This window comes from Tiliqua scincoides, chromosome 3, assembly GCF_035046505.1.
Source record: "Tiliqua scincoides isolate rTilSci1 chromosome 3, rTilSci1.hap2, whole genome shotgun sequence".
Taxonomy (NCBI): domain Eukaryota; kingdom Metazoa; phylum Chordata; class Lepidosauria; order Squamata; family Scincidae; genus Tiliqua; species Tiliqua scincoides.
Genome location: NC_089823.1, coordinates 162,701,200 through 162,816,899, shown reverse-complemented (window position 1 = coordinate 162,816,899; position 115,700 = coordinate 162,701,200). Strand labels below are relative to the sequence as shown.

The following is a 115,700-nucleotide window of genomic DNA, read 5'->3' as shown; positions in this document are numbered from 1 at the left end:
AATTTGTTTTTTGATTATTCCATCTTTCTCCCATTACGCTCAAGGTGGCTAACAGCCCAACCCTTAGTAGCCCAGAGCGCAGGGCTGCCGTGGCACCAAAAATGGCTGCTGCAGCCGCCAACAGCTCCTCCTTGTTCCCTTCCCTCGGGTTAGGAAAGTAGCTCTGCAACGGGGCTACTTGATTCTGCAGCAGCCCTGGAGCCGCTGCAGAACCAAAGAGTTCCATGTCAGAATCAAAGAGCCACCTGGTCCAACATGGAGCTTAGGATCCAGTACAGCTGAGCTCCACCAGTCCTGCCCTCCTCCCACCCCACTCCCTTCCCTCAGCCCTTTTCCTCCTCGCCCTCTCCTCACCCTCCCTTGCCCCTGAATGCATCCTCTCTGCCCCCCCATGCCCCCACCTACCTTTCAGCTGCCCAGCAGTTTGGGCGACCACCAAGCGGCAGAGTACCAGCATTCCACCGGCACTAGCCCAGCGCAAGCTCATGGTACTGGTACTGGGCTGGCGCTAAGCCCCGCAAACGTGCCTTACAGCACGCTTGCAACATTGCGCACTGGTGGTAAGCCAGTGCGCAGAGCTCAGGATTGCCCTCTATGACACTTTCCTATGCACACTTACCTAGGGGTAAGCTCAACTCAGTGGGATTTACTTCTGAGTAGACATGCCTAAGATTGTGCTGTGACAATGTGATAAAAACAAGCAAATACAAATCAATGTAATAAACAACAGCAGCAATTAAAACAAGGGCAAAAGGAACAAAACATGAAGTGCATAACAGACTATGAAAACTCAGGAAATGCCTGTGAGAAGAGCCAGGTCTTCAGCTTCTGATGGACTGGCAAGAAGTGAGACAGGTGCACACTTGAATTGCAGCTGGAACAGAGAGGGAATAGCTTGCCTGAGGTCACTTAGGATACAGTCCTATACACACTTACCTGAGAAGAAGTCCCACTGAACTCAGTAGAACTTACTTCTGAGTAATGTCCATACAAACATGTATAGCAGTGGTTCCCAAAGTCATGGGTCGCAACCCACTATTGGGACCCATTCCTTGGCCATTCCTCCATAAGGCCAGCAGCCCAGGAATGGGTTCCTGAGAGCGCTGCAGCGATCGCAGCACTGTGGGGACCCAGTGACATTCCCACTTACCTGGGGGTGTCCTGCAGCCTCCTGGGGTGGGGGGTCCTGGACACTTGCAGCCACCTCCATGACCCTCTGTGTGACTGCAATGAGCTCTGATCAGCTATCAGAACTCACTTTGTGCAAACTGCAGCCACATGAAGGTGACTGCAAGCCTCCAGGACCCCCCAGAAGACTGTAGGAAGCCCCCAGGTATGCGGGGATGTCCCTGGGTGCTCACAGCACCATGGGGCAACCCTCTCTGCTCCTGCTCCTGCAACAATTTAGAGTGGTCCCAATGTCCGAGTAGGACTTTGGAAACCACTGATGTATAGGGTTACACTGTTAGTGAGTTCATGGCAGAGATGAGATTCAAACTGGGGCAATCCTGATTCACAGCTCAGTACTGTATCTCTGCTACGTTGTCATATCAAGATTTAAAGGCACTTTGTCATATCAAGGTTTAAAGGCTATCACTTGAATCATGACTGCAAACACACTGGTAGCCAATGTAGATAAAACAACAAAGGAGATACATGATTGCATTGTCAAGACACAGACAACTGTGTTTTCTACCAATTGAAATTTCCAAAGGATTTTCAAAGGCAGCCCCATGTAAAGTGCATTACAGTAATCCAATCGTGTGGTGACTAAGGCATGAATCACCAGATCCATTGATTAAGACAGGAATGGGTTCAGTGGACTTAGGCTGCAATCCTATCCACACTTACCTGGGAGTAAGCCCCATTGACTATAATGGGACTGACTTCTGAGTAGACATGCAGAGGATTAGGCTCTCAGGCCCCAATCCTATCAAGGTATTATTGCACTGCTGGAACTAGCATTCTGGCAGCACAAGGCTTATTACGGCAATGCAAAAGTCAGGCATTGTTGCATGCTGCTGGGCCACTGCTGTAGAGGCAGAGGTGCAATGTGTGCAGCTGCAGCTCTAAGAGGCTCCACAGGTGCCAGTAAGTTGGTAGTGGGGGCAAGCCATGGGAAGGGAGGGAGAGTAACAGGGAGCATGTTGGGGGAGGAACAGGGAGCATGTTGGGGGAAGATGGGGGATCCAGAGTCAGCAACTTGCACCCAGATCCTATCTCTGAAACACCTCCCTGGAATGTCCCTGGATCTCCTTGGACTGGAGACAAAATGGCTCTCTAGCACTAGCAAAATGGCTGGCATGGGCCTGAGGAGATCCATAGATGATTGGCCAGCCTACCAGGGGCTAAGTTAAATGTTTTTACTTACCAGCTGCAGACTGTCCAATCACCTCCCCCCCCCCCTCAAAAGCATGCAGTGCAGCCTCCATTGGCACAGCTGCATGCTAGAATGTGACAGGGGAGAGGGTTTGGGCAGTAAGAGGGACAAAAGTATTCTGGATCACAGTTGCCACCTAGATGTTGAGGAGTGTGGTCAGATCCAGAAGTATTCCCAAATGGCAGCTATGGTTCTCTTATAAATGTTATTAGCAGGGCTGGCCCAAAACCTCCTGGGGCAGCATGGCAAATGCTACCCACCTTAGGAAAGAGGGGCAGGGGGAAATTTCCAAGGCCAGTCCATACAGAACAAACTATACAGTACAAAACAATTGATTACCAAAAATTGGGGGTACCTCAATCTCAGCCTATCCAAGGCTGCATTTCCATTTACAGCTTTAATCCACTTTCAATGCTCTTCTATTTCCCCAAATGCATTCTGGAGACTGTAGTTGGGTTGCATTAGGGTTGCTCTAAAAGCTCCCAGATTCCTTAACAATCTACAGTCCTCCAGGATGCATTGGGGGAATAGAAGTGCACTGAAAGTGGATTAAAGCTGTTGTGGAAATGCAGCTGAGGTCTTCTCCGTGAGCACAAACATGTGTTAGTACAATTCAAACTTACACCTTCAGATCGGAGTTACAAGGCCCCAGTTGTAAGTCACCCAGATCAGTTCACAGAACCCAATAGTAAGCTCCACCGCTTCTTCTAAGTTTAGCATGCGTCTAGAACACATGGCATTGAGTCAAGCATGCATGTGTTTTGGCGTTGTTTGAAGGTGCAATTAATAGTATGGAGTGCAAATACAACTCTGGAGCACAGAAAAGAAAAAAAAAAAGGAATTTTTATTTTTTTTAAGAAGGCCTGGCAAATTTGTTTCACTTAAGCTTTATTTCAAAATCATCACATAGTAATGATGGCAATAGTGAAGGTGGATGCCCATGCATTATTAGAAAGTGTAAAAGCAAATGAGGAGGACCTTGCTGAAGTAGCACTACTCAAGGTAAGGAAATTATCCCATTCTGACACATGTTTTCATTTCGTTTCAGGCTTGTTCATGCTAAGGTAAAAATGTCAATTAAAAACTTGTTTTAAAATGTAGTAACATCTGCTTTGTAAGAAAATTTAGGAAGGGGGGGGGGCAATCAGGAATCTTGTGCCAGGTATAGTACCAGCTGTCAGCAGCCCTGCCTCCCATTCTCCAATGTTCTAGCTCAGCAATCTCCTTCACATTTTCTCCTCCTCTCTAGTCCCCCTTCCAATCCAGGAAGTTGAAAGAGGAAGAGCAGTAGAGGTAACCTGGCAGAGAGAGATGCACCAATCTGCTACCTGAGGCAATCGCTTCAGGTGGCCTCATGGCAGGGCCAGCCCTGGTTATGAGGGTATTACCCTGACCCCTTTCTGATATTTCCGTGGCTTGATGCAGACATAATGCTCTGTTCACATTTTCAATACACATGCAATCTGTGTACTGTTGTATAGTCTTTACATAATTGTTGATCTGTTAACGTGTACAGTTCTTTGTACATTGTGTTCACTCCATGCACAGAGCAACTGTTAATTTGTACTCTACATTTTGAAGGGATCCAGTCCCTGTGATGAATCTTAAAATGAATGCATGTACAGTTATTCACATGAAATTAGGTGATTCCAAGTAAACATGTTTATTTGAACGCATGTTCCGCTGTGTTTTACTGGGCTAACTCTCAGGTAAGTGTACAGGTACAGACACCTACCTGCACAGCATAATATACAAATAGCCCCAATTACCATTTATTGCTGAAAAAGGGATAATTGAATGTAATGCCTAAAAACAGAAAAGCTTTTTTAAAATGTCTTTGTTGTACATCTGACGACAGTAATGTTAGTCAGGCCTCTTGTACTTCTTTCAGGTTCCTTCCTACTCCCAGCATTCAAATCAGCTGAGAACCATTGTTGTACAGAGATTAACAAGTGCAGCCAAGGTTTTATTTTAGGCTCTTGTTTCCACATGCAGAAAGTATATAAAAATGTATGTTCCAAACATACATAAAAGCGATTGACACAGAATACAGAATTGTGGTAATGCAGAATCGTAAGCCACAAATTTAGAATTCTTTTTCTTTGTTCCAACTTTGTCACCAGTTATTTTAATTTTACATAAAACACTAGTTTTTTCCCCTCCGGTTCAGACAAGTTGCCTTGCCTGTGAGTCAATATTTGTTCTGAAGTTTCAACATCTCTAGGACCATTTGAGAAATCCTGTTAAATATTCACTAGATATGAAATCTAGACCAGAACAGGATGAGACATCAGCCAGGCCCAAATTAAATGGGTAGCTGTATATCCTCCCCCTGCTACACATTGGAAAAGCAGCTGGGGAGTGACATGGAGACGAAAACTGCCCATAGGAGAAAAAGTTAAGTAGTTCCTCCCCCATTCCCCCATGTCAACTTTTGGTTCAAAGAAGGAAAGATAAGAGGAAAAAATACACATGATTGATGTCACACCTAGCTTGAACCTTACCTTTTACTTAACTCTGTGGCTATGCTGAATCAAGCTTCAGATATTGTGACAGTTTCCAAATAAAAATATGTAAGAGTAAGTACAGCCAATGTCCTATCAGTCACTCAGTCAGATGAAGGAGACCAACTCTAGGGCCAGCCCATCCATGAGACCAAAACAACAACAACAACAACAACAACCAGTATTTATATACCGCTTTTCAACAAAAAGTTCACAAAGCGGTTTACAGAGAAAATCAAATATCTAATGGCTCCCTGTCCCAAAAGGACTCACAATCTAAAAGAAAGTGTTACTTCAGGCAGCAAATTAGCAGGGGGCGCCCACCTCTGCCCCCCCCCCGCTCTTGCCTCCACTGGGAGTAGCAAATCCTGGCACATCACCTGATAAGAGCAGGGGCAGCGTGTAGCACACTGTCTCAGGTGCCAGAAGGCCTTGGGCCATCCCTGCCAAGGTCAAACTCCATTCTCTGCCAAACCTTCACTGTGTGCCAGATGACTGTGGTCCAGGAACTATTCAGTTTAAGCTACACAACAGCATGTTGTGAGACTGAAATAAAGGGTGAAAAAGACTACTTTTGCTATCCTCAGTTCTTTGAAGGAGGGTCAAAATAAAATACATTCTCTAATTAGATTCTAAGGGTTTTCTAGCTGTAATCGCTCCTCATTAAGAAGATCGAAGAGCAGTAATGGTAGGCAAGCTTCTCTAAAATATAGCTTTTCTACTACTTTTGACTATTCCTTGCAATGTTCAGGCACAAATGAATAATTTGTGCACCCTAGAACACTTCTCAGAACCCTTAGCAACACACAGAGGTCCTTCACTGATAGATAGCCCAACCTATCCAGGGTTTAAATGGATGGATCTTGTGATCCATTATCGGAGGATCTGAAAAAATGGTGCTAAAGTTTCCATTGTTCTGTGGTCCTCCGCTGTCATGGCAAACAGCTGGAGGCCACAAGCAGGAAACAGTGGACCGTTGCATCTCCTCTATCCTGTGCTGCCACTAAGTCAGCCGGAGTGGAATGGGGAGGACCGTGGGCAGAGTGAGGCATGGAGAGGACCAAGCTGGAGGTGGGAGGTGGCAGGAGAGGTTGGACAGAGGAGGATCTTGATGGCAGAGGTGAATGTCAAGATCCTAGCCCCATTTTACTGGTCCAACAAGTCCCCTAAGTTTCTTTGGATTTACACCAGCTGGTGTAGGTCCAAGAAGATCCACTGGAGGTCAGGAGGCCTATGGGGAAGTAAGTAAAAAGATTTTTAGTTAACTCTCCAGGCCATCTGGTCTCCCCACCATAAAATGCAGCTCATGGTCCATCAGTGGTGCTGTGTGCTATGGGCTGGTGGGGGATAGTATAAGGCAGAGATTTATTTAGCTTTTCATTGTATGAAAGCAAAGGTATACACAGTGAGCTAGTCAGATGCAAAGCAATGAGCTACTGTGGTGTACAAAGTTCAAAATTGTGATTTTCTTCAAGGAAATATATGCATTCCTGAAATGGCTGCCAGCCGTTCAATTCTGTCTGTTCTTTCAACCTCAGGTAACTGGATTTGCAGCAGCCACTTGAAAGGAGGGCTCATTCATGTATGACTGAGTTGTCTGCCTTGTTAAAAATGCGCATTCTGTTTTCTGTTCTCCCAGTTCAGCTGGTTCACATTTTTCTGTCTTGTCCTGATGACAACTGCTTACATTAATTCAAAGTTGCCTTTAACGAAAATGCTTTTCATTCCTGAGGAAAAGGCTCATATGATTAAAAAACACAAAGGAAGTGACAAGATCCTCCATATTAATGACCTTACCCCCTGGCTCTAGAGTACGGTTTCCCTTTTTTCCTTTTCTGTTTTTCACCAAACCCTGCTCTTTTAATTGCAGCTTGGTGTGCAGATATTAGTAGGTGCAGATATTCTTATTGTTGCAATGTAAGACTCTTCAGTCCCAATACTACCCTTCTTCCCTCTGCCCTGCTAGTGCAGCCACACCAGAAAGAAGCAAGCTGTATCCAGCAGGGGAGGGGGGTCATGAGGCTTCAGAGGGGAAAGGGGAATTATTTCCCCTCACCCCTCTGTAAGCTTCCCACACCACAGTAGGTCTGCTTGGACCTGCGCCAGCTCTGTAGCTGCTGCAAGTCCAAGAAGAAAAGGGTAGGGGGCTTGTGAAAATAAGGGATAGGATCTGGTGTATACCATTGCTGCAGGATAACCCTCTCTTGCAGCCTCCCCTCCCCTGTTCCTACCCGCCCAGTTTTGCCCCCTCTCTACCCACCCATGTTCCCACTACTGCCTTACCTTCTCCAGTGCGTGCAGTGAGGTTCGCCGTTGCGTGCACAGTGCTGCCGCCTCTTGCGGCATGCTCCCAAAACGGCCACTGCTGGAGCACTGCCTTCACCATCAGCGGCTATTTTACAACAACAAAACGCTCTTCTGCTGATATAAAACTCTGCTCCGAACATCCCAATCTGAAATAGGCTTGGGCTGTTCATCTAATATTTGGTGCATATCAAACAGACCATGCCAAGACTCTCCTGGTCAGTTGTCAACCTAGGTCTAGGGTCAATAGACTCTTGCTTCTTCGTAACTTCACAATGAGCATTGGCTATCCACATGTGCTCCAGGCAACAAATCTTTAGCAGCAAATAAATAATATTTAGCATTTATACAGTATATTCTGAGTGTGCAACTGCTTCACATGTTTGTTTTGATATCGTTCTTACAACAACCCTGTAAGGTAAGTAGTATTATCTCCATACAGCAACTGCCCTTAGGCCACTTAATGAGATCATGGCAACGGCAAGATTTGATGTGGAGAGTTCAGTCTCTTACATGGTACCAGCTCTCAATTCCATAATTTGTCAGCAATAAAGATATGAGATTTCAGGAAAACTTTTCCTTCCAAGGCAGTTTGTTAGCCAGATGGTCAATGTCTTGATATGTAACAGTTCTCAGATATGACAGGTAACAGAAAGGGAAGATACAACTGTTTAGATTAATAAATTAATTCCTAGGAGGGATGTAGCCAGCAAGTTAACCGGGGCCTGGGATCTGGATTTCTACAAGTCTTGCAGTGTTGCTTGCAGAAAAATCAGCTTAAGCAGGCAGAAAAGGTCATTTTGTGATGGTGACTGTCTAACTAACAGAAACCAATACAGTACTTCTTTTCACAAACAGTCTTTCTGTAAAAATGGGATTGAAATAGCTATCCAACATAAAGAAGGAAAAATAATCATGGAGGTCCACATGACTTTGAATTGTGTCACGTTCACCCCCTGAAGCAACTGTGCTCCTACCCTCTGATCTTAGAGCTAGGGCTGCTATGTTGTTAAAGCAAATATGTTCATTCAGTGCCTGGATAAAATAAAGCTATATAAACAGCTCTGATCTTCTCCAGATTGGTGGCACAGCATCATAATTAGTGATATATCTACCCCTTCCTTCCTCCCAGGAGCTTGGGACAGTGTAAAAGGTTCTCTACCCCCCCCCCCACTCCCTACTTTTATCCTCACCATAATCCTATGAGGTAGGTGAGTTTGAGGGATGATGACTGACCCAGGATCACCCAGGGAATTTCATGGCTGAGGGAGGATTTGACTGGGTCTCCCCAGACTTAATCCAACACTCTCGCCACAATACCACTGTGGTTTAATTGTTATATGTAATAGGTGAATCAGATAATCTCTTCAAATGTCATGTCAGTAAATCCTGAAGCGTGGGTATTTCCATTTTGGGAAGCTTGCAAAAGCTTGAAAGCCTGTTTGAAATCTGAGTAGCATTTCATTCAAGGAAATTTTCTTCAGGAGAATAGGATGGTAAGATTATGACTAGTCAGAATGAAGAGGTTCTAACATGAAAATGATTTTTGTCTCAACGGATCTGTAAAAGAAATGAAAGTTGAAAGAAACATGAGAAAGAACATTGTTGTTATTCAGACTTCTTTAGCATATGTATGACTTTCTTTGTGCTCACAGGCAGTGCCAAACATTTAAAAGAAACAAGGATGACATTCAAATTGTTTCTATCATAGGTCGGGAGGGAAGAGGGGGGTTGTGTGATGGGGGAGAGGGAGGGATAGCAATGGGTTTAAGGCAGGCTGCTACAGGGGAAAGAAGGATGAGACAGTTGTGTACTTTCCCCCTCTTCCTGCTTTTCTTCCTGTTTCAGTTATGGCAATAACCTTGGGTTTCAGTAGATCACCTGGTTTGGAACTATTGCTGCTGCTTAATGCCAGATTGGTTAACATGAAAGCAAACATGAAAAAGTGGAGGCTGTTGAAAATCACTGCAGCTACTGCTGTGAGTGCGCATGTGCTGCATTCACTCCCTGAGCATGTGAACTCTCACTTCTCAGCACCACTTTCCAGCCTGGCACCCATGGTGAACTGTCCCCTGCCGCCTGCTTGCTACACCATTGATCAGAACTATGCCATCCAGGATGAGGAAGACAACCTTATGGAGACCTGGCAATGTGAAAAGCAGGAAGTTAATCTACCCCAGCTCTATCTGCCAGGTTTTCAGGAGCGCTGCCAGGAGAATAGATGATTGATGTGATTCTGTCTCCATTGTCATGGTCTTCGGTCTGCCAATCACCTCATTTTGAGCGGGTATATCTGGAGGTGGGTGACCAAGATAGAATATGAATTCCATTGCTCTACAGCCCGCCTGCTGTCTGAAGATCCCCCTTCTTGAATTGTATGGGTGGTCTTGGAGGTGATATTGGCACACACACCCCCAGACAAAACATTTAGAGGAATGTCAACATCCAGGTTGAGGTTCCCCCTGTGTGGAGCATTTCAGGAATTCCTGGCCATTATTTCCACTGTAGGTTTGTCTCATATAATAACTGGCCCCACCACCTTGCAAGGCGCATAAACACAATTCAATGTTTGTGCTTACAGAGGCTGATGGTGATTTTAATGTGAGGGATTTCACTCTGATTTCTTCGTCATGGTCAGATGTAGGTCTTCTGGAGCTCCTACCTCTTCAGGAATGGGGTATCAGATTGAATAGTGTGCACAGAGACTGATGAATTTAAATGAAATTCTGACTGCTCCAGGGGAATTTCCTGTTGCTATGGCTGACGGTCCTTTTAAAAACCCTCTAGGTTGGAGAAATGGCCTAAGCAGTTGACATGATCACTCCTCAGCACCCTCTCTTTACAGAGTCTGTGGTGCAAGGATGGGAACTCGAGTCAGGTGACTCAAGTCTGAGTCATGAAAATCAGCAACTTAGAAAAACACTCAGTAGCTCAGTAGACTAAAAAAACACTCGAGTCAAGGGCCGCTGACTCAGCACTCAGTCCCCACACATGCAGACTCGAGTCTGTCTGTGTCTGGGTGTGCTTGTTTAGTGTTTTCACAGTGTTGAAAACATAGTGGGGCCATCATTCGGACCAGGCAAGCAGCAGGGTGGCTCCAACTAGGAAGCACAGAAGGTTAAAGTTTGTTTTTGTATCCAAGCAGGAGGGGGAGGAGGCGGGAGTGGGCTCTCTTGCCTATCTCTAAAGGAACTGATGATCATTGGACAAAAGATGGGTGGTTTGGTTTTTTTCTTTGGATGAGGGAGGGCAGGAGGAAGAGCCCAAGGGGGTTCTTGCCTTAGGCTTGGCTGGAGAAGCCCAGAAAAAAGGAGACAGGGAAGTGGGCGGGGGAGGTTCATAGAGATCATGGTTTCCAATTGCATGGCTGCTGTGAACTCCATTGTTACTTGGAAGGAGGAAGCCCTATTGAATGACTGGCTTCAATGGGACTACTTCTGAGTAGAGCCGCAAAGGTTTGGGTTGTACTGGTAAGCCTCACAGCTGCTGTGTGTGACCCTCCTTCCTCTTGCTGCTTCTGTCCCTGCTCCCACACAGTCAGTTCCACCCCCTCCCACCATGTTTACAGATAGGGATGGGGACAGCAGGGGAGTGTTTAAAGAGAACTCCGACACACACAGACACACCCCCTGGCAACAACACCATTTTCTTCCAAGTCTGGGATTTTTAAAGGGAATGACTCAAGATTCTTGAGGCTTCATGGGGGCTCATGACTCAACTCAAGGCTCAAGCCTAACCATACTTTCTTGAGAGTAAGCCCCATTGAACAAAATAGGACTTACTTCTGAGTAGACCTGGTTAGGATTGTGCCCCAAGTCAAGCCACGTTGGATTTGCCCATCCCTGCTGTGCTGCTTGGTTTTCTGAGGAATTTAAGGTAATGAAACAGTTGAGATGATGGCTGGAGAGAACTCTTCACAAATATAATGAACATGAATGATAACTTCTTCACCTTTTTAAACTGTGAGCCCTTTTGGGACAGGGAACTACCTATTTATTTGATTTGTTCTCCAAACCACTTTATGAACTGTTTAAAAAGTGGTATTAAAAATTAATAATAATAATAGTAATAATAATACCTGTCAAATACATTTTGTTTTGTTCCACAAAGCATTTCAGTTATATTGATTATCCCTTGCTGAGTTCATTTGTTTTTACCCTACTTGATCTATGTTTTTTAATATGCAGTCACCGGTTATTTTAAATTATTTTAATTGTTATATTGCTGTATTTTATTTATTTTTTTCTGTGACTCACTTTGGGGCTCCTTTTATTTCTAAATAAAACTAAAGAGAACGACTATTTAACTGTTTATGAAGCAAAAACGTACATATGACTGTGAACAAAATATCTATTATTAAGGTGGAAGAAAATTGGCAAAACTGGTAAGAAGATGTATCATTGGGTGCTCTTCAGGGAGAAAAGCAGGATACACATTGAGTAAATAAGTAAATAAAATACAATACATGATTTTATATTTAATACTGTTGAGAAGAGAAGGGCCACAATCTGTACATGGTTTGTCTGAACCAAATTCATTGACTTGTTTGGAATTTAAGCAACATAACTATGGGCAGAAGTACATGCTACACAAGAAGAATTTCAGAATTTTTAGGCATCCAATCCCTAATATTGGCCCTGCAGAACAAGAAATACGGAGAGCAAGGGAGTCGTACCCACTCACTCTCTCATAGATCCAACCATGGCCAGCCCACTCATGAGACCAACTGAGGCTCTTGCCTCAGGCAGAGATTGGCATAGGGCACTCACTTTTGTCAGCCTACTTGCCTCCACTGCTCCTCTTCCTTTCTACTCCCTGGATTGCAAAAGGAAGAGGAGGATGGAATGGAAGTGTGGAGGAGGAAGGTGAGCACTGGTGAAAAAGGCTTGGGTCTAGCCCTTCATTTTCTCCACATTTACTCTTTCATTTGCCTTTCCTTCCTTTTCCAGAGAGTGGGCCAAACACAGGCTGGCACCTCAGGTGGGAGGAGCAGCATTTAGCCTGTGTCCTCAGGTCAGGAGGTCTTAGGCTAAATAAAAAAGGGTTCAACAAACTTTCAAAAGAGGATATGCAACCTAGTACAGGTCACAAACGCACATCCTGCATTTTGAATATCAGTTGCTTTGTTCACCTGTTCTGCACTTCTTGATTAATCATAGCAAGCTTGACAATGGCTGCACCAAGGCCTTTTGCCAAAGGCCACTCGTTCTTGCTGTGTTTCTTTTGAAAATCTGGGTGAATGAGCCATGTGTGCTACTGTCTCTATGGTAATGCTCAGATGTAAACAACAGATTGAAGATGCGGAACCTTATAAATACCTTTGGCATTTACATGCTACTTCAAGCTATTTAAATGACCACATGTCTGTTGGTTATCCAGCTTAGGAGTTTCCACGTACTGTAGAAGCTCAAGGCTGGCGTATTACTAAGAACCATTCCATAAATAGTTGTATTTGCTCTAGTAACTGCAAGCGTCAAAGGAAAACAGCATCATACAAGTTAAAAATAATCCATGCATATGTCATAATTCCTTGCAAATAGCAATGCAATCAAGAAACCTCTGTAATATCCAGTGGTGCCTACATGGAAGAAAATCAGGATATGGTTTCGCTTCTTCATTAGTTGGTTCTGATCTGAAAACAAAAAAATTGGTTCCTTCAAAGTGAATTTATAGTGTACATTCAAAAATGTGTGTATTAATTTTAAACATTGTGCCCCACTGTTTATTTAAATAAAACTTTTCTTGAAGTTTAAAATGTAATGCTAAATTAAAACATTTCTGTATAAGGTGGGTGCAATCTTATATATACTTATGGAGCTGTAATGGCCCAATCCTATCAAGGACTTATGGCAGTAGATCTCAGGATCCACTGATGTGGGCTCCATTGTGAAAGCTGCACCACTATCACTCACAAAGGAGCTGCTGGCTGAACTCATCAGCAGTGCCACCCATGTGCCAGACTCACCCAGACACTCTGCCAGCCCAGGTAAGGCAGTGGTAGGGGCAGATTCCAGATAGACCATGGGCAGTTTGAGGGAAGTTTGGGGTTGGGAGGGGAGGGCAGGGGTGTGGAGCAGGCTGGAGGGGGTGGATCTTGGTGGCAAAAAGCACATGCCAGATCCTAGTCCTCATTTTGCAGTCCAGCGCACCCCCTTCCTCTCCTCAGACTTCTTTCAGCTACATGGCACGGAAATGAAGAGACCCACTGGTGGTCAGAAGGCCTACCAAGGGATAAGTTCACAAAGTTTTCTATGTATCTCCCATTCTGGTCACACAACCTGGTCTATGGATCTGGTCACCCAACATCACAGCATGCTCACTCCATTAGGGTGGCTGTATGCTACAGCATGGCAGGGGATAGAATTGGGCTGTTAGTCTGACACTAAAGCAGCAGTCTCCAAACCACGGGACTGCTGTGTTACAAAAACAGCTTCTCCGCATGGTGAGGTGCTTACCATTCTGTCGCACCAGCTTATCTTTCCTGCTCATCACTCCAGGAACACATGCTGGGCAGCCACATCAACTGCCAGCAGATAGCAGATTTCAGATTTCCATGCAGAAGCAGCTGCTCAGTGCGTGTTTCTGGGTTGATTGGCAGGAAAGATAAGCTCTTGCAGCTGTGAGGGGTGCCCCATGAAGGTGGTCTCCTGGCAGGGTGCCGAGGGTCAGCTGGTTGGTCTCTTGGGATCCCCTGGGTAGATGTGTCCACCTCCCTGGGGTTCCCTGCAGGGGAAGCCTCAGACCGAGCCAGGGGGAGAGGGGTCACAACACCCTTCTCCTCCTCCCTGGCGACAGAACCTGAGGCCCATGGTCTTCAGGCAGAGGTTCCAGCACCAGCCTCCTGTCTTCCCTCTCCAGAACTGCCTGTCATCACAGGCTTCCCTGCTTTTATCCTCCCCAACCTCAGCTCCTCCTCTTCCTCCCTCTCTAGGCTTAAAGGGGCCCCGACCCTAGCCTGCTTCCCTCCTCTCTGATGGTTACTGGTGATCCTGCCCTGCTCACTGCTCCAGTCAGGTGAGCTCTGGGGGGACCGTCTCTCCCACCCAGCTGCCCTGCATCTCACCTGGTCAGCTGTCAAGGTGGCGGTGGCTCTGTGGCCAGGTGGTTCTGTCCCTGGCCCGCAGCCAGGTAAGGTGGGGTCGGACAAGGGCTTGACCCCTGACAGCAGTGCTGAACAGTAATCATTGCACCACACAAGAAAGATGTTTTTCGGTACTATGGAAGTGCAGCACTTACTCCTCAGAAAACCTCCTCACAACTCCCATAAATGAATTATGGGAACTGCTGTGACTTGAATTGCATACTCCCAGTTATGTGTTATAAGTTGTACGTTACATGTTGCGCCTCTGGTTTAGCACACCAGGCACCTTAAAGAAGGATTTGATTAATGGTTCTACTGGTATGTTGTTCACAGGCACTTACTCTGATAGTGTTTACAAAAGGTTGTGAAGACAAGAATTTAAAAAGTTAATGAATAAAAATGTATCTTATGATCTTTTACTATATTTTTATTAAACTAGAGACTGTACAGTTCTTAGGTAACAATTTGGTAGGTTATTTTTCAGGATCTGGCTTTGGGTAAAATCAGATAAAACTATAGTCAGACATCCCCCCCCCCCCCCAAAGGTTTACTCAGAGGTTCATAGAAAATTCCATAATTTTTGGCTTAAAACTTGCCCTCGATTTATCTTGTGAGACTTATAGGTGAGTATCTATGGCAGTGGTTCTCACCCATTTAGCATCAGGACCCGCTTTTTAGAATGTCAGGACCCACTGGAAGTGACCATGACTGGAAGTGACATCATCAAGCAAGAAAATTTTTAACACTCCTAGGCTGCAGTCCTACCCACACTTATCCAGGAGTCAGTCCCATTTACTATTATTGTTAAAATAGTATACATAGTAGCTTGTTAAAAGTACAGGTCTGTAACATTTCCCCAAATGCAGTCATACACCATGGTAGCATCAAGTCTAATATATTTAAAATAAAATATTGAAATGAATGGCGACCCACCCGAAATTGACTTGCGACCTACCTAGTGGGTTTCATCCCACAATTTGAAAAACACTGATCTATGGTATTTGCTGGTAGGGGCTGCATTCATTTTTCAACTTGCAGTACTAGAAGCACTAGGGAGCTTTTTAAAATCTCCTTCTAGCATACTCAGGGCACATTTGTTTTTCAGATTTTAGTATGCTTGCCACAGTAGCAATCTTTTCCTTGAGGTTGATGCTAGAAATCATGACCGGCTGCATTGTAATGATTCTTTACGGATTGTGCTGCTCTAACTATTGCACCTCTATAGTACAAATTCCATATAGTTTTGAATTTGGCGCCATTTTCTGTCTCATTTGTTGTTTGTTTTTGAATCAAGCTTTGTTTTCATGTTGTTTTAATTTGAAAAGAGTTAACTACCTAAGGATTAATGACAGCCTCTCTAATGCCCCTAAGAAACGAATTGGTACCACCAGTAATGCTATAACCCAGAAGAGAGCAAAAAGGCTTGGTAACAGGAAGGAATAAACGAACTGTTTTTCTTTCAGTTCAGCTGAGGTTGTCTGCAAGTTGAAGTCTCATTGCTGGAATTAAATCTCAACTCTATGAATGAAATCGGACACACCAAGGCGCAGGCTTCTGTCTCTATTGTTCAGTGGGTTGTGAGCTCCGATTAGGGCAGGCAGCTACCTACTACTTCATGAGCCTTAAAGCTGCCTCTGACACAGCTTGCCTGCCAATAACAGTTGTGCCAGGACCAATGTGCCTGTGCCAAGCCTGCCTGGGGAGTGTGTGTGTGTGTGCATAGAGAATTGGGACCTGTGGTAATAGGAAGCCATTCACATGGTCAAATTCCTTCAAATAAATGTTGAGTCTGAGTGTGTTTGCTTCAAACTGGTTGTATCACTGGGAGATGCTGCCCGTGCCTTTCAAAGTCTGCTGATGGGGCTGTATAGGATTACTGAAAAAGTGGGGGTCTGTTCAGCTTTGTCGCTTCCCACACCATTAGTTCTGGAGCTCTTTGTCCATATTGCTCCTCTCTCTGCTGTATCATGCCAGAATACAGTTTTGTTCAGGACAAAGTCTGGATGAGAAGGATACAGGAAGAGATTGTGTAAACTGGCCCTCCATTACTAAGATGATCCATTTCCTGAGGGTTGTTGTTGTTGTTGTTGTGTGTGTGTGTGTGTGTGTGTGTGTATGTACATGGACAGAGATATTGTGCCTTTCACAGCTCTAAGAACAGGCAGAAATCAATAGGTGCTGCTTTTTCTAATATGAATATGCAGTGATAGGAAAGAAAAAAACTATCTGAAGAGTTCATTTTGGTCAGATAAGCATATTATATTAACAAAGCAAAAGAAGAGGACACTGTTAGATTTGCTCAAAAATTGTATTGGAATAATATTTATAATGTTTATCTGCACGGATCAGTTTTTTACTTTAAAAAGAAAGAATGAGCTGAGGATGATAAATGACATTTTAAAGATACTAAAACAAGTACAGGAGTGTTATTAGGCAAAGACTGAGGACAAAAAATTGTCATAATTTATAAGAGTATTTTTTTAACCACAAGGAATAATATCAATGAAAGTATTTTTTTTTAACCTGTAGGAGTTTATGCCTTAAAAATGGGACGTTTGTGGTTTCTTTTTAAAAAAAATTAAAAATGTTTATTATTTAAGAAACCACAAGTTTTAGGCTGCAATCCTAACTGCACTTTCCTGGAAGTAAGTCCCACTGAACTCAATAGGACTTACTTCTTAGTAGACCTGCATAGGATTGTGCCCTTATTTGTTCACTTATTTTACATTTATTGAAAGAAATCTACAGTATTTTATTGAGTTTTACCAGATATTAAAAGTCACTGATTGTACCAATCAGTGATTGTAACAATCTGAGCAGAAATTTTTCTGTTTAGTCCATTTAATATATTGGTACTGCTGCAGCTATGGGCTATTAATGGTTTCCATCAGAGCCAGTGAGCTTAGAGGAGAAAGGATTCCCAAAAACTGAGTGGCTTCCCCATGTATCCAGGATATAAGCATTGTTTAGAGTGATGAGTGTCTGGACATGTGCATGGGAGTGCACATGCAGTCATGCAAAGCACTTATCTTCACATATGAGGGGAAGAAGAAAGACTTAAGTTCCCCACATTGCAGATCATTGAAAATCTTTTGAATCATAAAGAGCAAATGATAGCAAGTATAAATATATGTAGGCGCGCTTGCTTGTGCAGTGGTAAACTATTGTACAGTCTAGGAATGGTTAGTTTAGTTTATCATGCTGAAATGACTCCTTTTGGATTTATGAGCTAAGCGTACTCAAGGGTTTAGTGTCCTGACATCTCTTTAATTAGCAGTCTCCTGGATCTTTCACTAAGAAGACACTAAGCCAGTGGACTGCTGTCATACCTCGAGAGGTTTAGAAGATTGGAAAGCCACAGAGCAAGCCTACTGGACTATGCCGATGGGAGATACAGAATGTGCCACATACCATATTCCCCTTAGAAGCAAAGAAAGACTTTTGGCTGTGACTGCTGGTGCTTCAACAGTGATGCAGGTCTAAACAAAAAAAGCTATCAAGGAAGAGCAAGCAAAATGGGTGGGATAAATAAGGACGATGTTGAGAAATATCTGGAAAACAACCCTCAATTTGCCAAGGAGTTCTACGACCGAAAGCTGCGACTGGAAGCAGTGGGGAGTGTCTTCAGTGTCAGTCCTGGAGATGTGAAGGATGGAATCTCCTTCAAGGAGATGACAAAGTTGGAGGAATGTCATCTGCTTTTTGAGTTGATGACAGAAATCCAGGAAGAAGCAAGCTCTATGGAAAAAATAGTACATAAAGTGTTGCAAAGGTTGGCACAGTTGCTGGAAGCGGACCGGTGTAGCATGTTTATCTGCCGATCGCGCAATGGTATTCCGGAGATGGCTAGCAGGCTCTTAGATGTCACCCCTAAATCCACGTTTGAGGACAATCTTGTGCCTCCTGAGAGAGAAGTTGTTTTTCCCCTGGACATTGGGATAGTGGGGTGGGTTGCTCATACCAAGAAGCTATTTAACATCCCAGACGTTAGAAAGGTAAGTGAGAAAACTTTTCTGGATTTGTGGGATGGGTAAAGGCCCTTCTTCAAAGTCATACAGCATACAGGACTGAATGGAGAGACAGCAGAATCATCCCTTCCAGAGACAATCCCATATAGATGGAAATGAGGAGGGAGGGAGGGAGGGAGGGTTGTAGGAGCCAGTAAATCTGGAAGCCATAAATCAAGTGCAGGAAATTAGCACATTCCCAGATTCTGTCTTTATCATGTAAAGAAGTCAATATAAGCCTGGGAGGATGGCAACTTTTATAAAGCTCATTAGGAGTGCTAGCAATGCGTAAATTTCTAATCCCATCTTCTCAGAGCCATAGTCAAGCTATAGGGTTGGCAAGGTGCAGTTGAATACATTTTTCATTAATTTCAACAGAGCAGGAACATTTCTGGACAGACTCTCTTTTTGATAATTTGCTATCTTGGTTCAGGGAGCCATCCATTTACAAGGAAGGAAATGAGCAGAGATGGAATTAGGCCCTAATAAATCAGATCCAACTTTGGATTCAAAGCATTCTCAAGTTCAGGGCTTCAGTTCATGGAGTGAACACAATGTACAAAGAACTGTACATGTTAACAGATCAACAATTAAGTAAAGACTATACCGTATACAGATTATATGTGTATTGAAAATGTGAACAGAGTGTTATGTCTGCATCAAACCAAGGAAATATCAAAAAAGGGTCAGGGTAATACCCTAATAACTAGGTCTGGCCCTTCCATGAGGCCAACTGAAGCATTTGCCTCAGGTAGCCAATTGGTGCATGTATGCACTGCTGAAACAGAGACGTCTGCGTTGGCTCGGTCATGTCGTGAGAATGGATGATGGCCGGATCCCAAAGGATCTCCTCTATGGAGAACTCGTGCAGGTCTACCTAGAGGTAGACCACAGCTGCATTACAAGGATATGTGTAAGAGGGATCTGAAGGCCTTAGGAGTGGACCGCAACAAGTGGGAAACCCTGGCCACTGAGCGGCCCGCTTGGAGGCAGGCTGTGCAGCATGGCCTTTCCCAGTTTGAAGAGACACTTGGCCAACAGTCTGAGGCAAAGAGGCAAAGAAGGAAGGCCCATAGCCAGGGAGACAGACCAGGGACAGACTGCACATGCTCCCGGTGTGGAAGGGATTGTCACTCCCGAATTGGCCTTTTCAGCCACACTAGATGCTGTTCCAGAACCACCATTCAGAGCACGAAACCATAGTCTCTCGAGACTGAAGGTTGCCAAAAAAAAAAAAATGTCTGTCAGCTTGCCTCCACTGCTGCTGCACCTCCCCCCACTCCCTGAATAGGAAAGGATGAGGGGGACAGAAAGGAAGAGGAAATGTGGAGGACAGGAGAGTGCTGAGCTAGAATGTTGGAGCATGGAAGGAGGAGAGGCTGATACATCATTTGGCAAGGAGGGGGGTAGCATTTGGCATGCTGCCTCTGGTGTCAGGAGGTCTTAGATAATTTCTGCACATAGTACAGAGAGTTCTCTGAAATGTACACAGAAAATATCTAGAATCAAATATTTATTGAATATATTGAATCATATTTATGATTTCGACACAGTGCAAACTTCTCTAAAAGGAATACCAAGAAAACACTTGTTAAAACTGTTACAAAATATACACATTCCAAATGAACATCTTATAAAAGCATATACACATTCTATGTTTTCACATATATACACTATATAATATACTGTTGAGAGTTGTCAACCCCTCAGAAATAACCACATGAAAATCCTTTTAAAGTGTGATAATTAGAAGTGTTTGAAAATAGTGTTATTCACTTTACTCAGAAGTAAGCCCATTGTGTTCCGTAAGACTTAGGCTATAATCCTATCTTACTCACAGGAAGCAAACACCTCTCGTGATAATACATGGCTTCAGAGCTGCATTATTTTTAAATTCCAATGTAACTCCTGCACTGAGATATTTCTGAACCCAGTGAGCTTAGGTGCAACTACTCTGTTTTAGGTCAGGCTGTTAATGGGTCACAAGGTATGCAGGCCTGTTGCAGCCCCACTTACAACCACTTTAATTTTGAGCAGTCCTATAGATTTTAATTAATTACTCTAAAAAATGAGTCAGAGTTTGCAACAGATCAGAGATGATCTTTGAGGGAGGCAAGTCGGGCAACTACATCAGGTTACAGGTTTCAGATGCCATTCAGGGTGGCGGAATGGGACACAGACAGAGATGATTCATGGGATCCAATCCACTGCTGTGTTCTTGAATAGCTCTCATTCATTTCAGCAAGGCTGGCACAGGGAAACTTTTCCAGTGGAATGTGCCCTGTATCGAATAAGAGTTGGAAGAGGGAATACCAAACTGACCTGTTTCCACCCCAAACGCAGGCTGCTTAGTAACAGGCTTATGTTGGCTTCATTTTGGGCTATCCTCCCAATGACAAATGTAGAATACGGAAAAATATTTGATCATGACATCCGAAATCAGGCAACAGAACCCACCAGGCGCAATATTTTGTGATTGCTTATTTTGTATCCGTGTTATGTGACAAGCAATCGTTGACTTTCTGCCTAGTCGCCACCAACAAGAGCACTTGGTGAATAATCCTTTTAAATTCACAAGGCAGATTACAGGAGAAAAGATCAAGAGGATCAAGAAAGATGTGCATCTCATCAGTCCCTGTTCCACTGCAATATGTTTGAGTCCTCAAATTTAAAAAAGCTACTATATACTTGGCTCCAACCATATTTGCATACTTTAAAGTGTAAAAAACACCAGAGGCACACTCCAGTTTAATTATCTCGTTTTTAATATTTTAAAAACGTTTTTAACTTTGATTGGTAGTTCTTTATACCCTAATTCATTATACATCAAGAGGGGTACTAGTTCAGGTATACTCTGTGTATTGTAGCACAGCCCCCATTTCTGTTGAGAGTCATCCTTCAGTTGCTCTGACGAATTGTTTTCTGTCAGTAAGTGCGCTATTCAAAGACAAAAAGATTTTGCTGGTCTCCACTGTTGTAAAAAATTATAAATTTGGTTTTAAAAATAAGATGATAGCTTTAATGCAGTGTTTATATTGAATTTTACATCATTCACAACAACTTTGGGAGTCAAATGCGGATCATACTGTTTTTGTTGAAGACTTCTCATTGACTGTCATATGGGGGATCAGTATTTGGCCCTATAACTGTACTCTGGCATTCCTCATTACCATAATTGTAAAAGGTAAAAACATCCCATCTCAGACACAGTCAAGTCCACAGAATTTGTCTCTGTCAAGCAAAACTCTTATTGATGTCACTGGGAAGTTGACCCAAGGGAGGGCTGCAAATCTGGGCCTTTACTCAATAACACATCCACTTCTATGAGTTAATTATATTAGGAGTCATTAGGGTCACTTCTTAAAAGGTCCATGCAAGTCATATAGAATGTGAGAGTATGTGTGGAGTGTTTTCATATATTTCTGTGCTGGAATATCATAAAAATGTTCATTCACAAGGTAATCCTAGGATTGTGTTTTGAAGTGTCTGTGGACAAAGGGGATAATGCAATGGGTGAATATTTATTCCTGGAGTATTCTATCATTTTAAGAACAGTCGTTTTCAAATTTTTCACTTTATCCATTTGAAATTGGCAGCCACTGATAAACCCCTGTTTTAACAAAGATTCCTGTGGTACTTTTATTAGACTAACAGTTATTGTGGCAAAGCATTCATAGACTAGGGTCCTCTTCCATCAGTTGTGTTCTGTAGCTGTTTGTACCCAGATACCCATCTTTGGGTAAATGACTATTGCTGGGTTCATTTTTATAAATCAACAATCCATGTACACTGCACACAAATTGCCCCTGCCATGAATGAATTGTGTGAATTATTGGCCAAAAGTACACACTAATAATGAATGTACCCAGGTACTATAAGATATGACCTGATACAGTTTAATATTGGTTATTATTATCTTTAGTAATTGACAGCCCAATCCTATGCCTATCTACTCAGAAGTAAGTCCCACTGAAGTCAATGGGGCTTACTCCCAGGAAAGTGTGCATAGGATTGCAGCCTGAATCACTAGCAATGAGTGAGGCAATGTCCTTTTTCCTTGCTACCTTGTGAACTTAAAAGCAAACAATAGCACGGCCATACCCCTACATCAATATTGTTCTGATTGCTGTGAAGTATTTAATATAAAGCAGCCAGGGTGCAGTCTTGTGGTGATCTAAGCTGATCTTGTGGTGGCAGGATTTTAAATACAAGCATTCATTACTTCAAGCTAGACATAGTATTAGGCCTTGTTCGGAATGTGGAAAGCAGAAATCAAATATCAACTCCCAATATGATGTATATTTTTAGAGCAGGGGTCTCCAAACCCCGGCCAAGGGGCCAGATGCGGCCCCCAGCGAGCCTCTATCTGGCCTGCGGCCAGCCTCTTGTCCCCTGAAAGCCTCTGGCCCACTTGACTGAACATGACAGAGCTGTGCTCTGATTGCATCTGGAGGGTGTTCTGAGGGCAGGAGAGGCTGAGTGAATGAGCCCACTCATTCATTTATTCATTCAACTAAGTTCCATCTCTAATTTATTTATTCAAATTTTATATTTAAATTTTTTTCCTGCCCTCAACACTGCATCAGATATTTCATGCGGCCCTCTGGCCAAAAAGTTTGGAGACCCCTGTTCTAGAGTATTATAATTACATATTAAAATAGTAATTAAAATGATATTCCACACCGTTTACAAGTGATTTACAATATTAAAGTCTAATAAAATCAGCAATAAATACTATAAATGTAATATTAATTTAATATAAAACATTAATATGAGCTGCAAATCATTCTGACTTTGATTAAATTTGTCAGGCTTGTTGAAAGAGAGTATGCTTTCCAGTTTGTTTTTTTGCCTTTAACGGATGCCTCGCAGGGAGAGATGCAGTGTGTTCAGGTTTCTTCCTGGCACTGAAGATGCAGGAATGAATGGAAAGTTGCCCCTGGTGAATTTCTGCCAGCCATGCAGCTTTCAAGATGCATAGCTTCAGCACCTCTAAGCAACAAAAGAGTGGTGGGGTTGAATATCACTTAAAAATGGAGACATTCCCCTCTGGAGCTGGTCATTCCAGGATTATCTTCTTAAGATCTGGAAAAGTGCCAATAAACGTGAGGAAGCAACTCACCCTGACTAATGGTTCAGAAGATTAAAGCAAAGGGGAAGATCCAGACCTTCATTAATTAGCTTAGAAGTAGCATCTGTCCCCTTCCCCCAACAGGGGGGATTAGCAGGAAAACAGACCTGTTGATCACAGGAGCTAAGAGTGTTTAATCCAGGATTTAATAGTGGCAAGAAACAAAAATGCAACAAGTATTCCCACTGACCCAACGAGAGGGTTGATCAAATGGGTCAAATTAGCTTTTGAATTAGTTGTAATTCATTTTTACAAAGTAAGTAAATGAACCCAATATGCTTGTATTGTACTTCTCTGGATTATTTTATACAAGAACCTTCAGATTAGTGCCACATAATAGCACAGCTTTATTGCTAGTGAAATGATTTCCCCTTTATCATTTTCCTTTGTATACCATTTTCTGAGTGTGCAGGTAAATACAGTACACTCGGTCCCCAAGATACTTACTGGTTCAATTCCAGAGGTCTATTTGAAACTTGGAACATATATTGGTCTCAACAGGCAGTTCTTTTCAGTCTATTCTATTGCACTTTCGCAAAAGCACCACAACAGACTGATTGTCCCTGTGTGAAAAATGCTGTTGTGGCCATTCATTACTCAGGAGTCAGCTGAAATTGGGGAGGAGTGACATGCCTAGAGCCACCAAGTGAGTTTGTGACTGAGGCAAGATTTAAACCAGGAAGTCCTGATTTGCAGCTCATTCTCTGAGCCACTATCTTGCAAGCAGCTGTTCAGGTGTAAATATTTCATCAGAACAGGCCTTTATGGTATGACATGTTTTGTGGTATAAAACAGGCATTCATTCATTTAATGAATTTTTATCCTGCCTTTCTTCCAATGACACTCAAGGTACCTTACAATTTAAAAATATATATAAAAACAGTAAAACATTAAAAACAATAAAACACAGTGGATCACAATAACAATTTAAAAGTTTAATTAAAACAGTAGTCAGTCAGTGAAAGCTATCCTAAACAAAAATGTCTTAAGCACCCACTGATAGGTCTCCAAAGAGGTACCAGATCTTAGTTCCAAAGGGAGAAAGTTTCACAAACAAGGTTCCACCACCAAGAAGGCCCTATTCCTCAGTGCCATTCCACTCACCTCCAAAATGGCAGAATAGTTAAAAGGCCCCCTTCCAGTGACCTCAAAGCATGTGTCAGATTATATGGAAGGAGGCAGTTTAAAGACCTTCTTGGTCTTTAATTAGAAGTCTTTAATCTAGGTCTTTAAATTAGGAAAAGAAAAAAAAGAGATATGATATTTGCATATTAAATATATATATCTTCAGTGCCAACTTTACTATAGAGCTTCTACTTGGCTAGTATTAAATCTGCCCAACATATTGTCCTCCCATTTCACCTTCCTGCCTCAGCACTAAATAATAAGCAATTTTTAGATGTGAACTAGTCTAGTTAATCTGTTATAGCCTGGGTGCTGTTTTAGCTTTTTAGAATTTCTGAGTGCTCTAGTTAGCACTCTATTTGGATGTTTGGAAGCTGAAAATCCTGGAAAGCTGGAAAGATTTTAAATACATATTTAAATATGACACTAATATGATATGGAAGTGCTGCATATTTTTCAGTCTGTGATCTCTTTTAATTGCTGCAAGCTACCACCACCTCCATTTCCTTGCCTATCTGGTTGCTTAGAAAAGCAGCCAGGTGAGCAAGGAGAGAAAAGGGGGTGAAGTGCAGCAATCCAAAGACTGCCCCCTTCCCTTGAGCTCTGACACCACCTCCTTTCTCCATAGCATCCTGACTGAAATAAAAAGAATGACTGGAGCACACTGGGATTTCCCAATAATGCTCTGCTTATCCTATTCATTTCAAACTGGATGGTGTAGAGAAAGGAGCTGGTGCCAGACTTCAAGAGAAGGAAGTGGAGAGGTTCTGGATTGCCATGCTCCACTTTAGCAGCTGGGTGTGCCAGAGTGAGGACAATGAAGAGGCAATGGTGGCAGTAGCTTTCTTCCTTTCTCTAACAGTGCTAGAAGACAAGGTGGACTGCCACTGCCCCATCCTCTTCCTGCTCACTCTCAGAGAGCAAGGAGCTGATTGGAGAGCTCTCTGAAGCTGTTCAATAGACTGCAGGCCAGAAGCATCAGTGGGCAGACAGTGGGGGGGGGGGGGTTCAGAGTAACACCCCCACTCTCTGCTCAAAATACTGCTTCAGTTGGCCTCATTGCTAGGCTGCCCCTGGCTTAGAGGTTGGCTTTTCCAACAGATGTTGGCTGTTCAAAAGAGAGAGGGTTGTCACTTCCCTAAGTGGCACAGTATTATAATGAGGTCTATCTGCCGAAGGGCAAATCTTCAACAGATCTTTGGAGGCTTGAAGGGGATTATGAGAGCAGTGATGGGAAGGGAGATTCCAAGGAACAAGGTCAGAGTTGTTAAGATAAGTAACAGAGGAGGGATTTGTGCCTGCTCCTATATTAGAACTGCATCTTCTTGACCATCACAAAGAATGTGATGGTCACAAAACTTGTGAACAGAAAGCAAGGCCAGGGAGAGAGTTTAACTGTGAAATGGGGCTAATGATAATACTTGCCATCTATATCAATGTGCAAAGTACTTCACATATACAGTATTACTATCATCTGCCATATTGCAGTTGGGGAGCAGAGGCTGTGTTTATGTGGCATGCCTAAGAGTACTGAATGAGTTGCAAAGGCAAGATCCATAACAGGGAAGCCCAGATTTGCAGCTCAGTCACTTAGGGGCAGTACTACACCAGCTCCAAAAATAATTATTAGTACAGTGCTCGTGATAGCTGAAGGAAATTTTCTTCCCCAAGAGTTAAAGTCGGGGTACAATCCCTTTTATAGCCAAGAGGTGCTTGTTACTCTGAGAGTATGTAAGAATTAGCCGTTCTCAGGTTAATCCAGCCCCCGGGTTTTTTGTACATGAGGTACTGATTTGGGTGTGTGCCTTCTGATGGAAAAACCTCCTATGTGAATGGGTGATTCTGTTGTGTCTCTGTTTTGGAATGCATTGCGTGGTGTTGTCCCAGCAGATGCAGAGGCAAATTACCCGCCTGTCAATGGAGACTAGGGTGGCTAGTCCTTAGGGATTGACTGGAGTTCTTCAAGAATCAGCATCTATCTCCCAGTGGCTACTGAAGCAATTCTGGAGTCTTTCTTGGGGCCCAGTCCTATTGAGGGCCTGTGCTGGTGGAATGCATGTTCCTCCAGAGCGGGTTGTTACAAAAGCACTGTAAAGCGCTTTGTGACAGTGCAAGGCCCAGGTGCACCCATGGGAAAACTAGAGCCTTACTATTGGCACTGGGGGTTATTGAGAGGTCTGCCAGAGCATGTATGTACAGTGCAGGTACATGGGAGGGGGGAGGATGGAGTTCATCAGGGTGGTGAGAGGGCAGAACAGGGCAGTTATGGGAGCAGGGTGGAAGGATTCGGCGTGGGAGAAGGCAAGATCGGTTATACCAGCACACATCCTATCCAAACCCCCTTCCTGGGCCTGATCCACCTGCACAGATCAACGTGGACTTGCACTAGCAATATTGCTGGCACAAGTCTGAGTTAACCCATTGCCTGGGGCAAGGAGACAAATGTCCCTTTACTTCAAGGAGACCTCCAACAGTCAAAAATCCCCTGTGGGATACAGCAGAAACCACCCCAGTGCCACTGCATCACCCCACGGGGATTTAAATAGGATTGGGATGTTAATCGGGGCTTCCTTAATGATGCACCATCATGCTGGGAGGTGGGGCTGGGAGATCTCCACAGTTTCATTCAGAGGTGGCAACCCAGAGGATTGGATGGAGGCAAGATCAGAGCAGTAGATCCTTTAGAGACACAGAGAAGTTCTCGGAGTCACAGAATTATCTATGAGTATATGGCAGGGGTGCCCAAACCCCGGCCCTGGGGCCACTTGCGGCCCTTGAGGACTCCCAATGCGGCCCTCAGGGAGCCGCCGGTCTCCAATGAGCCTCTGGCCCTCCAGAGATGTGTTGGAGTCTGCACTGGCCCGATACAATTGCTCTCAGCATGAGGGCGACTGTTTGACCTCTTGCGTGAGCTGTGGGATGAGGGCTCCCTCCACTGCTTGCTGTTTCATGTCTGTGATGCAACAGTGGCAGTGAAGGAAAGAGTGGCCTTGCTTTGTGCCAGGACTTTTAAAGGCCTGGAGCTATTGCAAGACCTTCATTCATTCATATAAGTCCATCTTTAATATATTCATTTATGTACATTTATGTAAATTTTATTCAAATTTTAAATGTAAATTAATTCTTTTTTTCTCTGGCCCCCAACACAGTGTCAGAGAGATGATGTGGCCCTCCTGCCAAAAACTTTGGACACCCCTGGTATATGGGATACTTTGGACTCTCCAAACCCTTTAATTATTTCTTTATTTCTCAAGGGGCACTACCAGTTCTCTCAGAGCACACTAGTGTACCCTAGCACAACATTTGGAAATTCATCGTTTAGTATTTATTTACACGATGCATAGTATTCAAATCACTTCACACAACTTGCTTCAGTAATCCTTCCAGCAGCCCCATAGTGCTAGACCATAATTATTATCCCCGCTATTGCAAATGGAAGGGCTGAAGCTGACAGAATTACAATTCGCCTAAAGTCACCTGAGGTAATACTTGAACTGGACATTTCTCAGCTCAGAGAAAATGTGCCACATTTCCCCCCCATTGTGCCACACAATCTGTACATTCATGTTATGCTAACATCACCTGGGATGCTCAAAGCTTTGCCGGGGTTCATTGTCCCAGGTTGTCCAGGGACATTGAAAGGCAGGTGAGATAGTCAGCAGAGCAGCTGGTGGGTGTGGGACACTGTTCTGCATCTATCCTCAACTTCAAGCAGCCACTACATTAGCAGGTTGCAGCTTCATGTTAGATGGCCATCCCACATAAAGGTATCATAATGTAGACATGTCTCCTGGCAGCTACCACATGTCTAGTGTAAAGGGATGTCTTTTGGGATGGTGAGATTGTGGGTTGACCACATCTGGGCTAAACTGTGTTTAGGGTCAAGTGGTTATAATTATCATTTTTTTAAAAATCATTTATATTTCAGTAATAAAAATAATCAGTAATCAGTAAAAAATCATATATATGTGCCTTCTGTGAGCTTCTCTCTCTGCTTACCACCTGCTGAACCTAAATAAACAGATACAGTACTCCAGAATAATGTATCTCCTATACTCTCTTCTCACCCTGTAAGAAGAGCAAAGAGCAAGATGAAGTGGAGAGCATGAAATAATATATTTAATGACCAACTGAACGGAGAGCAAGATGAAGTGGAGAGCATGAAATAATATATTTAATGACCAACTGAACGGAGAGAATGAGCAACTGTTGTGAGCAATTTTGTTGGTGCCAAGAATGCCTCTTCCAACCATTTTAATAAGGATAGCTGTAAAGGGGGATAAAAGTATTCATCTTTTCAAAAAAATATTGCCATGACTTTGAATAGGTTTTATTTGAGCTTTTACATTACAGTAGCTTTGCAGCAATACAGCTTCACTGTTTGTGTGAACTTCACACAAACACTTAAAAGCCTGAAAGGTGTTTCGATTACTGTTCTTCTGGGATATGCTTAAAATGTGAACAAAAATAATAATAATCTGTTCCTTCCAGCAGAATGAGAATTATTTGTATTTCGGGAGGTCTATAGTGGGTAGAATGGGAATCCAAACTACTATCTTTTGTTTTCCTGGGCAAAACAGCATGCATTCTGTTGACTGTTTTTATTTACACTTATGTTGCCCAACTCAGAAGTAAAAAGAAATAGAAACAGGCTAAGCTTTTCAACTGCAGTTCATAAGAGGGCTTAACATCTTGATGCTAGGAGCAGCTGGTACCCTGCTCTCCACTTCAGTCTCTTTTGCTGGGGAATTAGGAGGAGTTAGTTCACAGCCATCACCCAAAGCTAGAAAGTCAGACAAAAGCAAGCTACCTTTGGAAGACCTCGCTCCCAGGATAACAGAAAGCATCAAATTCATGGAGATTTTCCTTAAAAACAACCAATAGCAGAATGCAGGCAGCCTGATAGATGTGGCAACCTGCTCCCTCGCAAGTGAACTGAGACCAGGCAGATGAACAATAAAGTTTATTAAATGACTGAAAAAATCAAAACAATGGAGGGGAAATAATAATAATAATTATTGTTGTTGTTGTTGTTGTTGTTGTTGTTGTTGTTGTTGTTGTTGTTATTAACAACAACAACAACAACAACAGTCTGTGTTAATACAAAGTGGTTTACAGAGAAAAATACAAATATACAATACACAAAGCGATTTACAGAGAAAAAAACAACAACTAATGGCTCCCTGTCCCAAAAGGGCTCACAATCTAAAAGGATGCAAAAGAACACCAGCAGACAGCCACTAGAAAAGACAGTGCTGGGGTGAGGAGGGCCAGTTACTCTTGCCCCTCTAAATAAAAGAAGAGCACCCACTTAAAAAGTGCCTCTTACCCAGTTAGCAGAGGTTAGCAGATGTGGTCAAAATACAAGGATTCAACCAATATACAAAAGGGGAAAAAAAGCAGAAGGAAGAGGCAGCAAGTACTGGCAATGTTAAAATGACCTACTTAGTTAAATAACTTCTTAATTCAGACAGTAGTGGTCTGTGAATTCAAACAGGACTGGTGCATGGTTAATGTCAGGGTCATCTTATACGTCACATCACAAAATTAATGTTTAACTCCCTTTGTTTGTAAATGAAGCCAGTTAGTATACAAGTGAAAGCAGAATCTAAGCAGGATACTCATAAATTCTTACACATTTAAGAATGTATCATTTATCACTTCTGTAGCAAGGGACAAAATACCTTTACAGTTCTGAAATAATTTGTCCTTTTCATGCATAGTAACAGCCAACACACATCACTGTAAGAGAAGGGGCAACAACTGCTGTACTTAAAAGGCCTAGAAGCAATGAGTCAAGAAGTGGACATGGGCATAAAATGGTGAGCAATACCAACTGTCCATATGCAGTTATGGCAGGTGTGACTCCTTTTCCAATTGTGGTGAGTGTTGGTTGCTAAGCGTGGGAAAAGGACAAGATAAAGATAGGAATTGATGCTATGTCTGTTGAAGGATCCAAAATGCAAGGAAGAACCGTGCTATTGCTCAAATGCCCTTTCAAGGGTGTTTGGAATGCTCTTTCTTGAGTGACAGCTTGCAGGTTCCCCCCAAACAGCCCATAATCATCTCCAGCCTTTAAACAACTCCACAGTACCTGTCCCACAGCCCAATCCTATCCTTCCCTCCCCACCCACTGGTGCACCAGGACCAAAAAGGCACGTGTTGTATCCAGCACGGTGAGGAGGGGGCGGAGCAGAAGGGAAAGGGAATTTAAATTCCCCCTCCACAATGGGTCTACTCAGACCTGTGCCAGTGATTCTGCTGGTGCAAGTCCAAGGAGAAATACGGGAGGGGGAGGCCGCTGCTGGACAGGATAGGAACCAGCATGTGCAATTGCTACCAGATCCACCCCCTTAGATGCCTCCCCATCCCCTGTTCATTCCCATCCCACCCTCCCCCCACCCCTCTTGCTTCTCTCACTGGCTTATCTGCTCTGGCGGGTGCCCAGTGATGTGGCGACATACTATGTAGCACCTGCCAGAGTGCACTTTATGGCTGCTTTGCAGCAGCCAGCACTAGCAGAACACATGTTCCACTATCGGGGCAGCCCCATAGGATTGGGCTGCCAGACCGCCACCTAAAGCCTGCAAAGTGGTTCAGAAGAAGATGGATAGGCAGATGACTCACATTATTGTATTGGCAACCTTCAGTCTCGAAAGACTATGGTATCGCGCTCTGAAAGGTGGTTCTGGCACAGCGTCTAGTGTGGCTGAAAAGGCCAATCCGGGAGTGACAATCCCTTCCACACCGGGAGCAAGTGCAGTCTGTCCCTGGTCTGTCTCCCTGGCTATGGGCCTTCCTTCTTTGCCTCTTAGCCTCAGACTGTTGGCAAAGTGTCTCTTCAAACTGGGAAAGGCCATGCTGCACAGCCTGCCTCCAAGCGGGCCGCTCAGAGGCCAGGGTTTCCCACTTGTTGAGGTCCATCCCTAAGGCCTTCAGATCCCTCTTGCAGATGTCCTTGTATCGCAGCTGTGGTCTACCTGTAGGGCGCTTTCCTTGCACGAGTTCTCCATAGAGGAGATCCTTTGGGATCCGGCCATCATCCATTCTCACGACATGACCAAGCCAACGCAGGCGTCTCTGTTTCAGCAGTGAATACATGCTAGGGATTCCAGCACGTTCCAGGACTCACATTATTATATTCATTATATTGCACTATGTGGTGATATAGCTGCTCCAGGTTGAGCATTGTGGAATAGAAATGTAAACTCAGAATGAAATCTAAGTTTCTCAGACACCTTGTTAAAAGACAAATCATAGCTTTTCATTTTGATTGTAAGATTTTCAGGCGCATCATAACAAGGCCTTTGCAATAATTAAAAAATAATCTAATTGCCTACTGTTTTAGAAACTAGATTCCATTAAGAGCAATCAAAGTTTTGTCCAAAAAGTTGTTGGCAACTAATAAAAGACTTTCACGCAGACATTTGTGCACAGACTATTAGTACAGTATTAGCATGCTTTTCTGACATGTCCAGAGGACAAAATTCAAAACTCCGTGCACATCATTCATCTCCCATGGGGAGAGAAATGTACACGCAGTTCCCATTGGGCCAGGCTTCAAAGAGTGTCAGGAAGGAAAATTTATGTCCATCTTTTGGTTCATGTGACTGCCTCTTCCCCTCCTCATATGACCGTCCTTCTAATACTGTTCATAAGCTGAGTGTATGTTCGTTTGCACAAGTACAAAAATTTTGTTTTGACAGTAAATAGTAGCTGAATTGTGCATGCGCATCCACAGATGTGTGCAAACACTTTATTATTTATTTACAGTATTTTTAAACATATATACACAACTTTTCTCCCTCTAGGGCCACATGCGGCCCTCGAGGTCTCTCAATGTGGCCCTCAGGGAGCCCCCCAGTCTCCAATGAGCCTCTGGCCCTCCGGAAATTTGTTGGAGCCTGCACTGGCCCGTTATAACTGCTCTCTGCGTGAGGGCAACTGTTTGACCTGTCATGTGAGCTGTGGGATGAGGGCTCCCTCCACTGCTTGCTGTTTCACACCCGTGATGCAGTAGCGGCAGCAAAGGAAAGGCCAGCCTTGAGCTATTGCCCTCAGGAGCCTCCAGGGAGTCTCTGTTAAGAGTAAGATATCCTTGGTCTAATCCAAAAGGGTTTTTCTTATATTCTTATGAATCACTAGATACTTGCATTTATATAAAGGACTTTTATCTGTTCAGACTATTACCTGTTTTTGGAATGCATATGTTGGTGATGTTTTAAGTAACCTGTGCAAGATCTCTGTGGCTTGTGAAGAGAATATTGGCAGCTAACAGATAATGTGACTTAAAAAGCAAAAATACATCACAGTAACATAAGCCTGTGTGCCAATTGTATTCACTTGAAAAAGAGTCTTAGCAAAAGAGTCAGGAAGGCTAACTCTGTGCTTTATATATGCTGTATAATAAGGATAGGATTAATGTCATTCCTGCGACAGCGATGAAGCTAACTCATCTGTCTGCAACAAGATCATAACACTTCTGCAAGTCCAGTATTACATCGCTGGACTTAGCAGTTGCTGGACCTTTTAGCCTTCTTGAATGAGGAAAGTCCATATATGTGTCTGGCTTACTAAAATTAATTCTATCCACGAGAGATTTATTTCTGGGCTTGTGTCTGAGCCCTGAATTCAATGAGTTATGAGTTTAGTCAATGCCTAAACTCAATGCCTAAACTCAAAGGAATGTTGCCTTTCCTATTATGTTTGGGAGTTATTTCTGCCACATTCATTATTCCAGGTGAATTTACAATGTTCATGCTAATAGCGTATTGCCAATATGACTCAGATTGTATAACCCTTTGTCAATATGGGGATGTCTCACTGCGTTGTGCTTGAAGATAAAGAGAGAGTCACATGTTGGGCCTGTTATTTTGTACTGACTGGGTACAGGATGCTGTCATCTTGTGCTTTGGAATTTGCGCCTTGGAATGTTAAGTAATCTGAAATTTGATAATTTTATTTATAATTTGATATTTTAATATTGGTTCTGGTAGTTACACTGGTGAGCCTCTTCTTTCCCCCTGGAGCTGAGTAGACATGCATAGGACTGCACTATAAATCAGTGTTGGATTTGTGAGTACAGGTCCAACATTTATAGACACTGATTTTTTATCTGTGGGGTAGACTCAACACTGATGGCCACAGCAGATAAGAAGGACCCTGCCAATCCCTGGAGAAGGGGCGAAAATGTTTCTTTACAATCTCCATTCTAAAAAACCACTTTCTCAGCCAGTCAGACTATTAGAACTGCTATTTTGCAGCTTGCTCTGAGAAGAGTGACCCTCCCTCCCTTTGCCCTGGCTCATTGAACAATAGAGTGCAGAAGTGTCCAGCCATGAGCCAAGGTGAAGGGAGGGGATCACTTTCCTTAGAGTGAGCAGTTCTAATTGACTGCCTGACTGACTCTTGTTTTGGTTTTAACTCTTATTTAACATGGGTTTTGGTATCTGCGGGGAGTTCCAGAACCAAATCCTAGTGGATACCAAGTTCCCACCTGTATACATTCCTGTCATTTCAGTTTAGAAGCTGGGTTCAGTCCATGGCTAGGAACTACACTGGGAGCTTTTTTTTCTGTTCTGTCTGTTTTCACCCTAAGGGAGGGAGCATTCACATTCATCATGGCAAGTACCATCAGATTGCAGCAGTGGAAGAGGAAGTGGACCAGGAAATACAGATGCCACTGTGTGGTGTTTCTGTGCAAGAGTCTTTAGAGATCAGTACAAGTGCACACAGATGATATTGTCCATTTGTGCTGGTTATCTATTCCAAGGGGTTTCCTGTGTTGGCACACCACCTAGCATCGGTTGTTTCCACAATAGCCCTTCTCTCTGGAATTGTCTCCTTTGTTCACTCACTTTTTATACAGAATCTAGACAAAGTTTTGGCCAAATTTTCAGGCCAGTGCAAGTTCTCAAACCAGTGAAAAAGTTCTCAGTGGCAATTCTTAAAATAAAACACTGCCTCTCCAGTCTGAACAGACAAAGCACTACTGAGATTTTGCGATACTCTTATGCCTATAATTAAAAGTTTCCTTTTTATAAGTTCTGCCTTTTTTGCTTCACATTGATTGTAGCTGGGATTTGTGATGAATAACCTTTTAATTGCTCCTTGAGTCGCTGTTTTAAATTCCCTAATCTGAGTTTATGTTCCCAGAGGCCTTTAACAGGTTTGGGCTATGTCAGAATGCCAGATGCAAGGGAGGGCACCAGGATGCAGGTCACTTGTTATCTGGTGTGCTCCTTGGGGCATTTGGTGGGCCGCTGTGAGATACAGGAAGCTGGACTAGATGGGCCTATGGCCTGGTCCAGTGGGGCTGTTCTTATGTTCTTATGTTATGTTAGTTTTTTCCCTTTTATTGTTATAGCATAATAGCACTATTTTGCTATATCAAATGAAAAGATTAAAAAATAATGCAAGAACTTTTAATTAACAGTGGAAGGCACTTTTACTGAACAAGACCGAAATGGGAATAAATATTATAGAAAAATCTTGACTATGGAGAATATAGTGCTCTATAAAGTGTTGTGTAATTTAATTTTACTTCAAGCTAATTACGGAAAAGCAATGCCTCATCAGCACTAAAATGCTCATGTCTGAAGCACTAAAATGTCTGAAGCACTAAAATGTCTGAAGTTTATGCTTCCCAACTGGACCCATTTCACCTCAGCTACTGCTGGCATAAACACTCTTGTGCACTATCTGCAGCCTGAGGCTTGTATGAATTGCTGCAGATGTTCATACATCCCTTAGAATCTTCTACACCGAATATATGATTTGTCCAGAGAGTAACTTCCTTCATGGCAGATTTTGTGCCTTAGCAAAGATACTGAAAAAAGATACAGCAATTAGGATTAGTGTCAGAGGTTAAGCAGAAAAGTAGTCTTTTACACTGTGCCACCATTATGGACTTGACATTTTCCTTCTATTGTTTGGACTAGCAGGGATTATCCAGAGGCTGGCATAGGACGAAAGGGACATATCTTGGGCAAAAACAAAACTCAATGAGTTTGGCAGTAGAAGGCATACTGATTTAGCTTACCTTACTTGACGTAGGAAAAGTCAGCCATCAGGTAGTATCCTCTTGAGGTCACTGTGACTTAAACCTGATTCACCAACCATTGTTTTAACCTGATTTTACCCCACTGAAGTGAGTGTGCTTTTCAACTACCACAGTTCTAAGCCTAGTCAATAGAAGCAAACGAAAGCACAGTCAACTGCAGTGAGAGTAGGAGGGTCCTACTCCTGAGAGTCAGGGAAAATGGTGTGAGCTACCAGACAAGGGGCTGCTGTGAAAAATCCCAGAAAACTGCATGGAGCCAATTTATGTGAGTGTGGTTTTGGGGCATTTTCACCTCCCATAACAGCCCCCCCATCCTGCACCCCACACCATTTCTGAGGATCCCCTAACCCTCCAAAGTAAATGGGGGCAGAGGGATTGGGGAATTACTCTCAGGGAAGGGGAAGATAGTTTGCATCAGTACTATGGCATGGTTGCTACCTAAGAAACGACAGTGAGATTTACAGATTCACAACCTGCTTTGACTGCCAGAAGACTTCAGAGAACATCTACTCCTCTCCAGATATATACTATTTTTATAACAGTTTAATTATCCTAGCTTCTCTAAGGATCCTGGAAATTGTAATTTAGTAAGGTGGTTTACAGCCCTATCCTAACTAACTTTCCAGTGCCAATGCAGCCATGGCAATTGGGCACACACTGCATCCTGTGGTGGGGAGGTAGCCCACAAAGCACTCCTCAAGGTAAGGGAACGTTTGTTATCTCAGGGCTGCATTGTGGTTGCATCAGCACTAAAAAGTTGGTTAGGATTGGGCTGTTAGTTAATTTTGAAAGACATAATTCCAAAGTCCTTCTGAATTCATGGAACTATTTTTTTTCTTGGTTCTTTAGATCCTGGACTATATTTCCTTGGGTGAGGAAGGGTCTCTGTACTTTTGGGACTGTCGGCAACCCTCACCAAAGGCAATTAAACAATCACATTTGAATGAAAGGGTTCATCACTTTTGAACCTCTTTGGAACAGCTGTGCAAATTGGACATTTCTGAAACTAAGACTGCAATCCTATACATCCTTTCCTGGGAGTAAACCCCATTGAACTCAATGGGATTTACTTCTGAGTAGACATGCATAGGATTGTGCCCTAAGTTCCCTTTGTTATCATGATGATTTCTTAATAGTGAACTGAGGCCAGTCTGCTATAATTTACTGTCCTTACATTGCATCTCATTATTTCAGGCCATTAGTTGCAACCCCTGGCAAAAGCTATCCCATCATGAGAAAAGTGGATTTCTTTCATGAAATTGCCTTTTTTCATAACATGACTGCCTGGCTGAAACTTCCCAACATGTTATTGATAGATCAATATCCATCAAGCCATACACAGTGGTAACTCTAACAGATATCAAACTGTCTTCTTTATTCTGCTTAGTTTGTCATTTGAACATTAGCCCACACACAGAAGTTTGTGCACACTTTAGCATATAGAAAAAGACCAAGAATCTGCAAGTTAACATACACATGTTCAATTTGCCAAAGTTCAATTTTCCCTCCACTCCATCTGGAATGGTATGAAGTCCTATGCTGATGTGCATTTTCTTTATACATGACTATGTTGGGTGGGCCAATCAGAATCATGCCCAATGGGCCAAGGCCCCAATCTTCTCGTGTTGAAAGAGCCATTGGCACAGAAGTCTAGTGTGATCCATACTTTCCATTTTTTTTCAGGGTATGATTGTACAAAGGGAGCCTGTGTTTGGCTGTACGTATACAGATTTCTGTACAAATAGTGTATAGAGAGCTGGGGCAAGGCCAAAACAGTAATGGCTTGATCCCTCTCCTTTATTACTACACAAAATGAATGTATTGCAAAGGGCATTCACAGTAATTGGATGGTCTTATATGAACCTATATCTGCATAGGAAAGGTTTTCATATAATTTGCTGCATGTGGTGGAGAACCTGTACATCATAACATGTAGGAGACCAAGGCTGCAATCCTGTACACAGTTACCTGGCAGTAAATCCCATTAAGCTCAATGGAGCTTCCTTCTGAGCAGACATGCTTCCGTTTGCACTGTACATTAACTAATAACTGAACTGCCTCTCAGTGTGTTCACCTTGAGGCACAACCGTTTCACTGACTCAGTTGTCCATTCTGAGGGCATAATCACAATCCCTGCCTCTCAAGACAGTTGTGAGTCCAGACACAACAAAGACTGTACAGCACTTTGCAGATTATGAGTGCCCAGTAAGTTATCAGTATATATCCCAAAAGCCAATGAACTTTTCCCATTTGTTTCAGAACAATCATTTTTCTGACTTTGTGGATAAACAAACTGGCTATACAACCAACAACATGCTGGCAACTCCAGTTTTACAAGGCAAGGAAGTTCTTGCTGTGCTCATGGCACTTAACAAACAAAATGCTCCCGAATTCTCTAAAGAGGATGAAGATGTAAGTACTGAGGTTTTGTTTTTGTTGTTGTTTGTTTTTTAAGTTGTGCAGTGGTTCTCTTAACAAGAAGATGTAACTAATATTTAAATGAATAACCTGGGAGTACCTGATATAGTAACATTTTTGAAGCTGTATGGGTCTGGGTCTGGATAGAAGATTATTGGAAGGCACATGTAAACTGGTCTGACCTCTCCAAGGATGAGCATGATGTCAGTGTCACTAAGGTACAGGTCACAAGAGAAGTTAGGATCTCTTGAGGTTGATTGATAAAAGAGGACCATGGACTTAACTATCTCATTGACATAAATGGGAGTGGGACTCACTTTAAGTGCATTACTTTGGCCCCAACTATAACTAAGAGGTGCGCCAGTAGAAGGCGTATACCACTGACATACCAGGCCTTTGTACTATTGCAATAGTACCATAAAGGGCTTTGTGATGGTGCAAAGGCTGTGCACACTAACAGGAAAACCAAAGCCTTCCTGCTGGTGCCAGTGGCCACACAGATGCCTGCTGGAGCAGGTAAGTCAGGTGCAGGGAAGAGGGAGGGTGGAACAAGCCCAGGAGGGCTCAGAAGGGGAAAGAAGTTCTTGGGCAGGTTCATATCGGAAGAGTTGAGTTTCAGAGTTTCAGAGTTCTGATTCATAGATATATACAGGAAGGAATGAACAGCATATGAGCATCTTTCCCCTTACTTTGACAAATTTACAATAGGTGCCTTCCTCCAGCAGTGGAGGCACAGAATTTGGAGTGGATATTGTGGGATAGCCCTAACGATCTGCTCTCATTGTTCTCACATTGTTTCACTGTCCACCAGTCCTATGTCCATTTCTGGATTGGGCCCTAAGTCCCACTGATTGTACTCTATCCCCCTTCCAGAACCTGATCCACCTGCATGGATCAACTTGGTTGGCAACCTTCAGTCTCGAAAGACTATGGTATAAGCCTACAGCACCCGGTATTTCTAGGTGGTCTTCCATCCAAGTACTAACCAGGCCTGACCCTGCTTAGCTTCCAAGATCAGACAAGATCATGTGCAGGGTAACAGTTGCTGACAACTTGGACTTGTGCCAGCGATATCAGTGGCTCAGTCCTAATTGACCAACTGCAGCAGCTGGGACTTACCCTGGGGCAAGGGAACAAATGTCCCCTTATCCTGAGGAAACCAGTAGCCCAAAATTCAATGAAATGTAGTCGGCGCCAGTGCCACTGCATTGGTTTGGTGGAATTTAGTCAGGATAGAATTAGACTGCCTGTCTGGGTTATGTCCATGATAATTTCTCTCACATTTGCATTTTTTTTTTCATTGCAGGTCTTTAAGAAATACATTAATTTTGTTTCACTTGCTGTGAAACAATATCACACCTCATACTTGTTCAATATTGAATCCAGAAAAAGCCAGGTAAAGGATTGTCTATTAACTTCCCTAAATGCAAAGTCAGTGAAACGATTACTGCTACTTATAATTAATTGCTTTGTAGTTAGTATTACTTGTGTAGTGTCCCCAGAAAAGTGTAGTAGAACATAGTTGCGGATAACTTTGTTTGTTATTTTCATGTTGTGCCTATAACCAGTGGTCTACCGTGTTTCCCCGAAAATAAGACACTTATAATTTTCCTGGCTCAAAAAACACACTAGGTCTTGTTTTCGGGGTAGGTCTTATTTTTTTTTTAATGTACAACAATGTACTGCCTGCCAGTCTACTCAGAAGTCAGTCCCTTTATAGTTAGTGGGACTTACCCCCTGGAAGGTGTGGAGAGGGTGTCCCCTCAGTACCCAGGAGGATGCCTGCCTGCCTGTCTAGTCAGAAGTCAGTTCCTTTATAGTTAATGGAACTTACTCCCTGGAAAGTGTGGAGAACCTCAGAGCCAGGTAGACAGGGTTGCTTCGCTTGCTGCTTCCCGCCTCAGCTCCTCCTCAGTGTCTTCTGCCCAAGGCAGCACAGCAGGCGCTTTCTAGGTGGCGCGCACAGGAGTGCAGTGTTCCCGGTCACATTGTCCACCCGCCCCCGCCCGAGGACCCCTTCAGACTCCCCCCCCCCCAGCCCTGATCACAAGTAGGTCTTATTTTCAGGGTAGGTCTTATTTTCAGGGAAACAGGGTAGCTAATGATTGTGTAGCCCGGTGGCAAGTTCAAAATGTTGCCCCGGAAATGATGTCACAACCGGAAGTGACATCTCGCCCGGGCTTTTTAAAAAGTAAAAATTGGGAGGAACCCACCTGTTCCCCTTCAGCAGCTCACCACCCACTTGCTCTGCTGCCTCCCCCCCCCCCCAGTCAGTGGCATAACTAAGGCATATAATCTGCTATCTGCGGTCAAAGAAGATTTTGTAGCCCCACCCCCCACATGACAAAATCAATTTTAGTTAAGTAAATAAACAAAAAGTTATTTGTTCCATGTTGTATCATAATAGCATCTCATTGGCACTCAGAACAATCAGGGCACAATCCTAACCCCTTATGTCAGTGCTTTCCAGCACTGGCATAGCGGTGCCAATGGAACATGTGCTGCATCCTGCAGTTGGGGATCACTCACAGAGGCCTCCTCAAAGTAAGGGGATGTTTGTTCCCTTACCTCAGAGTTGCATTGCCCATATGTCAGTGCTGGAAAACGCTGACATAAGGGTTTAGGATTGTGCCCTCAGTCTCATAGGTCAGTTTGGAGTTAAGCAAATCCACTTTTTGTTCCACAAGGCAGTTGTGTTTTCATTTTCTGGTTAATTGGCCATAACTTTTGATAGAATACAGATATTCCAGTGCAGTTTGTTGCATTGCATTCTGCATTAAATTACTTTTCCAATGATATATAACATGATGGTATTATTCATATATAACAAGATTTTCACAATTTTGGTCACTAGTGTCAAGCTCAGCTTGTTGCCCCCCTAAAGCTTGATGCCTGGTGGAATTGCTACACCCTGCACCCCCTTAGTTACGCAACTGCCTATAACTTCAATTATGCTCCTTCTACTTACTAGATTTCCTCTTTACTCTTCTTGGTTTTACTCATCTTTCCTTTTCTCTCTCTCTTAAATAGATGCTTTTGTGGTCTGCCAACAAAGTATTTGAAGAACTTACTGATATTGAGAGGCAGTTTCACAAAGCACTGTATACTATTCGAATATACTTGAACTGTGAAAGATACTCGGTTGGTCTGCTGGACATGACCAAAGAAAAGGTGACCATCAGTTAGATTTACCATTAGAAATACTGTAATTCAAAACTATTACCCAAGGCTATAAATTCTGTGAAATTGAGCTATTTCAATCCAACTGCCATCAGTGGGCTAGAGCAGCATAATTGTGCATAGATCAGAATTCAAACATCTATTTTCTACCATCTTAGCTCATGTAAAAAAAAAACAGAGCTATTTATGTGCCTTAGCTGACTTTTAAAGCCAACCTCAGGATCTGCTCTCTGCTAATTCATGTACAATTGTTTCCAGGAATTCTATGATGAATGGCCAATTAAGCTGGGAGAAGCTGAGCCTTATAAAGGACCCAAAACACCTGATGGTCGAGTGAGTAACATTGTCTGCCCAAACACAATTTGGCAGTGCTGTTTAGTTACAGTTTATTATGTTGCTTTCTCCCCTTGCATTTAGGAAGTCAACTTTTATAAAATAATTGATTACATTTTACATGGAAAAGAAGAAATCAAAGTCATTCCGTAAGTTTTTATTGTCAGCTTATTAAGTTGTAGTTAGTTGTGCTTGTTTATGTTGAAGATGCTCACTTCATCTCATTGCCTTTCTCAAGGACCCCTCCTGCAGACCACTGGTGTCTTGCTAGTGGGTTGCCAACTTATGTTGCTGAAAATGGATTTGTAAGTATCACTTTCTCTCAAGATCTGTCTGTATCTGAGTTCATAGCCTTTTTTGTGTCAGACTCTTTTTTACTAAAAGGATTGTTACCCTATACAATCACAATACTCAAAATGATCAAAATATATGTATTAGTACATGTGCTGCCTAATCCTGTTGTGTACTTGTAGTGGTGGATCTCATGATCCACCACGGTAAGTCCCCATTCAGCATTGCAGAAGGCATGCCACTTATGCACTGTAAGTCTGTTGGTGCAAATGACTGGAGGCTCTACATGTGCAAACAGTGACATGCAAAAGACTTGCCAGAGCAGGTAGGGTAGCAGAAAAACAAGATTTTACTTCACGTAAACTGTTGGGGGAAGTGACTGGGGCACAAATCTAATTGTTGTATTATCTAATAAATGGAAGTCAGTGACTCTCAAATAGGTTTACTGTCTGTTTCTCTCTTTCAGCCATATAAAATAAGGTAATTTGGACACAATGGTGTAAATCAAACATAGGTTGAGCCTCATTATTCATGTGGGTTCCGTTCCAAGCACTCGCGTGGATGGCAAAAAATCCACTATAGCAAATCAATTTTAAAAAACAAACTTTCTTTGCTCCAGTGATTTAAAAACAGCCTTGCTGATCTTTGTGATGTAAGATAAGAGTCATTAAGAAGACAATCCATCAATCAGTTGTCCTCCAAGAGCTTACAAAGGCGTTTCACTCAGCCCCTCCCTTCGCCAATGCAAATTGATCACCTTTCTTTCATATGCTCAGGGGGAAGGGAGAAGTCTGCTGGAGAGAGAAGGATTGATGGATTGTCAGCCAGCTCCCCCCCCCCCCTCATTAAGGAGTCTATTGTTAACGGACTGTTCAGTTTTTTAAACTGATTTTAAAGGGATGCATTTTCTCCTTCTCCAGGGATCAGCACATTCCTTCCTGTTTGCAGGGACCATTCGTGTTGAATCAAATCTGTGTATAAATAGGCTGAACCTTTAATCCCACTTCTTAATAAAATGCTCATATTCTTTTGAAAGATTAAGGGCGCAATCCTAACCCCTTATGTCAGTGCTTTCCAGTGCTTTCCAGCACTGACATAAGGGCAACGCAGCTTTGAGGTAAGGGAACAAATATTCCCTTACTCTGAGGAGGCCTCTGTGAGTGACACCCAACTGCAGGATGCAGCATATTTCCCATTGGCACCGCTATGCCAGTGCTGGAAAGCACCGACGTGAGGGGTTAGGATTGCACCCTCAAACAGTTAAAACATAGACATCAATTAATTAAAATGTTAGTGTTAAGTACACTTGATACATTACATTATGGGTGAGGGAGTCTATGTTACTCTTCCAACAAGGCGCTCAGATTGTTGAGCTGGCTTAAAGATATGTCTTACAATGCCCAGAGCATTCACCTCAGCATTGCATCCTAGAGACCACCCTTTCTCTGTGGAATTGCACTTGGCCTGGCTTGCTGAAGATATGTACAGTTAAAAAAAAAAAAACCTATTAATTTTCAATAGAAGCTTTTAAAAAAGATACATAGTGTGGGGATGCACAACTGGGCTAGGAATTGCAGTGGGCTAAAAAAAACATTTATTTCCCCCCCCTCCCCATGATTTCAGGCTATTTTGTATGCACACATCCCTGCTATTTGTTACAAAAGAAAACAAAGGGACAAAAGTGCACACGTTCCTATCTGTACAAATTCAATGCTGCATTTTAGAATTTAAAAATAAACAAATAATGACGGTCCAGCAGAAGTGTTGCAGGGCAATGCTAATTTCCTTTTGTCAGTCATAGCAAAGTATGGTAAGAGATTAGTGTATTGTTTGTTTGTATGGTTTGTTTGCATTTTAACCTTAAAATTTGTGTGACGTTTATTTTATTTTATTTTATTTTTATTTTTATTATTTTTCTTTACATCTTATTTTACTTTAATGGCTTATTTGTTGGAACATGAGTTAACGCCAATAAAATTCTCTAAATCTAACAAATAAACAGCATATGTTTGCACGCATGTCTAGTTTGACTGTTATAGTCAGAGTCACTATATACAGTACTGCTTTACAATTTAAGAAGTTAACATGGCAAAATAAATGAAAAATGGTTCCCTGTCCCAAGGAGGATCACATAAGAGAAACCAGCAAACAGCAGGTGAAATAGACTAGGATGAAGAGTTCTGTTCTAGCTGTTCTCTTCCTGATACTGCTAATCTCACACAGGGTGACCAGATACAATGAAGGACAAAGTGCCTATACCTTTAACCAGTGCATAGAATTGGAGATTTTGGCAGGTGTAGCTTTTTAAAACCTTCCATGTTGAGCTGCACCTACTAAAATGCCCTCTTCTAAACAGTGGTTAAAGGTAGGCACTCTGTCCTCCACTGATTCTGATCACCCTGGTCTCACAATGATACTGAGTAGCAGGATTGGGAAGGTAGGATTGGATTGGATAGCAACAATGTAACAGTTGCCATAACATCAGACACACATCCCAGTGAAATTGTGTTTCCTTTCTGGTTTGGTGTTCCAATGGTCTGATGTTGGGAGAACATCATGTGGACATGATCCAGTAGGATAAAGCAGGGGTCTCCAAACCCTGGCCCGGGGGCCAGATGCGGCCCGCAGCGAACTAGTATTCGGCCTGCAGCCAGCCTCTTGTCCCCTGAAAGCCTCTGGTCCACTTGACTGAATATAACCAGAGCTGTGCTCTGATTGCTTCTGGAGGGTGTTCTGAGGGCAGGAGAGGCTGAGTGAATGAGCCCACTCATTCATTTATTCATTCAACTAAGTTCCATCTCTAATTTATTTATTTAAATTTTATATTTAAATTTTTTTCCGGCCCACAGCACTGCGCCAGATATTTCATGCGACCCTCATGTCAAAAAGTTTGGAGACCCCTGGGACAGAGGAACAAGTAATCTGTTTAGGTCAACGACTGTAAAGGATGGTGTTAAAATATATGGGCTTCTATTCATTGCATTTCCTCTTCTTTTCAGATTTGTAATATGATGAATGCACCAGCAGATGAATACTTTAATTTTCAGGTAACACTTTTCTTTATGTAAACAAACAAATAAACAATACAAACTTTCTAGTTTTCAGCACTGAAATATGTGTTGTAAGTTAATACAATATTCTCTGTTGGACTTTGTTGATATGAAAGCTGTATGCACAGGGCCAAAATGTTCTATGAAGCTTCCCTTGCTCAGTAGGTTTCCACTTGATTGCAGCTATGATTACCTGCAGTTTCAGTGCCAGAGTCCAATCCTATGCGTGTCTACTTAGAAATGCCCCATTATAGTCAGTGGGGCTTGCTCCCAGGAAAGTGTGGATAGGATTGTAGCCTTAAATCATCATCCTGCAAGCAACAGTGCTATCATCCCATAGATTTGGCTATGTGACAATGTCATTAAGGATCATAAAGCTACTTTAGAATGAAGTCAGTTGGCCTTACTCTGAATTGTATTGTTTGCTTTCAGTGACATCATTACAAAGCCAAAATTTTGTGTACAGATGATAATTCTTTTCTTAAGAAGAGCTCTGATTTGAACAATGAAATGGCACCCAAGCAGCAAATGATCAAGGTTGTAAGCCGACTCCCTCTGGAGTGCTACTACTGCCACTAGAACACCAGAGCAAAGCCAGCAGAGTGCACATGTGCTGGGGGATAGGCACAAGAAACTTTTTGCCTCCAAATCCTTAAGGATCAAAAACAGGGGTGTGGGTGCCTTTAAATGGGAAAAGATATTTGCAAACCACCAACAACCTTGGCTCAGTCTTAGCTGCAAACATTCATATAACACAATTCTGAATGCTGCTTTGCTACAACATCATAAGCCATAATTCATCCCAATAGAATAACTAAGCTTATTCTCCTATTGAAATAAAAGGAAAAATATTGAAATATTGAAAAATATTGAAACTCTCTCCTATTGAAATAAAAGGAAAAAAGTGCCTAACTTTAATTGGATTGTTATTGTTTTTCATAGTTTTGGTACTATGTTGACCAAAACCATGCACCCACATGCGCGCACACTCACACCACTGTATTATTTCATAATAATATGAAACGTTGGGAGAAAACAGTGATAACGGAAAAACAAAACACAACACTGCTTTGTGCACTTCTGACTTTGGAAAACACTGAAATCTGTGAAAAAAAACACTGTTTTCTCTCACCGCTAGAAATAAGTAATCAGCTTTGTTTACATTTTTATTTTGCTTTTTGCAGAAAGAAGCTTTCGATGAGACGGGCTGGGTTATTAAAAATGTCTTGTCCTTACCTATTGTCAACAAAAAGGAAGAAATTGTTGGTGTAGCTACATTTTACAACAGGAAAGACGGCAGGCCCTTTGATGAACATGATGAACAGATTACTGAAGTAAGCTGAACGTTGATTGACATTGTCAAGTTGTGGTGAGGCAAGGGCGGAAGATGACTTTTATATTCTGAATAGCCATGCAAGCCTTAGACCACAATCCTATTGGCACCTTTTGCTGCTGGAACTAGTGTTCCAGCAGTGCAAGGTCCTTTATGACAGCACAAAAGTTGGGTCGCTGTTACATACTGCCGGGCCACTGCCACAAACAGTGAGAGGTGTGGTGCACACAACAGCAGCTCCCAAGAGCTCTGCAGGCACCAGTGAGGTGGCAGTGGGGGTGGGCTGTGAGCAGGAAAGTAACAGGGCATGTTGATGGAGGAAATGGAGGGTATGTCAGGGAAGGGAGGGGGTGGATTCAGTGGCAGTTATGCATGCTGGATCTTATACCCCATTTTTCTGCCTGCCCTGCTCTCTGGCTCTCCTTGGACTTGCACCAGCAGAAAAGCCAACTTAGGCCCAAGAACAACCATAGGTGATGGGGCAGCCTACCAGGGGGATAAAATATTTTTACTTACCTCCTGCAGGCTGTTCAGTTGCTGTCGCCCCCCCTTGCACCATAGCATGCAGCACACACTTTGTTGGCACAGCTGCATGTAATAGTGTGGTAGGGAATAGGATTCGGCAGCTTATCGTTTTAATCAGTAAATTAATCAAATATAATCAGAATTAAATAGTGGGTCTGAGTTAAGGCAGAACTTGTATATTTGTATAAGGCACGTTTGCAAGCCCTTAACGCCAGTCCAGCACTGGAGCTAGCCCAGAGCCAGTCAGCGCTGGGCTAGCATTGGTGGGAAGCCAGTGTTCTGTTGCTCAGCGGTTGTCTGGTCTGCCGCGAGGCAGGGAGGTGAGTGGGGGCATGGGGAAGGCAGTGTTCCAGGGCAGGGGAAGTGGGGGGAGGGCGTGGAGGAGGCATGGCGGGAGCACTGGGTGGGAGGGGGGTGGGACTGGCAGCGCTCAGCTCTGCCGGATCCAGAGCCCAGAATTGGGCCTTGTGACCGGACATAGAGGCTCTTGATTCTGCACCAGCTCAAGGGCTGCTGCAGAATCAGGTAGCTCCATTACAGGGCTAATTTTCTTACCTGATTTTCTCCCAAGGAGCCGACGGTGGCTGCCTGGTGCACTTAGGATACTGCTGCAGCCATTTTGGCACCACAGCAGTGCTGGCACCCCAGGCAGCTTAGGATTGGGCTGTCCATTAGGTTTGGGCTGCAAGAGGTCTTCCTGATACACAAAGAGTGGAATGCAGTCTACCTTTGCTATATGCTGTCTAAATGGAACTGTGGAATGGAATAGGCTCTGTTCCCAGAAAAATTTTGTCACCAGTCAATGCACCTTTTGTAATATAACTGGGAACTTGTATTGTATTGTTCTATACTCTTCATACGAGAATAAAAGACCTATGTAATATTACTACCACTGTGTATTTCTTTTCAATACGGTACGTATAAAATATACATTAAACACATTGAAGAACTTTGTGATGTTCTTTGTGATGTATTTTTGTGATATATCTTTGTGATGTTTAGATGCTCACACAGTTCCTTGGATGGTCTGTTTTAAATACTGACACCTATGACAAAATGAATAAACTTGAAAACAGGAAGGACATTGCGCAGGAAATGCTGATGTACCAGACCAAGGCCACACCTGAAGAAATTCAGACTATATTGGTGAGTGTCAGTAGAATTCCACAGAATTGAAGTGTGAACATTCCTGCAGGATCAGTTCATTATGTCACTTATCTTTTGTTAGAAATACAAAGAGAAATTGAAGGTAGACAGTATTGAAGATTGTGATGAGAAAGATCTTATCAAAATTTTGGTAAGTCGCTAAAAGCAAATTTCATGTGTGTGATTTATAGCAGCATATCCGATTGTTTGTGTCCAAAAATCTAGCTCTTCACTAGTGTTAGATATGTACTTTTGGAATATTTCTAACATGTTGTAAGTTTGCTTCCTTGTCTTTTATGGTTACTGTTCCATTTACTAGTGTTGCTATGTAGCCCCCATTTTTAGTTGTTCAATGAAAAACAGTAGAAATGGTTCAACCTATGTCTTTGTTGCAATGACACTTAGGTACAACATTACAATTTTTAAAGATATTTCTATACTGCCTTTCCTCAATGTTGTGAGGCACTCAGGGTGATTAAGAACATCTTATCAAACCCAAAAATATGACAAAAACTCAAAAAACAGAGGACCCAATCCTATTCAACTTTCCAACACTGATAGAGCCACAATACAGCTCTGAAATAAGGGAACAAATGTTCCCTTATCATGAGGAGAATTCTGTGCCTGTCCCCCCACCGCAGGATATAGCACACATTCCATTGGCATGGCTGCATTTAGCACTGGAAAGTTGGATAAGATTGAGCCCCTGATAATCAATAATATAATAAACAGCTAAACTATACAGCAGAGACAAAAACAACAATGCAGGATAATAAGCATACAAGGAGAGTACTAAAACAAGAAGGTAAAACAAAACAACAAATCTTCTTGTGAGTTTTGCTGCTGAGCGAGGAAAGTACACATTAGAAACTTTTGTAGGTGAGCATAAAGACTTCTTGTGAGGAGCTTCTGCATTTGCTGCTCAGGGCATAGGGTCTTAATGCAGTAATCCCCAGAACAACCTATTAATAAAAGGACAGTTCCATTTCATAAATCCGCATTGGGAAGTGTTTTCATTTGTTTTTTGGCATGTGCATGGCAATTTTTCAGTGAAATTACTATAGACCAGAGGTGCCCAAACCCCGGCCCTCGGGCCACTTGTGGCCCTCGAGGACTCCCAATGCGGCCCTCAGGGTGCCCCCAATCTCCAGTGAGCCTTTGGCCCTCCGGAGATTTGTTAGAGCCCGTGCTGGCCCGACACAACTGCTCTCAGCATGTTTGACCTCTCGTGTTTGACCTCTCACGTGAGCTGTGGGATGAGGGCTCTCTCCACTGCTTGCTGTTTCACGTCTGTTTTGCAGCAGTGACAGTGAAAGAAAGGCAGGCCTTGCTTTGTGCAAGGTCTTTGATAGGCCTTGAGCTATTGCAAGACCTTCATTCATTCATATAAGTTCATCTTTAATATACTCATTTATGTAAACTTATTCAAATTTTAAATGTAAATTAATTCTCCCCCCCCCAGCCCCTGACACAGTGTCAGAGAGATAATGTGGCCCTCCTGCCAAAAACTTTGGGCACCCCTGCTATAGACTCTTGATTGAGCCATCTGGATTACTTCCTCTGCAGGAACCTTTCTGTGCCCTCTGGATAGCATACTATAGTCTGGATTATATAGTCTGGTATTAGGGAGGAACTGGGAAAGTGTGACTGATCCTGTCATTGGGCAAGTAATTAGAATGGATCTGTTTGGTTTTCTCCACCTCTAGTTCTGTGATATTAGTGACTCAGGAGCCAGATATCACTATGTAACTTCACATCTAATATTCGGCTGCTGATATTTTTTGACACAGATATGCAGGATAGCATAGTAGAATTAACTCTTGCTTATTCTGGTCAGGATGGCGTTCTAACTATGACTGCATAGAACTGTGTGCTTTCAATGACTTCACATATCTATAAGAAGTGTTTGGAATTGCCTACCTTACAATAATACTTTGGGAGGAACTGCATGTGACCGGGAGACATAGAGAATGTCATGTTGACCTCTCCTCTTCAGTGACATGAACATGTAACATCATAGAAAAGGAATTTTTTACATCACAGAAAAGGAATTTTATGAGACAGAGTGAACTTGGCAGAGGAATACCTTTCTTTTTATCAACAAAGAAAGTTCATAAAAGTTCAGTTTGCAGAGAAAATCAAATTTGAGAAAATCAAATGCATAATGTAGGTGATTTAGGAGTGTTTAACTAGGAGTGAGAACTCCTGTATTCAAACCCATGTAGCCATGAAGCTCATTGAGTGGATAGTTGGACCAATCAGTTTCCCTCAGTCTACCCTACCTCAGAGGATTGTTGCAAGGATCAAGGATGGAAAGAGCCACCCTGACCTCTTTGGAAGAAGGGCAGGATAAAATAGAAATCATCATTATTATCCTTCCATCCTCAGATACATCAAAGATGCAATTACATTAGTATCACTGGTTTACTGTAACTGCTCTTTGGGTCACCCAACCTTTCTCATGAACTTCCATGAGAAACACAGGACTGAAACCTTCTAGAAATGCATGCAGACAACCTCCTGAAACAGGAAGGTACCTGAATTTAAGGTCTGATCTTGTACTGCCATTTGCAACAACTTTATCCTATTAAAAAGCTTGGAATCCCAGCTCACTAATGGGATAAAGCAGGTGCTGCATCTTAAAACTGCTGTTGTTCCAGGAGTGCCCTTGACCTGGGACAAGAATGAATGTGCAAGAAACCTACTTCTCTGCAAAGAAGGCCTTTTGTCATTTTGGAAAAAAAACACAAAAACTTTTATTTATGGAAGAAATTGGAATCGGTTATTCTATAACTTGCTAACAGAAAAAGAATTGCTGAAACTACATATGTTTGAACAAATTAGAACAATGCATTGATATCTTATAAATGCAATCTTATAAAAACCTAAAACTTATAAAATCTTATAAAAACTTTACTGTCTTAAAAAGTATTTCCAGTGGAATATTCTGATGATGCTGATTATTCCAATATGTCACAAAGTAATTATAATGTTTCATATAATTCCTGATTCTTGTGAGGCCTTCCCTGTTTTCCAAGAATGACAGAAAATGTGTAAATTTTATCCAGTGGTGGCCCAAGACCTCTAGCACCTTTGGACACTCTTCCTGTCTCTTACCTGCAAACCTGTCCCCATCACAACGAATGTATATCTCCTTCCCTCTCTTCCTCTAGCATCTGATGCAATGCTAAATTCTTCTACCCATCTTTTTCTCTTAAGAAAAGTTGCCTTAAGAGAACACTTACTAGCAATACCCGGAATATACAGTCATAATGGCGGAATCCTATCCATTCCCTCTGTCCTGCCGATGCACTGGTGTCAAAATGGGGATCATTGCATCCTATGGTGGGAGCCTGTTGTGGAGCTCTCCTTTGGATAAGAGAACATTTGTTCCTTCACCGAGGGCAAACCTCTGCAGCATGGAGGGGTCTACACAGACTTATGCTAGTTAAATAGCTGGTTCAGATCCACATGGACCAGGATTGGGTCCGCGAAAGGGGACAAGATTTGGTGCATGCTGGTGCAGCTGATCCCACCTCCCTCCAGGGCCTGATTGGCCAGTGGGCCTGGAAACTGTGCTGTCCCAAATGCTTTATGGTGCATTGGGTCCATGAGGAGGGACAAGATTTGGTGCATGCTGGTGCCACTGATCCCACCTTCTTCTTGGGCCTGATACACCAGTGGGCCTGGAAACTGCACTATCACAACATGCTTTATGGCACATTTGCCACAGTATGAACCAGCGGGGGGAGCGCTGCACCAGCACAGAAGGGGAAAGAGATTGCGCCAACAGTTCCTCTCAGGTTTCTTGCCAATCTTTTCACCACACTTTGGGCTGTTTGTTTGGAAAGTTGGTTTTTCTACACAGGATTCCTACTTCTGCTGCTATATTATGTTCTTATGTTCTTATGTTTTTATCTGGCTTTATCCTTGTGTTTATGTACAGGAGCTTCCCAATAGCCTCACTTTACTACTTGTTGTCTTGTAGAAGCTCACTGTCTTCATCTTGTTTTACAGTAGATAGTTCATCTCCATGGTAGTTGCCATCTCTTTAGCTTCTTTTAGGCTACTTCTATGAATTTCAGAGTCTTTCATTTTTTCTTACTGAGGTAGCTTCCATCTTTCTCCCTTTCTATTTGGATTCTGAGATAAAAGGTATGCCACCCAGTTGCTTCATTTCCATTTCTGTGTTTCGGTGACTTAGAAATTAGATACGCAATTTCTTCCCTGTCACCCTTCTCATAACTCGGCATGAGATCATCAACATAGATCAAAATGAGGGTCCATCTGTTGTCTTTGTAGTTGTGTAAAGACAGAGATCAGCTCACCTCAAGTGAAGCCTTCTCTGATGAGCATCTGATTTGGTTTTTTGTTCCATACTTTTGGAACAAAAGACCAGGGGTCTCCAAAGTTTTTGGCCAGAGGGCTGCATCAAATATCTGGCATGGTGTTGAGGGCCGGAAAAAAAATTTATATATAAAATTATTTAAATAAATTAGAGATGGAAATTAGATGAGTGAATAAATGAATGAACGGGCTCATTCATTCAACCTTTCTGGCCCTTGAACACCCTCCAGACGCAACCAGAATATAGTTCCAGTCATGTTTGGCCAAGTGGACCAGAGGCTTTCAGGGGACAAGAGGCTGGCCGTGGGCCGGATAGAGGCTTGTTGCGGACTACATCTGGCCCCCAGGCCAGGGTTTGGAGACCCTTGCTTCAGACCATAGGTGCTCTTTTGACGTTTGCACACAAATAACTTGTCCAGGGGGGTGTTCCATATTGGTATCTTCCTTGATGTCACAATGTAGAAAAGCATTTTTGACACTTATGTGCTCAACATACATTTCCTTTGCCTCTGCAAATACGTTTATTGTGGGTTTTATTGTGATGTGCTTCACTATGGGGATAAAGGTTTCATCATAACCTTCACCATATTTCTGGAAGCGTCCCTTAGCAACCAGCCTGGCTTTGTATGACTGGATCTCCCCTTCTGCATTGTGCTTGAACTTGATGACCCACTTGTATCCCACAACCCTCTTCTGGATGGTAGCTCTGTGAGCATCCAGGTCTTGTTTCTGCCACAGCCATTCTTTTCCATTTCCTCATTTCTTCCCATGTTGAGGTTTCTGTCATTCTTGTGAAGGAGAACAATCATCAATTCTCTTAGTAGATCAGGTTCAGCACCTGGCCGGCATCTCTTCAGCCCCTTCATGTATAGGTGTGTCTGCCATGACCCTACTCACAGTGAGTTCCGTTTTGGACTCTTCCTGGTCTTGGCCTTCTTTATTGAACTCCTCAGTGTCTCCCATTTCCTCTACGTGTGGGGTTTCCCCTTCATCAAAGTAAACTGCTCTGCTTACGGTTAATTTGTTTGTACCTGGGTTGATTTTTCTGCAGTGCATCCCAGTGCATAACTAACCATTATTCCTTTTTCAGCCCTGTTGTCCAGCTTATCTCTTCTGCTTTGGGATGTAGGCATAGGCATTGGATATAAATATTCTGAAGTGTTGCATCCTCGGCTTTTGCCCGTGCCGTAATTCATATAGTGCTTGTTTGTTGACTTTGGTGGATAACCTATTCTGTAGATAGATGGTTGTCATGACTGTTTCTCTCCAGTGTTTATCAGGTAGCTTTGTATTTAGCAGCTTGCTTGCATTAAGGACAGCTTCCTCCTCTCTGCAACTCCATTCTTCTTGGGAGTATAAGGCATAGTAATCTAGTGCTCTATAACAGCACTCTCCAAACTGGTATCCCTCCCCGTTCCAAGCAACACTTACTGTTCTGCTGCTGTGCTGTTTCTTTCTTCACCCATGTGGGTATAGGGATGCTCTGGGCAGTCACGCCTATGGCCTAGACATCCTGGTGCAAGGCCTGCTGGGACGTGGGCCATAGACGTGACTCCCCAGAGCATCCCTATAAAGCAGCAGAGCAGTGCTGCTCACAGAGAAGAGGGTTGTTGGTGAATGCTGGATCTGGCCTGTGGGCCAGGGTCTGGCAAGCCCTGCTCTATACCTTGCTGTCTCAGACTACAATCCTATCCACACTTACCTGGGAGTAAGCCCCAATGACTATAATAGGACTTAGAGTAGACATGCATTGAATTGGGCTCTCTTTGGTTGGCTTGAGATGTGTACTTTCCACCACTGACTGTGAGAAGTACCTTTTGGTTTTCTTTCATATGTATTGCGAACAGCTGCAACATATTCCTGCAGTTTCTCCAGCAACTCACTTTTCTCTTTTAGCAGATAGATAAGGTATATCTGGAAAAATCATCAGTGAATAACAAAATTTAGCTATTTCCACGTGTAGACTGTATTTGCATTGGTCCACAAATATAGCTTTGAATAAGATCTAGGACATGTTTTGTCCTCCACTCACTCTGGTTTGGGAGAGTAGGTCTGGTTGCCTTTGCTTTGATGCAGCACACACATCTGCCTTTGCTATAGTAAGGTACACTACATCTTTTTTTGTACAATATATAAATCTAGTGATTTAGGGCCCGATCCTATCCAATTTTCCAGCATTGATGCAGCCGTGCCAGTGGGGTGTGCACTGCATCCTGTAGTGGGAAGGTAGTCACAGAGGCCTCCTCAAGATAAGTGAACATTTGTTCCCTTACTTTGGGGCTGCACTGCAGCTGCACCAGAACTGGAAAGTTGGATAGGATTGGGCCCTTAATTAAGGGATTTTTAGAGTAATTTTAACTGTACATTATTTTTGCCTTACACACTGACATTAGAACCTAACCCCTGTGTCAAATGCAACTCCGCTGTAATGGTGATTTGACTCAAAACGTGAGAGCTGCATGTAACATAATGGTGTTACTTCTCTATGGTTGGCAAGACAATACTCCCACTCAAGCTAAAAGCACAAAAATGATATTTGCTTCATCTCTGTCACATCTCAAACTGAGCAGATTTTGTTTTGTTCCTGAACAGAGAGAGGAGTTGCCTGAGCCAAAGAATGTAGAACTTTATGAATTCCGCTTCAGTGACTTTCCTGTTACAGAACATGAATTGATTAAGTGTGGGATTCGACTGTTCTTTGAGATAAATGTGGTGGAAAAGTTCAAAGTCCCAGCAGAGGTCAGATTTATTTTGTTTGAAATAAGTTCCACAGGCACAACAGCACCTTTGCATATCTACATGCTACAGCAACAGTGGTCAATCTTTCTGACAAATGTCCCACAACTCAAGTCCTAATTATGAGGTAGTGCTGATCCTGTGTGCAGTGCAGCCCATATAAAGCTGTGGCTTTGCCTCTACCCATAGTCTATTAAGCAAGCAGGAGAGGCAACTGAAGTCTAGACCTGTCTCTAACCCTTGGACAGGCCTATGGGCCCTCCTACTCTTGTATATCTGTCCCTCATACCCATGCATTGATTGGGCATCTTTTGTTCAACAGTTTTCTGTGGTTTTATTTCAGTAAACCATACACATCATAAGTAGATTTTTTTAAATTGGGTACATTAAAACTCAATATTGGTGAGAAACATCCATATACAGTCATGCTTCGGCCTCCACAGGGATTCAGTTCCCATAAGCCCACAGATGCTGAAACCCATGGATAATAAAATCCATGGGTCAGGCACCCTGTAATCCTCTGAATGTGACCAAAGCATGTCCAGAGGGCCTTCTGAGAGCTAGAGAAGCCTCCCCAACCCTCAGAAGGTCTTCTAAGGAATTCGGAAGGCTGAAAATTGCAGCTTCTGAATTTTCGGACTAAAACAAGAAGTTGCAATAGTCAGCCTTCCATAGGCCGTAGAAGGTCTTCTGAGAGTCAGGGATGCTTCCTTGGTTCTCAGAAGGCCCTCTGGATGTGACTAGAGCACAGCTCCAGTCACGTCAGAGGACCAGGTCAAGCTGAACCAATACGTTTGGAACCTGTGGTTAGATAAAACTGCGTGTTCCAAATTGTGGATAACCAGTCTGGATCTGTATAGCAAAACGTAGCTAGTGCTGCGTGGCAAATGGTGGAGGTGGCTGTGAGCTGGAGCAACTAGGAGTTTGCACAATTCAAAATATGACATTAGGAAAAAATGTAAATATGAAAGAAAAAGCTAGGTCAGACTATGTCTTTGCTTGCTCAGCTTTCTTAACCTTCAGCTTTATTAAAACAGCCAATTTTCATAAGGTTATAGCAACAAATTCTTATATGCCATTTATAGGACTGAAGAATACAGAGAATTCAATGCTTCTTATCTGTCACAGGTGCTTACAAGATGGATGTATACAGTCAGAAAGGGATATCGCAATATCACTTACCACAACTGGCGACATGGATTCAATGTTGGACAGACCATGTTTACCTTGTTGATGGTATATTTTGTTACTCTGATCTATGCCAAAATTTGCTTTTCATTGTAAGATATAAAATGCACACAGATGTACACATTTTTTAAAAACACTTCTCTCTTTATAGACAGGTAGAATAAAGAAGTATTATACTGACCTAGAAGCCTTTGCTATGGTAGCTGCAGCTTTTTGCCATGACATTGATCACAGGGGAACCAACAACTTGTATCAGATGAAGTAAGTGGCATTTTTCTGTCAAACCTTTAACATTGCCACCTAGTCCCAATAACTAACTGTAACCAGTGGTGGGATTCAAATAAATTAACAACAGGTTCTATGTCCTAATGACAATGTCCAGTCCCCCCAGTATCCCCCATCAGGTGTCCAGTAGCCCCCCCCCAGTATTCTCATCAATTATCCAGACCCCCATTGGTGCACATGGGACGGGGTCAGGCCTGCTTGGGTCAGGGCTGTTTAGGGGAGGGGGGGTCAGGGTTGCATGGCAGAGGGGGTCAAGGCTGCTTGTGGGAAGGAGGGTCAGGGCTGCATGGGGGTCAGGGCTGCTTGTGGGAAGGGGGGTCAGGGTTGCATGAGAGAAGGGGTCAGGGCTGCTTGGGGGTCAGGGCTTCACGGGGTCAGGGTTGCATGGGAGAGAGGGTCAGGGCTTCATGGGGTCAGGGCTGCTTGTGGGAAGGGGAGTCACAAATACCACCAGAAAGTACCACTCCAGGTACCTGTACAATTGGTTGAGAAACAGTGTCCTAGTCACTGGTCTCGCTGCCAGGCAGTCGATATCAGGAGGACCCACAAGTACCACCAGAAAGTACCACTCAAATACCACTGGTGGTATCCGTACCACTGGTTGACAAACAATGTACGAGTGTAAATATGATAGTTTCACCCTCATACATTTCACTGCAGATACAATATTAATTAACTCATTTTTGCCCAGCCTACAGGTGTACACATTTGTTCCCTGCTGCAAATATGCAACATTGGGCAGAAATGGTGTAACTACTCAAAACATTCTCCTCCAATTAGCATGAACCGAACTCCTGAGGACTCCGTGAGATGAAACCAACTTCATCTGTATAAGTTATTATGCTATAAAGAGGCATGACGCTACTCACATGGTTAATCTGAGTTTGCTTCACATGTTGTCTATATAGTTAAAATCAGAATACAAATGCCCCTTTAACCATAGATTAAGGGACACCCCAGATTTTAAAAAATGAGGAAAAATACTGTGCCTACCACCAGATGCATAAAAATATAATTAACACCCTGAGGCAACTCTGAGTATAATTCAAGGATGCTCAAAGGAGCCAATCCCCTTCTGCATTTCATTAACAAAACTCTCCCCCACAGCTATTGCTGGAGAAGGAAGATGCCTGCAATAGTAACAGGACTGGGTGGTGTGTGTGTGGGTGGGTCAGTCACCTAGAGTGAGGCACAAGAAGCAGTCTCCCTCCCACTGCTCAGCCCTTCTGCAAATCAATGGGGGGGGGCTTAAATGGGGCTAATGGAGCCCACCCCAAGAGCTGACAGGAGCAGGGGTGGGGGAGGAAGCCCAAGAGGAGCCTGCGGGGTGCTGCTACCTGCCTACTGCAGAAGAAGTAGCAACAAGTAGGGACTCTGCTCCTCTCCTCAGTGTTGCCCTAGTGAGGAGGAGGAAGGCAGCTGCCCCTGTGAGGCGCCCGCCCTTCCCAACTGCCGTGGCTTCCCCTCCTCCTTCTCCTAGGAGAGGAGCCGGCCAGGCGGGCAATGCAAAGTAGAGCAGAGTGGGGGAAGCCGCAGTCCCCTGAGGAAGCAGGCAGGGCTCCCCTTCGCCAGAGGGTTTCAGAAGTCAGTCCCATTCTACTCAATGGGGCTTACTCCCAGGGAAGTGTGGACAGGATTGGTAGCCTCACAGCCCCAGCCTATGCGAGTCTTCTCAGAAGTCAGTCCCATTCTACTCAATGGGGCTTACTCCCAGGGAAGTGTGGACAGGATTGGTAGCCTCACAGCCCCAGCCTATGCGAGTCTCCTCAGAAGTCAGTCCCATTCTACTCAATGGGGCTTACTCCCAGGGAAGTGTGGACAGGATTGGTAGCCTCACAGCCCCAGCCTATGCCAGTCTCCTCAGAAGTCAGTCCCATTCTACTCAATGGGGCTTACTCCCAGGGAAGTGTGGACAGGATTGGTAGCCTCACAGCCCCAGCCTATGCCAGTCTCCTCAGAAGTCAGTCCCATTCTAGCCAATGGGGCTTTCCACCCCATAGCATCCTCCCCTGGGCAGCTGTGTGCGTGCTGACCCCAATGGTGTGCATCTCAGGCTGCAATCCTGTCTACACTTACCTGGGAGTAAGCCCCACTGACTATAAGGGGGCTTACTTCTGAGTAGGTATGCCTAAGCTGGGGCTCTCACTTCTCCCTGGGAAGAAGCCTGAGAAGATGCACTGGTGGGAAGTTTGCCTCTCCCGCTCCCAGCCCTCCCCTTCCCCACTCAGCAGTCCCCCCAGGCGCCCCCAGTCCCCAGAGCCACTTCCTTTGCCCACCTCCGCTGGCCGGCCAGCCAGCCAGCACGCTCTGCCTGCCTGCCTCCCTCCCAGCACTGGGACCCCCCAGTGGGTCCCAGCGCTGCTCGCGGGGGTCCCTCTGGGGTGGGGGGGAGCCATGGCTGCCTCCAGCTGGACCCCATGCAGGCTGCAGGTGCCTCTGCGAGGAGTGCAGCGTGGGAGGCGCAGCAGCCTTGGGTGGCGCGGCATCCCGCGGGGCTGCCCCAGCCCAGGGGGAGCCGAGAGACCCACCTCTGCCCAGGGTGAGCGGCTGCCAGAGCAGCAGGCTGGAGAGCGAATGGAGAGGGTGGCGCTTCGGAGGGGGCGCAGGAGCAGCCACGCTGTATGTTGTGTGTGTGTGTGTGTCCCGTCCAGCTCAAGCCAGGGGCAACCCCACGTAGCAACAGCTCGCGCACGCTGCAGAGCTGGCGCCCGCCCACCAACAGCCCTACAGGCTGGCAGGCGGGGCGGGGCTTGAGAGGTGCTCCGGAGCCTGCGCTGTGGGCAGGTGCAGCGAGGCTCTCACAGGGACCTGTCAAGGCGCGCGGGGCTCAGCTGCCGGCAATCGGGTGCCTGCAAGAGGCCACATGGTGCGCAGCTGCCGCTGGCCGCTCCAGCCCCTGTGAGCAGCGCAGCCGGCGCTCTTTAACAAACGGTTCACAGAACCAAGACGTACAATAAGAAACGGTTCTACAGAATAGGCGCGAACCGGCTGAATTCCACTACTGACTGCAACTAAGCACAAGTATGCATATTGGAAATCATCACATACAACACCGGTCACCTCTGCTTCTCTGTCCTTTAAGAACACAAGAACAGTCCCACTGGATCAGGCCATAGGCCCATCTAGTCCAGCTTCCTGTATCTCACAGCGGCCCACCAAATGCCCCAGGGAACACACCAGATAACAAGAGACCTCATTCTGGTGCCCTCCCTTGCATCTGGCATTCTGACATAGCCCATTTCTAAAATCAGGAGGTTGGACATACACATCATGGCTTGTAAACCATAAAGGATTTTCCCTCCAGAAACTTGTCCTATCCCCTTTTAAAGGCATCCAGGCCAGACACCATCACCACATCCTGTGGCAAGGAGTTCCACAGATCAACCACACGCTGAGTAAAGAAATATTTTCTTTTGTGTGTTCTAACTCTCCCAACACTCAATTTGAGTGGATGTCTTCTGGTGTTATGTGAGAGTGTAAAGAGAATCTCTCTATCCACTTTATCCTTCCCTTGCATAATTTTGTATGTCTCAATCATGTCCCCCCTCAGGCGTCTCTTTTCTAGGCTGTAGAGGCCTAAACGCCATAGCCTTTCCTCATAAGGAAGGTGTCCCAGCCCAGTAATCATCTTAGTCGCTCTCTTTTGCACCTTTCCATTTCTATTATGTCTTTTTTGAGATGCGGCGACCAGAACTGGACACAATACTTTGTTGTCTCCCTTACGTGCACAAGGTAGCTGCAGCTTCCCCACTGGCACTCTGGCAGCATGCAGCTTCACACACTTTTGGAGGCCCTTTTGTGACTGCCACTGCCATACAATGGTCATTGGCAGAACATTCTGCCAGCATTAATGCTCAATAGGGTTGGGCTATGTAACTGGTAGTGGACCATGTGTAACAGGTTCGGGAGTTAGAGATGGGTCAGCAAATTCAATTGAAAGCAAATTAGTACGATAAGCACTTCAGTGTTGCAGTCTGCTTGACTGACCAGCAGTCAGCCATTTATGGGTGTTCTTGGATCCAGTTTTGCTCCTGGACGTGCAGATAATGACCATGTTCTGGGAGCAATCCTATCTTGCGCTGGAACAGGCAAGCTAGGAGGTTTGCACTATATCCAGCTCGAGATAGGGCTGCAAAGTAGCTCAGCCGAAGGTAAGGGGAAACTCTTTCCCATACCCCAGGTAAACCACTGCAGCCCTTATGGGTCTCCTCAGACTTGTGCCACTTTCTGAGGTGTGTCTGAGGTGGCACAAATCTGAGGAGAGCGGAGCAGCTTGAAGCCGCTACATGCTGCTCAGGAATGGGGTTTGGGATCCAGTATAACAGCCGGATCCCAGCCCCATCTCCTGCTCCCCGCCTGCACCCACCAGGACCACCCTCCGCCCACCTTGCGCCAGCCTAAGTCATTCTTTGGATTGCACTGCTAGGCTGATGTTCTTTTGTGGATCAGTCAGACCTGGCTATGGTTACCCATACTCTGATTATATATAGACTGGATTACTGTAATGTGGTTCGTCTTGGGTTGCCCTTGAAGACCTGGGAATCTTCAGCTAAAGCAAAATGCAACTGCACAAGTTCTCAGTTGCATCAGGAGGTTTGTTTGTGGCACACCATTTTTACATCAGTTTCTTTGGTGATGGTTATTACCTTTAAAGCTCTAAAATGCTTAGGACCAAGATCCCTGAAGGACCACCTCCCCGTTACAAAATGGCCCACAATCTGAGGTCATCTGAAGGGTCATCCTGCAGATTCAGCCACCAGTGGAAGCTTGGATGGCAGAGACTTGGGAGAGGGCCTTTTTAGTGATAGTCTCCTATATGTAGAACTCCTTTGCATGGAATACCAGATTGGCTCTTATCTCTCACTTGACAGCGCTTGAAAAATCATTATTTTCTTTAGTTTGGGGGGGGGGGTCATTAGTTTTAGTTTGTTTGGGTTCTTCATTGTCTTGTTGATTGCTATTAATTGTTTTTCATCATTTGTGGCAAGTCATCTTCGTGCTTCCCACTAAAGAGCAGAAGGTTGGAATTAGATATTTGTAAATAAATAAAATAAATCCTACCATAATTACAAATTATGCACTACAAAATATTTCATATGTTTTATATGTTTCAACAGGTCAGCAGCCCCTCTGGCAAGACTTCATGGCTCTTCCATTTTAGAAAGGCACCATCTAGAGTACAGTAAAACCTTGCTGCAGGATGAGGTCTGCTTCCTAAATACTTCTGGCTTTGAGCAGAAAGTACTTTTATTACCTGCTGCTAATAATATAATCCAGTGGTTCTCAACTGCAGGATCGCAAGCTGATTTTTTAGGGGTCACGGAGACTCCATTTACCAGCATAGATGCATTTAAAACATTTGTGCAACATTGTGCAATGCATTGTGCAACATTTTAAAAGTTGCATTTTGGCAACCTTTTCAGGGAAAAGGTTTTCAAAGGTTTTCAGGGAAAAGCTTTTCAACCTTTTCTCTTCAAACAGAGAAATATGTTTTTGAAAAAAAAATTAAAGGTGTTTCCACATACCTGAAAACTGTTTTCAGTTGTTTCCATTCAATAACCTATGGTAGTCTATATACATGTTTTTTACAGGCGCTGTCCTGGGTGCCAAATATTAATTCCTATGGAAATAATGCAAAAAAGCTGAACTCAGCCCAGAAAGCCCCCCCACCCAAAAAAACAGTGGTTTTGCTGATCACACAGCTGTTATTGAAAAAACTTCAGTGTTTTCACACACTGATACATCCATAAATAAATACATGTGATTTAGTTAGAAAGTTTGATTTATTAAAACAATGACATCACTTCCTGCTTAATTACATCACTTTCTAGCCCTGCTGGCACTTCCTGCTTAATGACATCATTGTTGTACCTAAAAAGTGGGTCCTGGTGCTAAAAAGGTTGGGAACCACTGATATAATTAGTTGATTTCTGTACAGCTCCCCCGTACATTTTATTTTGGCTTTGGATTACTTTAAGAAATGTCTAATGTGGATAAGAGTAGATAATTAATAATGCAATATGTTATGCAGATAACTTAGTTTTGTATGCAATACTGATTTGTAAAATTCTCCATCTTGCAGAGTTTAAACATCTTCCAGAACTTAAATAAGCGTCAGTTTGAAACCGTTATACATTTATTTGAAGTTGCAATCATAGCAACTGACTTGGCTTTATATTTCAAGTAAGTGCTAAGTTCTTTCCTTCCTGTCATAAAATTTAAAATGTAGTTGATATGATCACTGGCAGAATTATAATTTTAAAGTATTTTGCTATATACAGTTTCCCATTCTTTGAACTCACTGCATTTAAAAAAAAATCTTCAAAAGTTCATTAGAATTAAAGCAAAAACTTAAAACATGGACCATTGTAATAATTTTTCCATCTTTATCTTATATTAGTATTTTGTGTTTTCTATGTTCCATATGAAAAAGACCATTCAAATGCAGTGCACATGGTGAATATGCATTGGTGCATTTTTTAAAGATATTGGAAGACATCATGTGGTTCAATTTTAAATTTTAGCAAAGGTTTACTTTCACTATTTAAGGCAGGCAATCATGCCATTAGAGAAGTTAGAACCATCGGCCATTAGAGAAGCGGCCAGGAAGAGGGCCTTCTCGGTGGTGGCCCCCAAACTGTGGAATACCCTCCCCTTAGAACTGAGAACTGCTCCCTCGTTGCTAACATTTTGGCATGGACTGAAGACCTTTTTATTTCAAAAAGCTTTTAATTGTTGACAGGCTGGCTGGCGTTCTTGCTTCTTGCTTTTTATATGAAAATCCACGGGGTTTGTTTGTTTTTAGATTTTTTAATTATTGTAAATTGTTTTTAATTGTTTTTCATGTTACACTTTTAAATTGTAAGGCGCCTTGTGTGCCCGTTGGGCAAAAAGGCGGGGTATAAATTAATATAATAATAATAATAATAATTAATAGTAACCACAGCAACTTCAGTGCATAATTTCCATCAAGTCTTTTTGTTGGGCCCCAGAACCTAATTTCAAAGGCTTACACTGGGCCCCTGGGACCCAAGACAGACTTCAGAAGAGAGCCTGGTCAACTATGTCCATTATATACTAAAAGTAATACTATTTTTACAGGAAAAGAACAATGTTTCAAAAGATTGTGGATGCAATTGAAAAAATGGAAAAAGAAGAAGATGCTATTAAATACATATCTATGGACCCAACAAAAAAAGAAGTAATCATGTAGGCCAACTTTATTTTATTCTTCGTCCCACATGTCATTTTTGGTTTTCCTCTTTTTATAATCTATTATTTTTATTTAAAGGGCTATGATGATGACCGGCTGTGATTTGTCTGCTATCACTAAGCCTTGGGAGGTGCAAAGTAAGGTGGGTACTTTCAAAGTTACCTATGACTTGAATTTTATTCATGTAAAATCTTGGATGCCTTTCAGAATTCTTTTTTTACAGTGTTTTTTTTTAATGTTGCAATTTTTGTTGCAGTGAGTACATGACCAGCTGAGGATGTTTAATTCCAAGTGCATAGTCCACTTTTCAATGGACTATAAGTAGCTTACAAGGACAATAATAATATGAAGTCTCCTCGAGGGTGGGGGAGGTCCCCTTTCCCCAGGGAAAGCTCCAAGTCCCACAGTGGGGCTTCTCAAGTCTACAACAGCTATTTTACCGGCACAGACTTAAGAGTGTTGGGCCTTCCGGACACAGCTCTACTGGTCCTACTCCCCTCCCAACCCAGTTTCTCCCCCACCCCCTTTGCCCCATTCCACCCACTCCCTGCCTCCCCTGTCCCAATACTACTTACCACTGGCCGGCACTTCTGGAGTGCTAGCTAGCCTGCCGAGCAGCACTGAGACGGCTCCTCCTCTCTGGTTGCCGTAGATGTGCCTTACAGCATGTTTGCAACACCCAGTGCCAGCAGTATGCTTGTACCACTGGCACAAAGGAGCTCAGGAGTGGGCTCTAAGGCCCACTGAACTCAATGGAGCTTACTTCTGAATAGACATGCATAAGATTGCTATAAGTCAAGGACACCTTGTTAAAATCTCCAGAATCACTTTAGAGTGTCACCTCGAAGTTGGTGCCAATTCCTGCAGACTCCAGGCCAATCCTTGAGGGTTTGGCAATCCTACCAGCTGGATGACTTTGTAAAACTGAGAAGCAGGTTGTGAGCAGTGCTTCCTTGTTTTTTGCTGCCCCTGCAACTGAGGAGACATGTACATTCATGTTACAATATAAATAAAAAATATTATTTGGACATATACCTATCTAAAAGCAATTGATAAACCTAGCCTCTCTCTTATCTGTTCTAAGAGCCCTCTAAGCCAGTTGCCATAACCACATCTTGTACCAAATTTTCTTGTACCAAATGTATTGCTAATCATCAGTTGTTGTTCATTGGGTGATCCCCAGTTCTAGAGTTGTGAAAGAAGAAGAAAAGATTATGGCTAAAATCCTAACCCACTTTCCAGCACCGGCATAGCTGTGCCAATGGGACATGTACTGTATCCTGCAGTTGGGGGGCACTTATGGAGGCCTCATCAAAGTAAGGGAATGTTTGTTTCCTTACCCAGGAGCTGCACTGCCCTTATGTCGGTGCTGGAAAGTGGGTTAGGATTGCGCCCTAAATCTACTTTCTACAACCCATTTCAGAATAAAGTTCTATTATGTTTTCTTTTTTCTAACTTTAAAAGCCCAGAACAATTAAGCCTTTCCTCACTTCCAACCCAGTCACTTTCCTCACTTTCCAAGCCAGTCACTTAGCTTCACTCTCAGGCAAGCGACCCCTCCCTTCACCCTGAACACTTGAAAGAAAGATAATCACTTTGCTCTGGGTGAAGGGAGGAGTCACTGGCTTGGAATTAAGCCTTTCTAAGCGCCTGGAGAGAGACTGTTTGATGGATTGTCTTCTTAGTAACTGTTTTACATCTCAAATGTCAGCAAGGCTGTTTTTAAATTGCCTAGCAAAGGGACAATGTTTTTTAAATGGATTTGCTTTAATGCGATTTTTGCCATCCGCTCTGAGAATGGAACCCACGAAAATAATGAGACTCAACCTGTACTTTTAATATTTATGCCGACTCTATTGTTTTTCTGTCCTTCTGTTAAATAATACATGCAAGGGAACACAAATGTGATTGGAACCATAAAGCAGAGGAGCTTTAACACTTTGCCCCTACAAAGTGATTCCCATCTGGATTGCGCACTCGCTCTCACACACACTGTTTCCCTTAGGAAAAAAGCTTTCATTGTCACATGTTGTTTACAACACATTCATTAAAAGCAGTGTGTGTTTTGATCCCGGGACACCAGCTTTATTGAGCTATCCAACGTGACTTGACAATCTCTTTCCTAGTTAGACACAGTTTGAGGTGTTGCTAAAATTCTCTAGGCTTAGGTCTGAAAACAGATTATACATACATACATACAAACATACATACATACATACATACATACATAAAGGAGGGATGAACTTTGTTTCTGAGCCAGAATTAAAAATTATTCAGTCCTGCCTCATCAGCCTTCCCCAGCCCCCTGCCAAAGACACACTTATGCCAGTGGTGGCAAAGGGGTTCCTTTCCCTCCCCCTGTTGCTCAGCATGTAGCCTGCCAAGACTCAAGTGTCTTGCATGCACAACACATTTTTCTCCACTCCTCCACATGGCCCTTATCTCTGTTCAAGAAGATTAAGGGGCTGATGGGAGGTGTAGTCTGAGTGCCACTATCCACTAAACATTTTCACCTCATGAATACATGGCACATGTAGCAGGGCTTCATCTGCAATGTTAAGGCATGGGGAAGTACATATGGTTGAAGGTGTTTTCTAAGGTATGCTGGTCCCAGGGTACTTGTGTTCACACCATTCTTTTGGCTTTGGCTGTCTTCACAGTGGTCAGTAGAGGCAATTGTCCATTAAATATCTGCCATGTACCTCAGGCAACAGTCAGCGCATGATTGAGCTAGACAGTATTATCGAACATTGGAATTAATATTCACTTCCAGCAAAGCCTTAAATATTTTTAGAATAACACAGTGTATGTTTCTGGAATGTAGTCATACCACATGTCCTTTACCGTGATTCATTCAAATGCAGAGCTTTTGTTGAACAGGATATATTTGGATTCAGGACATGGCTGTGGTATCCCAACAGAGTCAGAACATGTCTCAATTCTAGCTGAGTTCTGTATCAGGTACACATCAATCACATTTAAATATTCACAGCTATGATGGCAAGAAACACATTCAGTGGTTTTGTGGAGCTCACAGAAAACTGAATTGCAATTTCTGAATCTTTAAATAATAGTTATTCATCATTCCCAGGTTGCAATCATGGTTGCTAATGAATTCTGGGAGCAAGGTGATCTTGAACGAAATGTCCTACAGCAACAGCCAATTGTAAGTATTATATTATGTATTAGAAGTATTTTATTTAATGCATTGCTTTTGGTATTAAAATGTCACTTCAACACACAGTATTCCCACTGAATAGTTGCTTCTCTCCTTTCTAGCCTATGATGGACAGGAACCAAAGTGAGCAACTGCCCAAGCTTCAAGTTGGTTTCATTGATTTTGTATGTACCTTTGTGTACAAGGTAAGATTATGCATTTCCATTCATATTGTTCAGTTTTTATAGCCTACAATGTTTAGAAGAAACCTTAAGAATAAGTAAGCACACTGAGTATGCAACTCTCAAAGGGTTGTGCATATCTGAAAAGGTTAAATTTTAAGCAGCTTCAAACCTCCTGGTAGTAGTACTTAATGCTGTTCATATCAAGTTACATTTGAAAAAAAATACTAGCTTACCTTACACTTATATACCAATTGTTTATTTACTTATTTCAATTAATTAAAATTGTTTTTGTTAAATATTGCTAGCTGCTTTACAGCCCAATCCTGAGCTGCCCTGTGCCCAGAGGAGCAGAGGTGCCAAAATGGCTGCCACTGCATCCAGTGCTTGCCGGGAGTCACCGGTGTCTCCTTGGGGGAAGGGGACATTCGTAAAGACTGGGTAAGAACTCAGGCCCCGCAATGGGACAACTCAAGTCTGCGCTGGCTATTTAGCTGGTACAGTTGAGAGACTCTGTGTCAGGCTGGGAGGTCTGACACGGGGTTCTGGATCCAGTGGAGCAGAGCTTTGGAGGGCCGGCAGAGTGGCAGGATGGCGCTGAGCATAGGATTGGGTCCTTAGGCCCCAATCCTTTCACTCACCAGTTAACACGATGGAGTGGGGCTAATGGAGCACGTGCTACATGCTATGGCGGGTGGGTGTGAAAAGATGGCCCATGAGATGAGTAAAAATATTTTTACTTACCTCTCAGTAGGCCACCTAATCACCTATGGGTCTCCTCAAACTGACACCAGAAATTTTGATCGTATAAGTCAGCTTGGTCGGGCCATTGGCATGCACACAGAGCCTCTAGTCTACCACTGTAAGTGCTCAATAAGATTGGGCAACCTATGGTTCCTTCATTAGGATAAAAAGATTGTCTAGACATATTCTGAAAGAACAAAATCACTGTTCTATATTCTTCAATTCCATTTTTGCCTCTCATATGCAACATAGGACCCGGGGCATTTGCAGAGGAGAAGTGGTGGGCAAGGGAATAGTGAACTATTCCCTCTCTTTTTCCACATTGGACTAGGCAATCTCTGGCCCCCAGAGCCAGGCTGGGGGCAAAGCAGCTGATGGAGGAAGGATTAAGTATCCCTCTTTCACTGACCACCTCTCCCATGCTACACTCCTTCAGGCTTGCATGTTAGAGGCAAACATGAAATTTGGAATCCTGCTTGGTATTTAGTTCTATCCTACGTGACTTAGATCATAAAGAAAAATAAATCTCATTTGATCACTACATCTACCATATATCACCTCTTGAGATTATCTGTACATATCAGAATTCTCTATACGTTAACATGAAAAATGCAGTTTTCACTGTGAGTGGGTAATAAATGACACTGATCTGCTTGCTTAGGAATTTGCAAGGTTTCATAAGGAAATTACACCTATGTTTGATGGTCTTCAAAACAACCGGGTAGAATGGAAGTCACGAGCTGACATTTATGAAGAAAAGATGAAAGCTCTTGAGGAAGAAAAGAAAAGACAGGAGGAAGAAGCTGCCAAAAAAGGTAAGGGGTGCTATACTTATTCTTATACCTGTTGGTACATACAGTAGCATACAGCGATATATAAAGCTCAGGGAGCTTTTGCCAAATTTATACTCTCCTGAACTGCACTTAATGGTGAGTGAAGGCAGAACAAAAAACATTTTATGAAATGAAAATTAAATTACTTTTTTAAAAAGTTAAAAATGTTGATCAAATGTAGCATATCATCAGGAAATGGGGCAGGTACAAATAGAGCAGGAAAAAGGGAGCTGAGGTTATGAAGAATCCCACTTTGAAATATTTCAGTGAAATATCTTCCTAGTAAGGAAATTCAGTAAGTAAGGAAATTCAGCAGCTGCCAACCCCAGAAGACTACAGAAATAGTCTTATCTGTGAAACCGGTTTCAGCTAGCCATTGCTTTCTGTGCTAAAAACTAAATTAAATCTCCTGGATGAGATTGGATTTGAGACCTATGTTAATCCAGGACAACAAAAGTCAATGGGAGATTTACCACTAGATTTCAATATGACTTGCATCCAGAACACTTAACATTACACTTAACACTTAACACTTCTGCATCCAGAACACTTAACAACACACTTAACACTTAACATCCAGTCACTTATGGTCCAATCCTTAACCAAATGGTGTGCTGGAGGAACATGCATTCCACCCGTGCACACTGTCATAAAAATGCAATTGATTTAGTTGATGCATGTCTGAGTTCACCCATTGCGGCTGCTGGGGCTTACCCCAAGGCAAGGGGAGAAATGTTCCCTTATACCAAGGAGACGTCTAGCAGCCAAAATTCCCCCATGGGATGCAACATAGCCCATGCTGGCACAGCTTTATCACCATGTGGGAATTTAGTTTGGATCAGGCTGCCCACTATAATACTGTGGGCGCAATCCAAAGGTGCCCTAAAGCACATTTGTACCTCCTCAGGAGAAAGCCAGGCTGGCATTCAAAGAAGTGCTGGCCTGTGCAGTCTGACGCAAGCCTCCACGCCGGCTTCCTCCTTGCGAGTTGCGTCGGCCCAAGCGGTGGGGGGGAGGTGTTCCTGGGCAAGGGGAAGGCAGGCGGTGGGCAGCCCTGGGGGTGGGTGGGCAGGGAGCGGGAGGCGGGTCTGGGATCCAGCAGTTATGCCAGATCCCAAGCCCCATTCCCAGGGAGAATGGAGCAGCTTCAAGCAGCTCCACTGTCCTCAGACTTGCGCCCCCTCAAGAGGGGGCGCAAGTCCAACAAGACCTATAGAGGCCAGCAGCCCTTACCCGGAGGTAAGGGGAAACATTTCTGGCTGAGCTGCTTATGGCCACAATCCTACACTGCATACAGCACAAGCCTCTTGGCTTGCCTGTTCCAGCGCAGGATAGGATTGCGCCCTGTGTTGCATACTATAACTGTTGTGTATACTGTGTAAGCTCTTGCCTTAATAATTTTTATTTTGCTTAACCACTACAGTGGAAACTTCAGTTCAGAAAACAGAATATGAGATAAAGTCATATTTTGAATATCATGCTGCTAACATTTCAGAGGGTAGGCCACTGATCATGAGACACATTTCAGTGCAGGTAGAAAGGGTAAATAATGTAGTCACATGGTAAGCCACAGCTTTCAAATGTAAGTTTTATTTCTTATGTTGGTCTCATAATTTAAAGGCACTGGAAAGCAATAATTACTTCAACTAGAACATAAGAACATAAGAACAGCCCCACTGGATCAGGCCATAGGCCCATCTAGTCCAGCTTCCTGTATCTCACAGCAGCCCACCAAATGCCCCAGGGAGCACACCAGATAACAAGAGACCTCATCCTGGTGCCCTCCCTTGCATCTAAGGTCCACAATAAACAAAAACCTGTGGCAACATTTGAAAGAAAAATTCCTGACTAGTTTGGGATTTGGCAATTAATTTTTAGTTCACTTAAAAGAAAATCTTTTAAATATCACACACGTTTAGGGAAAAAAAGTGTGCCTAATTTTCCTCAAAAACGGTCTGCAGGATAATACTGGTCCAATACTTGTTTTCATCATCCAGGACCATTCATCATCTACATTTGATGCATGAAGTTAAATATACTTACTGTAGGCATTCAAGGCCTACAGCAGCGAATCTTGTGATCTGCTGCCATAAACCCTGTTCTAGTGGTGTTAAAACCGCACTGTTTTTGTGTACTTTGGAGCCACCAGCGCAAATGGCTAGAGGTCCACATGTTCACAGGTGGGTCTCAGATACCCCGACAGAGCATGTAAAATGATGGCATGGGTGACTCTTCTCAGGGTGTATGCCAGTTACATATTTTTGCAAAAAAATATTTTTATTTCCCTCTCCCAGGCTGTCTGGTAGGCCCTACCACTCCTGCATGCAGTGCACGTTCTGTCGACACTACTACATTGCTCAGGCTGGTGAGGGACAGATTTGGGCGGAAACTTTCCAGTTAACAGCGGTTCAGTGTGTGTTTGTCCTTGAGAAGTTTTAGCATTAATTATCATAACATCTGGTGAAAATACTTGGGGTAGTATCCATAGCTTCTTGTCTCTGTAGGAAAAGTCCTTGCTCTTAAAGAAAGAAAACTGTGGTTGCTACCCATGTTATTTGTCAAAAGATGTACATATGCTGAAAACACATGGAGTTTTCAAACGGTCAAACACACATGGTTTGTCAGTTCAGTTCAGGTTTGTCATGCCATGAAGTAAGCTTCATTAAGCACCTAATTAATGCCACTGTTCTAACCTTATTAACACTTATTTTCTTCCCTTATTAGCAGAAGGAGGAGGTGGCGGCGGCGGTGGAGGAGGTGGCGGTGGCGGCGGCGATGATGGAAAATCAAAAACATGTACAATTTTATAACTTCAATGGCACTATACACTGCGAGGACTATATTTCTACTACAGTGGAATAAGAAGATCTTCAGTGCACCCAAAAGGATTTCTGAAAAGGATACATTAGCATAGATGTTTTGGTCCTCACACATCTGCCATTACCAATGGAATGAAAAGTGGCAGCATCCAGTGAAAACTGAAAAATCATGCAGGATGGATGGAATATAACCTGAGATTATTTCAAAAAACAAGTGGATTAAGGGATAGTTTCTGGGGCGCCGGTTGCTGTCACTCTCAATTTATACAGAGGGTTTTTTATTCAACATAATAAAGCTGCAAAACTATCAGAAAACTATTGTTTTTACACTACTTTCAGTCCATTTGATTTGATAAGCTCTATGTTGCACAATTTATAACGCCCTAATTACTAATGGATAGGAATTTGTTTTATACTATGTTTATTTCCTTCATCTGATAAAATGTACGGTCAGTAATTAAGCTGTAGCACGTCAAGTTAGAAGTTGTAAAGCTAACATCAGATTTGTGCCTACAAACAGGCCTACTGCATACCCACATATACACCTTGATCCAGTGCTTTCCTTTGTGTGCAAAAGCTGCACTGCAAACACAGGGTTCTCTCACTCACAAGGGATACCCTATTCATTTGGAGACACGATATCTATGTGTTCATGGCTTTGCATGTTGATCTGCTGAATCCACTGAAGTGAATGGAGAACATATGTGCCCAAAAATTGTCACACTCACATTAACTTTGTGGCATGGGAGTTACAGTAGCACTTTGCTGTGACTGTAATCTTAAGAAACCCTCAGCTATGCAGGTGGAACCCATACCTATCCTAGCATTGCACCTGTTTTGGAGAGATGCAATATTGTTGTGAAGAGGAGCCATAGCACAAGCTTCTCCCAATACCTTTGTGGGGTGGAAGGAGAAGTGCTGCAGCAACTCCCCTGGCACAAAGTTAACATGAGAAGAAGGGCTGTGTACACCAGCTCTCACATAGGACAATGGTCATTTAAGCTACCGAGGTCTGTTTATAAACTGGGAACATTTTGAAAGGCTCTTCCCATCTGAAATGTACAATCCAGTCCTTGAATTAATAATAATGCTCACACAATGGAAAAGATCACAACCAATTTCCAGTTCAGCTCTAGGCACTGTGACCATGAAGTACAAGCCCTGAATGTAGCACTTTGGTGTTATCTCCTTATTTTTCCCTGCCATCAGCTCTCAGCTATTAAGAAAGTTGCTTTGACACTCCTACAAGTGAGTTAAGCTAGGAACCACTCATTAGAACCACTCATCACTCATTATGGAAAAATTCAGGTGCATACACAGATATTGTACAAGGAACAGGGAGTTTTGGAGTTACGGCCACTATGTGGAATGAAGACCTTTCTATTTCAATAGACTTTTTTCCATATAGGTGTGCTTAACTGCCTAGCCCAAATATAAAACACAAGACACTAGCTTTTTCATTAGCGATCCTGCTCCCACAAACAGGAAAGACAGGAGGAAAGATGTTCAATATTTAGAACTGGAATAGCCTCCAGGATGTCTATGTAGGTGTTCAGCAATTTGGGAAAGGGATTTCTATAAGGATTAGACTCACCATCAAATCTACACTAATGGATCTTTCCAGTGTCAGCTTAAGCTCCCAGAACAAGGGATTTTCTGTCAAGATAAATGTTTGTCTGAAGTGCACTAGGTTTCTGTATACAAGACAACAACTCTTCAAAATGCATTAAGTGACTAGGATGCCCAACCATTTTGGTAGCAAATATTCCCATTAAGTCTGCCATTTTGTTTTTGCATCTCCAAATACTGGCTAAACCTTCAGGCTGGAGATGTAAACACATTATGTAGGATCTGCTTCTGTGCACTTGTAAAGAACTACAGATACTTCCAAGCATGGTCAAATGTAAACAAAATCTTGATAATGTATATAAGTAATCAAGGGCCCAATCCTATCCAACTTTCCAGCACTGATTTAGCCACAATACAGCCTTGAGAAGTCCTCCATGAGTCCCCCCCCCCAAAGGATGAAGCCCATGCCCCATTGGCACAGCTGCATCAGTGCTGGATAGTTGTATAGGATCGGGCCCCAAATTAATATAGTCTTCCATACTGTTTCTGGTTTGTTGTATCTTTGATTCCTGGGCCAAATATTTTATGAGGACTTTGAAAATGCCATCTAAATATGTAAATTATTATTTTTCTGTAATGTAGATACAAGAAGGAAATACTAAGATTGCTGTTAATTGTATATTTTGAATTAAGCAAAATCAGCATAATCAATATGTACACAATACAATTTTTTTATATAATTGTGTTGCAAAGATCTACAAAACATACACATCCACAACAGACAGCCCAGCATACAGTACAGTCTTTACAACAGCAAATATAGTAACAAACTCTTTCAAAGTCCTGAGTGACAAGTTACACAGATATAAGCTGATTGCTGTTTATTGGATTTGGCTCCCAACCGAGCTTGTAAGATGACAAAGTATTAACCTTTAAAGCCACCTTCTTACCTAAAGAAGCCTTCACACACAGAAGGCTACCTTTCTTTACTATTCAAGGACACCCTCAATGTATATCTTCATACTGCCCACCATTCTGTTTGTAAGAATTGTAAAAATATAATTATTTTCAGAAATGGTAAATGTAGAGGTTTATAGACACCTGAGCTATGCACCTTGTAAAAACCTCTCCATGAATATGCTCTCTTACTGGTTAAGAAAAAAAATTATGTCCTTTATTACATGCAACAGGCATACTATTTTATATACCATTGTTCAGTAATATGTAAATGAAAATTTCTGTATGATTCTTCTTTGTCCAGGGACCAAACTATATAATTGTTTTTGTGCAGAGTATTTCTGTTACTGTGGATTTAAGTTATGATGTAATTTTAAAGGGAGGGGGGAAAAAGAAGAGTGAGGTTCAAATGTTAAATGTGTTCTTATTGTGTTACATGTTCAGAATTACAGTCTAAGAGTGCAATCCTGACTGCGCTCTGTGGCAGCACAGGCCCCTGTGCTGGTCCAGGAGTGTTGTGAACATGCTGTAAAGCACGTTTGCAGCTACTCAAGAGCCAGCCAGGTTGGCATAGAGGCCTGTGCCAGCTCCCAGAGGCCAGATCCAGCCTCTGCACTGGCTGAACAGGGTGAGTTCACACTGGTCCAGGCAGGCCGTCATAGGGGGTGGGAAAGGGTGGCAGGAGGGCATCACAGAAGTGGAAAGGGGACATTTTTGGGTGGGGGAGGGTGGCCCAGGAGGCGGATTGCGCCTGGGAGGTGGTAGGACCGGCCACAGCAGCCCTCACTGAATTCTAACTTCCATCCCTGACCCAAACAGCCTTACACAGGCTGCTTGGATTTGCGACAGTGAATTCACTGGTGCAGTTCTGAGTAGTCCTGTAGGGATGGCTGGGGTGCAAGACAGGGTAAAGGGGAAAATATCCCCTTACCCCAAGTTGCCTTCTGGCCACCTCTTAATCTGTGCTGGATACAGTACAGGTCAGTCAATCTTCCTGTTCCAGTGTGGGTTAGGATTGGGCCGTAAGGATTCAAGCCTATGCACACTTTTCTGGGAGTAAATCGCATTAAACTAAGTAGGAGTTACTCTTGTGAAGACATTCATAGGATTGTGCTACCAAGCAAGATTACTGTTTATTCTCTGCTAAAGTGAACCGCTACCAGCAGTGGACTTCCCCAGGGGCAATGTCTGCGATGGTGCCCCTCCAGTGGGCTATCACCACCCCCCTACTCACCTGAAGCTCACAGAGCCTTGCGTGACCCAGGAACGTGCCAGGGAAACCTCTGTGAGGTTCCCTGACACTATAAACTGTGCTTCCGGAAAACTAGAAGCACAGTTTCTGCCCGTCGGGAGCCTCAGAGACATTAAAAAATGACTTGGGCCACATTATTGCAAACATGAATAATCACATACCAAGAGCCCAGTGGAGAAAAAAATGTGCCAGATCATTTTCATGCACTATACAATTAAAACCAGGTGGTACCCAAAGAAAGTTCATCTTGATTAGGTGTTGCTGAAATCAACTGAGACAAATTGGTCAGGACTAGTTTAAGTCCCATTCATTTCAGGGAGACTTCGTCATGACTGTCCTTCAATACAACCCACCGTATTTAAAGAAAAAAAGAGGAACATGAAATTTGAAAAGCTGATATTTATGAATTTGGATGACTTGTGAAGAAACTAGCTTACGACTTCCACAGCATGTTTTAGAGAAACAAATCTTGGAAGTACTCATCAAATTCTTCTTCCCTGTAAAACAAAACAAAAATATTATTATTAAGGATCATGGCAAGAACATGAAATAATTTTCAAGTGCAGTTACTCAGGGCAATTTGCAGTGCAAGGCCACAGTACGAGTCCTCAACTTATAAGACAGCACTGACAGGGCCGGTGCTGGCAAAAAAAAACTAAGGCTGTGACATACTGTGATATCAATGTACAGTTACAAAGCATTGAGTTATGATGGCATTGTGGAGATGCTACACCAACAGTGCAAGCCACTAACACTGGTACAACAACAGTGATTGTATTGTTGATCAAATGTATTAAAATAGTTGCAAAGAAAGGATTCAAACAGGTTTTTCACAATAGTTGCTCACAGTTTAAAGAGAGAGAAGATAATTTCCATCTCATTTTGGTAATACTGAAGAGGAAAATGAGTTTGTGGCTTGGGAGTTCTTTTTTTCCTTCTGAGGACTTAGTGTGAACTTGCAATCATGCAGGAGCTTTGCCTGGAAACACTATAAATGCTATTAATTTTGAGGAACATTATCTATATGGATATCTAACTAGGGGGAGAGCAACTGTCCCTCTTCACTCCAGCATGGCATCTTTTCCAGTCGCTATTGCTGATGTCTCTTCCATTTTTTTTAGATTGTGAGTTCATCGGAGACAGAGAACCATTGATTGTTTGCTTTTACTACGTAAACCACTTTGTGAACTCTTGTTGAAAAGCAGTATAGAAATATTCTTAATAATTATAATATGTCAAGTAGACATGAACATTTAAAAGCAGAAAAGCCCTTGGTGTAAGGACTGACCGTGTTTTCTCTTCTGTTGCTTGTGGGCCCTTCCAAAAATCAGCATCAGAGGGACCTTCTTGCTCATCATTATGGCCTAAATCTGTCAAATAATGTTAACAGCAACTTAACATTTTAAAAATAATTTTACTGTATGATTTTTCACAAATTAAACTAGATCCAATCGACAACTTTAATATAAACATTAATGAAAAAACACCATATTGAAGGTCTGAAAGAATACATGAAGCCTAATCTACAACCCAGTTGATGTTTGAATGGGACAAAACTGACAATATACTGTATAACAATATGTTCATGGATGCACTGTCAGTTGGTTTTTATTCCAATACTCTAGTCCAATGGTTTTCAAACAGGTGGGTAGCAGCCCACCAGGAGAACCAGTAGAAGGCCATTCCCACTTAAGGGGAGTGCTCAAGAAATGAGTGGAGGCATAGCGTTACAGCAATTGCGCCGCCACCCAATTGTAAACATACCTGAGGCTTATAAACATACTTGTGGGGTAGTGCAAGTCATCTCAAGGGTGCAAGAGGCTCGAAGTCCCCTTTGCAGGTCTCTCCACTGCTGCAAAGTGCTCTATTCAGTGATTGTGACCCACTTCCAGTTTTGCAATCGCAACCTGGAAAATAGAGCACTTTGCAGCAGTGGGGAGGCCCACAGAGGGAGTTGCAAGCCCCCCTCCACCACCCTCCAGAAGACTGGCACTACCCCAAAGGTAGGTTTACAAGTCCCTTGATTGTGGCAGTGGAACAATAGCATTGCTACTGCCCCCCCCTCCACAAAGACCATGGTCTCAATTTTCAAGTAGGACTTTGAGAACTGCTGCTCTAGGGCTGTGAATGAGGCTGTGAATGGGCTGTGAGTGAGGTTGATCTAGTCTCTGTTTTTAAACCTGCATCAATAACTGACAGAACAATCCTATGCATGCCTACTCAGAAATAAGTCCCACTGTATTCAGTGGGGCTTACCCCCAGTAAGGTTCTGAAAGTGCGTTCTACAAATTGTGTGCCTTTCTTCTGATCTGGACGTGCACCCCAGTTCTTGTTCCTGCCTCACTTATGTGTGACCATAAACCAGAACATGGGGCGAGGGGCAATTAGGAGCAATATCAGTTTTAAGGAGTGCCCATTAGGTTTCATGGGAGGAACAGGCATTCAAAAGAAAGTGGGGCAAAACTGGCTTCTCATAATAAAAGGAGGTTACCAAAGGCAGTTTTAACCTTCAGCCTAGCCATGGTCCTGAGTAAAGATCTTTATGTCCTCTCATATAAGAGAATGGCTGCCATTCACTGCTTTAGAAAATAGGAAAGCACTGCGCTGAGGGACATTGTTGAGCTTCCTCCACTGATATTGGGTGGCTAACTTCTACTGAGGAACCTCATAAGACCATGAACATTATTTCAATGATTTACCTTTATCAGAATGATCTGATTGATCTGAATGATCTGATTCATCTGATGATGCCCGATCTGAAAAAAGTTTCCGATTTATTAGTTACATGTGAATTCATTTGTGCATGCATGTAAGAACATTACCAGTAATCCCTGACATTTTAGGAGCATCCTGGCACAAGCTCACACCATGCCTAATGTGGTTTTTTTTGGCCACTCATCTCCTTTTTTCTTAATGCATGCATTCATATGTTCCCCCAACCCTGCCATCTTCTTCCTGTTCTCCCTTCCCTCCAGCACCTTCCCTGACTGCCTTTGCATTTTCCTTCTCCTCCTCCTCCTCTAGCAGCACCAGCCACTCTTGATATCTTCAGCTCACTGTCTTCCATTTGAAAAAGGCTGGAATCCATTATCTGTCTATTCCAGTCTTTTTTCAAAGTGGAGACAGCAGGTAAAGATCTTGGTGGCTGCTACTGCTGCTGCTGCTGGAGAAGATGAGAAGGGGTATCGGATCTGCATTAATCTTCAACCCATTCTGGCTGCCATTTTCCACTTTCTCCTTCTCTGGTTCAGCTGCCATGGTAATTTTCTTCTTGTTGGTTCCCCTTGTGAATGGGGAGTTGTTAAGAAGACCCCAGTGGTGGCTGCATTTCTAGGCCAGATCATCTTATCCCCTGTCATTGCTATTGTATCACTCAGTTATTCATGTTATTTAAAAATAGAGAACTGTATCAAAAGAAAGTTACAAGATGCACATTTACATAGAAAGAAGCCCCTGTTAAGTTCAATAGTCAGTACATTACCCTAGGCAAGTGCATTTAGGATTGCACCCCTAGAGGTGACTAACAGTTCAAGACTATGCATGTCTACTCATAAGTTACTATTACTGAATTTAATGGGACTTACTCCCAAGACTGAGTGCATTAGATTAGTCAGTCATGATTAACTTGTTTCACTCATTTCAATAGTGCTTAGTCAGGATGAATGTTTTTAGGATATAAGCAATCTTATTTTATACATCGAGGCTTCCTTTACCTTTATGATTTTTTCCTTTCTTTGATTTGTGCTTGTGTGATGAAGACAATCTCAACTTTTTACATTTCGCTATTTTGGAGCTTTGTTCTGTATGCGCCCTTTTTTTCTTTGGTATTACTTCTCTCCTCCTTATAAACAGAAATAAATGTTTACATAGTGCTCATCCAGTTGCATACAAATATGGTTATAAAAAAAGACAGACTTTTAAGTTCTCTGTAAGTAGCCCTGCAAATTTGAGGTTTTAAAGTAGAGCAGTTTAAAACCTGTTGAAAAGGGCAAGAATGTATTTTAATTAAACAAATCAGAGAACTGGAGTTGGAAGGGACCTACAACATCATCATCCAACCCTCTGGCAATGCAGACAATCCAGAACTACAACATACCCAGTAGATGGCTATCCAGTCTTTGCTTAAAGACTGCCAACACTGGAAAGTCTCCCACCTGCTGAGGCAGAACGTTCCACTGTCAAACAGTTTTTATCTTCAGGAAGTTCTTCTTACTGGTTAATCAAAATCTCCTTTGTTGTAATTTATTTCTCCTGGTTCTACCCTCAGGACCAACTGAGAACAAATCCGCTCCATCTGCCACATGATTACCCCTCAGTAGATGTTTATGTTACCTTTTAACCACCTCTTTTCCAAACTAAACATGCCCAACTCTTTTTTCCTCCAGTCCCCTCACCATCCTAGTCACCCTCCTCTGGATCCACTCCAATTTGGCAATATCCCTCTTAAACTGCAGTGGCACAATACAGGCATTCCGTTCTGGAACCCCCCTCAGATAGCTGAAACTGTGGATACGGGCAAATGCCCATACCTGCAGTCCTGCCCCCCCCCCGGAGGTGAGGGGAGTTCTGCTCTCCTCACCTTCATAGGGGGCTCTGAGCTGCCAGGGCTTCCCCAGGTGTCCTAATACCTTATAAGGCATTAAAAAAAATCACTTCCAGTTTTTCCGTGAAACCAGAAGTTGTGTTTTATTAGCTTCAGAGCTCTATCTGAGCTCAGCAGAGACCGAGGACAGACGCCCTCAGCTTCCCTTCCAGAGGTGAAGGGAGCAGAGTTCCCCTCTCCTCTGAAGGGGGTAAACATGAGGAGTGCACACACTGGGGGGTTAAGACCCAATCCACAGTTAAGTGAATGTGTGGATACAAAATCAGCAGGTATGGGGGACCTGACTTAAGCTGAATACAGCAGAGCATACCATTACTTCTTGCAGTTTAGATACTATACTTCTATTGATGGAGCCTAGAATTGCATTCACCTTCTTTGCTGCTTGGTCACACTCACAACTTGTGTTTAGATGGTCATCCACTAAAATACCTAGATTTTTTTTCAAGTATACCTGCCCAGACAAGTATTTTCAATCTTACATAGATGTTTCTGACTTTTCCTACCCAAATGCAGAACTTTACACTTGATGTTAATTTTGTTCACATTTGCCTTCTTCATTCACATTTGAGTTCTTCATCAATCATGATAATCTTGCAACTTGTTCCTGTCCTCTAGGCATTAGTTATCCCTCCAAGTTTGGTTTCATCTGCAAGTATTGTCAGCATCCACTCTACTCCCTCATCCAAATCATTTATATATTGAACAATACGGGACCCAAGACAGAGCCCTGAGGCACTCCACCTGTCACTTCTCTCTAGGTCAGGGGTGCCCAAACCCCGGCCCGGGGGCCACTTGCAGCCTTCGGGGACTCCCAATCCAGCCCTCAGGGAGCCCCCAGTCTCCAATGAGCCTCTGGCCCTCTGGAGACTTGCTGGAGCCCATGCTGGCCCGACACAATGTTCGACCTCGCGCATGAGCTGTGGGACAAGGGCTCTCTCCACTGCTTGCTGTTTCACATCTGTGATGCTGCAGCAGCAGCAAACGAAAGGCCAGCCTTGCTTTGTGGAAGGCCTTTTATAGTCCTTGAGCTATTGCAAGACTTCATTGATTCATGTAAGTTCCATCTCTAATACATTCATTTATGTAAATTTATTCAAAATTGAAATGCAAATTAATTCTTTTTTCCCAGCCCCCGACACAATGTCAGAGAGATGATGTGGCTCTCCTGCCAAAAACTTTGGACACCCCTGCTCTAGGTCAATGAGAAGCTATTGAACAAGCAGTCCCTGGGTATGGTCTGGTAGCTAGCCATGGAACCACACAGCAGTAGCACTATCTGGCCTACATTCCACCATCTTGTCCATCAGAATTTGTCTGGCAAGACTTGTTCTTAGATAAGAAGCATCTTGGAAAAGATACATTTACGAGCACTAATAAAATAGATTGGATTCAACCCTGCTGCATGCAGAAATGTCTATAACATGCTGGCCTTAACCTGAACTAGGACTTACCAAAGCATAACCCCAGAACTATGTCAACGCCAGTGCTCATCTCTCTAACCAAGGAAGAGGATTAAAGTGTCCGTTAACATGGACATCATTGCCCCTATAGGCATTGCCCATGTGGCTTCCCTCCAGGATTCAACAGCTGAAACGTACATATTCCAAGTTCTGTAGGACATAGATCCAGTAGAATTTTCCCAAGCTATTTTCTACCCACAGAAAAGTGGCTAAAACTGATCACTAGATTAGACAGATGTTGGTGTATGTTAAGTGTATTTTAAAATAGTATATTACCTGTGGTGAAAATTTAATTTGTAAGAGCATTCTGGACAGAGCCCTTAAAAAAAAAGAAAGAGAAAAGAATTACATGCGCAACTACTCAATAATTCTGTTTGACATCAACTTTCTTCACACATTTTCCTTGCAATTTTCGTAGGATATTATATAAAAATAAAAACCGCTTCACACATATGCATGCTAATCACACTTGTCAGTATTTGTCCTCACTCTTAATAAACAAAAGTTTAAAGAGTACTTTCATCTACCTCAAAAATTCTGTTTAAAAACATGTTGCATGACTTATGCATAACGCAACACATATGATGTGGTCTTGTTCCATGATATGATTCTTTGGGGAAGAAGTTATTGTGTTAATACAGTGGTTCCAAAAGTTCTACTTGGACTTTGGGAACCTTGTAAGTATTTGCGTGGGGGGGGGGGGGGGCAGCAATGCAATCACTATGATCACGCTGCTGCTGGATAGGGAGAGTTTTTTGTGTTTTTTTTAAACTTACCTGGAGGTCACTGAGGCTCTCCAGAGGGTCTGGGGAGCTGGAAACCCCCTCTTCAGCCTTCTCGGAAGCTTCAAAATGTAGAAAAAAGCCTTCTACATTTTGAAGGCTCCAGAAGGGCTCCAGAGGGGATTGCAGGCTCTCCAGACTCTAAGGCGGAGAGCCTTAGCGACCCCAGGTAAATTAAAACAAAAACAAAAAACCCTTACTGCCCAGCAGCAGCACAATCATAGCTACCAATTTCTGGGGCATTCCCTTCAAAGGGAATTGGCCCCTTTCTGGTTCCCCTGGTGGATCATGACCCACCAGTTTGGGAACCACTGTGTTAATACACCACTGTGTTTCAACAATCATTGATATCTGCTGACACCTATGTCCATTTGAAGTATTTACTAGTTCCATGGAAGTTAACTGCAGGACAACAAAAATGGACTCGCAGTGCACTTACTTTAGCTAAAAGACTTCTATTAAAACATTAGAAGGATAAGTGCTCTCCTACCATTACTCAATGGACTAAGTACCTTTTAACCTTATCAATATTTGAATGAATTGCTTATAGGTAACAGTTACATATCGATGTATTTTCTAGATATACTGTGTATGCATAGTGCATTTTATGGGTTATGGTTTATAGTACAGACTGCTTTTTGTTTATTAATCTTTTTAAAAATTTTATATTTTTATTATCTTACTAATATAGGTAGACCACCCCTTATCCAGAATTCGAAAATGTGGAAAATTCTTAAATATAGAACTTTTTTGAGTGCCAACATGACTTTTTTTTCTTAATTTTTTTTCCTAAAAAAATAAAATCACAAATTGGGTTTCATGCACAAACTTTGTTTCATGCACAAAATTATTAAAAACATTGTGTAAAATTACCTTCAGGCTATGTGTATAAGGAGTATATGAAACAAAAATGAAATTTGTGTTTAGACTTGGGCCGCATCCCCAAGATCTCTCATTATGGATATACAAGTATTCCAAAATATGGAAAAATCTGATTTCTAAAACACTTCTGGTCCCAAGCATTTTGGATAAGAGATGTCCAACCTGTACGTACATACGTACATATTTACGTACATACATACATACGTTCTGTATGTATGTATGTATGTGTCTGTGTTCGTTTCGGTTTACGTTTTTTTTAATCAATACATTTTAAAAAGCTACCAGGATTCATATTTACATGGATGCCAAAACTAACAGTATGCAGGACTCACTTAATTTAACAAGAGCGTTTTTCTTTTCACCATGCTCAACATAGCCAAAATTGACCTCCCAGCTCTTCAAGCCTTCTTTTTCATCACAGTGCTTATTTCCACAGAAAAACTGACCTGCAGAGAGGTCAAACAAGAAAATAACATTAAATGCATTTGTTCATTTTAAAAATTATTATTATTATTATTAGAGTATTTATATACTTCTTTTCAACAAAAATTAGTTCAAAGTGGTTTATATAGCACAATAACAGCCCAATCCTATCCACACTTTCCTGGGAGTAAACCCCATTAACACTAATAGGACTTACTTCTGAGTAGACATGCATAGGATTGGGCTCCAAGTCAATAAATAATTCTCTGTCCCCAAAGGGCTCATAATCTAATATGACATATTGATTAAAAGTTAGAACATAACATGCCACAGTGACTTATTGGCAACAAAATCCATTTTAAGGATACTGCCACTATATTTGTTTAACACTGCAGAATATTTATGGTGAAGAAAAACAATTTAACAAATCAGGTTAGTTTAAATCTGGTCTAATCACTTTGGTATGTTAAGCAGGTAAGAGGAGGGAGAAAGGAATGCATTGTACTCAGTTAATGATCAGACAAATATGTTAGACTATTTCCTAGAGAGCTAACAGAAGTATTTATTTAGTAAAGAGTGACGTCCTGCGATGCCATACACATATAGTTTTAGGACTTCCAAATCTCATATTTTAACAGTACAATCCTACCAGCGTGTGCTTTTAACCTGTTGTAAACGTGATATGCTGGAGCATGCAGTCTGGTCGCTGTCACAAGCAACAAGTGGCCAAGTCTGAGGGCCAGCTGATTGGATGCCTACCACCACCAGTAAGGGGGTGCAGGGGGTTCGAAGGAGGTGGGGTGGTGGTGGAATGGGGTGGAAACAGGGCAGAATAGGGACAACGGAGGCAGGAAGGAGGTTAGATAAGGCCTGGAAAGAGGGCAGGTTCAGCAGCAATTATCTCTGCTGAATCTTAGCCCCCTGCCTCGGCCCAATTCACCTTCACAGATCCACCTGGACTTGCACCAGCTATACTGTATAGCTATATAGCTGGTACAGGTCCAAACAGACCCACTGAGCATTGCAGAGGCCTTCCTGAGGGCAAGGAAACAAATATTCCATTGCCAAGGAGGCCAAAACCCCCCTGGGGGAATACAGCAGACCCCCCCCCACTAGCACCACTGCAACACCATGCAGAGAATTAGCTAGGATTGGGCTGTGATTACAACTGCAGACTTAGTACAACTAATGTGTTGAAAATTACAGATGATAATTTACTGAAAACATGTTAATACTTGGACACAAAAAAGCACTGTGTTCCAGATTCAGAAGACTCCATTTCCAGCGATTTAGGGGGTGTTAATTTTTTGCCCTTGAAACATCAGCCTCAGCATCTCCACCTCACATCACATCCTAAATTATTTTGAAGAGTTTACAAAAAGTAAACTCTTTTTACACTGCATTGAGGGGAGGAAGGACTGACATTCAAAACAAGCAAATTAAAAGCCCTGCTGGGCATGCAGAGCTAGTCATGCAGTTCTCTGGATTGTGGTCTATGTTGATACATCATTAATTTTTTTACCTGAAAATAAATATGTTTCAGTAACAACTGGGCACTACACGTGAAGGTCTTGTTTATAAATGCCCCATTAAATAAAACTTCAAGTTTTCGAATTTCATTTTATTGATACTCTGGTATTTGTAATGCCATACACGGTACAAGCAATGTGAGCAGCCACTTGGTGAAGGATACATCCACATATCTAGCTAGCAGTAAGGATTGGTATTAATAGGCTCATCTCCAGGACTGTTTCTGAAAGATTAACCTCAGAATGTTCTGCCTAAGCTGCTAACCAACAGACTGACGGTGTCCTCAGATACTTTAGTTCTGCCATGCAAAATCAATTGTAATGTTGAAGCTTCAACTAAAGAACACTGAGCTGCTGCTTAAATCCTTCTTCAGATTCACTACATTTATGAAGTCTAACATTAAACAAAAAATCAAGGGAACAAAGGGCCCCATTTTGAACATTTATACAAAACAAAAATTAGGAAATAGTTTTTTAAAACTAATTGTGAGTGTAGTATATCAGTGGTTCTCACACATTTAGCATCGGCACCCACTTTTTAGAATAAGAATCTCTCAGGACCCACTGGAAGTGATGTCATGACTAGAAGTGACATCACGAAGCAGGAAAATTTTTAAGAAACCTAGGCTGCAATCCTACGCATATTTACCCAGGAATCAGTCCCATTGACTAGCATTGTTAAAAGCATATACATAGTAACCTGTTAAAAGTACAGAGCTGTAAGATTTCCCCAAATGCAGTCACATACCAAGGTAGCATTTCATATCATGGTATTGAAATGAATGGGGACCCACCTGAAATTGGCTCACAACCCACCTAGTGGGTCCCGAACCACAGTCTGAGAAACACTGCAGTATATGATTTAACTGCACCCATAGTAACCTCATGTTAGTGTCAAGACTCTCTTGATTTTAATTAGTTGAAGTTGTAGCCTATAATTCAGGTCTTGTTGTCATGGTGACTGGTAGCAGAGCACAAGAGATCAAAGAAGTAAAATGTTATCAGTCTATTTTACACATTTTCAGATACAACAGAATTCTTCATCAAAGAAAGAGGGAAAAAATCAGAACATTTTTTTAACCAGCAGTGGGCATGCTGATCCCATCCATGGATTGAACTGCTGCTGGATAAAATGGTCCTTGCAGAAATTCAGTATATGAGATGTTCATTCAGAAGTCCCACTGTATTTGATTGTGTTATTCCTCCTATTCTTCTTCCTATTCTTCTATTAAGGGTGTTTAGGATTGCAGCAGTAGTATTGCCAGGGGGTGCAGGGGGTGCGGGCTGCACCAGGTGACATGCCAGGGGGTGACACGCCCTGGGGGGCTGACGCGCTAAAATCACGGCATTAGGAGCTACCGCATCATGCCATAGACCGTTGGATGTGGAATTCTCAGTGGACTGCAATGCAAAAAACAGAAGTGAAATCGCTCCTTTCATTCAAAAGTTATGGCCAAAAAACCGGAAAGAAAATATGCATGGCACCCTATGGAAAGTGAAAGTGAGCCGTATCGTGCGTTTACTCGCAAGTAGGCATACTTGCCATAGTCCATCGGAAAGGGCAGGCTGAGAGGACTCCAAGGACATCAGAATGGTCCTGATCCAATGAATGCAGCCCCCAAAAACACCCGAGAAGGAGGTCCCTCCTTCCCAAGCTGCGAGTCTATGGAGCCCTATGGCTAGCAAAGCAGCTTCACGGTCACATTTACTCACGAGTAGGCAAATGTGCCTTGGCTGGTGGTCAGACCAGGCAAAGGGAAATGTGAGGACACCAGAAAGGTCCCGATTCGATGGAACTGGAGTGCAACAAATGCTCCAGAAGGCAGCCCCCCCCCATACTAAAAAGGACAAAAAAAGAGGCTTGAACTGGTAAGGGACATGTTTTCTATTTTGCACTTGTGAAGCCAGGTGGGTCTTTGTACTGATATGCCTGGAATAGAAGAACTTTAAACTGGGCACTGGGGAGGGCTGAAAATCTCACTGATTCTTTTTGGGGGCGGGTGTTATTGCAGGCAGACTAGAGTAAGCCCCATTGACTACTATGGGACTTACTTCAGAGTTGACATGCATAGGATTGGGCTCACAGGCTGCAATCCTACCCACACTTTCCTGAGAGTAAGCCTGATTGACCACAATAGGACTTACTTCAGAGTAGATTCACTTGGTGGAACAAGACTGGCTCCCCCTTATTTAAGTATTTCTTTTGTTTTAATTTAATTATTTATAATTTTTTATTTTAATTTGCTTGATGATGTCACTTTTATTTTAATTTGCTTGATGATGTCACTTCTGGCCATGATATCACTTCCAATGGGTCCTGGACAGACTATCATTCTAAAAAGTGGGTCCAATTGCTAAAAGTTTGAGAACTGCTGCAATAAGGTGTTAGTAAATTGACATGGGAACGTGTGTGACTCTACAAGTTTTCAAAATCACTAAAATCAGAGTTTGGAGGAATAAGACCATCATGTTACATATCAATCAATGTGTAATTTCATGCAGAAATTTCATGCAGAATGCAATGAAACAAACCACATTGAAATATCTGTGTTCTAACAAAACGAACAGCCGAAAAACCAGTGGGGGTGGGGCGATGGTACAACACCACGTTCACCACCTGGGTGCGTTGTCCTGCCCACTGCATGGGGTGACGAGCAGGCCTCCCGCAAAGGGTGACACAAATCCTAGTGCGTCTGGGTTCCAGTCTTCCAGTCTTCCAGATTTAACTGATCATTGTATGTGGAGAATTTTCTGCAAGGTCAGATTGGTTACTGACTCTTGATGTTCTAACTTTCAACTGTAATGTGTTACAATTTATTTGCTAAGTTATTGGTATCTTTGGGGGTGGCTTGATGTGGCACCCCAGACTCATTCCTGTTCTTGGCTTTTAGTGCACATTTAGAGCCCAATCCTGAGTGTTCAAAATGTGCCATAAAGCATGTTCAAGGCTCCCAGCGCCGCTCCAGCACCAGTGCTAGCTCAGCGCAGGGCTAATGCCAGTGGATCACCGGTGCTTCACCACTCTGCGGTCGCCCAAACTACCAGGCAGTGGAAAGGTAGGTAGAGGTGTGGGAGGAAGCGAGGAGGAGGTGCTCTGGGTGGGGGGGAGGTGGGGAAGGGCTAGAAGGGGCGTGCCAGGGGAGGGAGCAGGGCGGGAGGGAGGCGGGACCAGAGGAGCACTGCTCCTCCGCATCCAGAGCCTCTGTGTCAGATCATGGGCCTGACACAGAGGCTCTTGATTCTATGGCAGCCCAAGGGTTACAGGGCTACTTGTCTTACCCAGGGGATGGGGATGAAAGTCCCCTTCTCCTGAGGTGCCGCCAGCACTGCCTGATTGGCAGCAGAGATTGCGTGCTCCAGACAGCATAAGATTGGACTGTTAGACTGCATTACTTATCCTGTTGGGACAGATATAAAGATGCCTTGGAACTATATGTTAAATAACTTTCTAATCATTCCCACTTTATGACAAATGTAGAACAGCAATATGCCTGTTAGTTCTACCTTAGTATCCCCCAGCAATGCAGGAATAACTTGGCTAACATGCTGGAGTAACATAATGCTTTGTGATGTTAACCAAGCACAGCCACCAATCCACTTTCTAAATAGGTGGAGGAAGTGTTAACATTGGGCTGTTAGTAGTAGAAAGAGCCAGTGTGATACAGTTAATAGCGTTCAACTTAAACCAGAGAGCGCTAAGCTTCAGTCCTTTGTTGGACAGGAAGTTCACTGGGGGACTTTGGGGCAGTCACTAGCTCTATTAAACAAAAATGTAGAAAGGATTTCTCCTCTACTGCATATTAAAATTTATGCAAAATAGGTAACATGACTGTTTGATATGAAAATACCAAAAAGACAAAAAATGAAATAGCTGACTTGGTTTAGCGTGGGGACTAGCAGCCTAATCCTATCATATTCTGTATGACAACAAAACAGTGCCCCACTGTCATAAAGAGGATTTTGAAGATACACAGTGGTGCCAGCACTAGGGGGACTGCTGCCACAGCTAGTGACCTGCTTCAGTGAAGGTAAACTGGTGCTGAGAGCGGGTCATGGGCGGGGAGGGGGAGTAACATAGTGTGCTGGGGAGGAACAGGAGAGCATGCTGATGGAGGGAGGGGGTAGATCTGGTGACAGTCACACATGCTGAATCTTATCCCCTCTTTTTAAAACCCCCTTTTGCCTCCTTGGACATATATGCCAGCCATTTTGGTGGCATGTCTGTGAAGTCCCACAGGCAATCAGGCAACCTAAAGAGGTAAGAATATTTTGACTTACCTCCTGCAGGCTGTCCAGTCTCTCTCTCCCCACTCCTAATAGTATGCAGCACAACCTCCATGGGCAAAGCTGCTTGCTAGAATGGGGCAGGGGATAGAACTTGAGCATAAGAGACTGAGCTATAAATCAGGACTTCCTTGGTTCATCTCACCTCTGCCATAAATTCTCACTAGGTGGCCTTAAGGCAAGTAACTCCCTTGCAGCCTCAACTTCCAAGCTGCCATATGGGGAAAATAGTACTTATTCACCTTACAAGGTTGTGGTAGGCTGAGGCAACATAATTCATATGAGGCAGTTTGTATGCTAAGAAAGCACTCAGGATTATTATTAGAAATTCTAAGGATTATTCTTGTTGCTAAATTCAGAAAAAACGTATTAAACAACTACAGTTAGAAAATCTCGCTGTAATGTTGAACGCTTGCACCCCTTAGTGGTGAACTGTATTATTAACTTGTGCCAATGACTACTGATCAATGCAGCAGCAATCTCTGTGAAATGAACTTGAGGTTTTAAAATTACAACTGAAAAAATAATCAGAACATAATACAAAATATATTTGTGGCCTATGGCACTGTTAGATCATATAATGAGTTCTGTCCAATGCTACCAGTAGACAATTGTGGAAGGGGGAGATATACAGTTCTAGGAAAGAACATAAACTCAGAAGGGTAAGTGTGACTACAGGATCATGGAGACAATACGTCTCCGAACCTTTTATATTTAGCATGGGGAGAGCAACTATTCTTCTTCACCCCAGCATGGTGTCTTTTCCAGTGGCTGTTGCTGGTGTCTCATCTGTATTTTTTTAGGTTGTGAACACCTTGGGGACAGGGAACCATTTGTTGATTCATTTTACTATGTAAACTGCTTTGTTGACTACTCCTATATACTGGAAAGCAGTATATACTCTTAATAATAATAATAATAACCGCTCAGACATTTTGCGTCCTAGGATAGCAGAGTGAGGGAGGCATCTGTCTCCTTTTGAGTATGGGTCCCCCTGCACTAAGGAACTAGCCAGAAAGTGTCTTCTTCTCTTGGTGTATCCATCCCCAGTCTATCCCTTCATGGCCAGCTGGGGTATGAATACAAAATCTCAAGCAAGTTTTTGAGTTCTCCGATCGATCGATAGATAGATAAGCAAAAAGAAGTTAGGGCATGATATGAAGTTGCTAAAGTGTATCATTTGTAACAATCCTAAAATGGAGTACAGGAGAAATAAAGCAAAGTCAACAAAGATTAGTTTAAAAAATGAAATAAAAACTTACCTTTTCCTGATACTACCTCTTTTTCATGTCTCCATCTAAATCCAAACTATTAGAAAGGAAGAAAAACACATAGTAAGTACTTGGCATGTACACACTTTGCAAAAATGCAAACTCTGATTACTTGCTCATAGTCAGGAAATAGAAACAAATAATATACAAATAGGTATGAAAGAATTTGACCTTCTAATGTTATTCCAAAAGTACTTCTTTCTTTATAATATCAAAATTATTTACTTTAATTCAACTTTCCAAAGCAATACTGCTTTAATTTTGTCATGTTTGGATAAATTGAAAAAAATGGGGGTTCATGTATCAAGCTACTGGTTAACCTTAACCACAAGTTAAGAATAATTATTGTTCAAAAGGGATTACAGGTATGCACTGCTTAATGACAGGGATATGTTCTTCAAAACCCATCGATAAGCACATTTATTGTTGTCTGAACAACGGTGAATAGCAGCTGGGTAACACCCCAGAATGCCTTGTAGTAGCAAGGTACCACTTCCAGAATGCCTAGCAACAGATGGTAATACACAAGAAAGCCTTGAGGACTACAGCATGCCTGCTGCAATGCACCAAAGATCAGGTCACAACCCACAGTTTGGGAACTGCAGCTCCATTATCATATATGCATTTGGACATTGACTGACACGGGTTATGCAGTGTATACCTGTAATCATTCTTAAATTTGAAAAAATAACCTAACTCTTTCAGAGATCTACAATTTGATCAGCAGAACAACTACAATGAAAACAAAACAAATTTGTACCATCTGTTTACAGAAAAAAATTACCAAACAATTGCATTAACGTTGCCAATACCAGGCCAAGGCTGATGGCATCATGTAAGAAATGCAAGGCATGAGCCTTTTAAATAAAAATAAATGCACAATGAGTTAATTTGAAACATATCATTATTGACAAAGTTTTCAGTTTGCATTTATTACACTATAACAGTAAAAATATTTGTTCACTGACATACAAAAGCTGAATCCTATACACACTTCCCTGGGAGTAAGTTCCACTGAACACAATTAGATTCACTTTTGGATAGACATGATTGTGCTGTAGATCCAAAAAGTTTAAAGTCATGTTATTTAGTCTGTAGTTGGGGGAAAATCTGCCTCAGTATTTGATAACATTTTAGAAACACATAAAATTACACCATATTTAAACCAAGAGCAAAGATAAAAGGCTTGAACTGTCTATGCAAGTGGACTGATATGAGCAGAAAAGGGTGAAAGCAGACACAGGGAAGTAATACTGATATGTGCCACTTGAAGGTCAACTATTCCATTCCCTCAAAACCAAATTTTAAAACCCAACACAATTAATAAACCTACTTTGTCTACCTTTATTCAAAATCACTTTTCCCAAACCCCTCTTAGAAAAGAAAAACCACAAAGAACATTTACAAAAAAAACTGGCAGTTCCAACATATTGACCTAAAACCAACGTCCTGGCCAATCAGCCACATGCCCTTTCTATAATCAGGAACATTAGAAATGTCACCAAATACATTCCAGCAACAATCAAATGCCAAAGGATATACTAAAATGTAGTTCAGAACATTCAGTGTCAACGTTTATCTATGCCAGAGGCAAGCCTCTGTGTTTACTGCACAGTCCAAGTAGGAGAAATGTACTTGTACAGAAATGTACAGCCAGATATAACACATGCTTTGTAACATGCGTAAATATGATGCATTTCACAAAGTTGCTTCTGTGCCCTTTGACTTTCGGTAGCAATTGTAAGAGAGCACGGAGCTGTCTTGGGAAAAGAAGGCAGGAAATACACATTGGACAAACATCACTGCCACTTGCAGTCCTTTCAGCATAACTGTCTAGCATAAGAAAAATAAAATAATTTTTAATGCATGTGGAGAAGCTTATATTGCCAAATGTCCAAAGAAATATCATCAAATGGTTCTCGCTCTTCACTTCTGTCTCAAAATTCTGACATTTCCACTTAGGAGCCACCAAAAATCTGTCAGGATTCTATAGCAGTGGTGGGCCAGACTTTTATTCTGACCTTGGAATTCTGGCAGCAGAAGAAGAGAATTAAAATGTTCTTGAATTTTTTTAATGGCTTGTTTGTCATGTTATGTGCCAGCAACTCATTAATGTCCCACAGGGTTACCTTAATTTCCTTCTGAAAATGTTGTTGTTGTTTTGGAAAAAAATAGAGAAGAAAAGTAGCTCTTCAAGGAAGAGAAACAGGTTTGTATCAAACTTGTAATGTTCCTTGGCTTTTGAGCATTGGAAGGCAATGTCTTGAACATGGCTTAGGAAAGTATAACCCAAAATAAGATAAGAAAATTCAGTGTTGAAAAGCTGATAGAAACATGAACAGAATAAGTTTTTTTTTAAGTTCAGAATAAGCTTTTCAGAGTTAAAATGTTTATCTTCCTATCAGATTCTTTTAACCCTGAAAAGATGAGAGATTCCCACCATTTCAGAGTTAAAATAGAGTCAACGGGCAATTCACAGGATTAGAAAGAAACATAGCCATGATGGCCTGAGCTTGCTTGTCTGCAAACAGGACTTTGTTTGTCCTAATTGTGCTTGCAAGCACTGAGCAAGGGAGGTTGATATTTCAATCTTTGAATTGAACACTCAGTATATTTTGGTTGAAAACATTTTGAAAAGCCAGGCACTTCAGATGCCATATTGATTCTTCCTTACCAAGGTTTGTTCTTCTCTGTGTTTAATGACTTTAGTTAGTAATGCTTTCCACCAATTTACCTGGAATAGATTGAGCTTTAAAAGGAATATGAAGAGTGGCCCCCAAAATCTCTCTAGACTGCGTGAATTGGCAAATGAGGTATAAGCAAGTGCATAATGAAACACAGTGGAGTAAAAAAATGTTAACTTCACAAATACAGAGATGGATTTGAATTTGCTGTCACTCTCTAAGAAAGAGCTCTTGCAGCACTGTGCATCCAGTAATTATACAAAAATGTCACCTCAGTGCCTGACAATGATAACAGAAAATATAGCAGAGTTCTTCTGATGTTGGGGAAGAATATGAGTGGATCAGAGAGGAAGAGTGCAAGCCTGGGGGCCACTCCCACTCTCACCAGAAGAAAGGAAACATTCAACGAGCCTCTTTGATTCTATGACATCCACTGGTGTGTCTGTGAATATCTTTAGGTAACTATTATTGTTTTAGAGACTGCTTTCACAAGCAGCTGGCTGTTGGATGTCCACAGCAAACAATAATGGATCAATTAACTATCCTATAAAAAGTCCTACTTCCTGTATTTTCTCTCCAGAGTACCCATTATCAGCCACTGGTGAATGCAGGACATTGACCATGTATAGTTTCTTCAATAGTGCACACCCTAAGTTGCCTTAAAAAGAGATGACATTTAGACAGCTTGAAATACAGAACAGAAAGCATTAAAATGAGTTAAGCATGTACCTTGTTCTCTTTGTATCTACTCAGATCTGCTATACAGTACTCTTTGAATAATTTATCATAGTATTTCTTGCTAAGTCTCTTCTCCCTGAAAATAAAACATGAAATTATTATGGATTAAGTACACAAAACAACACAAATGGGGAAAAATTATGGAGGATTATTCTAGTTCGTTTAATTGTCAGTCTGTTTTGGCAAAGCACAAATACTAGCAAATTTATTCTTCACAATAATTATTAGATGCAGGGAAAAATTAGAATAAGGGAAGGCTACGGGGGCACCGCCAGCCTCACAGCCCACCGCCTGTTTATCTCTTTTATTTTTTAAAGCGAAGGAAGCCAGCAGCTCTGCCAGCTTCTTTAGCCTTTAAAAAAACAACACCATCCTCCTGATGAAGGAGATGGCAGTGCACAATTGCGCCCAGAGTGGCTGCAACCACTCCAACCATGATTCTTGGCCATTCTGGGCTGCCTCCCCCCCCTTGTATAAGAGGAGAGGAAAGAGGTGGCCTACAGCAGCAGTGCACTAGGAGTCTCAACTCCTGGCACACTGCTGCTCTAGAATGCTTCTTTCCTCTCCTCCTATAAAGTGGGGGGCAGTCCAGAACAGTGCTGAACTGCGGCTGGAGTGGCCACAACTTGCAGCCAGCCTTGGCGCGATTCTGGGCTGCATCTTTCAACTCCGGAGGAGACGAAGGATGCGGCCCAGAGGAGCATCGCGCCAGGAGTGGCAGCACAGTCACTCCCAGTGCAATGTTGAGCCTCTCTGGGTAGCGTCCTTCCTCTCCTTGTTGAAGATAAAGAGGGGCAACCTAGAGCAGCACAGAATAACGCCAGGAGAGGTTTCAACTACCAACGCGATTCCAGAAATAATTGTGGTGACGTGATGATGTCACTGCAATTACTTCCAGGTCAGAGGGTGTGGGGGCTGGCAAACAGAGATGGCCCCACGTGGAGAAAAACCCAGGCCCACCTCCGTAAAGACATAGATTAATAGGGATAACTTCCAAATGTACGTTTTTCTTAAAATACATTTAAAGACACACAGAGAGAGTAGGAACAGATTTTCAGATGCCCTCTTTTGTGGGCATTTTAAAAATAAACCTCATGTTGGCATCCTTCAGTCTCGGAAGACTATGGTGTCACTCTCTGAATGGTGGCACTGGAACAGAGTGTCCTCTCCAGTGCGCGAAGCCTGGGTAAAGTAGGTATGGAAGGCTGTTACTCATGCAGCAAATCCCCCCCTCCACGTCGCTGAAATGGTCCAACGGAAAGGCAGAGACCAATACGGTTGGTTCCAGCGACGTTGCAGGAGTTGCCAGAACGTGACTGTGTTCAGCCACGAACTGCCTCAGGGACTCCGGCTCTGGATTTTGCCTCGAGGTTGACTCCTGAAACCTTTTCCATAACTGGATGTAGCCACAAGGCAGTGGAGGTTTGGGATCAGAGTTTTCCTTCTCTCAGATGAGCTGCCTTCCCAGGCTGACGAGTCCCATCTACCCGGTGGCTGTTTAGTCGCCTCTTACAACAAGTGGGCTACACATCAGCTATGCCACTGGTCTGGGGAGCACACCCCAACCCTCCGAGAGCAAGGGAAGCTCTACTCCCCTCTCCTTTGAAGCATAATCTGAGCCTCCAGGAGGCAATGTACGTCCATGAAACCAGAAGCCATGCAAGAGACACAATTTCCCTCAGTGTGAGCTCTGCAGAGGCAGTAAGTGGACGCGTGCTGCCTCTGGAAAGCTCAGATGACCCTCCGGAGGGGAGTGGAGCTTCCCATTCCCTGTCGAGGGACCGGATTGCATCAAGCCCTGCTTGACCATGGGGATCACGATCACGATCCCTGTTGTTAAGCGGCGCACTGTAACTAAAATGTTAGCAAAAGAGAAAAATGAATGAGCATAATCACAGCCAAGTTACCAGTTCATGTCAACTTCATCTTCTTCCTTCCACAAGAATCTGTGATTTTCCCTTATAATATCAAGGTCTGTCCTGTCATTTGTTCTATAAAAAAAGAAGGAAGTAAAATTACATTTAGTTATCAGATTTAGTTATCAGATTGCATTTTTTAAACTAGAATGAAAACAATCACATCTTCATTTGCTGCATGTGACTTCAAAATTTCATTAATTCATAGAACGCAAAAAGTCTTTAAAGACCTCTTTAGAAAGTATAATTCAACTTTTTCTTAAAAAAAAAACAACAAAAAACACCACAAAGTCCAGGATCTTAACAACTACTTTAGCGCTCAATCCTATCCAATTTTCCAGTGCTGGTGCAGTTGTGCCAGTGGGCTATGTGCTGCATCCTGTAGTGGAGAGGCAGTCACTGGGGCCTTCTCAAGATATGAGAACATGTGTTCCCCTACCATGGGGCTGCATTGTGGTTACACCAATGCTGGAAAGTTGGATAGGATTGGGCCCTTAGACAACCCGAAGGGCACATGTTCCATAGAATTTTTTTTTTTAATTTTTTGCCATGTCTCACAGATTTAAAAAAAAAATTGTTTTCTATATGGAACAGAGAAACACTATTGGGCTATTTCCCACAAGGCAATTCAATAATTTGCTACAAGGCATTCAATCTCCATATAGAAAAAGAGTGTATGTTATTTGGAGCACCATACAAGTGGTGCTCATTGTTGTCAGTAAGCAAACACAAGATGGAACAAGTCCAAGCATTTTGTTACACGCGCATTCTGGATAATTACTTATTTAGTAACATTTAAAAGCAGACAGACTTTTGTAATCATCTTGTACTCACCCTGAACGTTTGAAGTCTTCTTTCTTGCCACCGTAGTATAAAATATAGTCATTCACAAATTTCTTATGCCTTGCATACTAATAGAATCAAGGAATTCACTTGTACTGTTTTTTATCAATTTCTTTTAACAGGTTATTCATTGTAACATCAGTTCAAGCATACAGAAAACGTGTTCCTATGTTACAACAATTGCAAACAGACAAACTTTGAAGTTAAGCTTACTTGCAAATAAAGATTATGGACAAATTGACCCTATAGTTCAGAAAATGTTAACATCTTTTCAAGTCTCTGAAGTTGGCACATGTGCATGTGAACTTCTCTTATAGTTCTCTCTGCTCCCCTTACTCCAGCAGTCACCCCTACAAACACTACCTGGTATCCACAGTAGCAGAGAGCTAGCTAGCTTAAATGCTGAATAAATGGCAGCAACACTGCAACGAGTGATATGTGAATATGGACCAGAGGAGGAGATGTAATAGTCCCAAATGGTAACCATGGTTTAGTGATCATGAGCAGGCAGCAAGCCCCTATACTCTCATTCTCCCCTTCCCTCTTCTGGAGAGAAGACTCTCTTTTTCTCTCTCAAATCCTCTCTCCTAAATCCTATCACCAACACCCACACACTCCTCCCTTAATCATGGTCCATCATCATGATCTCCCATTACTAACTATTGTTAACAGTATTCCTAAACCCTATTTCAAACCTGCCTTAAAATCTGGGTTGTGAACTGGGGGTTGAGGAGCAGCTTTAAAAAAAGGAGCAGCCATGTGTAATCACAGTGCTGAATCATGGTTAAAGGAGGCATGGAGAAGAAGAGGCTTGTTTCTATAGCTAAATCACAGCTAGCATATGGAAGATGTTATGTCAGCACCAGCCCAGAATATTAGAAAAGGAAGGAGAAGGTACATTTGAGATATAAGCTGCTTGAGGGAAATATAAAATGTGTTCTGTATATGTGCGTGCATGCACACTGTCTCAGTGCCACAATACAGATTCAATCTTTGATTTTTCTGTGCTGTGGAGTTCATCAGCTTGCTCCTTTCCAGAAACTTAGCTTTCAGTCCATTCTGCCCCATTCTCAGCATTCCTGGTCCTAAATAGAGAGGCACAATTGGCATATGTGCCATTGCCTCACTGGTGTGAAAAAATGTTCTTGCAAGATAAGCAGCTTCGGTATCAGCAAATGGAGTGTGCTGGGCTTCCCCTCTCCCATGCCCTTCAACCTGGAATATGCCCTACCACTGAGCGCCACTTTCATAGCCTTCACCAAGTCTGGAGTGGTGGCAGGTGCCCTAAAGCCCAACCCAAGACACAAACCAAATTTTAAAGAAACTGAAGGCAGTTAATGGAATTTCATTTGAAAAATCCTATTACTACTAATCTGGTTTCATTGCATTGTTTGGTTCAATTTGACTGTTTTATTATGATTAAGTGGTTCTTTAAATTGGCTGTGTTGAGGATCATTTGATTTGAGGATTTAAATAAATATATTAAAAACAGGATTTAAATAATTTCATAAATTATTCAAACTGGCCTTTGGCAATTTTCTACTGAATATCACAGGAATGCTAGCTCAATTTTTCTTATAAAAAATCTTATGGATGCACACAACCTAATCAATAATTCAATGTCACTTTAAAAGCAACAATATATTTATATTGTTACCCTTCAGATAACACAGGCCTACAAAATTGAGGGTCAGAAAAGTTTTTTCCAAACTTTATGGTGGTTTGATATGAATTTGGGGTGCCGATTCAAACAATGGCATCCGTTTTGCCCTATCACATCACGTCTAGTTTTGGAGATACAGTATAGCCTCATTACTGAATGGTTCAAGCAGCTTCCTCATGAGGAAGCCATGGTGTAGGCTTCCTCATGAGGAAGCTGCTTGAACCATTCTCTAAAGAGGCTATGCTGTGTCTCTAAAACTAGATGTGATAGGGCAAAACAGATGCCATTTTTGGAATCGGCACCCCAAATATACCCAGGAATTGGTATAAGAAAGTAAAACATGTGTTGGCCTGTGTAATCAGAAATAATATTTCTGTGCTGAGAGGTCTTTGCCCTCTACAACATAATCTGAAACACACTTTATAACATAAACAGAAAGCAAAGATAAAAACCTTGAGAAACCAAGTTATTGCCTTGACAGAAAACACTGATGCAAAATCCTAACTGTGTGAATTCTTAAAAGTGACACTTAAAACAGCTTCAAAATCTCTCTTGACAGTCTCAGATGAGATAAGGAATTTCTATGAATCTACAAATCCTCTTCCCAGAAATAATTTACATGTTGAATCTTTCCCAATGTTAACTCTTCCCTGATCTCAGGAGACCACTGAGCATAAGATCGTGTTTCAGCACCATAAGAGAGGAAAGAGATTTTTCCTTCCAGTGCCATCTTGGCCATTCTGATAAATCATGCAGGTGTGTGAGTGAAGGAGGATAGCAAACCTGATGAAAGGAAACAAGTGTCAGAAAAAGCAGAGTCAGATGAGGCTGCCCTATACTGAGAAGGCATGTGAAGATGCTTTATACCAGCTAGACCAGGGGTGCTCAAACTTTCAACTTTAGGGATGCTGGACCTTTAACAAGTGTATAGAAGAGAGAATTTCAGCAGGTGTAGCTTTAACAAGTGTATAGAAGAGAGAATTTCAGCAGGTGTAGCTTGTCATCTGTGGGATGACAAGTTGCACCTGCTGCAATTCTCTCTTCTATACACTTGTTAAAGGTCCAGCATCCCTAAAGTTGAAAGTTTGAGCACCCCTGAGCTAGACCACTGATCTACCTAGACCCTAGGGAACTAACCTTTCCTGATGCAGGCTATTTATCTAATTCAGGGCCCAATCCTATCCAATTTTCCAGTGCTGGTGCTGCTGTGCCAATGGAGTATGCACTGCTTCCTGTGATGGGGAAGCAGTTATGGAGGCCTCCTCAAGGTATGAGTACATTTGTTCCCATACCTCAGGGCTGCAGAGGTTGCACCAGTGCTAGAAAGTTGGATAGGATTGGGCCCTCAGGGCCAAATGTTCCCATACCCTGAGGAGGCCTCTGTGACTGCCTTCCCACCACAGGATACAGTTCATGCCCCATTGGCACGGCTGCATCGGCTCTGGAAAATTGGATAGGATTGGGCCCTCAGTTAGTACTGTTATCAGAAGCAGCTCTACAGAGTTTCAGACAGAGCTCTTTCCCAGTCAGGGATTGAACAATCATATCCAGAAGCAAACTCAACACATATAGAACTGGGACTGATCTGGGCTGGGAACTGGGCTGGGAATTGGGACTGATCTGGGCTGGGAACTGGGCTGAGGGAGTGTCAGCTCTGTGGTGAGCATGACACTCAATATGAAGGAAAGTCCCAGAAAATAAAAGATTCATGAGGGTTTCCAAGATTGTGAAGAAAGTAAGTAGCTTTGTGGGCTGATGATAAGGTTTTAAAATTTCTCCCCCTCCCCCCCCCCATTTTGATTTCTTAACAGGAAGGCAGCATTCCCATTTGGGGCTTACAAAACCAGTGTTTTTCTTAGCTAATAAGGCTCATCAGATTAAAAAGAGGGTACAAGATCTGGCATGCACCAAGTTGCCTCACTCTGCATTCTTCTGTTCTTTCTATATCCTTACAATGGCTCTCCTGGTCAGGTGGGAAAGGCTCTAGATTACAGAGCCATTCTAACTGCTTCTGCTATCACCTTCCCCACCCTCTTGCTATGAGAACTTATGATCTGCTAGCCTCTACATTCCTCTCCCTCCTTCAGCCTTCTGTCACCCTGCTAAGAAAGAGTAGGGGTATGCCAGTTATCAAGGAGCTTGGCCTCATTCCTCCCTGCCAGAAACACTACCTTTCTTCTACTTCTTTGAGTCACTGTAACCAGCTCTGCTTTGACTGAGAGAATCATGAATGGGCCATCTGTGCTTCTACTAGAGAAAGAATTATCCCAGCAGATAGTGCCAGGCAGCTGGCAGAGGAAAGTTCAAATTGATTTGTGACTGATTGACTTTATACTGAGGAAATTCCTTCCTCAGATCCACTTGAAATATCAAGTTCCCCAAGGCTCAACGAAGAGAGATGAAATCCCATTCACAGTTTCCCAATAAGTAACCTTCCATACAAATTTGGATAGTCTAAAGCAGGGGTGTCCAAAGTTTTTGGCAGGAGGGCCACATTGTCTCTCTGACACTGTGTCGGGGGCCAAGGAAAAAAAAGAGTAAATTTACATGTAAAATTTGAATAAATTTACGTAAGTTTTCATAAACAAATATATTAAAGATGAACTTATATGAATGAATGAAGGTCTTGCAATAGCTCAAGGCCTACAAAAGGCCTTGCACAAAGCAAGGCTGGCCTTTCCTTTGCTGCTGCTACTGCATTACAGACGTGAAACAACAAGCAGTGGAGGGAGACCTCATCCCACAGCTCACGCAAGAGGTCAAACAGTCGCCCTCACACTGATAGCAGTTGCATTGGGCCAGTGTGGGCTCCAACAAATCTCTGGAGGGCCAGAGGCTCATTGGAGACTGGGGTCTCCCTGAGGGCCGCATTGAAAGGCCTTGAGGGCCGCAAGTGGCCCCAGGGCCGGGGTTTGGGCACCCCTGGTCTAAAGGAACTGAAAAGTTGCAAGTTTTAATCAGCATGGTATGCATTGAAAGGATACAGCATCCATTGCTATTAAATGAAATCTTCGATTTCTTGCTTCTTCCCTAGAAAAAGAAATTATTATTCTAGTTGTACATCCCATGCGCTTACTTCCATTTAAAAAAAAAAAAAAAGATTGATACAGATGGCAAAGTACCTGTCCCATTCGTCCATCGCCACCTCCCTGTGGGCCACCTTGCTTTTCTTTTCTTTTTGGAAGGGTTTTTTGAGCAATATATCTTCATTGCTTGTTATACAGAATGGAGAAAAAACACACACAATCAATGAGTTATTTTTTTAAAAAAACAGGTACCATAAATAAAACATACATACCTGACTACAGCAGAATATTTCCAGAAATAGCTACCTCTCAGTATACACTATAATGTACTTTGCAACACAGAAAGACTGGATGATCATGTGTTTATGCAATACAGTATATGTTCAGTGGGCATATTCAGAGCCCAATCCTACCTTTCCTTCCCCCCACTGGTACTGTCACAACAAAAATGGGTGTGTTGTATTTGGGGGGGGGGGATTGGGAGGCTTAAGAGGCAAAGGGGGATTAAATCCCCTTGCACCTCTTATACGTCTCTCAATCCACAATGGGTCTCCTCACACCTGTGCCAGTGCAATAGCTGGCATAAGTCCAAGCAGAGAAAAGAGGCAGGGAGGTTGGTGAAAGGGGGTCTCATCGCAGGATTTACCCCTCCCACAGCTTCCACTTCACTGTCAAACCCCCTCCCCGCCCCACGCTCCCTCCCATCCCCACTGCTGCTTTACCTGTTCTGGCTTGTGACTAGTGATCCACTAGCGGACTGGGAGCGCTGACATCCAGTGGGCGGTGCTACCAAAATGGCTGCTGATAGAGGCCATTTTGCAACAGCAGAACTGCTTTCCACTGTTGCAAAGGGCTCCATGCCAGTTCAGTCCTTAATAGAATTGGGCCATCAGCTATAAGTACAGCATATAATAAATATATAAAAATAAAACACTATATAAACTTGGACAACAGCATTATGTTACTTAAATGAGTACTTAAAATATCTGAATTTGTTTCATTTCTGAAGTACTGCAGCCTACAAGGATGGTACATGACTGGACCGCACTGACTTCCTAACAACCTTAATTTTGAACCATGTTTGTGGTTTTTCACTAATTCAGCCTGTTGACTGGATTTATTAACAACCCGCAGACATATAAGTTAGTCATGCAGGCAATCTTCATTTGTCCCACTAATCATCATGCTGCCGATCATCAAATATTTAAATTTATCTCTCTAAGGTATAGGACTGTTGTACTCATCAAACAATGAGGACACAGTTCATTCATCAGAGTTGTGCAAATGGCAAAGTCCTTCAATATTAGGAGCAGGCACTGCATACTGTATACAAAAAGGTGCTGTCCCATCACTGTGTTATACTACAGCCCACAATTTGGCTGCCACAGTACTACACCATAGCTGAGATTTTTCCAGCAAGGATCTTTTTTCTTTTCAGGAAAGATCAGTGAACAGCAGGAATCCTGCTAATGGAATGTTTCCACTTTTCATTGCTGATACTTAGTTTTTCTGCATGTATTCAGGGCTTAAATTCATCCAAGGCTCCCCTTGGTTTCATCCACCCAATATCAGAAGTTATTCCATACAATATCTGCTATGGAATGCATTTCCTTTGCCACTTAGCAATCAAAACTAGGATTCAAGACATCAGGAAAAAGAATTTTGGGACACGATGGTGTGGCATCCAGGCAGAATTAAATTAAAAATATAGAACCATGGGTGTTTATTCACAGAAATCATTCCTAAAGTGCCACCATGTAATCAGGACTGGCCCAAGGCTTTTTTCAATGTCCTTGGCAAACTGAATTCCGCCTCCTCATGCCTTATCATATGTCAAGCATGTTAAATGACCAAGAGATGACCAGATGTTACTTTTGTATTTTCATTTTTAACATTTTCTTTACATCCTCTAGTCACAACTATGTCTATTATCAAGGCAGCTGACAGAGATTACAAGAGTTTTGACTGTGTCCGATGGAATGTTACACAGCCAGTAAGCTACCTCTGCACATTTATTCCAAGGAACTGGCACTCTTCCCAAGGCATTTACATAGCCAGTCAAATATCTCTGGAAGTCTGGCACCCTATGCAATAGCCATGTCTGCCTATATGCTTGGGCCAGAGCTGCATGGAGATAATGTTATGCTAGAGCTTACTCTTTGTTTGGTTCAGCCACAGAAGGAGTGGTTGGGACATGAAGTTATGGTCGTGTAATGATACACATCCTTAGAGCAATCTTTTATTTATCAACTTCCTAGTTTTCCTGATGCTAGGTGTACAGTGAAATCATATGAACATTTACTCAGAAACAAATGGTGTTCAATGGAACTGTCTCCCAAGTAAACATGTACAGGATTGGATCCTTCTTTGCTAGGAGGAAGCTGGAGTAAATGATAAGCTGGAAGCACTATTTTTTAATTTCCTTCCAATAGGTGTATTATTCCTACACATCCTGCTGTCTCCTGGCCTTGACTACTCTGATCTCATTAAGTCACTTGATGAATCCTGCTGAGATATGGCAGAGAAAAAGAAAAGCAAAAAGACCAGCCAGCACTCAGTGATGTTCTTAGAGAAATGAAGCTCCGAAAAACATGAAATGAGACAGCATGCAGCCACCAGATGGATATGGCAGTTTTCCCTTGCTTTTTCTTTTTATCCCCCACTACTCCTTGGAGACAACATGCTCTATCAAGCTTGATAGGAAGGAGGTAGAAGAACCAAACAAGTCTGTTTGTTTCACCTACAGAAAACTCCTCATGATAAACAATAACTATGCTGTAATGACATAAAAGAGGAACTTTATAATATTATGAGTGCAATGTATTACCTATTTTTCTGCTGGTCAGATCTCTCTCTTGTTTCATCATCACTAAAATCGGAATCATAGCCTCCATGACCAAGAATCTGGAAAAATAATTACAAAACAAAGAGTATAGTACTTTTTGCAGATGATGGATTACGACACTGACTTAAAAGAAAACTGCCACAGTCCCCGACCAAGGTTAAAAAAACTAGAAAACATGTTAAAAGAGCTAAATATGGCATATGGATTAACAGACCACAATGAAGTGTCATGGGGTGGAGAGGCTAGTAGATGTTGGCATGTCCTCTTAGAAAAGGAAGGTGCACAGAGATCTACTCCTAGAAACCACGAGCTTTCTCATAGGTGGGAAACCAGGAAAGGGGTAAAAGCACATATCTTTGAACATCTACATTCCATTCCAGAACAGACTGTCACATCCTCTTCCGGAGGAGGGGGGGAAAGTAGGATACAAAAATGCAGTACAAAAAACACAGAAAGGTGTGCAAAGAATGAGTTCAGTGCATTTCAAGTCTTATGATTCTTCATCAATTGCAATTGATTCAATCCATTCAAAAAATAACCAGTTTTCCATGCTGTATGTGGTTTCATCTTTTGAATTGTTTAAATCAGTTGCCTCTGAGAAAAATAAGACATGAAGTGCACTGGGTTAAAAAAATCATTCTCTGTGCAGCTCTGTGATCACTTCATTTATCCTGTCTCTTCCAATGCAGTTTCAGGAGAAGTTGAGATTCGCAAGTGCTAAAATGACTGGGCACTTCTCATGCCCTGCCACTCAGAATAAGGGGATATGCAGCCATAAGAATATCTCCCACATATACATATACATATACATGATTTTCCTGTAGCCTTCTAAAAGCAGTAACTAAGGGAGTCTTCACAAAAGGCCGGGTTCTGGGTCCATTCTGACTCTGAAATCCAAACATTGTCTATGAAACAAATGTTGAGAACTTTCTTCTTTGGGAACTCTTTCATTTCCTTGCTTTATCTTGCTTCATTTCCATGATTCTATTACTAAAGATTCTCTTCATCCACAGTAGCCACGGTCTCCAGGTCTTCGAGCCTATAAGCGGCGGGCTCCGGCGCCACTGGAAAAGGAGAGCCTCTGCCTGAGGGGGCAACATCAAGGGGATGTATGACGGTATCAAGCAGGCCCTAGGTCTAACACAGAGGAAAATTGCCCCTCTGAAGTCTGCCACAGGCGAGGTCATCCAGGATCGGACGCAGCAGATGGAACGCTGGGTGCAGCACTACTCTGAGCTATATTCCAGAGAAAATGTAGTCACCGAAGAAGCACTGAACAACATTGAGTGCCTGCCTGTGCTGGAAGAGCTTGACAGTGAACCAACCCTAGAAGAACTTCACGTGGCCCTGGACTCCCTTGCCTTTGGCAAGGCACCTGGAAAAGACAGCATCCCTGCTGAAGTCCTAAAATGCTGCAAAGAGATCATTGTCACTGAGCTGCATGAAATCCTCTGTCTCTGCTGGAGAGAAGGTGGAGTACCTCAAGACATGAGGGATGCAAACATCATCACGCTGTACAGGAACAAAGGTGACAGGGGTGACTGCAACAACTACCGCGACATCTCTCTCCTTAGCGTTGTAGGAAAGCTGTTTGCCCGAGTTGCACTAAAGAGGCTCCAGGTACTTGCAGAGAGCGTCTATCCAGAATCACAGTGTGGATTCCGAGCCAACAGGTCCACCGCTGATATGGTATTCTCCCTTAGACAACTGCAGGAGAAATGCAGGGAACAACGACAGCCACTCTTTATAGCCTTCATAGATCTCACAAAGGCTTTCGACCTGGTCAGCAGAGACGGCCTCTTCAAGATTCTCCCCAAGATCGGATGTCCACCCAGGCTCCTCAGCATCATCAGATCTTTCCACAAGGACATGAAGGGCACTGTTGTCTTCGATGGCTCCACATCAAACCCTTTTGACATCCGAAGCGGAGTGAAGCAGGGCTGTGTTCTTGCGCCAACCTTGTCTGGGATTTTCTTCGCTGTCCTGCTGAAGCAGGCCTTTGGAACTGCAACAGAAAGCATCTATCTCCGGACCAGATCAGACGGAAAGCTCTTCAACCTCTCCAGACTGAGAGCAAAATCCAAAGTCCAGCTGAAATGCCTGCGTGACTTCCTCTTTGCCGACGATGCAGCTGTCACTACCCACTCTGCCAAAGATCTCCAGCAGCTCATGGATCGTTTTAGCAAGGCCTGCCAAGATTTTGGACTGACAATCAGCCTGAAGAAAACACAGGTCATGGTTAAGGATGTGGACTCACCTCCCTGCATTACAATCTCTGCGCATGAACTGGAGGTTGTCCATGACTTTGTGTACCTTGGCTCAACGATCTCCGACACTCATTCTCTCGATACCGAGCTAAACAAGCGCATTGGTAAAGCAGCTACCACGTTTTCCAGACTCACAAAGAGAGTCTGGTCCAACAAGAAGCTGATGGAACATACCAAGATCCAGGTCTACAGAGCTTGCGTCCTGAGTACACTTCTGTTCTGCAGCGAGTCATGGACTCTTCGCTCACAACAGGAGAGGAAACTGAGCGCTTTCCACATGCGCTGCCTCCGATGCATCCTCGGCATCACCTGGCAGGACAAAGTTCCAAACAACTCAGTCCTGGAACGTGCTGGAATCCCTAGCATGTATTCACTGCTGAAACAGAGACGCCTGCGTTGGCTCGGTCATGTCGTGAGAATGGGTGATGGCCGGATCCCAAAGGATCTCCTCTATGGAGAACTCGTGCAAGGAAAGCGCCCTACAGGTAGACCACAGCTGCGATACAAGGACATCTGCAAGAGGGATCTGAAGGCCTTAGGGATGGACCTCAACAAGTGGGAAACCCTGGCCTCTGAGCGGCCCGCTTGGAGGCAGGCTGTGCAGCATGGCCTTTCCCAGTTTGAAGAGACACTTGGCCAACAGTCTGAGGCTAAGAGGCAAAGAAGGAAGGCCCATAGCCAGGGAGACAGACCAGGGACAGACTGCACTTGCTCCCGGTGTGGAAGGGATTGTCACTCCCAGATTGGCCTTTTCAGCCACACTAGACGCTGTGCCAGAACCACCTTTCAGAGCGCGATACCATAGTCTTTCGAGACTGAAGGTTGCCAATACTATACATATACATACATACATACATACATACATACATACATACATACATACATACACGTATACATGTATGCATGTATACATGTATACTCGTATACATACATATACGAGTCCCACCGGGTAGATGGGACTCGTCAGCCTGGGAAGGCAGCTCATCTGAGAGAAGGAAAACTCTGATCCCAAACCTCCACTGCCTTGTGGCTACATCCAGTTATGGAAAAGGCTTCAGGAGTCAACCTCGAGGCAAAATCTGGAGCCGGAGTCCCTGAGGCAGTTCATGGCTGAACACAGTCATGTTCTGGCAACTCCTGCGACGCCGCTGGAACCAACCGTATTGGTCTCTGCCTTTCCATTGGACCATTTCAGCAACGTGGAGAGGGGGGATTTGCTGCATGGGTAACAGCCTATCCTCCATACCTACTTTATCCAGGCTTCACGCACTGGAGAGGACACTGTCCCAGAACCACCATTCAGAGCGCGATACCATAGTCTTCCAAGACTGAAGGATGCCAACAACAATACATATAAACGCATAGAGACACTTGTACAAATATTCTCCAATGGTAACCAACTGAAAATGACACTAAAAGAATACTTTAAAATAATATTATTGTACATGATTGTTTGTTCCCATGGGTTCATCCATTTTATTGGAAACAGTTTCACCGGCCAGTCTATCCTTAACTCTTTCAGGTATCCTAGCACAAAATCTTAGCAACTCCATGCGATCTTATTATCTCAGCCAGGTCACTCAGTCAAAACCTCCAAGTAATAAGTACAATGAACTACCATGTACTTTTACCTCATTTAGCAAATCAGGAGTCGGATACAAATCATATAAACAACGTAACTATGGCTACATGTGAGAAAAGACAATCCCATAAGCCAGGCATCAAAGCATCCAGAGTGGTTCAGGCTGTCTGTTTCTCTTCCACATAAGAAGCCACAGACAGGCATGTGCCAATGACTGGAAGTTCGGAAGAAAAACAACATTAGAATTAAAAGATGGAATTCATTAACTAGGATAAATGCAAAGAACTCTTTTAAAGATTGCACAATACGTCTTCTTCTCTCAAACTCCAGCATCCCAATTGAGTTAATTTAAAAGAAAGTGAGTCAATTTATCCTGGCAATAAGCAATCTTCTGTTATATAAATCACTTCTGCAGTTTGGAAAATGCCATACAGTGATGGCTTAGTGGTAACAGGGTATATTTCTTCCCAATTCTCAATGCAGATTTATAGGAGAGGATTCTAAACTAGCTTTGTGTCTGAGAACACCCAAGGTGTGATAGCTATTCCACATGAAGAACTGTTTACAAGATTGTAAGCTTGTCTGTGTGGTATCCAAATAATCAGGACAGGCATACTTTACTATGAAGCAATAATTTTTATTATACACTACTATAAGGGAAGTTTTCAGCCTGCAAAAGAAGGTAGAAGTACCTTACTGGCCAATATCCCAACCTCTGGGAATGACAGTCCACTGCTCTGCTGCTATTCCCTGGATGTTGATAAAAAATGATTTTTGGGGGGTCATTTTTGTGGGTCACAAAAATGATGGGTCCACTGTCTCTGCACATGCACATGTACACACACATGTGCATGCACATGAGCACACACACAATTAGCAGCCACTTGCTATGCTCTTCACAAGGTTGCTTCATTTGCAAAAGTGCAGGACTTTCAACTTGATTTAAAAGGGCAGTGTACATGAAGGAGCTCCTTCATTTGTACAGCCCCTGTAAATAAAAATGGAAGTCCTGCACCACCACCACCACCACCTTCTCCTTCTTCTTCCCTGAGCTAGCACTTGGGGAGCAGGTTGTCCCCTCAACCAATATGCTGCCGTAGGTGCCACTGGGATCAGTGAATCATTCACGACACGTTTCCACTATTTGCAATTGGCAATAGTTCTCACCTTGTTGATGGTCAGCCGCTGAAACTGCACCAGTAGCAGGGTAAGGAGGTGGGGATCCACCTTCCACTCACTTTTAACAGACAGAAAGCAGATCATCAGAACAGGTTGCATCCATAGCAGACTACAGGGAGATGGTGACGGCAGAAGACTTAGAGTAATGGACACCCCAAAACCCCCACTCTCCCCCTCAACCTGCTGTTGATGCAACCTAAGAACATAAGAACAGCCCCACTGGATCAGGACATAGGCCCATCTAGTCCAGCTTCCTGTACTTCACAGCAGCCCACCAGATAACAAGAGACCTGCATCCTGCTTTCCTCCCTTGCATCTGGCATTCTACAGTAGCCTACTTCTAAAATCAGGAGGTTGCACATACACATCATGGCTTGTAACCCATAATAGAATTTTCCTCCAAAAATTTGTCCAATCACCTGCATCACCTCCCTTAATCACCAATCACCTCACTACCCACCTGCATCACCTCACTTAATTGATGGACTACCACTGCGCTCTAGCAGTTAAACCTTGCACAGATTTTCAGCAATGACAGTTTAACTTAGAGCCCAAGCCTGTGCACATCGACTCAGAAGTAAATACCGTTATAGTCAATGGGGCTTACTCCCAGTTAAGTATGGATAGGACTGAGGCCTTAAAATAGTATTTTAGGCCCCAACCATACTAGAGCCTTGTGCTGCCTCAACGTCCGTCAACTACAGTTTGGACCTTGTTATCAGTGGGGAATCCTTCTTGAACCCCTGTGGATACTGAACCCACAGACAATGAGATCTGTGGGAGGTGCCTCCAGAAGCAACGAGAAGCGTTCTAAGGTGCAGGGAGGTTTTCTGTCCAACCAGAAGTGCTTCTCAGAAGCCTCTGGGTGGTCTTCTGAGGCATGTGGAGGTTACCTGTGACTTCCGCGTGCCTCAGAACGCCTCCTAGACATGGCCTGAAGGCACCACAGACACCCGCCTATAAGTCGATCTCACAGATAAGTCGAGGGCAGGTTTTGAGCCCCAAATCATGGAATTTTCTATGACCCTCGGATAAGTTGGGGGTTAAACTTAGGGGGGATCTGACTATAATTTTGTCTGATTTTACCCAAGGCCAGATCCTGAACAATTACCTTCCAGTAATTGTTACCTAAAAACTGTACAGTTTCTAATTTATTAAAAATACAATAAAAGATCATAAGATGCATTTTTGTTCATTAACTTTTAAAATTCTGGTCTTCACAACATTTGTGTAAACACTGTCCGAGTAAGTGCCTGTAAACAACATACCAGTAGAACCACTAATCACATCCTTCTTTAAGGTGCCTGGTGTGTGTAACATGCAGCATAAAACATGTAATTGGGAGTGTGCAGTTCAGTTCACAGTAGGGAGACAAGCAACAAGGACTGAGCTGCACACAGTTGCAACCCTCTTTCCTCAGAAGCAGACCCACTGCTTTCCCTGGTGTTATTCTTAAGCAATGGTACATTGCAGCCTGGGACTTCGCTTCAGATGGAAAGGAGGATCCCATCCTGGGGTTGTAAAAACCAGACCCCTAAGCTTGGGGAGGGGGTGAAATTCTTTGCAAATGACCTGCCAGGAATGTTCTGAGCAGCAGCAAAAGAAGAAAAGGAGGCATTTCCCTTCTTCAAATTGGAAGGGAGACAAAGGGGCCTCTGGGAATTGTGGGGAGGCTTTGTGGGAGTATGTGCTGCATCCCATAGCCCATACAGACAACAGTTCCCAGAAGCGCCTTCACTTCTCTTCCTGTCTGGAGAAGAGGCTAAAGTGGCTGCCTCTGAATAGTGGTCAAAATTCTCCTTTTTCTCCACCTGCTCCCTGCTTCTCAGCCCATTTCCAGGTCCCCCTCTTCACCAGATAGCTGCTGAGCCTCCAAAAGCTTCCCAGAAGCTCCAAGAGGATCCTGCTTCACCCACTGCATTGACCCGGGTATAAGTCGACCCATGATCTCAGGCTCTATTTTGGGCATAAATTTTTCGACCTATAGGCGAGTATGTACGGTGCTTTCAGTTGTGTCTGGGAGGTTTGGTGAAGCCCTCCAGATGCGAGTTTGGAACCTGCAATGAATCAAATTAGCTGGTTCCAAACCAGCAGATAAGGAGGGTCCACTGTATATATGCAGTTGATGTGGGTCAAAGGAGACCCATAGGTGATCAGGCAGCCTATTGAGAAATAACTAAAAATATTTTCAAGGTGAGTAAGATGGGATTACAGTCTAAGTCTTGCTGAATGCAATGGGTTTACCTCTGAGTAAGGTAACTAACCTCTAGCTATAATGTGGTGAGGGATAGGTCATTGAACTGTAGGATAGATTGGACTGTAGGAATAATTTAACAAAATATTGTATATACACTAATTGTAAAGACACTTGAACAGTTCTGTGGCAGGGAACACAAACTATGTTCAACATTCTGAATGCAAGAGGACTTGCTTTTGAGGAAAGATGTGAATTGTGTGGTTAGAATGGCACAAGATAGACAAAAAGAAGTGCATAATTGATGTACTGAATCGCTCCCATATGTGGTGACTTTCTGATACGTTTTTGAAAGGAGTTTAAACAAATACAAGAAGTCAATCAGTACTCAGGCATTCTTTTGTGATTTTATCTCATAAACTACTCTGTATAGATCTTTTTTAAAAGTAGTATAGAAATATATTAAGCAAATAAATAAAATTCTGCAATTCATGAAGCCTACATGCTCCTCCAAGTTCAAAAGCAATATGCCTTTGAATGCCAGCTGCAGGGTATTACCCTGTTTGTAGATCTCCCAAAGACATATAGCTGACCACTGAGGGAAACAGGATAGTGAACTAGATAGATCTTCAATTGTAATTGGTATTCATCTTTTTAAGTTAACTAAGGGCCCAATCTTATCCCATTTTCCAGCACCAGTACACCCCTGAGGTGAGGAAACAAACATTCCCTTTCCTTGAGGAGGCCTCCATGACTGTCCCCCCACTACAGGATGCAGCACACGTCACATTGGCACAGCTGCATCAGCAATGGAAAGCTGGATAGAACTGGGCCCTGAGGGCCCACTTCTAAAGGCCCTCAGCGCCAGCACTGAGCTCCAGCACAGGCACTGGGTATCATAAACATGTCGTAAAGCATGTTTATGGCACCCTCAGAGTAGGGAGCACCACACAAACACCACCAGGAGGAAGGTAAGTGCTCTGAGTGGAGGTATGGGCTTAGTGGGGGAGAGGCATTCTGGGGTGAGGGAAGAAATGGCCCAAGGGGGGTGGAACTGGCAGAGTTCTGCTGGATTCTATCCTCTGTGTCGGGCTGAAAAGCCTGACATGGAGGTTCTCTCATCTGTGCCAGTAAAATAGCCAGCACAGACGTGAGAAGCCCTATTGCAGGACCTGGGGTTTTCCTCAGGGAAGAGGATGAAAGTCCACTTTCCCCAAGGAAACCTCTGGTGGCTTTCCTGCATCCGCAGTCACCATTTTGGCACCACTGTTCCTCCAGGCGCTAGGAAGTATGGGATTGGGCTGTAAGTCCGTAGCCATCACCACATCATGTGACAGTGAATAACAAAGATTATGTACTGTGTAAAGTAGTACCTCCTTTAGTCCACCCTAAATTTCCTGCCAATCAGTTTCACTGATTCTGATGTTGAGTCTGATGTTGTGAAAGAGGGAGAAAAAAAACTTTATTTTATCCACACGAGGCATAGTTTTAAAGGCTTCAATCATGCTGTTGTCCCTTCAGTTACCCTTTTTCTAACTAAAAAGTCCCAAATATTGAAGTCTTTCTTTGCACAAAAAGTTTTGATTTTTGTCGCCCTCTTGCACCTTATCCAGCCTTGCAAAATCATTGCTGAGATGTGGCAACCCAAACTGCGCACAGTATGTCCAATGTGGCTGCAGCACAGATTTGTAGATGGGCATAATAATACACTGTATTAGCAGTTTTATTTTCTAGCCCTTTCCTAATGATCCCAAGTATAGATCCACCACAACTCCTAAATTTCTTTCCTGGTTAATCACTGACAGCTCAGGCCCCATCAGTGTGTATGTGAAGTCGGGATTTTTTAACCCATTTTACAATGAACTAGATTAGCTATTTTGTTGCCTGTTCACCCAGTTCAGAGATATTGTTTTGTCACTTTTTGCAATACATTTTATAGTTGTCACCTCAAATCATCTGGAGTCATATAAAAGCATATTTGACCATTGCACTTTTTACCCCTAATTCCATATAATTTATAAGCGAGTTAAGCAGCCTCATTCCCACTAGATATCTTTCAGGGGACTCACTTCCTTCTTCCTTCCGTTGTGAAAATTGTTTATACTTTACTACACTCTGCTTCTTATTCTTCAACCAGTTAGCAATCCATAAAAAACAGGGCCAGCCCAAGACCTCCTGAGGCAGCATGCCAAATGCTGCCCTCCTTAACCTGATGATGTCCCAGCCCTGCTCCTCCCAATCTCTAGTGTTTGACCTCATTCTTCCCCCCCCCTTCCACATTTCCTCTACCTCTCTGTTCCATTTTCAATCCAGGTACTGGAAGGAGAAACAGTAGAAGCAAGTAGGTGGGCTCCCCACACCAATCTGCCGCCTGAGGAGACTACCTACTTCAGTTTGCCTTATGGATGGGCCAGACTTGCATTATTTATTTTATTCGACAGATTTATATCCTGCCTTTCCCATGAAGAAGCAAATGTCCAAGGTAGCATTTAAAGGAGGTATCCTCTCATTCCATGACTGCTAACTCACAACCTCATAATAACAACCCTGTGAGGTAGATGAGAAAGCAGTGACCAGTAAATGTCATCTGGCTGAGTGAGGATTTGAACGCAGGCCCCTGCAGCCTCAGGGTGACCAGATACCCCCCTTTTTAGCCTTCTCCTGGAAAAGAAATGTCCTCTTTTTCCCAGTAAGCAGGCCCCTGCAGGCAGCGCACAGCCTTCTTGAATTAACAAATTATATGTAACAAATTATATGTAATATAGTTTTAAATTTAATAAGTAACATAGTGCACTGTTTCTCAAGGTTTGTCTTCCACTACACTACTTCACATAGTCCACTTATTTGAAGTACCACCATTTGAAGTGATCACACTATCACCAGTTACTTCTGGGTTGGGATGCCAGATGCAACGGGGCTGGGTGGGTGTGCTTTTTCAAGCTAAGAAAAGCATGCTTTGAAGCTCAGCCCTCTGAGCTCGAGCCAAGCCTACTACAGCTGTTTGTTGTGTTGCATTCTTAGTCTCACTGCCAGGAGGCAGGCGTCTAGGAGTGCTGCAAGTAGAGGGTGACCAGATGACATAACCACAAAAGAGGACAAAGCACTGCAAAATGTAGGACATCCAAGAAAAATGTAGGACATAACATAAAAGCTGAAAACACTTGTGATTTCATGTTGTTAATTTAAACACTATATTACTTACCAAATTTAAAACTATATTACATACAATTTATAATTACAAGAAGGTTATGTACTGTCTGCAGGGAACTGCTCACAGGGAAAAGGAGGACTTTTAAGTTCTTTTCCAGGACATGAGACTAAAAAAGAGGACAAGTCCCAGAAAAGGACAATGTCTGGTCACGCTGTGAGAGTACCACCAGCCACCACCTTAAGTACCACTGGTGGCACCCATACCACTGGTTAAGCAGCACCACTACAGTGTTTAGTTTAACCACAGGAAAGCAATATACATGAGTGCTTTCAGCTTTTATGTTGTCATGTCCTACATTTTTCTTGGATGCCCTACATTTTGGGGGGCCTGGCCCTCTCCTGTGGTTATGGAGTTACTTCTGAGTAGACACACACAGGATGGTGCTGAGAGGCTGCAATCCTGCCCACAGTTTCCTGGGAGTAAGCCCCACTGAACACAACAGGAGTTACTTCTGAGCAGACATGCACAGGATGGTGCTGTGAGGCTGCAATCCTACCTACACTTTCCTGTATCCATCGCCCCACATAAGTTACTAGCCTTTGCAGCGTTTACTACAGGCCCACTTAAAGCCCCCTCCCAAAGCATTTAGTTTCACAGGTGCAACACTTGGAGGAAGCTACGAACAGCCTCACAACACACGCCAATGCACGTCTACTCAGAAGTAAGTCCCACTGTGTCCAATGAGCCCTCCTCCCGGGAAAGGGCTGCAGCCTTCCTGCGCCCGAAGCTTCGGCCTGCGGCTCCCCACCCCCGAAGGGCTTGCACGTACCGCGCGGGAGAGCGTCATCTCGGGCTTCTCCATGCCCCCAGCTCGCGGCAGCAGCGCCGAGAGGAAGGCGCGAGCGCTGGGCCCTGCCGAGCCGGCGTCCCTCCGCGAGAGGAGCCCTGGCGGAAACCGCGGCTGGCGCTCGAGCGGACCGGGCGACTCTCGCGCCAGACTCTATGCGGGGAGATCGTGTCCGGTGCTTCCCTTCCCTGGAGCAGGGCGCGGGCTCTGGCTGCATCCTCTCCACACTTCCCTGGGAGTAAGGCCCATTGAGCACAGTGGGAGTTACTTCTGAGTAGACGTGCATAGGCTGGTGCTGTGAGGCTGCCGTCCTCTCCACACTTCCCTGGGAGTAAGGCTCATTGAGCACAATGGGAGTTACTTCTGTGTAGATGTGCCC

At 43.0% G+C, this 115,700-nt stretch overlaps 2 protein-coding genes across 3 annotated transcripts; one reads left to right on the top strand and one right to left on the bottom strand.

Annotated features, from left to right (window-relative positions):
* Positions 1-17,784: 17,784 nt before the first annotated feature.
* Positions 17,785-71,365, top strand: PDE6C (phosphodiesterase 6C). Of its 2 annotated transcripts, none has more exons than XM_066619993.1 (22): positions 17,785-18,264; positions 37,854-38,006; positions 39,319-39,408; positions 41,043-41,183; positions 41,451-41,525; positions 41,610-41,674; positions 41,764-41,830; positions 44,816-44,863; positions 46,051-46,200; positions 47,727-47,870; positions 47,953-48,021; positions 54,810-54,956; positions 56,082-56,189; positions 56,293-56,402; positions 61,544-61,631; positions 62,509-62,609; positions 63,528-63,635; positions 63,718-63,781; positions 66,731-66,805; positions 66,919-67,002; positions 68,384-68,537; positions 71,292-71,365. In XM_066619993.1, exons 1-22 carry the CDS (start codon positions 17,785-17,787, stop codon positions 71,363-71,365), a joined length of 2,595 nt encoding a protein of 864 aa, XP_066476090.1. The 2 variants fall into 2 exon arrangements, with proteins under 2 accessions (XP_066476090.1, XP_066476089.1); XM_066619992.1 differs by having other exon boundaries at positions 71,280-71,365.
* Positions 71,366-73,658: 2,293 nt separating this feature from the next.
* On the bottom strand, positions 73,659-115,407 carry LOC136644575 (protein FRA10AC1). Its single transcript, XM_066620583.1, has 14 exons — positions 115,304-115,407; positions 104,084-104,160; positions 101,353-101,442; positions 101,215-101,260; positions 96,559-96,635; positions 95,716-95,799; positions 93,800-93,884; positions 90,378-90,423; positions 83,212-83,325; positions 81,492-81,534; positions 78,866-78,993; positions 77,852-77,908; positions 76,441-76,522; positions 73,659-75,649 (listed from the first exon to the last, which is right to left on the bottom strand). Exons 1-14 carry the CDS (start codon positions 115,334-115,336, stop codon positions 75,607-75,609), a joined length of 1,005 nt encoding a protein of 334 aa, XP_066476680.1. The 5' UTR covers positions 115,337-115,407; the 3' UTR covers positions 73,659-75,606.
* Between the last annotated feature and the right edge of the window lie 293 nt (positions 115,408-115,700).

Excerpts from the sequence above, each read along its gene's own strand:
- PDE6C (XM_066619992.1), top strand. The coding sequence starts at position 17,785 with ATGGGTGGGATAAATAAGGACGATGTTGAGAAATATCTGGAAAACAAC. Across the intron at positions 47,871-47,952 it reads AAGAAATTCAGACTATATTG|AAATACAAAGAGAAATTGAA; the intron begins GTGAGTGTCAGT and ends ATCTTTTGTTAG. Across the intron at positions 62,610-63,527 it reads GACTTGGCTTTATATTTCAA|GAAAAGAACAATGTTTCAAA; the intron begins GTAAGTGCTAAG and ends CTATTTTTACAG.
- LOC136644575 (XM_066620583.1), bottom strand. The coding sequence starts at position 115,336 with ATGGAGAAGCCCGAGATGACGCTCTCCCGCGCG. Across the intron at positions 101,443-104,083 it reads TCTGACCAGCAGAAAAATAG|CAATGAAGATATATTGCTCA; the intron begins GTAATACATTGC and ends CTGTATAACAAG. Across the intron at positions 95,800-96,558 it reads GAAGACTTCAAACGTTCAGG|AACAAATGACAGGACAGACC; the intron begins GTGAGTACAAGA and ends CTTTTTTTATAG.